The sequence below is a fragment of the Scyliorhinus torazame genome, chromosome 27 (assembly GCF_047496885.1).
Source record: "Scyliorhinus torazame isolate Kashiwa2021f chromosome 27, sScyTor2.1, whole genome shotgun sequence".
NCBI lineage: Eukaryota > Metazoa > Chordata > Chondrichthyes > Carcharhiniformes > Scyliorhinidae > Scyliorhinus > Scyliorhinus torazame.
Window position 1 is genome coordinate 680,046 of NC_092733.1, and position 144,179 is coordinate 824,224.

General features: G+C 56.6%; 1 protein-coding gene across 1 annotated transcript; it reads left to right on the forward strand.

Annotated features, from left to right (window-relative positions):
• The first annotated feature begins 7,037 nt into the window (after positions 1 to 7,037).
• odad3 (outer dynein arm docking complex subunit 3) lies at positions 7,038 to 102,445 on the forward strand. The gene is made up of 13 exons (XM_072490752.1): positions 7,038 to 7,211; positions 7,790 to 7,911; positions 64,607 to 64,681; positions 67,323 to 67,502; positions 67,866 to 67,967; positions 75,839 to 75,964; positions 79,643 to 79,765; positions 81,176 to 81,319; positions 82,280 to 82,440; positions 89,222 to 89,378; positions 90,059 to 90,214; positions 92,182 to 92,266; positions 100,467 to 102,445. Exons 1-13 carry the CDS (start codon positions 7,142 to 7,144, stop codon positions 100,619 to 100,621), a joined length of 1,656 nt encoding a protein of 551 aa, XP_072346853.1. The 5' UTR covers positions 7,038 to 7,141; the 3' UTR covers positions 100,622 to 102,445.
• Positions 102,446 to 144,179: the final 41,734 nt, after the last annotated feature.

Below are 144,179 nucleotides of genomic sequence, written 5' to 3' on the forward strand. Positions count from 1 at the left end.
GGCCCATCGTGTCCACTCCACCATTCAATCATGGCTGATTTCAACTCCATTTACCCGCTCTCTCTCCATAGCCCTTAATTCCTCGAGAAATCAAGAATTTATCAACTTCTGTCTTAAAGACACTCAACGCCCCGGCCTCCACCGCCCTCTGTGGCAATGAATTCCACAGACCCACCACTCTCTGGCTGAAGACATTTCTCCTCATCTCTGTTCTAAAGTGACTCCCTTTTATTCTAAGGCTGTGCCCCCGGGTCCTAGTCTCCCCTGCTAATGGAAACAACTTCCCTACATCCACCCTATCTAAGCTATTCATTATCTTGTAAGTTTCTATTAGATCTCCCCTCAACATCCTAAACTCCAATGAATATAATCCCAGGATCCTCAGACGTTCATCGTATGTTAGGCCTACCATTCCTGGGATCATCCGTGTGAATCTCCGCTGGACCCGCTCCAGTGCCAGTATGTCCTTCCTGAGGAGTGGGGCCCATAATTGCTCACAGTATTCTAAATGGGGCCTAACTAATGCTTTATAAAGCTTCAGAAGTACATCCCTGCTTTTATATTCCAAGCCTCTTGAGATAAATGACAACATTGTATTTGCTTTCTTAATTACGGACTCAACCTGCAAGTTTACCTTTAGAGATTCCTGGACTAGGACTCCCAAGTCCCTTTGCACTTCAGCATTATGAATTTTGTCACCGTTTAGAAAATAGTCCATGCCTCTATTCTTTTTTCCAAAGTGCAAGACCTCGCACTTGCCCACGTTGAATTTCATCAGCCATTTCTTGGACCACTCTCCTAAACTGTCTAAATCTTTCCGCAGCCTCCCCACCTCCTCCACACTACCTGCCCCTCCACCTATCTTTGTATCATCGGCAAACTTAGCCAGAATGGCCCCAGTCCCGTCATCTAGATCGTTAATATATAAAGAGAACAGCTGTGGCCCCAACACTGAACCCTGCGGGACACCACTCGTCACCGGTTGCCATTCCGAAAAAGAACCTTTTATCCCAACTCTCTGCCTTCTGCCTGACAGCCAATCGTCAATCCATGTTAGTACCTTGCCTCGAATACCATGGGCCCTTATTTTACTCAGCAGTCTCCCGTGAGGCACCTTATCAAAGGCCTTTTGGAAGTCAAGATAGATAACATCCATTGGCTCTCCTTGGTCTAACCTATTTGTTATCTCTTCAAAGAACTCTAACAGGTTTGTCAGGCACGACCTCCCCTTACTAAATCCATGCTGACTTGTCCTAATCCGACCCTGCACTTCCAAGAATTTAGAAATTTCATCCTTAACAATGAATTCTAGAATCTTGCCAACAACCGAGATTAGGCTAATTGGCCTATAATTTTCCATCTTTTTCCTTGTTCCCTTCTTGAACAGGGGGGTTACAACAGCGATTTTCCAATCCTCTGGGACTTTCCCTGACTCCAGTGACTTTTGAGCAGCACGGTAGCCTTGTGGATAGCACAATTGCTTCACAGCTCCAGGGTTCCAGGTTCGATTCCGGCTTGGGTCACTGTCTGTGCGGAGTCTGCACGTCCTCCCCGTGTGTGCGTGGGTTTCCTCCGGGTGCTCCGGTTTCCTCCCACAGTCCAAAGATGTGCAGGTTAGGTGGATTGGCCATGATAAATTACCCTTAGTGTCCAAAATTGCCCTTAGTGTTGGGTGGGGTTACTGGGTTATGGGGATAGGGTGGAGGTGTTGACTTTGGGTAGGGTGCTCTTTCCAAGAGCCGGTGCAGACTCGATGGGCCGAATGGCCTCCTTCTGCACTGTAAATTCTAAAAAAAAAAAAAAAAAAAAATAACTACGCCTCCACTATTTCTTCAGCTATCTCCTTTAGAACTCTAGGATGTAGCCCATCTGGGCCCGGAGATTTATCAATTTTTAGACCTCTTAGTTTCTCTAGCACTTTCTCCTTTGTGATGGCTACCATGTTCAACTCTGCCCCCTGACACTCCTGAATTGTTGGGATATTACTCATGTCTTCTACTGTGAAGACTGACGCAAAGTACTTATTTAGTTCCTCAGCTATTTCCTTGTCTCCCATCACAAAATTACCAGCGTCATTTTGGAGCGGCCCAATGTCTACTTTTGCCTCCCGTTTGTTTTTAATGTATTTAAAGAAACTTTTACTATCATTCCTAATGCTACTGGCTAGCCTACCTTCAAATTTGATCCTCTCTTTCCTTATTTCTCTCTTTGTTATCCTCTGTTTGTTTTTGTAATCTTCCCAATCTTCTGACTTCCCACTACTCTTTGCCACATTATAGGCTTTCTCTTTTGCTTTGATGCATTCCCTAACTTCCTTTGTCAGCCATGGCTGCCTAATACCCCCTCTGATAACCTTTCTTTTCTTTGGGATGAACCTCTGCACTGTGTCCTCAATTACTCCCAGAAACTCCTGCCATTGCTGTTCTACTGTCTTTCCCACTAGGCTCTGCTCCCAGTCGATTTTCGTCAGTTCCTCCCTCATGCCCCTGTAGTTACCTTTATTTAACTGTAACACCTTTACATCTGATTCTACCTTCTTTCTTTCAAATTGGAGATTGAATTCTACCATATTATGATCACTGCCTCCTAAGTGCTCCCTTACTTTAAGATCTTTAATCAAGTCTGGCTCATTACATAACACTAAGTCCAGAATGGCCTGTTCCCTCGTGGGCTCCATCACAAGCTGTTCCAAAAAGCCCTCCTGTAAACATTCAATGAATTCCCTTTCCTTGGGTCCACTGGCAGCATTATTTACCCAGTCCACCTGGATATTGAAGTCCCCCATGATCACTGTGACCTTGCCTTTCTGACATGCACTTTCTATTTCATGGTGCATTTTGTGCTACCCGGTCCTGACCACTGTTAGGAGGCCTGAACATAACTCCCATTATGTTTTTTTTGCCTTTGTGGTTCCTCAACTCTCTTGTAGAGACTCTGTGTCCTGTGGAGATTCTGTGTCCTGTGGAGACTCCCTGTCCTGTGGAGACTCCCTGTCCTGTAGAGACTCTGTGTCCTGTAGAGACTCCCTGTCCTGTAGACGCTCCCTGTCCTGTAGACTCTGTGTCCTGTAGAGACTCTGTGTCCTGTGGAGACTCCCTGTCCTGTAGACGCTCTGTGTCCTGTAGAGACTCCCTGTCCTGGAGAGACTCCATGTCCTGTGGAGACTCTGTGTCCTGTAGAGACTCTGTGTCCTGTAGAGTCTCCCTGTCCTGTGGAGACTCCCCGTCCTGTGGAGACTCCCTGACTTGTAGAGACTCTGTGTCCTGTGGAGACTCTGTGTCCTGTGGAGACTCTGTGTCCTGTGGAGACTCTGTGTCCTGTGGAGACTCTGTGTCCTGTGGAGACTCTGTGTCCTGTGGAGAATCCGTGTCCTGTGGAGAATCCGTGTCCTGTGGAGAATCCGTGTCCTGTGGAGAATCCGTGTCCTGTAGAGACTCTGTGTCCTGTAGAGTCTCCCTGTCCTGTGGAGACTCTGTGTCCTGTAGAGACTCTGTGTCCTGTAGAGACTCTGTGTCCTGTAGAGACTCTGTGTCCTGTAGAGACTCTCTGTCCTGTAGAGACTCTCTGTCCTGTAGAGACTCTCTGTCCTGTAGAGACTCTCTGTCCTGTAGAGACTCTCTGTCCTGTAGAGACTCTCTGTCCTGTAGAGACTCTCTGTCCTGTAGAGACTCCCTGTCCTGTAGAGACTCCCTGTCCTGTAGAGACTCCCTGTCCTGTAGAGACTCCCTGTCCTGTAGAGACTCCCTGTCCTGTAGAGACTCTGTGTCCTGTAGAGACTCTGTGTCCTGTGGAGACTCTGTGTCCTGTGGAGACTCCCTGTCCTGTGGAGACTCCCTGTCCTGTAGACTCTGTGTCCTGTGGAGACTCTGTGTCCTGTGGAGAATCCGTGTCCTGTGGAGAATCCGTGTCCTGTAGAGACTCTGTGTTCTGTGGAGACTCCCTGTCCTGTAGAGACTCTGTGTCCTGTAGAGACTCTGTGTCCTGTAGAGACTCCCTGTCCTGTGGAGACTCCCCGTCCTGTAGAGACTCCCTGTCCTGTAGAGACTCCCTGTCCTGTGGAGACTCCCTGTCCTGTAGACTCTGTGTCCTGTGGAGACTCTGTGTCCTGTGGAGAATCCGTGTCCTGTGGAGAATCCGTGTCCTGTAGAGGCTCTGTGTTCTGTGGAGACTCCCTGTCCTGTAGAGACTCTGTGTCCTGTAGAGACTCTGTGTCCTGTAGAGACTCCCTGTCCTGTGGAGACTCCCCGTCCTGTAGAGACTCTGTGTCCTGTAGAGACTCTCTGTCCTGTAGAGACTCCCTGTCCTGTAGAGACTCCCTGTCCTGTAGAGACTCCCTGTCCTGTAGAGACTCCCTGTCCAGTAGAGACTCCCTGTCCTGTAGAGACTCCCTGTCCTGTAGAGACTCTGTGTCCTGTGGAGACTCCCTGTCCTGTGGAGACTCCCTGTCCTGTGGAGACTCCCTGTCCTGTGGAGACTCCCTGTCCTGTAGACCCTGTGTCCTGTGGAGACTCCCTGTCCTGTGGAGACTCCCTGTCCTGTAGAGACTGTGTCCTGTGGAGATTCTGTGTCCTGTGGAGACTCTGTGTCCTGTGGAGACTCTGTGTCCTGTAGAGACTCTGTGTCCTGTAGAGACTCCCTGTCCTGTGGAGACTCCCTGTCCTGTAGAGACTCTGTGTCCTGTGGAGACTCTGTGTCCTGTAGAGACTCTGTGTCCTGTAGAGACTCTGTGTCCTGTAGAGACTCTGTGTCCTGTGGAGACTCCCTGTCCTGTGGAGACTCCCTGTCCTGTAGAGACTCCCTGTCCTGTAGAGACTCCCTGTCCTGTAGAGACTCCCTGTCCTGTAGAGACTCTGTGTCCTGTAGAGACTCTGTGTCCTGTAGAGACTCCCTGTCCTGTGGAGACTCCCCGTCCTGTAGAGACTCCCCGTCCTGTAGAGACTCCCTGTCCTGTGGAGACTCCCTGTCCTGTAGACTCTGTGTCCTGTGGAGACTCTGTGTCCTGTGGAGAATCCGTGTCCTGTGGAGAATCCGTGTCCTGTAGAGACTCTGTGTTCTGTGGAGACTCCCTGTCCTGTAGAGACTCTGTGTCCTGTAGAGACTCTGTGTCCTGTAGAGACTCCCTGTCCTGTGGAGACTCCCCGTCCTGTAGAGACTCTGTGTCCTGTAGAGACTCTGTGTCCTGTAGAGACTCTGTGTCGTGTGGAGACTCCCTGTCCTGTGGAGACTCTGTGTCCTGTGGAGACTCTGTGTCGTGTGGAGACTCCCTGTCCTGTGGAGACTCTGTGTCCTGTGGAGACTCTGTGTCCTGTGGAGACTCCCTGTCCTGTGGAGACTCTGTGTCCTGTAGAGACTCTGTGTCCTGTAGAGACTCTGTGTCCTGTGGAGACTCCCTGTCCTGTGGAGACTCTGTGTCCTGTGGAGACTCTGTGTCCTGTAGAGACTCCCTGTCCTGTGGAGACTCTGTGTCCTGTGGAGACTCTGTGTCCTGTGGAGACTCTGTGTCCTGTAGAGACTCCCTGTCCTCTGGAGACTCTGTGTCCTGTGGAGACTCCCTGTCCTGTGGAGACTCCCTGTCCTGTAGAGACTCCCTGTCCTGTGGAGACTCTGTGTCCTGTCGAGACTCCCTGTCCTGTGGAGACTCTGTGTCCTGTGGAGACTCTGTGTCCTGTAGAGACTCTGTGTCCTGTGGAGACTCTGTGTCCTGTCGAGACTCCCTGTCCTGTGGAGACTCTGTGTCCTGTAGAGACTCTGTGTCCTCTGGAGACTCTGTGTCCTGTAGAGACTCCCTGTCCTGTGGAGACTCTGTGTCCTGTCGAGACTCCCTGTCCTGTAGAGACTCTGTGTCCTGTGGAGACTCTGTGTCCTCTGGAGACTCTGTGTCCTGTAGAGACTCTGTGTCCTCTGGAGACTCTGTGTCCTGTAGAGACTCTCTGTCCTGTAGAGACTCTGTGTCCTGTAGAGACTCTGTGTCCTGTAGAGACTCTGTGTCGTGTGGAGACTCCCTGTCCTGTGGAGACTCTGTGTCCTGTGGAGACTCTGTGTCGTGTGGAGACTCCCTGTCCTGTGGAGACTCTGTGTCCTGTGGAGACTCTGTGTCCTGTGGAGACTCCCTGTCCTGTGGAGACTCTGTGTCCTGTAGAGACTCTGTGTCCTGTAGAGACTCTGTGTCCTGTGGAGACTCCCTGTCCTGTGGAGACTCTGTGTCCTGTGGAGACTCTGTGTCCTGTAGAGACTCCCTGTCCTGTGGAGACTCTGTGTCCTGTGGAGACTCTGTGTCCTGTGGAGACTCTGTGTCCTGTAGAGACTCCCTGTCCTCTGGAGACTCTGTGTCCTGTGGAGACTCCCTGTCCTGTGGAGACTCCCTGTCCTGTAGAGACTCCCTGTCCTGTGGAGACTCTGTGTCCTGTCGAGACTCCCTGTCCTGTGGAGACTCTGTGTCCTGTGGAGACTCTGTGTCCTGTAGAGACTCTGTGTCCTGTGGAGACTCTGTGTCCTGTCGAGACTCCCTGTCCTGTGGAGACTCTGTGTCCTGTAGAGACTCTGTGTCCTCTGGAGACTCTGTGTCCTGTAGAGACTCCCTGTCCTGTGGAGACTCTGTGTCCTGTCGAGACTCCCTGTCCTGTAGAGACTCTGTGTCCTGTGGAGACTCTGTGTCCTCTGGAGACTCTGTGTCCTGTAGAGACTCTGTGTCCTCTGGAGACTCTGTGTCCTGTAGAGACTCTCTGTCCTGTAGAGACTCTCTGTCCTGTGGAGACTCTCTGTCCTGTGGAGACTCCCTCTCCTGGTTCAATATGACACAAAATAAAACCACAACAAAATGAACAGGAAACGGAAACGGTGGTTTCTCAGCAACTGGTTTGTTGTTTGTTGCTGGGGAGATTAGAGAGAGTGAGAGGGAAGAGGGAGAGCGGACGGTCAGAGAGAGAGAGGGAGAGAGGGAGAGAGGGCGGGAAGGAGAAAGAGAGAGCGAGTGAGGGACAGAGAGAGGGACAGAGGGAGGGGGAGAGAGGGACTGACAGAGGGAGGGACAGAGGGACAGAGGGAGGGGGAGAGAGGGACTGACAGAGGGAGGGACAGAGGGAGCACTGTTGCGCTGGGCAGTCAGGCACAGGCACCCTGGCTCCGGCACATTGGGGCAGTGATGTTGGCTCCACCGCGCGTCCCGGTGCAGGAACAGATCTGGGATTTGCAGAAAAAAATCCAGCTATTGGGTAAGTTTAGTTGTTTGATGTCTGCATGAAATTGAATGGAAGCGTCCTGGACACGTCCCTTCTGCCCAAACATGCAGCAGCTCGGCACAGACAGGGATGTCCACTGGTGGGAAAGTCTCTGAACTTTCACAAGAGAGAATTTAAACCGAAATGCTGGATGTGGTGGGAAGGATGAACAGAGGAGACAAAAGGGGGAAAAGATGAGGAGAGGGTGGGTAGCAGGTTAAAGTGAGAAGGGGAAAGGAAGGAGAGGAAATTGTAACAAGAGAGAATAGTGTGTGTGAAATAAAGAGGAAAGTGAAGAGACAGAGCAAACTTTCCCTGATATTTGTTGCCACAGATGATCGAGTGCATCAGTGATTTGCAACTAAATGTGGAGATGAAAATCTGTGTAACTTTGCTGCAAAACTTCCAAGATTTTCTGCAGCAATAGAAGCGCCTCCACCGTCTCTCCAATTTATTGACTTGTTGTTATCCATGCGTTTCCCATCCCAGGTTATCCTGGATAGATGGTCAGACAGAGCTGGGATCGTGCCCACCTGCAGAATATCCTAACCGTATTGACTGGTTTATTTCAGAGGGCGATCGTAAGGCTTATTATGAAAGTTCCCAATGGAAAATCAAGAAAAACAAGGAGACCATTCAATATCTCAGACAAGACAACAGGCACCTGCACAAGGTGCTGGCTGGAGCACTGGCGGTAAGATCAGGCTGGTCACACAGGTCACCCTGGTGTATTGATCCTGCTGACAGGCTCAGAGATTCTTTCATTGGAACAGCTTTTGACTTGTATGTTTTTAATTGTTTTCATCACAGTGATGGAGAAACAACAAACTGAATTTCTCTACTGCCATTCCATAGAAAATGCCCAAAGGTCTGTCACAGAAAAAAGGAAAAAGTAAGAATATTAAAAAGAATGAATTCTTGTACTATTGCAGGAGAGATTAGAAAAAGACTTAGTTCATGGAATCCATACAATGCAAAAAAGAGGCCATTTGGCCCATCGAGTCTGCACTGACTCTCCGAAAGAGCGTCCTACCTCGGCCCACTCCCCCTAACCCCCCAACCCCACCTAACCCGCATATCTTTGGACTGTGGGAGGAAACTGGAGCACCCGGAGGAAACCCACGCAGTACCGGGAAGGATGTATAAACTCCACACAAACTTAAGTTTAAATAAAGGGGAGTAAGAGGAGAGGGATAGCATTTTGGTTCACAATCAGTAGGATGGTCCAATGAGTAGGATGTAGAAAAAACAGAGGACCCATGGTTGCCTGAGCAGATATATGGCTGGAGGAGATGGAAGCAGTAGTGAGGCAACAGAGACATTTGAAGATGAGTGTTGTAAGATTAATGGATTGCTGACTGTGTTAGCTTAGTGTGAGTATGGGAATCACAGACACAGCATCATTGAGCATTGTGACTGGCTGTGCTTTGGGCCAATTGGACTGCATGGAGGGATGATGGAAGGTTGGCAGAACAGTATTGAGGAAATCAAGCTGGAAGATCAGAAAAGCTTGAGTAAAAGTCTCAGTGGCTGAGAGGTTGAGCTGTGCAGTGTTGCATAAATAGAAACAAGCATTTCACTTTGCAGGAAACAACTCCAAAGATTTGCATGGTGTGAGTTCAGCCTGAACACGTGGCCAAGAAGTGGTTAGAGTCAGTGGCAAGGGAAACAGTTCTGGCTTTTTTGTCTTCCAGAGAGAGGAGATTCTAGTCTCAAACGTAGTCAGTAATCAATCTCAAGATCAAGAAGATGGGCAATGTTAAAATGCACCACATTAGCGTCTAACCTGATACTGAACTTGTCGATATAATTCTGTGGCAAGAATGTTTTCGGTGTTCCTTGGCATCAAGGTGAATCCTCCTGATACTGCAGCAATCTGGCCCAGAGTTCCTCCCCTCCTCCACCTCCTGTTGAAGCCCACTCACGGCCTGCCCTGTGTCAGAGACCACCTAGCTAGACTCCCTGTGCTAGAGTCCACTCACTCCCACCCTGTCCACTCGCTCCCACTCTGTCCACTCGCTCCCACTCTGTCCACTCGCTCCCACCCTGTCCACTCGCTCCCACTCTGTCCACTCGCTCCCACCCTGTCCACTCGCTCCCACCCTGTGCACTCGCTCCCACGCTGTCCACTCGCTCCCACCCTGTCCACTCGCTCCCACCACCCTGTCCACTCGCTCCCACCACCCTGTCCACTCACTCCCACCCTGTCCACTCACTCCCACTCTGTCCACTCGCTCCCACCCTGTCCACTCGCTCCCACCCTGTCCACTCGCTCCCACCCTGTCCACTCGCTCCCACCCTGTCCACTCGCTCCCACTCTGTCCACTCGCTCCCACCACCCTGTCCACTCGCTCCCACTCTGTCCACTCGCTCCCACCCTGTCCACTCGCTCCCACCCTGTCCACTCGCTCCCACCCTGTCCACTCGCTCCCAACCTGTCCACTCGCTCCCACCACCCTGTCCACTCGCTCCCACCACCCTGTCCACTCGCTCCCACCCTGTCCACTCGCTCCCACCCTGTCCACTCGCTCCCACTCTGTCCACTCGCTCCCACCCTGTCCACTCGCTCCCACCACTCTGTCCACTCGCTCCCACCCTGTCCACTCGCTCCCACCCTGTCCACTCGCTCCCAAGCTGTCCACTCGCTCCCACCATCCTGTCCAGTCGCTCCCACCCTGTCCACTCGCTCCCACCCTGTCCACTCGCTCCCACCCTGTCCACTCACTCCCACCACCCTGTCCACTCGCTCCCACTCTGTCCACTCGCTCCCACCCTGTCCACTCGCTCCCACCCTGTCCACTCGCTCCCACTCTGTCCACTCGCTCCCACCCTGTCCACTCGCTCCCACTCTGTCCACTCACTCCCACCCTGTCCACTCGCTCCCACCACCCTGTCCACTCGCTCCCACTCTGTCCACTCACTCCCACTCTGTCCACTCGCTCCCACCACTCTGTCCACTCGCTCCCACCCTGTCCACTCGCTCCCACCACCCTGTCCACTCGCTCCCACCCTGTCCACTCGCTCCCACCCTGTCCACTCGCTTCCACCCTGTCCACTCGCTTCCACTCTGTCCACTCGCTCCCACCCTGTCCACTCGCTCCCACCCTGTCCACTCGCTCCCACCACCCTGTCCACTCGCTCCCACTCTGTCCACTCGCTCCCACCACCCTGTCCACTCGCTCCCACTCTGTCCACTCGCTCCCACTCTGTCCACTCGCTCCCACCCTGCCCACTCGCTGCCACCCTGTCCACTCACTCCCACCCTGTCCACTCGCTCCCACTCTGTCCACTCGCTCCCACCCTGTCCACTCGCTCCCACCACCCTGTCCACTCGCTGCCACCCTGTCCACTCGCTCCCACCCTGTCCACTCGCTCCCACCCTGTCCACTCGCTCCCACCACCCTGTCCACTCGCTCCCACTCTGTCCACTCGCTCCCACCCTGTCCACTCGCTGCCACCCTGTCCACTCACTCCCACCCTGTCCACTCGCTCCCAACCTGTCCACTCGCTCCCACCACCCTGTCCACTCGCTCCCACCACCCTGTCCACTCGCTCCCACTCTGTCCACTGACTCCCACCCTGTCCACTCGCTCCCACCCTGTCCACTCGCTCCCACCACCCTGTCCACTCGCTCCCACCACCCTGTCCACTCACTCCCACCCTGTCCACTCGCTCACACCACCCTGTCCACTCGCTCCCACCCTGTCCACTCGCTCCCACCACCCTGTCCACTCGCTCCCACCCTGTCCACTCGCTCCCACCACCCTGTCCACTCGCTCCCACCCTGTCCACTCGCTCCCACTCTGTCCACTCACTCCCACCACCCTGTCCACTCGCTCCCACCCTGTCCACTCGCTCCCACCCTGTCCACTCGCTCCCACCCTGTCCACTCGCTCCCACCCTGTCCACTCGCTCCCACCCTGTCCACTCGCTCCCACCACCCTGTCCACTCGCTCCCACTCTGTCCACTCGCTCCCACCCTGTCCACTCGCTCCCACCCTGTCCACTCGCTCCCACCCTGTCCACTCGCTCCCACCACCCTGTCCACTCGCTCCCACCCTGTCCACTCGCTCCCACCACCCTGTCCACTCGCTCCCACTCTGTCCACTCGCTCCCACCCTGTCCACTCGCTCCCACCCTGTCCACTCGCTCCCACCCTGTCCACTCGCTCCCACCCTGTCCACTCGCTCCCACCACCCTGTCCACTCGCTCCCACCACCCTGTCCACTCGCTCCCACCCTGTCCACTTGCTCCCACCCTGTCCACTCGCTCCCACCCTGTCCACTCGCTCCCACTCTGTCCACTCGCTCCCACCCTGTCCACTCGCTCCCACCCTGTCCACTCGCTCCCACCCTGTCCACTCGCTGCCACCCTGTCCACTCGCTCCCACCCTGTCCACTCGCTCCCACCACCCTGTCCACTCGCTCCCACTCTGTCCACTCGCTCCCACCCTGTCCACTCGCTCCCACCCTGTCCACTCGCTCCCACCCTGTCCACTCGCTCCCACCACCCTGTCCACTCGCTCCCACCACCCTGTCCACTCGCTCCCACCCTGTCCACTTGCTCCCACCCTGTCCACTCGCTCCCACCCTGTCCACTCGCTCCCACTCTGTCCACTTGCTCCCACCACCCTGTCCACTCGCTCCCACTCTGTCCACTTGCTCCCACTCTGTCCACTCGCTCCCACCCTGTCCACTCGCTCCCACCCTGTCCACTCGCTCCCACCCTGTCCACTCGCTCCCACCACCCTGTCCACTCGCTCCCACCCTGTCCACTCGCTCCCACCACCCTGTCCACTCGCTCCCACCCTGTCCATTCGCTCCAACCACCCTGTCCACTCGCTCCCACCCTGTCCACTCGCTCCAACCACCCTGTCCACTCGCTCCCACTCTGTCCACTCGCTCCCACCCTGTCCACTCGCTCCAACCACCCTGTCCACTCGCTCCCACCCTGTCCACTCGCTCCCACCACCTTGTCCACTCGCTCCAACCACCCTGTCCACTCGCTCCCACCCTGTCCACTCGCTCCCACCCTGTCCACTCGCTCCCACCCTGTCCACTCGCTCCCACCCTGTCCACTCGCTCCCACCCTGTCCACTCGCTCCCACCACCTTGTCCACTCGCTCCAACCACCCTGTCCACTCGCTCCCACCCTGTCCACTCGCTCCCACCACCCTGTCCACTCGCTCCCACCCTGTCCACTCGCTCCCACCCTGTCCACTCGCTCCCACCCTGTCCACTCGCTCCCACTCTGTCCACTCACTCCCACCACCCTGTCCACTCGCTCCCACCCTGTCCACTCGCTCCCACCCTGTCCACTCACTCCCACCCTGTCCACTCGCTCCCACCCTGTCCACTCGCTCCCACCCTGTCCACTCGCTCCCACCCTGTCCACTCGCTCCCACCACTCTGTCCACTCGCTCCCACCCTGTCCACTCACTCCCACCCTGTCCACTCGCTCCCACCCTGTCCACTCGCTCCCACCCTGTCCACTCGCTCCCACTCTGTCCACTCGCTCCCACCCTGTCCACTCGCTCCCACCACCCTGTCCACTCACTCCCACCCTGTCCACTCGCTCCCACTCTGTCCACTCGCTCCCACCACCCTGTCCACTCGCTCCCACCCTGTCCACTCCCTCCCACCCTGTCCACTCGCTCCCACCCTGTCCACTCGCTCCCACTCTGTCCACTCGCTCCCACCCTGTCCACTCGCTCCCACCCTGTCCACTCGCTCCCACTCTGTCCACTCCCTCCCACCCTGTCCACTCGCTCCCACCCTGTCCACTCGCTCCCACTCTGTCCACTCGCTCCCACCCTGTCCACTCGCTCCCACCCTGTCCACTCCCTCCCACCCTGTCCACTCGCTCCCACCCTGTCCACTCGCTCCCACTCTGTCCACTCGCTCCCACCCTGTCCACTCGCTCCCACCCTGTCCACTCGCTCCCACTCTGTCCACTCGCTCCCACCACCCTGTCCACTCGCTCCCACCCTGTCCACTCGCTCCCACCACCCTGTCCACTCGCTCCCACCCTGTCCACTCGCTCCCACCCTGTCCACTCGCTCCCACCACCCTGTCCACTCGCTCCCACTCTGTCCACTCGCTCCCACTCTGTCCACTCGCTCCCACCACCCTGTCCACTCGCTCCCACCCTGTCCACTCGCTCCCACCACCCTGTCCACTCCCACCACCCTGTCCACTCGCTCCCACCACTCTGTCCACTCCCACCACCCTGTCCACTCGCTCCCACTCTGTCCACTCGCTCCCACCCTGTCCACTCGCTCCCACCCTGTCCACTCGCTCCCACCACCCTGTCCACTCGCTCCCACCCTGTCCACTCGCTCCCACCCTGTCCACTCACTCCCACCACCCTGTCCACTCGCTCCCACCCTGTCCACTCGCTCCCACCACCCTGTCCACTCGCTCCCACCACCCTGTCCACTCGCTCCCACCCTGTCCACTCGCTCCCACCACCCTGTCCACTCGCTCTCACCCTGTCCACTCGCTCCCACTCTGTCCACTTGCTCCCACCCTGTCCACTCGCTCCCACCACTCTGTCCACTCGCTCCCACCCTGTCCACTCGCTCCCACTCTGTCCACTCGCTCCCACCCTGTCCACTCGCTCCCACCCTGTCCACTCGCTCCCACCCTGTCCACTCGCTCCCACCCTGTCCACTCGCTCCCACTCTGTCCACTCGCTCCCACCACCCTGTCCACTCGCTCCCACCACCCTGTCCACTCGCTCCCACCCTGTCCACTCGCTCCCACCCTGTCCACTCGCTCCCACCCTGTCCACTCGCTCCCACCCTGTCCACTCACTCCCACCCTGTCCACTCGCTGCCACCCTGTCCACTCGCTCCCACTCTGTCCACTCGCTCCCACCACCCTGTCCACTCGCTCCCACCACCCTGTCCACTCGCTCCCACCCTGTCCACTCACTCCCACCCTGTCCACTCGCTCCCACTCTGTCCACTCGCTCCCACCACCCTGTCCACTCGCTCCCACCACCCTGTCCACTCGCTCCCACCCTGTCCACTCGCTCCCACCCTGTCCACTCGCTCCCACCACCCTGTCCACTCGCTCCCACCCTGTCCACTCGCTCCCACCCTGTCCACTCGCTCTCACCCTGTCCACTCGCTCCCACCCTGTCCACTCGCTCCCACGCTGTCCACTCGCTCCCACCCTGTCCACTCGCTCCCACCCTGTCCACTCACTCCCACCCTGTCCACTCGCTCCCACCCTGTCCACTCGCTCCCACCACCCTGTCCACTCGCTCCCACCACCCTGTCCACTCGCTCCCACCCTGTCCACTCGCTCCCACCACCCTGTCCACTCGCTCCCACCACCCTGTCCACTCGCTCCCACCCTGTCCACTCGCTCCCACCCTGTCCACTCACTCCCACCCTGTCCACTCGCTCCCACCCTGTCCACTCGCTCCCACTCTGTCCACTCGCTCCCACCCTGTCCACTCGCTCCCACCCTGTCCACTCGCTCCCACCCTGTCCACTCGCTCCCACCACCCTGTCCACTCGCTCCCACCCTGTCCACTCGCTCCCACTCTGTCCACTCGCTCCCACCCTGTCCACTCGCTCCCACCCTGTCCACTCGCTCCCACCCTGTCCACTCGCTCCCACTCTGTCCACTCGCTCCCACCCTGTCCACTCGCTCCCACCCTGTCCACTCGCTCCCACCCTGTCCACTCACTCCCACCCTGTCCACTCGCTCCCACTCTGTCCACTCGCTCCCACCACCCTGTCCACTCGCTCCCACCCTGTCCACTCGCTCCCACCCTGTCCACTCCCTCCCACTCTGTCCACTCGCTCCCACCACCCTGTCCACTCGCTCCCACCCTGTCCACTCGCTCCCACCCTGTCCACTCGCTCCCACCACCCTGTCCACTCGCTCCCACCCTGTCCACTCGCTCCCACCACCCTGTCCACTCACTCCCACCACCCTGCCCGCTCGCTCCCACCCTGTCCACTCGCTCCCACCCTGTCCACTCGTTCCCACCCTGTCCACTCGCTCCCACCCTGTCCACTCGCTCCCACCCTGTCCACTCGCTCCCACCACCCTGTCCACTCGCTCCCACCCTGTCCACTCGCTCCCACCCTGTCCACTCGCTCCCACCACCCTGTCCACTCGCTCCCACCCTGTCCACTCGCTCCCACCACCCTGTCCACTCGCTCCCACCCTGTCCACTCGCTCCCACCCTGTCCACTCCCTCCCACCCTGTCCACTCGCTCCCACCACCCTGTCCACTCGCTCCCACCCTGTCCACTCGCTCCCACCACCCTGTCCACTCGCTCCCACCCTGTCCACTCGCTCCCACCCTGTCCACTCGCTCCCACCCTGTCCACTCGCTCCCACTCTGTCCACTCGCTCCCACCACCCTGTCCACTCCCTCCCACCCTGTCCACTCGCTCCCACCACTCTGTCCACTCACTCCCACCCTGTCCACTCGCTCCCACCCTGTCCACTCGCTCCCACCCTGTCCACTCGCTCCCACCCTGTCCACTCGCTCCCACCACCCTGTCCACTCGCTCCCACTCTGTCCACTCGCTCCCACCCTGTCCACTCCCTCCCACTCTGTCCACTCGCTCCCACCACCCTGTCCACTCGCTCCCACCCTGTCCACTCACTCCCACCCTGTCCACCCCCTCCCACCCTGTCCACTCGCTCCCACCACCCTGTCCACTCGCTCCCACCCTGTCCACTCGCTCCCACCACCCTGTCCACTCGCTCCCACCCTGTCCACTCGCTCCCACCACCCTGTCCACTCGCTCCCACTCTGTCCACTCGCTCCCACCCTGTCCACTCGCTCCCACCACCCTGCCCACCCGCTCCCACCCTGTCCACTCGCTCCCACCCTGTCCACTCGCTCCCACCACCCTGTCCACTCACTCCCACCCTGTCCACTCGCTCCCACTCTGTCCACTCGCTCCCACCCTGTCCACTCGCTCCCACCCTGTCCACTCGCTCCCACCCTGTCCACTCGCTCCCACCCTGTCCACTCGCTCCCACCCTGTCCACTCGCTCCCACCCTGTCCACTCGCACCCACCCTGTCCACTCGCTCCCACCCTGTCCACTCGCTCCCACCCTGTCCACTCGCTCCCACCCTGTCCACTCGCTGCCACCCTGTCCACTCGCTCCCACCCTGTCCACTCGCTCCCACCCTGTCCACTCGCTCCCACCACCCTGTCCACTCGCTCCCACTCTGTCCACTCGCTCCCACCCTGTCCACTCGCTCCCACCACCCTGTCCACTCGCTCCCACCACCCTGTCCACTCGCTCCCACTCTGTCCACTCGCTCCCACCCTGTCCACTCGCTCCCACCACCCTGTCCACTCGCTCCCACCCTGTCCACTCGCTTCCACCACCCTGTCCACTCGCTGCCACCCTGTCCACTCGCTGCCACCCTGTCCACTCGCTTCCACCACCCTGTCCACTCGCTCCCACCCTGTCCACTCGCTCCCACCACCCTGTCCACTCGCTCCCACCACCCTGTCCACTCGCTCCCACCACCCTGTCCACTCGCTCCCACCCTGTCCACTCGCTCCCACCCTGTCCACTCGCTCCCACTCTGTCCACTCGCTCCCACCACCCTGTCCACTCGCTCCCACCCTGTCCACTCGCTCCCACCCTGTCCACTCCCTCCCACCCTGTCCACTCGCTCCCACCCTGTCCACTCGCTCCCACTCTGTCCACTCGCTCCCACCCTGTCCACTCGCTCCCACCACCCTGTCCACTCGCTCCCACCCTGTCCACTCGCTCCCACCCTGTCCACTCGCTCCCACCCTGTCCACTCGCTCCCACTCTGTCCACTCGCTCCCACCACCCTGTCCACTCGCTCCCACTCTGTCCACTCGCTCCCACCACCCTGTCCACTCGCTCCCACCCTGTCCACTCGCTCCCACCCTGTCCACTCCCTCCCACCCTGTCCACTCCCTCCCACCCTGTCCACTCGCTCCCACCCTGTCCACTCGCTCCCACTCTGTCCACTCGCTCCCACCCTGTCCACTCGCTCCCACCACCCTGTCCACTCGCTCCCACCCTGTCCACTCGCTCCCACTCTGTCCACTCGCTCCCACCCTGTCCACTCGCTCCCACCACCCTGTCCACTCGCTCCCACTCTGTCCACTCGCTCCCACCACCCTGTCCTCTCGCTCCCACCACCCTGTCCACTCGCTCCCACCCTGTCCACTCGCCCCCACCACCCTGTCCACTCGCTCCCACCCTGTCCACTCACTCCCACCCTGTCCACTCGCTCCCACCACTCTGTCCACTCGCTCCCACCCTGTCCACTCGCTCCCACCACCCTGTCCACTCGCTCCCACCCTGTCCACTCACTCCCACCCTGTCCTCCCCCTCCCACCCTGTCCACTCGCTCCCACCACCCTGTCCACTCGCTCCCACCCTGTCCACTCGCTCCCACCCTGTCCACTCGCTCCCACCACCCTGCCCACCCGCTCCCACCCTGTCCACTCGCTCCCACCCTGTCCACTCGCTCCCACCACCCTGTCCACTCGCTCCCACCCTGTCCACTCGCTCCCACCCTGTCCACTCGCTCCCACCCTGTCCACTCGCTCCCACCACCCTGTCCACTCGCTCCCACCCTGTCCACTCGCTCCCACTCTGTCCACTCGCTCCCACTCTGTCCACTCGCTCCCACCCTGTCCACTCGCTCCCACCCTGTCCACTCGCTCCCACCCTGTCCACTCGCTCCCACCCTGTCCACTCGCTCCCACCCTGTCCACTCGCTCCCACCACCCTGTCCACTCGCCCCCACCACCCTGTCCACTCACTCCCACCCTGTCCAATCACTCCCACCCTGTCCACTCGCTCCCACCACCCTGTCCACTCGCTCCCATCCTGTCCACTCGCTCCCACCCTGTCCACCCCCTCCCACCCTGTCCACTCGCTCCCACCACCCTGTCCACTCGCTCCCACCCTGTCCACTCGCTCCCACCCTGTCCAATCGCTCCCACCACCCTGCCCACCCGCTCCCACCCTGTCCACTCGCTCCCACCCTGTCCACTCGCTCCCACCACCCTGTCCACTCGCTCCCACCCTGTCCACTCGCTCCCACCCTGTCCAATCGCTCCCACCACCCTGCCCACCCGCTCCCACCCTGTCCACTCGCTCCCACCCTGTCCACTCGCTCCCACCACCCTGTCCACTCGCTCCCACCCTGTCCACTCGCTCCCACCCTGTCCACTCGCTCCCACCCTGTCCACTCGCTCCCACCCTGTCCACTCACTCCCACCCTGTCCACTCACTCCCACCCTGTCCACTCGCTCCCACCACCCTGTCCACTCGCTCCCATCCTGTCCACTCGCTCCCACTCTGCCCACTCGCTCCCACTCTGTCCACTCGCTCCCACCCTGTCCACTCCCTCCCACCACCCTGTCCACTCGCTCCCACCCTGTCCACTCACTCCCACCCTGTCCACCCCCTCCCACCCTGTCCACTCGCTCCCACCACCCTGTCCACTCGCTCCCACCCTGTCCACTCGCTCCCACCCTGTCCAATCGCTCCCACCACCCTGCCCACCCGCTCCCACCCTGTCCACTCGCTCCCACCCTGTCCACTCGCTCCCACCACCCTGTCCACTCGCTCCCACCCTGTCCACTCGCTCCCACCCTGTCCACTCGCTCCCACCCTGTCCACTCGCTCCCACCCTGTCCACTCGCTCCCACCCTGTCCACTCGCTCCCACCCTGTCCACTCGCTCCCACCACCCTGTCCACTCGCTCCCACCCTGTCCACTCGCTCCCACCCTGTCCACTCGCTCCCACCCTGTCCACTCACTCCCACCCTGTCCACTCGCTCCCACCCTGTCCACTCGCTCCCACCCTGTCCACTCGCTCCCACCCTGTCCACTCGCTCCCACCACCCTGTCCACTCGCTGCCACCCTGTCCACTCGCTCCCACCACCCTGTCCACTCGCTCCCACCACCCTGTCCACTCGCTCCCACCCTGTCCACTCGCTCCCACCCTGTCCACTCGCTCCCACCCTGTCCTCTCGCTCCCACCCTGTCCACTCGCTCCCACCCTGTCCACTCGCTCCCACCACCCTGTCCACTCGCTCCCACCACCCTGTCCACTCGCTCCCACCACCCTGTCCACTCGCTGCCACCACCCTGTCCACTCGCTCCCACCCTGTCCACTCGCTCCCACCCTGTCCACTCGCTCCCACCCTGTCCACTCGCTCCCACCCTGTCCACTCGCTCCCACCCTGTCCACTCGCTCCCACCACCCTGTCCTCTCGCTCCCACTCTGTCCACTCGCTCCCACCCTGTCCACTCGCTCCCACCACCCTGTCCACTCGCTCCCACCACCCTGTCCACTCGCTGCCACCCTGTCCACTCGCTCCCACCCTGTCCACTCGCTCCCACCACCCTGTCCACTCGCTCCCACTCTGTCCACTCGCTCCCACCCTGTCCACTCGCTCCCACCCTGTCCACTCGCTCCCACCACCCTGTCCACTCGCTCCCACCACCCTGTCCACTCGCTCCCACTCTGTCCACTCACTCCCACCACCCTGTCCACTCGCTCCCACCCTGTCCACTCGCTCCCACCCTGTCCACTCGCTCCCACCCTGTCCACTCGCTCCCACCCTGTCCACTCGCTCCCACCCTGTCCACTCGCTCCCACCCTGTCCACTCGCTCCCACTCTGTCCACTCGCTCCCACCACCCTGTCCACTCGCTCCCACCCTGTCCACTCGCTCCCACCACCCTGTCCACTCGCTCCCACTCTGTCCACTCGCTCCCACCACCCTGTCCTCTCGCTCCCACCCTGTCCACTCGCTCCCACCCTGTCCACTCGCTCCCACCCTGTCCTCTCGCTCCCACCCTGTCCACTCGCTCCCACCCTGTCCTCTCGCTCCCACCCTGTCCACTCACTCCCACCCTGTCCACTCGCTCCCACCCTGTCCACTCGCCCCCACCACCCTGTCCACTCACTCCCACCCTGTCCACTCGCTCCCACCCTGTCCACTCGCTCCCACCACCCTGTCCACTCGCTCCCATCCTGTCCACTCGCTCCCATCCTGTCCACTCGCTCCCACCCTGTCCACTCGCTCCCACCACCCTGTCCACTCGCTCCCACCCTGTCCACTTGCTCCCACCCTGTCCACTCGCTCCCACCCTGTCCACTCGCTCCCACCCTGTCCACTCGCTCCCACCCTGTCCACTCGCTCCCACCCTGTCCACTCGCTCCCACCCTGTCCACTCGCTCCCACCACCCTGTCCACTCGCTCCCACTCTGTCCACTCGCTCCCACCACCCTGTCCACTCGCTCCCACCCTGTCCACTCGCTCCCACCACCCTGTCCACTCACTCCCACCCTGTCCACTCGCTCCCACCCTGTCCACTCGCTCCCACCCTGTCCACTCGCTCCCACCCTGTCCACTCGCTCCCACTCTGTCCACTCGCTCCCACTCTGTCCACTCGCTCCCACCCTGTCCACTCGCTCCCACCCTGTCCACTCGCTCCCACCCTGTCCACTCGCTCCCACCCTGTCCTCTCGCTCCCACCCTGTCCACTCGCTCCCACCCTGTCCTCTCGCTCCCACCCTGTCCACTCACTCCCACCCTGTCCACTCGCTCCCACCCTGTCCACTCGCCCCCACCACCCTGTCCACTCACTCCCACCCTGTCCACTCGCTCCCACCCTGTCCACTCGCTCCCACCACCCTGTCCACTCGCTCCCATCCTGTCCACTCGCTCCCATCCTGTCCACTCGCTCCCACCCTGTCCACTCGCTCCCACCCTGTCCACTCGCTCCCACCCTGTCCACTCGCTGCCACCCTGTCCACTCGCTCCCACCACCCTGTCCACTCGCTCCCACCCTGTCCACTTGCTCCCACCCTGTCCACTCCCTCCCACCCTGTCCACTCACTCCCACCACCCTGTCCACTCGCTCCCACCCTGTCCACTCGCTCCCACCCTGTCCACTCGCTCCCACCACCCTGTCCACTCACTCCCACCCTGTCCACTCGCTCCCACCCTGTCCACTCGCTCCCACCCTGTCCACTCGCTCCCACCCTGTCCACTCGCTCCCACCCTGTCCACTCGCTCCCACCCTGTCCACTCGCTCCCACCCTGTCCACTCGCTCCCACCCTGTCCACTCGCTCCCACCCTGTCCACTCGCTCCCACCACCCTGTCCACTCGCTCCCACTCTGTCCACTCGCTCCCACCACCCTGTCCACTCGCTCCCACCCTGTCCACTCGCTCCCACCACCCTGTCCACTCACTCCCACCCTGTCCACTCGCTCCCACCCTGTCCACTCGCTCCCACCCTGTCCACTCGCTCCCACCCTGTCCACTCGCTCCCACTCTGTCCACTCGCTCCCACCCTGTCCACTCGCTCCCACCTTGTCCACTCGCTCCCACCCTGTCCACTCGCTCCCACCCTGTCCACTCGCTCCCACCCTGTCCACTCGCTGCCACTCTGTCCACTCGCTCCCACCCTGTCCACTCGCTCCCACCACCCTGTCCACTCGCTCCCACCACCCTGTCCACTCGCTCCCACCACCCTGTCCACTCGCTCCCACCCTGTCCACTCGCTCCCACCCTGTCCACTCGCTCCCACCCTGTCCACTCGCTCCCACCACCCTGTCCACTCGCTCCCACCCTGTCCACTCGCTCCCACCACCCTGTCCACTCGCTCCCACCACCCTGTCCACTCGCTCCCACCCTGTCCACTCGCTCCCACCCTGTCCACTCGCTCCCACCCTGTCCACTCGCTCCCACACTGTCCACTCACTCCCACCCTGTCCACTCGCTCCCACCCTGTCCACTCGCTCCCACTCTGTCCACTCGCTGCCACTCTGTCCACTCGCTCCCACCACCCTGTCCACTCGCTCCCACCACCCTGTCCACTCGCTCCCACCCTGTCCACTCACTCCCACCCTGTCCACTCGCTCCCACCCTGTCCACTCGCTCCCACTCTGTCCACTCGCTGCCACCCTGTCCACTCGCTCCCACTCTGTCCACTCGCTCCCACTCTGTCCACTCGCTCCCACCCTGTCCACTCGCTGCCACCCTGTCCACTCGCTCCCACCCTGTCCACTCACTCCCACCCTGTCCACTCGCTCCCACCCTGTCCACTCGCTCCCACCCTGTCCACTCGCTCCCACCACCCTGTCCACTCGCTGCCACCCTGTCCACTCGCTCCCACTCTGTCCACTCGCTCCCACCACCCTGTCCACTCGCTCCCACTCTGTCCACTCGCTCCCACTCTGTCCACTCGCTCCCACCCTGTCCACTCGCTGCCACCCTGTCCACTCGCTCCCACCCTGTCCACTCGCTGCCACCCTGTCCACTCGCTGCCACCCTGTCCACTCGCTCCCACCCTGTCCACTCGCTGCCACCCTGTCCACTCGCTCCCACCCTGTCCACTCACTCCCACCCTGTCCACTCGCTCCCACCCTGTCCACTCGCTGCCACCCTGTCCACTCGCTCCCACCCTGTCCACTCGCTGCCACCCTGTCCACTCGCTGCCACCCTGTCCACTCACTCCCACCCTGTCCACTCGCTCCCACCCTGTCCACTCGCTGCCACCCTGTCCACTCGCTCCCACCCTGTCCACTCGCTCCCACCCTGTCCACTCACTCCCACCCTGTCCACTCGCTCCCACCCTGTCCACTCGCTCCCACCCTGTCCACTCGCTCCCACCCTGTCCACTCGCTCCCACCCTGTCCACTCACTCCCACCCTGTCCACTCGCTCCCACCCTGTCCACTCGCTGCCACCCTGTCCACTCACTCCCACCCTGTCCACTCGCTCCCACCCTGTCCACTCGCTGCCACCCTGTCCACTCGCTCCCACTCTGTCCACTCGCTCCCACCCTGTCCACTCGCTCCCACCACCCTGTCCACTCGCTCCCACCCTGTCCACTCGCTGCCACCCTGTCCACTCGCTCCCACCCTGTCCACTCGCTCCCACCACCCTGTCCACTCGCTCCCACCACCCTGTCCACTCGCTCCCACCCTGTCCACTCGCTGCCACCCTGTCCACTCGCTCCCACCCTGTCCACTCGCTCCCACCCTGTCCACTCGCTCCCACCCTGTCCACTCGCTCTCACCCTGTCCACTCGCTCCCACCACCCTGTCCACTCGCTCCCACCCTGTCCACTCGCTCCCACCCTGTCCACTCCCACCACCCTGTCCACTCGCTCCCACCCTGTCCACTCGCTCCCACCCTGTCCACTCGCTCCCACCCTGTCCACTCGCTCCCACCACCCTGTCCACTCGCTCCCACCCTGTCCACTCGCTGCCACCCTGTCCACTCGCTCCCACTCTGTCCACTCGCTCCCACCCTGTCCACTCGCTCCCACCACCCTGTCCACTCGCTCCCACCCTGTCCACTCGCTGCCACCCTGTCCACTCGCTCCCACCCTGTCCACTCGCTCCCACCACCCTGTCCACTCGCTGCCACCCTGTCCACTCGCTCCCACCCTGTCCACTCCCTCCCACCCTGTCCACTCGCTCCCACCACCCTGTCCACTCGCTGCCACTCTGTCCACTCGCTCCCACCCTGTCCACTCGCTCCCACCACCCTGTCCACTCGCTCCCACCCTGTCCACTCGCTCCCATCCTGTCCAATCGCTCCCACCACCCTGTCCACTCGCTCCCACTCTGTCCACTCGCTCCCACCCTGTCCACTCGCTCCCACCACCCTGTCCACTCGCTTCCACTCTGTCCACTCGCTCCCATCCTGTCCACTCGCTCCCACCACCCTGTCCACTCGCTTCCACTCTGTCCACTCGCTCCCATCCTGTCCACTCGCTCCCACCACCCTGTCCTCTCCCTCCCATCCTGTCCACTCGCTCCCACCACCCTGTCCACTCGCTCCCACCCTGTCCACTCGCTCCCACCCTGTCCACTCGCTCCCACCACCCTGTCCACTCGCTCCCACCCTGTCCACTCGCTCCCATCCTGTCCACTCGCTCCCACCACCCTGTCCACTCGCTCCCACCCTGTCCACTCGCTCCCACCACCCTGTCCACTCGCTCCCACCCTGTCCACTCGCTCCCACCCTGTCCACTCGCTCCCACCCTGTCCACTCGCTCCCACCCTGTCCACTCGCTCCCACCACCCTGTCCACTCGCTCCCACCCTGTCCACTCGCTCCCACTCTGTCCACTCGCTCCCACCCTGTCCACTCGCTCCCACCCTGTCCACTCGCTCCCACCCTGTCCACTCGCTCCCACTCTGTCCACTCGCTCCCACCCTGTCCACTCGCTCCCACCCTGTCCACTCGCTCCCACCCTGTCCACTCACTCCCACCCTGTCCACTCGCTCCCACTCTGTCCACTCGCTCCCACCCTGTCCACTCGCTCCCACCCTGTCCACTCCCTCCCACTCTGTCCACTCGCTCCCACCACCCTGTCCACTCGCTCCCACCCTGTCCACTCGCTCCCACCCTGTCCACTCGCTCCCACCACCCTGTCCACTCGCTCCCACCCTGTCCACTCGCTCCCACCACCCTGTCCACTCACTCCCACCACCCTGCCCGCTCGCTCCCACCCTGTCCACTCGCTCCCACCCTGTCCACTCGTTCCCACCCTGTCCACTCGCTCCCACCCTGTCCACTCGCTCCCACCCTGTCCACTCGCTCCCACCACCCTGTCCACTCGCTCCCACCCTGTCCACTCGCTCCCACCCTGTCCACTCGCTCCCACCACCCTGTCCACTCGCTCCCACCCTGTCCACTCGCTCCCACCACCCTGTCCACTCGCTCCCACCCTGTCCACTCGCTCCCACCCTGTCCACTCCCTCCCACCCTGTCCACTCGCTCCCACCACCCTGTCCACTCGCTCCCACCCTGTCCACTCGCTCCCACCACCCTGTCCACTCGCTCCCACCCTGTCCACTCGCTCCCACCCTGTCCACTCGCTCCCACCCTGTCCACTCGCTCCCACTCTGTCCACTCGCTCCCACCACCCTGTCCACTCCCTCCCACCCTGTCCACTCGCTCCCACCACTCTGTCCACTCACTCCCACCCTGTCCACTCGCTCCCACCCTGTCCACTCGCTCCCACCCTGTCCACTCGCTCCCACCCTGTCCACTCGCTCCCACCACCCTGTCCACTCGCTCCCACTCTGTCCACTCGCTCCCACCCTGTCCACTCCCTCCCACTCTGTCCACTCGCTCCCACCACCCTGTCCACTCGCTCCCACCCTGTCCACTCACTCCCACCCTGTCCACCCCCTCCCACCCTGTCCACTCGCTCCCACCACCCTGTCCACTCGCTCCCACCCTGTCCACTCGCTCCCACCACCCTGTCCACTCGCTCCCACCCTGTCCACTCGCTCCCACCACCCTGTCCACTCGCTCCCACTCTGTCCACTCGCTCCCACCCTGTCCACTCGCTCCCACCACCCTGCCCACCCGCTCCCACCCTGTCCACTCGCTCCCACCCTGTCCACTCGCTCCCACCACCCTGTCCACTCACTCCCACCCTGTCCACTCGCTCCCACTCTGTCCACTCGCTCCCACCCTGTCCACTCGCTCCCACCCTGTCCACTCGCTCCCACCCTGTCCACTCGCTCCCACCCTGTCCACTCGCTCCCACCCTGTCCACTCGCTCCCACCCTGTCCACTCGCACCCACCCTGTCCACTCGCTCCCACCCTGTCCACTCGCTCCCACCCTGTCCACTCGCTCCCACCCTGTCCACTCGCTGCCACCCTGTCCACTCGCTCCCACCCTGTCCACTCGCTCCCACCCTGTCCACTCGCTCCCACCACCCTGTCCACTCGCTCCCACTCTGTCCACTCGCTCCCACCCTGTCCACTCGCTCCCACCACCCTGTCCACTCGCTCCCACCACCCTGTCCACTCGCTCCCACTCTGTCCACTCGCTCCCACCCTGTCCACTCGCTCCCACCACCCTGTCCACTCGCTTCCACCACCCTGTCCACTCGCTGCCACCCTGTCCACTCGCTGCCACCCTGTCCACTCGCTCCCACTCTGTCCACTCGCTCCCACCCTGTCCACTCGCTCCCACCCTGTCCACTCGCTTCCACCACCCTGTCCACTCGCTCCCACCCTGTCCACTCGCTCCCACCACCCTGTCCACTCGCTCCCACCACCCTGTCCACTCGCTCCCACCACCCTGTCCACTCGCTCCCACCCTGTCCACTCGCTCCCACCCTGTCCACTCGCTCCCACTCTGTCCACTCGCTCCCACCACCCTGTCCACTCGCTCCCACCCTGTCCACTCGCTCCCACCCTGTCCACTCCCTCCCACCCTGTCCACTCGCTCCCACCCTGTCCACTCGCTCCCACTCTGTCCACTCGCTCCCACCCTGTCCACTCGCTCCCACCACCCTGTCCACTCGCTCCCACCCTGTCCACTCGCTCCCACCCTGTCCACTCGCTCCCACCCTGTCCACTCGCTCCCACTCTGTCCACTCGCTCCCACCCTGTCCACTCGCTCCCACCACCCTGTCCACTCGCTCCCACTCTGTCCACTCGCTCCCACCACCCTGTCCTCTCGCTCCCACCACCCTGTCCACTCGCTCCCACCCTGTCCACTCGCCCCCACCACCCTGTCCACTCGCTCCCACCCTGTCCACTCACTCCCACCCTGTCCACTCGCTCCCACCACTCTGTCCACTCGCTCCCACCCTGTCCACTCGCTCCCACCACCCTGTCCACTCGCTCCCACCCTGTCCACTCACTCCCACCCTGTCCTCCCCCTCCCACCCTGTCCACTCGCTCCCACCACCCTGTCCACTCGCTCCCACCCTGTCCACTCGCTCCCACCCTGTCCACTCGCTCCCACCACCCTGCCCACCCGCTCCCACCCTGTCCACTCGCTCCCACCCTGTCCACTCGCTCCCACCACCCTGTCCACTCGCTCCCACCCTGTCCACTCGCTCCCACCCTGTCCACTCGCTCCCACCCTGTCCACTCGCTCCCACCACCCTGTCCACTCGCTCCCACCCTGTCCACTCGCTCCCACTCTGTCCACTCGCTCCCACTCTGTCCACTCGCTCCCACCCTGTCCACTCGCTCCCACCCTGTCCACTCGCTCCCACCCTGTCCACTCGCTCCCACCCTGTCCACTCGCTCCCACCCTGTCCACTCGCTCCCACCACCCTGTCCACTCGCCCCCACCACCCTGTCCACTCACTCCCACCCTGTCCAATCACTCCCACCCTGTCCACTCGCTCCCACCACCCTGTCCACTCGCTCCCATCCTGTCCACTCGCTCCCACCCTGTCCACCCCCTCCCACCCTGTCCACTCGCTCCCACCACCCTGTCCACTCGCTCCCACCCTGTCCACTCGCTCCCACCCTGTCCAATCGCTCCCACCACCCTGCCCACCCGCTCCCACCCTGTCCACTCGCTCCCACCCTGTCCACTCGCTCCCACCACCCTGTCCACTCGCTCCCACCCTGTCCACTCGCTCCCACCCTGTCCAATCGCTCCCACCACCCTGCCCACCCGCTCCCACCCTGTCCACTCGCTCCCACCCTGTCCACTCGCTCCCACCCTGTCCACTCGCTCCCACCCTGTCCACTCGCTCCCACCCTGTCCACTCGCTCCCACCCTGTCCACTCACTCCCACCCTGTCCACTCACTCCCACCCTGTCCACTCGCTCCCACCACCCTGTCCACTCGCTCCCATCCTGTCCACTCGCTCCCACTCTGCCCACTCGCTCCCACTCTGTCCACTCGCTCCCACCCTGTCCACTCACTCCCACCCTGTCCACCCCCTCCCACCCTGTCCACTCGCTCCCACCACCCTGTCCACTCGCTCCCACCCTGTCCACTCGCTCCCACCCTGTCCAATCGCTCCCACCACCCTGCCCACCCGCTCCCACCCTGTCCACTCGCTCCCACCCTGTCCACTCGCTCCCACCACCCTGTCCACTCGCTCCCACCCTGTCCACTCGCTCCCACCCTGTCCACTCGCTCCCACCCTGTCCACTCGCTCCCACCCTGTCCACTCGCTCCCACCCTGTCCACTCGCTCCCACCCTGTCCACTCGCTCCCACCACCCTGTCCACTCGCTCCCACCCTGTCCACTCGCTCCCACCCTGTCCACTCGCTCCCACCCTGTCCACTCGCTCCCACCCTGTCCACTCGCTCCCACCCTGTCCACTCGCTCCCACCCTGTCCACTCGCTCCCACCCTGTCCACTCGCTCCCACCACCCTGTCCACTCGCTGCCACCCTGTCCACTCGCTCCCACCACCCTGTCCACTCGCTCCCACCACCCTGTCCACTCGCTCCCACCCTGTCCACTCGCTCCCACCCTGTCCACTCGCTCCCACCCTGTCCTCTCGCTCCCACCCTGTCCACTCGCTCCCACCCTGTCCACTCGCTCCCACCACCCTGTCCACTCGCTCCCACCACCCTGTCCACTCGCTCCCACCACCCTGTCCACTCGCTGCCACCACCCTGTCCACTCGCTCCCACCCTGTCCACTCGCTCCCACCCTGTCCACTCGCTCCCACCCTGTCCACTCGCTCCCACCCTGTCCACTCGCTCCCACCCTGTCCACTCGCTCCCACCACCCTGTCCTCTCGCTCCCACTCTGTCCACTCGCTCCCACCCTGTCCACTCGCTCCCACCACCCTGTCCACTCGCTCCCACCACCCTGTCCACTCGCTGCCACCCTGTCCACTCGCTCCCACCCTGTCCACTCGCTCCCACCACCCTGTCCACTCGCTCCCACTCTGTCCACTCGCTCCCACCCTGTCCACTCGCTCCCACCCTGTCCACTCGCTCCCACCACCCTGTCCACTCGCTCCCACCACCCTGTCCACTCGCTCCCACTCTGTCCACTCACTCCCACCACCCTGTCCACTCGCTCCCACCCTGTCCACTCGCTCCCACCCTGTCCACTCGCTCCCACCCTGTCCACTCGCTCCCACCCTGTCCACTCGCTCCCACCCTGTCCACTCGCTCCCACCCTGTCCACTCGCTCCCACCCTGTCCACTCGCTCCCACCCTGTCCTCTCGCTCCCACCCTGTCCACTCACTCCCACCCTGTCCACTCGCTCCCACCACTCTGTCCACTCACTCCCACCCTGTCCACTCGCTCCCACCACCCTGTCCACTCGCTCCCACCCTGTCCACTCGCTCCCACCACCCTGTCCACTCGCTCCCACTCTGTCCACTCGCTCCCACCACCCTGTCCTCTCGCTCCCACCCTGTCCACTCGCTCCCACCCTGTCCACTCGCTCCCACCCTGTCCTCTCGCTCCCACCCTGTCCACTCGCTCCCACCCTGTCCTCTCGCTCCCACCCTGTCCACTCACTCCCACCCTGTCCACTCGCTCCCACCCTGTCCACTCGCCCCCACCACCCTGTCCACTCACTCCCACCCTGTCCACTCGCTCCCACCCTGTCCACTCGCTCCCACCACCCTGTCCACTCGCTCCCATCCTGTCCACTCGCTCCCATCCTGTCCACTCGCTCCCACCCTGTCCACTCGCTCCCACCCTGTCCACTCGCTCCCACCCTGTCCACTCGCTGCCACCCTGTCCACTCGCTCCCACCACCCTGTCCACTCGCTCCCACCCTGTCCACTTGCTCCCACCCTGTCCACTCGCTCCCACCCTGTCCACTCGCTCCCACCCTGTCCACTCGCTCCCACCCTGTCCACTCGCTCCCACCCTGTCCACTCGCTCCCACCCTGTCCACTCGCTCCCACCCTGTCCACTCGCTCCCACCACCCTGTCCACTCGCTCCCACTCTGTCCACTCGCTCCCACCACCCTGTCCACTCGCTCCCACCCTGTCCACTCGCTCCCACCACCCTGTCCACTCACTCCCACCCTGTCCACTCGCTCCCACCCTGTCCACTCGCTCCCACCCTGTCCACTCGCTCCCACCCTGTCCACTCGCTCCCACTCTGTCCACTCGCTCCCACTCTGTCCACTCGCTCCCACCCTGTCCACTCGCTCCCACCCTGTCCACTCGCTCCCACCCTGTCCACTCGCTCCCACCCTGTCCTCTCGCTCCCACCCTGTCCACTCGCTCCCACCCTGTCCTCTCGCTCCCACCCTGTCCACTCACTCCCACCCTGTCCACTCGCTCCCACCCTGTCCACTCGCCCCCACCACCCTGTCCACTCACTCCCACCCTGTCCACTCGCTCCCACCCTGTCCACTCGCTCCCACCACCCTGTCCACTCGCTCCCATCCTGTCCACTCGCTCCCATCCTGTCCACTCGCTCCCACCCTGTCCACTCGCTCCCACCCTGTCCACTCGCTCCCACCCTGTCCACTCGCTGCCACCCTGTCCACTCGCTCCCACCACCCTGTCCACTCGCTCCCACCCTGTCCACTTGCTCCCACCCTGTCCACTCCCTCCCACCCTGTCCACTCACTCCCACCACCCTGTCCACTCGCTCCCACCCTGTCCACTCGCTCCCACCCTGTCCACTCGCTCCCACCACCCTGTCCACTCACTCCCACCCTGTCCACTCGCTCCCACCCTGTCCACTCGCTCCCACCCTGTCCACTCGCTCCCACCCTGTCCACTCGCTCCCACCCTGTCCACTCGCTCCCACCCTGTCCACTCGCTCCCACCCTGTCCACTCGCTCCCACCCTGTCCACTCGCTCCCACCCTGTCCACTCGCTCCCACCACCCTGTCCACTCGCTCCCACTCTGTCCACTCGCTCCCACCACCCTGTCCACTCGCTCCCACCCTGTCCACTCGCTCCCACCACCCTGTCCACTCACTCCCACCCTGTCCACTCGCTCCCACCCTGTCCACTCGCTCCCACCCTGTCCACTCGCTCCCACCCTGTCCACTCGCTCCCACTCTGTCCACTCGCTCCCACCCTGTCCACTCGCTCCCACCTTGTCCACTCGCTCCCACCCTGTCCACTCGCTCCCACCCTGTCCACTCGCTCCCACCCTGTCCACTCGCTGCCACTCTGTCCACTCGCTCCCACCCTGTCCACTCGCTCCCACCACCCTGTCCACTCGCTCCCACCACCCTGTCCACTCGCTCCCACCACCCTGTCCACTCGCTCCCACCCTGTCCACTCGCTCCCACCCTGTCCACTCGCTCCCACCCTGTCCACTCGCTCCCACCCTGTCCACTCGCTCCCACCACCCTGTCCACTCGCTCCCACCCTGTCCACTCGCTCCCACCACCCTGTCCACTCGCTCCCACCACCCTGTCCACTCGCTCCCACCCTGTCCACTCGCTCCCACCCTGTCCACTCGCTCCCACCCTGTCCACTCGCTCCCACACTGTCCACTCACTCCCACCCTGTCCACTCGCTCCCACCCTGTCCACTCGCTCCCACTCTGTCCACTCGCTGCCACTCTGTCCACTCGCTCCCACCACCCTGTCCACTCGCTCCCACCCTGTCCACTCGCTCCCACACTGTCCACTCACTCCCACCCTGTCCACTCGCTCCCACCCTGTCCACTCGCTCCCACTCTGTCCACTCGCTGCCACCCTGTCCACTCGCTCCCACTCTGTCCACTCGCTCCCACTCTGTCCACTCGCTCCCACCCTGTCCACTCGCTGCCACCCTGTCCACTCGCTGCCACCCTGTCCACTCGCTCCCACTCTGTCCACTCGCTCCCACCACCCTGTCCACTCGCTCCCACCCTGTCCACTCGCTCCCACTCTGTCCACTCGCTCCCACTCTGTCCACTCGCTCCCACCACCCTGTCCACTCGCTCCCACCCTGTCCACTCGCTCCCACCCTGTCCACTCCCTCCCACCCTGTCCACTCGCTCCCACCCTGTCCACTCGCTGCCACTCTGTCCACTCGCTCCCACCCTGTCCACTCGCTCCCATCCTGTCCACTCGCTCCCACCCTGTCCAATCGCTCCCACCACCCTGTCCACTCGCTCCCACTCTGTCCACTCGCTCCCACCCTGTCCACTCGCTCCCACCACCCTGTCCACTCGCTTCCACTCTGTCCACTCGCTCCCATCCTGTCCACTCGCTCCCACCACCCTGTCCACTCGCTTCCACTCTGTCCACTCGCTCCCACCCTGTCCTCTCCCTCCCATCCTGTCCACTCGCTCCCACCACCCTGTCCACTCGCTCCCACCCTGTCCACTCGCTCCCACCCTGTCCACTCGCTCCCACCACCCTGTCCACTCGCTCCCACCCTGTCCACTCGCTCCCATCCTGTCCACTCGCTCCCACCACCCTGTCCACTCGCTCCCACCCTGTCCACTCGCTCCCACCACCCTGTCCACTCGCTCCCACCCTGTCCACTCGCTCCCATCCTGTCCACTCGCTCCCACCACCCTGTCCACTCGCTTCCACCCTGTCCACTCGCTCCCATCCTGTCCACTCGCTCCCACCACCCTGTCCACTCGCTCCCACCACCCTGTCCACTCGCTCCCACCCTGTCCACTCCCTCCCACTCTGTCCACTCGCTCCCACCACCCTGTCCACTCGCTCCCACCCTGTCCACTCGCTCCCACCACCCTGTCCACTCGCTCCCACCCTGTCCACTCGCTCCCACCCTGTCCACTCGCTCCCACCACCCTGTCCACTCGCTCCCACCACTCTGTCCACTCACTCCCACCCTGTCCACTCGCTCCCACTCTGTCCACTCGCTCCCACCCTGTCCACTCGCTCCCACCCTGTCCACTCACTCCCACCCTGTCCACTCGCTCCCACTCTGTCCACTCGCTGCCACCCTGTCCACTCGCTCCCACTCTGTCCACTCGCTCCCACCACCCTGTCCACTCGCTCCCACTCTGTCCACTCGCTCCCACCACCCTGTCCACTCGCTCCCACCCTGTCCACTCGCTCCCACCCTGTCCACTCGCTCCCACCACTCTGTCCACTCACTCCCACCCTGTCCACTCGCTCCCACCCTGTCCACTCGCTCCCACCCTGTCCACTCGCTTCCACCCTGTCCACTCGCTCCCACCCTGTCCACTCGCTCCCACCCTGTCCACTCGCTCCCACCACTCTGTCCACTCGCTCCCACCACCCTGTCCACTCGCTCCCACCCTGTCCACTCGCTCCCACTCTGTCCACTCGCTCCCACCCTGTCCACTCGCTCCCACCCTGTCCACTCGCTCCCACCCTGTCCACTCGCTCCCACCCTGTCCACTCGCTCCCACTCTGTCCACTCGCTCCCACTCTGTCCACTCGCTCCCACCCTGTCCACTCGCTCCCACCCTGTCCACTCGCTCCCACCACCCTGTCCACTCGCTCCCACCACCCTGTCCACTCGCTCCCACCACCCTGTCCACTCGCTCCCACCACCCTGTCCACTCGCTCCCACCCTGTCCACTCGCTCCCACCCTGTCCACTCGCTCCCACCCTGTCCACTCACTCCCACCCTGTCCACTCGCTCCCACTCTGTCCACTCACTCCCACCCTGTCCACTCGCTCCCACCCTGTCCACTCGCTGCCACCCTGTCCACTCGCTGCCACCCTGTCCACTCGCTCCCACCCTGTCCACTCGCTCCCACCACCCTGTCCACTCGCTCCCACCCTGTCCACTCGCTCCCACCCTGTCCACTCGCTCCCACCACCCTGTCCACTCGCTCCCACCCTGTCCACTCGCTCCCACCACCCTGTCCACTCACTCCCACCACCCTGCCCGCTCGCTCCCACCCTGTCCACTCGCTCCCACCCTGTCCACTCGTTCCCACCCTGTCCACTCGCTCCCACCCTGTCCACTCGCTCCCACCCTGTCCACTCGCTCCCACCCTGTCCACTCGCTCCCACCCTGTCCACTCGCTCCCACCCTGTCCACTCGCTCCCACCACCCTGTCCACTCGCTCCCACCCTGTCCACTCGCTCCCACCACCCTGTCCACTCGCTCCCACCCTGTCCACTCGCTCCCACCCTGTCCACTCGCTCCCACCCTGTCCACTCGCTCCCACTCTGTCCACTCGCTCCCACCACCCTGTCCACTCCCTCCCACCCTGTCCACTCGCTCCCACCACTCTGTCCACTCACTCCCACCCTGTCCACTCGCTCCCACCCTGTCCACTCGCTCCCACCCTGTCCACTCGCTCCCACCCTGTCCACTCGCTCCCACCCTGTCCACTCGCTCCCACCCTGTCCACTCGCTCCCACCACCCTGTCCACTCGCTCCCACTCTGTCCACTCGCTCCCACCCTGTCCACTCCCTCCCACTCTGTCCACTCGCTCCCACCACCCTGTCCACTCGCTCCCACCCTGTCCACTCACTCCCACCCTGTCCACCCCCTCCCACCCTGTCCACTCGCTCCCACCACCCTGTCCACTCGCTCCCACCCTGTCCACTCGCTCCCACCACCCTGTCCACTCGCTCCCACCCTGTCCACTCGCTCCCACCACCCTGTCCACTCGCTCCCACTCTGTCCACTCGCTCCCACCCTGTCCACTCGCTCCCACCACCCTGCCCACCCGCTCCCACCCTGTCCACTCGCTCCCACCCTGTCCACTCGCTCCCACCACCCTGTCCACTCACTCCCACCCTGTCCACTCGCTCCCACTCTGTCCACTCGCTCCCACCCTGTCCACTCGCTCCCACCCTGTCCACTCGCTCCCACCCTGTCCACTCGCTCCCACCCTGTCCACTCGCTCCCACCCTGTCCACTCGCTCCCACCCTGTCCACTCGCACCCACCCTGTCCACTCGCTCCCACCCTGTCCACTCGCTCCCACCCTGTCCACTCGCTCCCACCCTGTCCACTCGCACCCACCCTGTCCACTCGCTCCCACCCTGTCCACTCGCTGCCACCCTGTCCACTCGCTCCCACCCTGTCCACTCGCTCCCACCCTGTCCACTCGCTCCCACTCTGTCCACTCGCTCCCACCCTGTCCACTCGCTCCCACCACCCTGTCCACTCGCTCCCACCACCCTGTCCACTCGCTGCCACCCTGTCCACTCGCTCCCACCCTGTCCACTCGCTCCCATCCTGTCCACTCGCTCCCACCACCCTGTCCACTCGCTCCCACTCTGTCCACTCGCTCCCACCCTGTCCACTCGCTCCCACCCTGTCCACTCGCTCCCACCACCCTGTCCACTCGCTCCCACCACCCTGTCCACTCGCTCCCACCCTGTCCACTCGCTTCCACCACCCTGTCCACTCGCTGCCACCCTGTCCACTCGCTCCCACTCTGTCCACTCGCTCCCACCACCCTGTCCACTCGCTCCCACCACCCTGTCCACTCGCTCCCACCCTGTCCACTCGCTCCCACCCTGTCCACTCGCTCCCACCACCCTGTCCACTCGCTCCCACTCTGTCCACTCACTCCCACCCTGTCCACTCGCTCTCACCCTGTCCACTCGCTCCCACCCTGTCCACTCGCTCCCACCCTGTCCACTCGCTCCCACCACCCTGTCCACTCGCTCCCACCCTGTCCACTCGCTCCCACCCTGTCCACTCGCTGCCACCCTGTCCACTCGCTGCCACCCTGTCCACTCGCTCCCACCCTGTCCACTCGCTCCCACCACCCTGTCCACTCGCTCCCACTCTGTCCACTTGCTCCCACCACCCTGTCCTCTCGCTCCCACCACCCTGTCCACTCGCTCCCACCCTGTCCACTCGCTCCCACCCTGTCCACTCGCCCCCACCACCCTGTCCACTCGCTCCCACCCTGTCCACTCACTCCCACCCTGTCCACTCGCTCCCACCACTCTGTCCACTCGCTCCCACCCTGTCCACTCGCTCCCACCACCCTGTCCACTCGCTCCCACCCTGTCCACTCACTCCCACCCTGTCCACCCCCTCCCACCCTGTCCACTCGCTCCCACCACCCTGTCCACTCGCTCCCACCCTGTCCACTCGCTCCCACCCTGTCCACTCGCTCCCACCACCCTGCCCACCCGCTCCCACCCTGTCCACTCGCTCCCACCCTGTCCACTCGCTCCCACCACCCTGTCCACTCGCTCCCACCCTGTCCACTCGCTCCCACCCTGTCCACTCGCTCCCACCCTGTCCACTCGCTCCCACCACCCTGTCCACTCGCTCCCACCCTGTCCACTCGCTCCCACTCTGTCCACTCGCTCCCACTCTGTCCACTCGCTCCCACCCTGTCCACTCGCTCCCACCCTGTCCACTCGCTCCCACCCTGTCCACTCGCTCCCACCCTGTCCACTCGCTCCCACCCTGTCCACTCGCTCCCACCCTGTCCACTCGCTCCCACCACCCTGTCCACTCGCCCCCAACACCCTGTCCACTCACTCCCACCCTGTCCACTCACTCCCACCCTGTCCACTCGCTCCCACCACCCTGTCCACTCACTCCCACCCTGTCCACTCGCTCCCACCCTGTCCACTCGCTCCCACCCTGTCCACTCGCTCCCACCCTGTCCACTCGCTCCCACCCTGTCCACTCACTCCCACCCTGTCCACTCACTCCCACCCTGTCCACTCGCTCCCATCCTGTCCACTCGCTCCCACTCTGTCCACTCGCTCCCACCACCCTGTCCACTCGCTCCCACTCTGTCCACTCGCTCCCACCCTGTCCACTCGCTCCCACCACCCTGTCCACTCGCTCCCACCACCCTGTCCACTCCCTCCCACTCTGTCCACTCGCTCCCACCCTGCCCACCCGCTCCCACCCTGTCCACTCGCTCCCACCCTGTCCACTCGCTCCCACCCTGTCCACTCGCTCCCACCCTGTCCACTCGCTCCCACCACCCTGTCCACTCGCTCCCACCCTGTCCACTCGCTCCCACCCTGTCCACTCGCTCCCACCCTGTCCACTCGCTCCCACCACCCTGTCCACTCGCTCCCACCACCCTGTCCACTCGCTGCCACCCTGTCCACTCGCTGCCACCCTGTCCACTCGCTGCCACCCTGTCCACTCGCTCCCACCCTGTCCACTCGCTCCCACCACCCTGTCCACTCGCTCCCACCCTGTCCACTCGCTCCCACCCTGTCCACTCGCTCCCACCACCCTGTCCACTCGCTCCCACCCTGTCCACTCGCTCCCACCCTGTCCACTCGCTCCCACCCTGTCCACTCGCTCCCACCCTGTCCTCTCGCTCCCACCCTGTCCACTCGCTCCCACCCTGTCCACTCGCTCCCACCCTGTCCTCTCGCTCCCACCCTGTCCACTCGCTCCCACCACCCTGTCCACTCGCTCCCATCCTGTCCACTTGCTCCCACCCTGTCCACTCGCTCCCACCCTGTCCACTCCCTCCCACCCTGTCCACTCACTCCCACCACCCTGTCCAATCGCTCCCACCCTGTCCACTCGCTCCCACCCTGTCCACTCACTCCCACCCTGTCCACTCGCTCCCACCCTGTCCTCTCGCTCCCACCACCCTGTCCACTCGCTCCCACCCTGTCCACTCGCTCCCACCCTGTCCACTCGCTCCCACCCTGTCCACTCGCTCCCACCCTGTCCACTCGCTCCCACCCTGTCCACTCACTCCCACCCTGTCCACTCGCTCCCACCCTGTCCACTCGCTCCCACCCTGTCCACTCGCTCCCACCCTGTCCACTCGCTCCCACCCTGTCCACTCGCTCCCACCCTGTCCACTCGCTCCCACCACCCTGTCCACTCACTCCCACCCTGTCCACTCGCTCCCACCCTGTCCACTCGCGCCCACCCTGTCCACTCGCTCCCACCCTGTCCACTCGCTCCCACCCTGTCCACTCGCTCCCACCACCCTGTCCACTCGCTCCCACTCTGTCCACTCGCTCCCACCACCCTGTCCACTCGCTCCCACCCTGTCCACTCGCTCCCACCACCCTGTCCACTCACTCCCACCCTGTCCACTCGCTCCCACCCTGTCCACTCGCTCCCACCCTGTCCACTCGCTCCCACTCTGTCCACTCGCTCCCACCCTGTCCACTCGCTCCCACCTTGTCCACTCGCTCCCACCCTGTCCACTCGCTCCCACCCTGTCCACTCGCTCCCACCCTGTCCACTCGCTGCCACTCTGTCCACTCGCTCCCACCCTGTCCACTCGCTCCCACCACCCTGTCCACTCGCTCCCACCACCCTGTCCACTCGCTCCCACCACCCTGTCCACTCGCTCCCACCCTGTCCACTCGCTCCCACCCTGTCCACTCGCTCCCACCCTGTCCACTCGCTCCCACCCTGTCCACTCGCTCCCACCACCCTGTCCACTCGCTCCCACCCTGTCCACTCGCTCCCACCACCCTGTCCACTCGCTCCCACCACCCTGTCCACTCGCTCCCACCCTGTCCACTCGCTCCCACCCTGTCCACTCGCTCCCACCCTGTCCACTCGCTCCCACACTGTCCACTCACTCCCACCCTGTCCACTCGCTCCCACCCTGTCCACTCGCTCCCACTCTGTCCACTCGCTGCCACCCTGTCCACTCGCTCCCACCCTGTCCACTCGCTCCCACCCTGTCCACTCGCTCCCACTCTGTCCACTCGCTGCCACCCTGTCCACTCGCTCCCACTCTGTCCACTCGCTCCCACCCTGTCCACTCGCTCCCACCCTGTCCACTCGCTGCCACCCTGTCCACTCGCTCCCACCCTGTCCACTCGCTCCCACCCTGTCCACTCGCTCCCACCCTGTCCACTCGCTCCCACCCTGTCCACTCGCTGCCACTCTGTCCACTCGCTCCCACCCTGTCCACTCGCTCCCACCCTGTCCACTCGCTCCCACCACCCTGTCCAATCGCTCCCACCCTGTCCACTCGCTCCCATCCTGTCCACTCGCTCCCACCACCCTGTCCACTCGCTTCCACTCTGTCCACTCGCTCCCACCCTGTCCACTCGCTCCCACCACCCTGTCCACTCGCTCCCACCCTGTCCACTCGCTCCCACCACCCTGTCCACTCGCTCCCACCCTGTCCACTCGCTCCCACCACCCTGTCCACTCGCTCCCACCCTGTCCACTCGCTCCCACCCTGTCCACTCGCTCCCACCACCCTGTCCACTCGCTCCCACCCTGTCCACTCGCTCCCACCCTGTCCACTCGCTCCCACCACCCTGTCCACTCGCTCCCACCCTGTCCACTCGCTCCCACCCTGTCCACTCGCTCCCACCACCCTGTCCACTCGCTCCCACCCTGTCCACTCGCTCCCACCCTGTCCACTCGCTCCCACCCTGTCCACTCGCTCCCACCACCCTGTCCACTCGCTCCCACTCTGTCCACTCACTCCCACCCTGTCCACTCGCTCCCACCCTGTCCACTCGCTCCCACCCTGTCCACTCGCTCCCACTCTGTCCACTCGCTGCCACCCTGTCCACTCGCTCCCACCCTGTCCACTCGCTCCCACCCTGTCCACTCGCTCCCACCCTGTCCACTCGCTGCCACCCTGTCCACTCGCTCCCACCCTGTCCACTCGCTCCCACCCTGTCCACTCGCTCCCACCCTGTCCACTCGCTCCCACCACCCTGTCCACTCGCTCCCACCCTGTCCACTCGCTCCCACCCTGTCCACTCGCTCCCACCACTCTGTCCACTTGCTCCCACCACCCTGTCCACTCGCTCCCACCCTGTCCACTCGCTCCCAAGCTGTCCACTCGCTCCCACCACCCTGTCCACTCGCTCCCACCATCCTGTCCAGTCGCTCCCACCCTGTCCACTCGCTCCCACCACCCTGTCCACTCGCTCCCACCCTGTCCACTCGCTCCCACCACCCTGTCCACTCGCTCCCACCACCCTGTCCACTCGCTCCCACCACCCTGTCCACTCGCTCCCACTCTGTCCACTGACTCCCACCCTGTCCACTCGCTCCCACCCTGTCCACTCGCTCCCACCACCCTGTCTACTCGCTCCCACCACCCTGTCCACTCACTCCCACCCTGTCCACTCGCTCACACCACCCTGTCCACTCGCTCCCACCCTGTCCACTCGCTCCCACCACCCTGTCCACTCGCTCCCACCCTGTCCACTCGCTCCCACCACCCTGTCCACTCGCTCCCACCCTGTCCACTCGCTCCCACTCTGTCCACTCACTCCCACCACCCTGTCCACTCGCTCCCACCCTGTCCACTCGCTCCCACCCTGTCCACTCGCTCCCACCCTGTCCACTCGCTCCCACCCTGTCCACTCGCTCCCACCACCCTGTCCACTCGCTCCCACCCTGTCCACTCGCTCCCACCCTGTCCACTCGCTCCCACCCTGTCCACTCGCTCCCACCACCCTGTCCACTCGCTCCCACCCTGTCCACTCGCTCCCACCCTGTCCACTCGCTCCCACCCTGTCCACTCGCTCCCACCCTGTCCACTCGCTCCCACCACCCTGTCCACTCGCTCCCACCACCCTGTCCACTCGCTCCCACCCTGTCCACTTGCTCCCACCCTGTCCACTCGCTCCCACCCTGTCCACTCGCTCCCACCCTGTCCACTCGCTCCCACTCTGTCCACTCGCTCCCACCCTGTCCACTCGCTCCCACCCTGTCCACTCGCTCCCACCCTGTCCACTCGCTGCCACCCTGTCCACTCGCTCCCACCCTGTCCACTCGCTCCCACCACCCTGTCCACTCGCTCCCACCCTGTCCACTTGCTCCCACCCTGTCCACTCGCTCCCACCCTGTCCACTCGCTCCCACTCTGTCCACTTGCTCCCACCACCCTGTCCACTCGCTCCCACTCTGTCCACTCGCTCCCACCCTGTCCACTCGCTCCCACCCTGTCCACTCGCTCCCACCCTGTCCACTCGCTCCCACCACCCTGTCCACTCACTCCCACTCTGTCCACTCGCTCCCACTCTGTCCACTCGCTCCCACCCTGTCCACTCGCTCCCACCCTGTCCACTCGCTCCCACCCTGTCCACTCGCTCCCACCCTGTCCACTCGCTCCCACCACCCTGTCCACTCGCTCCCACCACCCTGTCCACTCGCTCCCACCCTGTCCACTTGCTCCCACCCTGTCCACTCGCTGCCACCCTGTCCACTCGCTCCCACCCTGTCCACTCGCTCCCACCACCCTGTCCACTCGCTCCCACTCTGTCCACTCGCTCCCACCCTGTCCACTCGCTCCCACCCTGTCCACTCGCTCCCACCCTGTCCACTCGCTCCCACCCTGTCCACTCGCTGCCACCCTGTCCACTCGCTCCCACCCTGTCCACTCGCTCCCACCACCCTGTCCACTCGCTCCCACCCTGTCCACTCGCTCCCACCCTGTCCACTCGCTCCCACCCTGTCCACTCGCTCCCACCCTGTCCACTCGCTCCCACCCTGTCCACTCGCTCCCACCACCCTGTCCACTCGCTCCCACCCTGTCCACTTGCTCCCACCACCCTGTCCACTCGCTCCCACTCTGTCCACTCGCTCCCACCCTGTCCACTCGCTCCCACCCTGTCCACTCGCTCCCACCCTGTCCACTCGCTCCCACCACCCTGTCCACTCGCTCCCACTCTGTCCACTTGCTCCCACTCTGTCCACTCACTCCCACCACCCTGTCCACTCGCTCCCACTCTGTCCACTCGCTCCCACCCTGTCCACTCGCTCCCACCCTGTCCACTCGCTCCCACCCTGTCCACTCGCTCCCACCACCCTGTCCACTCGCTCCCACCCTGTCCACTCGCTCCCACCACCCTGTCCACTCGCTCCCACCCTGTCCACTCGCTCCAACCACCCTGTCCACTCGCTCCCACCCTGTCCACTCGCTCCAACCACCCTGTCCACTCGCTCCCACTCTGTCCACTCGCTCCCACCCTGTCCACTCGCTCCAACCACCCTGTCCACTCGCTCCCACCCTGTCCACTCGCTCCCACCACCTTGTCCACTCGCTCCAACCACCCTGTCCACTCGCTCCCACCCTGTCCACTCGCTCCCACCCTGTCCACTCGCTCCCACCGTGTCCACTCGCTCCCACCCTGTCCACTCGCTCCCACCCTGTCCACTCGCTCCCACCACCTTGTCCACTCGCTCCAACCACCCTGTCCACTCGCTCCCACCCTGTCCACTCGCTCCCACCACCCTGTCCACTCGCTCCCACCCTGTCCACTCGCTCCCACCCTGTCCACTCGCTCCCACCCTGTCCACTCGCTCCCACTCTGTCCACTCACTCCCACCACCCTGTCCACTCGCTCCCACCCTGTCCACTCGCTCCCACCCTGTCCACTCACTCCCACCCTGTCCACTCGCTCCCACCCTGTCCACTCGCTCCCACCCTGTCCACTCGCTCCCACCCTGTCCACTCGCTCCCACCACTCTGTCCACTCGCTCCCACCCTGTCCACTCACTCCCACCCTGTCCACTCGCTCCCACCCTGTCCACTCGCTCCCACCCTGTCCACTCGCTCCCACTCTGTCCACTCGCTCCCACCCTGTCCACTCGCTCCCACCACCCTGTCCACTCACTCCCACCCTGTCCACTCGCTCCCACTCTGTCCACTCGCTCCCACCACCCTGTCCACTCGCTCCCACCCTGTCCACTCCCTCCCACCCTGTCCACTCGCTCCCACCCTGTCCACTCGCTCCCACTCTGTCCACTCGCTCCCACCCTGTCCACTCGCTCCCACCCTGTCCACTCGCTCCCACTCTGTCCACTCCCTCCCACCCTGTCCACTCGCTCCCACCCTGTCCACTCGCTCCCACTCTGTCCACTCGCTCCCACCCTGTCCACTCGCTCCCACCCTGTCCACTCCCTCCCACCCTGTCCACTCGCTCCCACCCTGTCCACTCGCTCCCACTCTGTCCACTCGCTCCCACCCTGTCCACTCGCTCCCACCCTGTCCACTCGCTCCCACTCTGTCCACTCGCTCCCACCACCCTGTCCACTCGCTCCCACCCTGTCCACTCGCTCCCACCCTGTCCACTCGCTCCCACCACCCTGTCCACTCGCTCCCACTCTGTCCACTCGCTCCCACTCTGTCCACTCGCTCCCACCACCCTGTCCACTCGCTCCCACCCTGTCCACTCGCTCCCACCACCCTGTCCACTCCCACCACCCTGTCCACTCGCTCCCACCACTCTGTCCACTCCCACCACCCTGTCCACTCGCTCCCACCCTGTCCACTCGCTCCCACCCTGTCCACTCGCTCCCACCACCCTGTCCACTCGCTCCCACCCTGTCCACTCGCTCCCACCCTGTCCACTCACTCCCACCACCCTGTCCACTCGCTCCCACCCTGTCCACTCGCTCCCACCACCCTGTCCACTCGCTCCCACCACCCTGTCCACTCGCTCCCACCCTGTCCACTCGCTCCCAACACCCTGTCCACTCGCTCTCACCCTGTCCACTCGCTCCCACTCTGTCCACTCGCTCCCACTCTGTCCACTCGCTCCCACCCTGTCCACTCGCTCCCACCACCCTGTCCACTCGCTCTCACCCTGTCCACTCGCTCCCACTCTGTCCACTCGCTCCCACTCTGTCCACTCGCTCCCACCCTGTCCACTCGCTCCCACCACCCTGTCCACTCGCTCCCACCCTGTCCACTCGCTCCCACCCTGTCCACTCACTCCCACCACCCTGTCCACTCGCTCCCACCCTGTCCACTCGCTCCCACCACCCTGTCCACTCGCTCCCACCACCCTGTCCACTCGCTCCCACCCTGTCCACTCGCTCCCACCACCCTGTCCACTCGCTCTCACCCTGTCCACTCGCTCCCACTCTGTCCACTCCCTCCCACCCTGTCCACTCGCTCCCACCCTGTCCACTCGCTCCCACCCTGTCCACTCGCTCCCACCACCCTGTCCACTCGCTCCCACCACCCTGTCCACTCGCTCCCACCACCCTGTCCACTCGCTTCCACCCTGTCCACTCGCTGCCACCCTGTCCACTCGCTGCCACCCTGTCCACTCGCTTCCACCCTGTCCACTCGCTCCCACCCTGTCCACTCGCTCCCACCACCCTGTCCACTCGCTCCCACCACCCTGTCCACTCGCTCCCACCCTGTCCACTCGCTCCCACTCTGTCCACTCGCTCCCACCCTGTCCACTCGCTCCCACCACCCTGTCCACTCGCTCCCACCACCCTGTCCACTCGCTCCCACCACCCTGTCCACTCGCTCCCACCCTGTCCACTCGCTCCCACCCTGTCCACTCGCTCCCACCACCCTGTCCACTCGCTCCCACCCTGTCCACTCGCTCCCACCCTGTCCACTCGCTCCCACCCTGTCCACTCGCTCCCACTCTGTCCACTCGCTCCCACCCTGTCCACTCGCTCCCACCCTGTCCACTCGCTCCCACTCTGTCCACTCGCTCCCACCCTGTCCACTCGCTCCCACCACCCTGTCCAGTCGCTCCCACCCTGTCCACTCGCTCCCACCACCCTGTCCACTCGCTCCCACCATCCTGTCCAGTCGCTCCCAACCTGTCCACTCGCTCCCACTCTGTCCACTCGCTCCCACCCTGTCCACTCGCTCCCACCACCCTGTCCACTCGCTCCCACCCTGTCCACTCGCTCCCACCCTGTCCACTCGCTCCCACCCTGTCCACTCGCTCCCACTCTGTCCACTCGCTCCCACCCTGTCCACTCGCTCCCACCACCCTGTCCACTCGCTCCCACTCTGTCCACTCGCTCCCACCACCCTGTCCTCTCGCTCCCACCACCCTGTCCACTCGCTCCCACCCTGTCCACTCGCTCCCACCCTGTCCACTCGCCCCCACCACCCTGTCCACTCGCTCCCACCCTGTCCACTCACTCCCACCCTGTCCACTCGCTCCCACCACTCTGTCCACTCGCTCCCACCCTGTCCACTCGCTCCCACCACCCTGTCCACTCGCTCCCACCCTGTCCACTCACTCCCACCCTGTCCTCCCCCTCCCACCCTGTCCACTCGCTCCCACCACCCTGTCCACTCGCTCCCACCCTGTCCACTCGCTCCCACCCTGTCCACTCGCTCCCACCACCCTGCCCACCCGCTCCCACCCTGTCCACTCGCTCCCACCCTGTCCACTCGCTCCCACCACCCTGTCCACTCGCTCCCACCCTGTCCACTCGCTCCCACCCTGTCCACTCGCTCCCACCCTGTCCACTCGCTCCCACCACCCTGTCCACTCGCTCCCACCCTGTCCACTCGCTCCCACTCTGTCCACTCGCTCCCACTCTGTCCACTCGCTCCCACCCTGTCCACTCGCTCCCACCCTGTCCACTCGCTCCCACCCTGTCCACTCGCTCCCACCCTGTCCACTCGCTCCCACCCTGTCCACTCGCTCCCACCCTGTCCACTCGCTCCCACCACCCTGTCCACTCGCCCCCACCACCCTGTCCACTCACTCCCACCCTGTCCACTCACTCCCACCCTGTCCACTCGCTCCCACCACCCTGTCCACTCGCTCCCATCCTGTCCACTCGCTCCCACCCTGTCCACCCCCTCCCACCCTGTCCACTCGCTCCCACCACCCTGTCCACTCGCTCCCACCCTGTCCACTCGCTCCCACCCTGTCCAATCGCTCCCACCACCCTGCCCACCCGCTCCCACCCTGTCCACTCGCTCCCACCCTGTCCACTCGCTCCCACCACCCTGTCCACTCGCTCCCACCCTGTCCACTCGCTCCCACCCTGTCCAATCGCTCCCACCACCCTGCCCACCCGCTCCCACCCTGTCCACTCGCTCCCACCCTGTCCACTCGCTCCCACCACCCTGTCCACTCGCTCCCACCCTGTCCACTCGCTCCCACCCTGTCCACTCGCTCCCACCCTGTCCACTCGCTCCCACCCTGTCCACTCACTCCCACCCTGTCCACTCACTCCCACCCTGTCCACTCGCTCCCACCACCCTGTCCACTCGCTCCCATCCTGTCCACTCGCTCCCACTCTGCCCACTCGCTCCCACTCTGTCCACTCGCTCCCACCCTGTCCACTCCCTCCCACCACCCTGTCCACTCGCTCCCACCCTGTCCACTCACTCCAACCCTGTCCACCCCCTCCCACCCTGTCCACTCGCTCCCACCACCCTGTCCACTCGCTCCCACCCTGTCCACTCGCTCCCACCCTGTCCAATCGCTCCCACCACCCTGCCCACCCGCTCCCACCCTGTCCACTCGCTCCCACCCTGTCCACTCGCTCCCACCACCCTGTCCACTCGCTCCCACCCTGTCCACTCGCTCCCACCCTGTCCACTCGCTCCCACCCTGTCCACTCGCTCCCACTCTGTCCACTCGCTCCCACTCTGTCCACTCGCTCCCACCCTGTCCACTCGCTCCCACCCTGTCCACTCGCTCCCACTCTGTCCACTCGCTCCCACCCTGTCCACTCGCTCCCACCCTGTCCACTCGCTCCCACCCTGTCCACTCGCTCCCACCCTGTCCACTCGCTCCCACCACCCTGTCCACTCGCTCCCACCACCCTGTCCACTCGCTGCCACCCTGTCCACTCGCTCCCACCCTGTCCACTCGCTCCCACCCTGTCCACTCGCTCCCACCCTGTCCACTCGCTCCCACCCTGTCCACTCGCTCCCACCCTGTCCACTCGCTCCCACCCTGTCCACTCGCTCCCACCCTGTCCACTCGCTCCCACCCTGTCCACTCGCTCCCACTCTGTCCACTCGCTCCCACCCTGTCCACTCGCTCCCACCACCCTGTCCACTCGCTCCCACCACCCTGTCCACTCGCTGCCACCCTGTCCACTCGCTCCCACCCTGTCCACTCGCTCCCACCACTCTGTCCACTCGCTCCCACCCTGTCCACTCGCTCCCACCACCCTGTCCACTCGCTCCCACCACCCTGTCCACTCGCTCCCACCCTGTCCACTCGCTCCCACCACCCTGTCCACTCGCTCCCACCACCCTGTCCACTCGCTGCCACCCTGTCCACTCGCTCCCACCCTGTCCACTCGCTCCCACCACCCTGTCCACTCGCTCCCACTCTGTCCACTCGCTCCCACTCTGTCCACTCGCTCCCACCACCCTGTCCACTCGCTCCCACCCTGTCCACTCGCCCCCACCACCCTGTCCACTCACTCCCACCCTGTCCACTCGCTCCCACCCTGTCCACTCGCTCCCACCACCCTGTCCACTCGCTCCCATCCTGTCCACTCGCTCCCATCCTGTCCACTCGCTCCCACCCTGTCCACTCGCTCCCACCCTGTCCACTCGCTCCCACCCTGTCCTCTCGCTCCCACCCTGTCCACTCGCTCCCACCCTGTCCTCTCGCTCCCACCCTGTCCACTCACTCCCACCCTGTCCACTCGCTCCCACCCTGTCCACTCGCCCCCACCACCCTGTCCACTCACTCCCACCCTGTCCACTCGCTCCCACCCTGTCCACTCGCTCCCACCACCCTGTCCACTCGCTCCCATCCTGTCCACTCGCTCCCATCCTGTCCACTCGCTCCCACCCTGTCCACTCGCTCCCACCCTGTCCACTCGCTGCCACCCTGTCCACTCGCTCCCACCACCCTGTCCACTCGCTCCCACCCTGTCCACTTGCTCCCACCCTGTCCACTCCCTCCCACCCTGTCCACTCACTCCCACCACCCTGTCCACTCACTCCCACCACCCTGTCCACTCGCTCCCACCCTGTCCACTCGCTCCCACCACCCTGTCCACTCACTCCCACCACCCTGTCCACTCGCTCCCACCCTGTCCACTCGCTCCCACCACCCTGTCCACTCGCTCCCACCCTGTCCACTCGCTCCCACCCTGTCCACTCGCTCCCACCCTGTCCACTCGCTCCCACCCTGTCCACTCGCTCCCACCACCCTGTCCACTCGCTCCCACTCTGTCCACTCGCTCCCACCACCCTGTCCACTCGCTCCCACCCTGTCCACTCGCTCCCACCACCCTGTCCACTCACTCCCACCCTGTCCACTCGCTCCCACCCTGTCCACTCGCTCCCACCCTGTCCACTCGCTCCCACCCTGTCCACTCGCTCCCACCCTGTCCACTCGCTCCCACTCTGTCCACTCGCTCCCACCCTGTCCACTCGCTCCCACCTTGTCCACTCGCTCCCACCCTGTCCACTCGCTCCCACCCTGTCCACTCGCTCCCACCCTGTCCACTCGCTGCCACTCTGTCCACTCGCTCCCACCCTGTCCACTCGCTCCCACCCTGTCCACTCGCTCCCACCACCCTGTCCACTCGCTCCCACCACCCTGTCCACTCGCTCCCACCACCCTGTCCACTCGCTCCCACCCTGTCCACTCGCTCCCACCCTGTCCACTCGCTCCCACCCTGTCCACTCGCTCCCACCCTGTCCACTCGCTCCCACCCTGTCCACTCGCTCCCACCCTGTCCACTCGCTCCCACCACCCTGTCCACTCGCTCCCACCCTGTCCACTCGCTCCCACCACCCTGTCCACTCGCTCCCACCACCCTGTCCACTCGCTCCCACCCTGTCCACTCGCTCCCACCCTGTCCACTCGCTCCCACCCTGTCCACTCGCTCCCACACTGTCCACTCACTCCCACCCTGTCCACTCGCTCCCACCCTGTCCACTCGCTCCCACCCTGTCCACTCGCTCCCACCCTGTCCACTCGCTCCCACCACCCTGTCCACTCGCTCCCACTCTGTCCACTCGCTGCCACCCTGTCCACTCGCTCCCACTCTGTCCACTCGCTCCCACCACCCTGTCCACTCGCTCCCACCCTGTCCACTCCCTCCCACCCTGTCCACTCGCTCCCACCCTGTCCACTCGCTGCCACTCTGTCCACTCGCTCCCACCCTGTCCACTCGCTCCCACCACCCTGTCCAATCGCTCCCACCCTGTCCACTCGCTCCCATCCTGTCCACTCGCTCCCACCACCCTGTCCACTCGCTTCCACTCTGTCCACTCGCTCCCACCCTGTCCTCTCCCTCCCACCCTGTCCACTCGCTCCCACCACCCTGTCCACTCGCTCCCACCCTGTCCACTCGCTCCCACCCTGTCCACTCGCTCCCACCACCCTGTCCACTCGCTCCCACCCTGTCCACTCGCTCCCATCCTGTCCACTCGCTCCCACCACCCTGTCCACTCGCTCCCACCCTGTCCACTCGCTCCCACCACCCTGTCCACTCGCTCCCACCCTGTCCACTCGCTCCCATCCTGTCCACTCGCTCCCACCACCCTGTCCACTCGCTTCCACCCTGTCCACTCGCTCCCACCCTGTCCACTCGCTCCCATCCTGTCCACTCGCTCCCACCACCCTGTCCACTCGCTCCCACCCTGTCCACTCGCTCCCACCACCCTGTCCACTCGCTCCCACCCTGTCCACTCGCTCCCACCCTGTCCACTCGCTCCCACCACCCTGTCCACTCGCTCCCACCACTCTGTCCACTCACTCCCACCCTGTCCACTCGCTCCCACTCTGTCCACTCGCTCCCACCCTGTCCACTCGCTCCCACCCTGTCCACTCACTCCCACCCTGTCCACTCGCTCCCACTCTGTCCACTCGCTGCCACCCTGTCCACTCGCTCCCACTCTGTCCACTCGCTCCCACCACCCTGTCCACTCGCTCCCACCCTGTCCACTCGCTCCCACCCTGTCCACTCGCTCCCACCACTCTGTCCACTCACTCCCACCCTGTCCACTCGCTCCCACCCTGTCCACTCGCTCCCACCCTGTCCACTCGCTTCCACCCTGTCCACTCGCTCCCACCCTGTCCACTCGCTCCCACCCTGTCCACTCGCTCCCACCACTCTGTCCACTCGCTCCCACCACCCTGTCCACTCGCTCCCACCCTGTCCACTCGCTCCCACTCTGTCCACTCGCTCCCACCCTGTCCACTCGCTCCCACCCTGTCCACTCGCTCCCACCCTGTCCACTCGCTCCCACCCTGTCCACTCGCTCCCACCCTGTCCACTCGCTCCCACCCTGTCCACTCGCTCCCACCCTGTCCACTCGCTCCCACCCTGTCCACTCGCTCCCACCCTGTCCACTCGCTCCCACTCTGTCCACTCGCTCCCACCACCCTGTCCACTCGCTCCCACCCTGTCCACTCGCTCCCACCACCCTGTCCACTCGCTCCCACTCTGTCCACTCGCTCCCACCACCCTGTCCTCTCGCTCCCACCCTGTCCACTCGCTCCCACCCTGTCCACTCGCTCCCACCCTGTCCACTCGCTCCCACCCTGTCCTCTCGCTCCCACCCTGTCCACTCGCTCCCACCCTGTCCTCTCGCTCCCACCCTGTCCACTCACTCCCACCCTGTCCACTCGCTCCCACCCTGTCCACTCGCCCCCACCACCCTGTCCACTCACTCCCACCCTGTCCACTCGCTCCCACCCTGTCCACTCGCTCCCACCACCCTGTCCACTCGCTCCCATCCTGTCCACTCGCTCCCATCCTGTCCACTCGCTCCCACCCTGTCCACTCGCTCCCACCCTGTCCACTCGCTCCCACCCTGTCCTCTCGCTCCCACCCTGTCCACTCGCTCCCACCCTGTCCTCTCGCTCCCACCCTGTCCACTCACTCCCACCCTGTCCACTCGCTCCCACCCTGTCCACTCGCCCCCACCACCCTGTCCACTCACTCCCACCCTGTCCACTCGCTCCCACCCTGTCCACTCGCTCCCACCACCCTGTCCACTCGCTCCCATCCTGTCCACTCGCTCCCATCCTGTCCACTCGCTCCCACCCTGTCCACTCGCTCCCACCCTGTCCACTCGCTGCCACCCTGTCCACTCGCTCCCACCACCCTGTCCACTCGCTCCCACCCTGTCCACTTGCTCCCACCCTGTCCACTCCCTCCCACCCTGTCCACTCACTCCCACCACCCTGTCCACTCACTCCCACCACCCTGTCCACTCGCTCCCACCCTGTCCACTCGCTCCCACCACCCTGTCCACTCACTCCCACCACCCTGTCCACTCGCTCCCACCCTGTCCACTCGCTCCCACCACCCTGTCCACTCGCTCCCACCCTGTCCACTCGCTCCCACCCTGTCCACTCGCTCCCACCCTGTCCACTCGCTCCCACCCTGTCCACTCGCTCCCACCACCCTGTCCACTCGCTCCCACTCTGTCCACTCGCTCCCACCACCCTGTCCACTCGCTCCCACCCTGTCCACTCGCTCCCACCACCCTGTCCACTCACTCCCACCCTGTCCACTCGCTCCCACCCTGTCCACTCGCTCCCACCCTGTCCACTCGCTCCCACCCTGTCCACTCGCTCCCACCCTGTCCACTCGCTCCCACTCTGTCCACTCGCTCCCACCCTGTCCACTCGCTCCCACCTTGTCCACTCGCTCCCACCCTGTCCACTCGCTCCCACCCTGTCCACTCGCTCCCACCCTGTCCACTCGCTGCCACTCTGTCCACTCGCTCCCACCCTGTCCACTCGCTCCCACCCTGTCCACTCGCTCCCACCACCCTGTCCACTCGCTCCCACCACCCTGTCCACTCGCTCCCACCACCCTGTCCACTCGCTCCCACCCTGTCCACTCGCTCCCACCCTGTCCACTCGCTCCCAGCCTGTCCACTCGCTCCCACCCTGTCCACTCGCTCCCACCACCCTGTCCACTCGCTCCCACCCTGTCCACTCGCTCCCACCACCCTGTCCACTCGCTCCCACCACCCTGTCCACTCGCTCCCACCCTGTCCACTCGCTCCCACCCTGTCCACTCGCTCCCACCCTGTCCACTCGCTCCCACACTGTCCACTCACTCCCACCCTGTCCACTCGCTCCCACCCTGTCCACTCGCTCCCACCCTGTCCACTCGCTCCCACCCTGTCCACTCGCTCCCACCACCCTGTCCACTCGCTCCCACTCTGTCCACTCGCTGCCACCCTGTCCACTCGCTCCCACTCTGTCCACTCGCTCCCACCACCCTGTCCACTCGCTCCCACCCTGTCCACTCCCTCCCACCCTGTCCACTCGCTCCCACCCTGTCCACTCGCTGCCACTCTGTCCACTCGCTCCCACCCTGTCCACTCGCTCCCACCACCCTGTCCAATCGCTCCCACCCTGTCCACTCGCTCCCATCCTGTCCACTCGCTCCCACCACCCTGTCCACTCGCTTCCACTCTGTCCACTCGCTCCCACCCTGTCCTCTCCCTCCCACCCTGTCCACTCGCTCCCACCACCCTGTCCACTCGCTCCCACCCTGTCCACTCGCTCCCACCCTGTCCACTCGCTCCCACCACCCTGTCCACTCGCTCCCACCCTGTCCACTCGCTCCCATCCTGTCCACTCGCTCCCACCACCCTGTCCACTCGCTCCCACCCTGTCCACTCGCTCCCACCACCCTGTCCACTCGCTCCCACCCTGTCCACTCGCTCCCATCCTGTCCACTCGCTCCCACCACCCTGTCCACTCGCTTCCACCCTGTCCACTCGCTCCCACCCTGTCCACTCGCTCCCATCCTGTCCACTCGCTCCCACCACCCTGTCCACTCGCTCCCACCCTGTCCACTCGCTCCCACCACCCTGTCCACTCGCTCCCACCCTGTCCACTCGCTCCCACCCTGTCCACTCGCTCCCACCACCCTGTCCACTCGCTCCCACCACTCTGTCCACTCACTCCCACCCTGTCCACTCGCTCCCACTCTGTCCACTCGCTCCCACCCTGTCCACTCGCTCCCACCCTGTCCACTCACTCCCACCCTGTCCACTCGCTCCCACTCTGTCCACTCGCTGCCACCCTGTCCACTCGCTCCCACTCTGTCCACTCGCTCCCACCACCCTGTCCACTCGCTCCCACCCTGTCCACTCGCTCCCACCCTGTCCACTCGCTCCCACCACTCTGTCCACTCACTCCCACCCTGTCCACTCGCTCCCACCCTGTCCACTCGCTCCCACCCTGTCCACTCGCTTCCACCCTGTCCACTCGCTCCCACCCTGTCCACTCGCTCCCACCCTGTCCACTCGCTCCCACCACTCTGTCCACTCGCTCCCACCACCCTGTCCACTCGCTCCCACCCTGTCCACTCGCTCCCACTCTGTCCACTCGCTCCCACCCTGTCCACTCGCTCCCACCCTGTCCACTCGCTCCCACCCTGTCCACTCGCTCCCACCCTGTCCACTCGCTCCCACCCTGTCCACTCGCTCCCACCCTGTCCACTCACTCCCACTCTGTCCACTCGCTCCCACCCTGTCCACTCGCTCCCACCCTGTCCACTCGCTCCCACCCTGTCCACTCGCTCCCACCCTGTCCACTCGCTCCCACCCTGTCCACTCGCTCCCACCCTGTCCACTCGCTCCCACCCTGTCCACTCGCTCCCACCCTGTCCACTCGCTCCCACCCTGTCCACTCACTCCCACCCTGTCCACTCGCTCCCACCCTGTCCACTCGCTCCCACCCTGTCCACTCGCTCCCACCCTGTCCACTCGCTCCCACCCTGTCCACTCGCTGCCACCCTGTCCACTCGCCCCCACCACCCTGTCCACTCACTCCCACCCTGTCCACTCGCTCCCACTCTGTCCACTCGCTCCCACCACCCTGTCCACTCGCTCCCACCCTGTCCACTCGCTCCCACCCTGTCCACTCGCTCCCACCACCCTGTCCACTCGCTCCCACCCTGTCCACTCGCTCCCACCACCCTGTCCACTCACTCCCACCACCCTGCCCGCTCGCTCCCACCCTGTCCACTCGCTCCCACCCTGTCCACTCGTTCCCACCCTGTCCACTCGCTCCCACCCTGTCCACTCGCTCCCACCCTGTCCACTCGCTCCCACCACCCTGTCCACTCGCTCCCACCCTGTCCACTCGCTCCCACCCTGTCCACTCGCTCCCACCACCCTGTCCACTCGCTCCCACCCTGTCCACTCGCTCCCACCCTGTCCACTCCCTCCCACCCTGTCCACTCGCTCCCACCACCCTGTCCACTCGCTCCCACCCTGTCCACTCGCTCCCACCACCCTGTCCACTCGCTCCCACCCTGTCCACTCGCTCCCACCCTGTCCACTCGCTCCCACCCTGTCCACTCGCTCCCACTCTGTCCACTCGCTCCCACCACCCTGTCCACTCCCTCCCACCCTGTCCACTCGCTCCCACCACTCTGTCCACTCACTCCCACCCTGTCCACTCGCTCCCACCCTGTCCACTCGCTCCCACCCTGTCCACTCGCTCCCACCCTGTCCACTCGCTCCCACCCTGTCCACTCGCTCCCACCCTGTCCACTCGCTCCCACCCTGTCCACTCGCTCCCACCACCCTGTCCACTCGCTCCCACTCTGTCCACTCGCTCCCACCCTGTCCACTCCCTCCCACTCTGTCCACTCGCTCCCACCACCCTGTCCACTCGCTCCCACCCTGTCCACTCACTCCCACCCTGTCCACCCCCTCCCACCCTGTCCACTCGCTCCCACCACCCTGTCCACTCGCTCCCACCCTGTCCACTCGCTCCCACCACCCTGTCCACTCGCTCCCACCCTGTCCACTCGCTCCCACCACCCTGTCCACTCGCTCCCACTCTGTCCACTCGCTCCCACCCTGTCCACTCGCTCCCACCACCCTGCCCACCCGCTCCCACCCTGTCCACTCGCTCCCACCCTGTCCACTCGCTCCCACCACCCTGTCCACTCACTCCCACCCTGTCCACTCGCTCCCACTCTGTCCACTCGCTCCCACCCTGTCCACTCGCTCCCACCCTGTCCACTCGCTCCCACCCTGTCCACTCGCTCCCACCCTGTCCACTCGCTCCCACCCTGTCCACTCGCACCCACCCTGTCCACTCGCTCCCACCCTGTCCACTCGCTCCCACCCTGTCCACTCGCTCCCACCCTGTCCACTCGCTCCCACCCTGTCCACTCGCTCCCACCCTGTCCACTCGCTCCCACCACCCTGTCCACTCGCTCCCACTCTGTCCACTCGCTCCCACCCTGTCCACTCGCTCCCACCACCCTGTCCACTCGCTCCCACCCTGTCCACTCGCTCCCACTCTGTCCACTCGCTCCCACCACCCTGTCCACTCGCTTCCACCACCCTGTCCACTCGCTGCCACCCTGTCCACTCGCTCCCACTCTGTCCACTCGCTCCCACCCTGTCCACTCGCTCCCACCCTGTCCACTCGCTCCCACCACCCTGTCCACTCGCTCCCACCCTGTCCACTCGCTCCCACCCTGTCCACTCGCTCCCACCCTGTCCACTCGCTCCCACCACCCTGTCCACTCGCTCCCACTCTGTCCACTCGCTCCCACCCTGTCCACTCGCTCCCACCCTGTCCACTCGCTCCCACCCTGTCCACTCGCTCCCACCACCCTGTCCACTCGCTCCCACTCTGTCCACTCACTCCCACCCTGTCCACTCGCTCTCACCCTGTCCACTCGCTCCCACCCTGTCCACTCGCTCCCACCCTGTCCACTCGCTCCCACCACCCTGTCCACTCGCTCCCACCATCCTGTCCAGTCGCTCCCACCCTGTCCACTCGCTCCCACTCTGTCCACTCGCTCCCACCCTGTCCACTCGCTCCCACCACCCTGTCCACTCGCTCCCACCCTGTCCACTCGCTCTCACCCTGTCCACTCGCTCCCACCACCCTGTCCACTCGCTCCCACCCTGTCCACTCGCTCCCACCACCCTGTCCACTCGCTCCCACTCTGTCCACTCGCTCCCACCACCCTGTCCACTCGCTCCCACCCTGTCCACTCGCTCCCACCCTGTCCACTCGCTCCCACCCTGTCCACTCGCTCCCACCCTGTCCACTCGCTCCCACCACCCTGTCCACTCGCTCCCACTCTGTCCACTTGCTCCCACTCTGTCCACTTGCTCCCACCACCCTGTCCTCTCGCTCCCACCACCCTGTCCACTCGCTCCCACCCTGTCCACTCGCTCCCACCCTGTCCACTCGCCCCCACCACCCTGTCCACTCGCTCCCACCCTGTCCACTCACTCCCACCCTGTCCACTCGCTCCCACCACTCTGTCCACTCGCTCCCACCCTGTCCACTCGCTCCCACCACCCTGTCCACTCGCTCCCACCCTGTCCACTCACTCCCACCCTGTCCACCCCCTCCCACCCTGTCCACTCGCTCCCACCACCCTGTCCACTCGCTCCCACCCTGTCCACTCGCTCCCACCCTGTCCACTCGCTCCCACCACCCTGCCCACCCGCTCCCACCCTGTCCACTCGCTCCCACCCTGTCCACTCGCTCCCACCACCCTGTCCACTCGCTCCCACCCTGTCCACTCGCTCCCACCCTGTCCACTCGCTCCCACCCTGTCCACTCGCTCCCACCACCCTGTCCACTCGCTCCCACCCTGTCCACTCGCTCCCACTCTGTCCACTCGCTCCCACTCTGTCCACTCGCTCCCACCCTGTCCACTCGCTCCCACCCTGTCCACTCGCTCCCACCCTGTCCAGTCGCTCCCACCCTGTCCACTCGCTCCCACCCTGTCCACTCGCTCCCACCCTGTCCACTCGCTCCCACCCTGTCCACTCGCTCCCACCACCCTGTCCACTCGCCCCCAACACCCTGTCCACTCACTCCCACCCTGTCCACTCACTCCCACCCTGTCCACTCGCTCCCACCCTGTCCACTCGCTCCCATCCTGTCCACTCGCTCCCACTCTGCCCACTCGCTCCCACTCTGTCCACTCGCTCCCACCCTGTCCACTCGCTCCCACCACCCTGTCCACTCGCTCCCACCACCCTGTCCACTCGCTCCCACCCTGTCCACTCGCTCCCACCACCCTGTCCAATCGCTCCCACCCTGTCCACTCGCTCCCACCCTGTCCACTCGCTCCCACCACCCTGTCCACTCACTCCCACCCTGTCCACTCGCTCCCACCCTGTCCACTCGCTGCCACCCTGTCCACTCACTCCCACCCTGTCCACTCGCTCCCACCCTGTCCACTCGCTCCCACCCTGTCCACTCGCTCCCACCCTGTCCACTCGCTCCCACCCTGTCCACTCGCTCCCACCCTGTCCACTCGCTCCCACCACCCTGTCCACTCGCTCCCACCCTGTCCACTCGCTCCCACTCTGTCCACTCGCTCCCACCACCCTGTCCACTCGCTCCCACCCTGTCCACTCGCTCCCACCACCCTGTCCACTCACTCCCACCCTGTCCACTCGCTCCCACCCTGTCCACTCGCTCCCACCCTGTCCACTCGCTCCCACCCTGTCCACTCGCTCCCACTCTGTCCACTCGCTCCCACCCTGTCCACTCGCTCCCACCTTGTCCACTCGCTCCCACCCTGTCCACTCGCTCCCACCCTGTCCACTCGCTCCCACCCTGTCCACTCGCTGCCACTCTGTCCACTCGCTCCCACCCTGTCCACTCGCTCCCACCACCCTGTCCACTCGCTCCCACCACCCTGTCCACTCGCTCCCACCACCCTGTCCACTCGCTCCCACCCTGTCCACTCGCTCCCACCCTGTCCACTCGCTCCCACCCTGTCCACTCGCTCCCACCCTGTCCACTCGCTCCCACCACCCTGTCCACTCGCTCCCACCCTGTCCACTCGCTCCCACCACCCTGTCCACTCGCTCCCACCACCCTGTCCACTCGCTCCCACCCTGTCCACTCGCTCCCACCCTGTCCACTCGCTCCCACCCTGTCCACTCGCTCCCACACTGTCCACTCACTCCCACCCTGTCCACTCGCTCCCACCCTGTCCACTCGCTCCCACTCTGTCCACTCGCTCCCACCACCCTGTCCACTCGCTCCCACCCTGTCCACTCGCTCCCACCCTGTCCACTCGCTCCCACCCTGTCCACTCGCTGCCACTCTGTCCACTCGCTCCCACCCTGTCCACTCGCTCCCACCCTGTCCACTCGCTCCCACCACCCTGTCCAATCGCTCCCACCCTGTCCACTCGCTCCCATCCTGTCCACTCGCTCCCACCACCCTGTCCACTCGCTCCCACCCTGTCCACTCGCTCCCACCCTGTCCACTCGCTTCCACTCTGTCCACTCGCTCCCACCCTGTCCTCTCCCTCCCACCCTGTCCACTCGCTCCCACCACCCTGTCCACTCGCTCCCACCCTGTCCACTCGCTCCCACCCTGTCCACTCGCTCCCACCACCCTGTCCACTCGCTCCCACCCTGTCCACTCGCTCCCATCCTGTCCACTCGCTCCCACCACCCTGTCCACTCGCTCCCACCCTGTCCACTCGCTCCCACCACCCTGTCCACTCGCTCCCACCCTGTCCACTCGCTCCCACCCTGTCCACTCGCTCCCACCCTGTCCACTCGCTCCCACCCTGTCCACTCGCTCCCACCCTGTCCACTCGCTCCCACCACCCTGTCCACTCGCTCCCACTCTGTCCACTCACTCCCACCCTGTCCACTCGCTCCCACCCTGTCCACTCGCTCCCACCCTGTCCACTCGCTCCCACTCTGTCCACTCGCTGCCACCCTGTCCACTCGCTCCCACCCTGTCCACTCGCTCCCACCCTGTCCACTCGCTCCCACCACCCTGTCCACTCGCTCCCACCCTGTCCACTCGCTCCCACCACCCTGTCCACTCGCTCCCACCCTGTCCACTCGCTCCCACCCTGTCCACTCGCTCCCACCCTGTCCACTCGCTCCCACCACCCTGTCCACTCGCTCCCACCACCCTGTCCACTCGCTCCCACCCTGTCCACTCGCTCCCACTCTGTCCACTCGCTCCCACCACCCTGTCCTCTCGCTCCCACCCTGTCCACTCGCTCCCACCCTGTCCACTCGCTCCCACCCTGTCCACTCGCTCCCACCCTGTCCACTCGCTCCCACCCTGTCCACTCGCTCCCACCCTGTCCACTCGCTCCCACCCTGTCCACTCGCTGCCACCCTGTCCACTCGCTCCCACCCTGTCCACTCGCTCCCACCCTGTCCACTCGCTCCCACCACCCTGTCCACTCCCACCACCCTGTCCACTCGCTCCCACCCTGTCCACTCGCTCCCACCACCCTGTCCACTCGCTCCCACCACCCTGTCCACTCGCTCCCACCCTGTCCACTCCCTCCCACCCTGTCCACTCGCTCCCACCCTGTCCACTCGCTCCCACTCTGTCCACTCGCTCCCACCCTGTCCACTCGCTCCCACCCTGTCCACTCGCTCCCACCCTGTCCACTCACTCCCACTCTGTCCACTCGCTCCCACCCTGTCCACTCGCTCCCACCCTGTCCAATCGCTCCCACCCTGTCCACTCCCTCCCACCCTGTCCACTCGCTCCCACCCTGTCCACTCGCTCCCACTCTGTCCACTCGCTCCCACCCTGACCACTCGCTCCCACCCTGTCCACTCGCTCCCACCACCCTGTCCACTCGCTCCCACTCTGTCCACTCGCTCCCACCCTGTCCACTCGCTCCCACCCTGTCCACTCGCTCCCACCACCCTGTCCACTCACTCCCACCACCCTGTCCACTCGCTCCCACCCTGTCCACTCGCTCCCACCCTGTCCACTCGCTCCCACCCTGTCCACTCGCTCCCACCCTGTCCACTCGCTCCCACCCTGTCCACTCGCTCCCACCCTGTCCACTCGCTCCCACCCTGTCCACTCGCTCCCACCCTGTCCACTCGCTCCCACCCTGTCCACTCGCTCCCACTCTGTCCACTCGCTCCCACCACCCTGTCCACTCGCTCCCACCCTGTCCACTCGCTCCCACCACCCTGTCCACTCGCTCCCACTCTGTCCACTCGCTCCCACCACCCTGTCCTCTCGCTCCCACCCTGTCCACTCGCTCCCACTCTGTCCACTCGCTCCCACCCTGTCCACTCGCTCCCACCCTGTCCACTCGCTCCCACCCTGTCCTCTCGCTCCCACCCTGTCCACTCGCTCCCACCCTGTCCACTCGCTCCCACCCTGTCCTCTCGCTCCCACCCTGTCCACTCACTCCCACCCTGTCCACTCACTCCCACCCTGTCCTCTCGCTCCCACCCTGTCCACTCGCTCCCACCCTGTCCACTCGCTCCCACCCTGTCCACTCGCCCCCACCACCCTGTCCACTCACTCCCACCCTGTCCACTCGCTGCCACCCTGTCCACTCGCTCCCACCACCCTGTCCACTCGCTCCCACCCTGTCCACTTGCTCCCACCCTGTCCACTCGCTCCCACCCTGTCCACTCGCTGCCACCCTGTCCACTCGCTCCCACCCTGTCCACTCGCTCCCACCCTGTCCACTCGCTGCCACCCTGTCCACTCGCTCCCACCCTGTCCACTCGCTCCCACCCTGTCCACTCGCTCCCACTCTGTCCACTCGCTCCCACCCTGTCCACTCGCTCCCACCACCCTGTCCACTCACTCCCACCCTGTCCACTCGCTCCCACCCTGTCCACTCGCTCCCACCCTGTCCACTCGCTCCCACCACCCTGTCCACTCGCTCCCACCACCCTGTCCACTCACTCCCACCCTGTCCACTCGCTCCCACCCTGTCCACTCGCTCCCACCACCCTGTCCACTCGCTCCCACCCTGTCCACTCGCTCCCACCACCCTGTCCACTCGCTCCCACTCTGTCCACTCGCTCCCACCACCCTGTCCACTCACTCCCACCCTGTCCACTCGCTCCCACCACCCTGTCCACTCGCTCCCACCCTGTCCACTCGCTCCCACCACCCTGTCCACTCGCTCCCACTCTGTCCACTCGCTCCCACCCTGTCCACTCGCTCCCACCACCCTGTCCACTCGCTCCCACCCTGTCCACTCGCTCCCACCACCCTGTCCACTCACTCCCACCCTGTCCACTCGCTCCCACCCTGTCCACTCGCTCCCACCCTGTCCACTCGCTCCCACCCTGTCCACTCGCTCCCACTCTGTCCACTCGCTCCCACCCTGTCCACTCGCTCCCACCTTGTCCACTCGCTCCCACCCTGTCCACTCGCTCCCACCCTGTCCACTCGCTGCCACTCTGTCCACTCGCTCCCACCCTGTCCACTCGCTCCCACCACCCTGTCCACTCGCTCCCACCACCCTGTCCACTCGCTCCCACCACCCTGTCCACTCGCTCCCACCCTGTCCACTCGCTCCCACCCTGTCCACTCGCTCCCACCCTGTCCACTCGCTCCCACCCTGTCCACTCGCTCCCACCACCCTGTCCACTCGCTCCCACCACCCTGTCCACTCGCTCCCACCCTGTCCACTCGCTCCCACCCTGTCCACTCGCTCCCACCCTGTCCACTCGCTCCCACCCTGTCCACTCGCTCCCACACTGTCCACTCACTCCCACCCTGTCCACTCGCTCCCACCCTGTCCACTCGCTCCCACTCTGTCCACTCGCTGCCACCCTGTCCACTCACTCCCACCCTGTCCACTCGCTCCCACCCTGTCCACTCGCTCCCACCCTGTCCACTCGCTGCCACCCTGTCCACTCGCTCCCACTCTGTCCACTCGCTCCCACCACCCTGTCCACTCACTCCCACCCTGTCCACTCGCTCCCACCCTGTCCACTCCCTCCCACCCTGTCCACTCGCTCCCACCCTGTCCACTCGCTGCCACTCTGTCCACTCGCTCCCACCCTGTCCACTCGCTCCCACCCTGTCCACTCGCTCCCACCCTGTCCACTCGCTCCCACCCTGTCCACTCGCTCCCACCACCCTGTCCACTCGCTCCCACCCTGTCCACTCGCTCCCACCCTGTCCACTCGCTCCCACCCTGTCCACTCGCTCCCACCCTGTCCAATCGCTCCCACCCTGTCCACTCGCTCCCATCCTGTCCACTCGCTCCCACCACCCTGTCCACTCGCTTCCACTCTGTCCACTCGCTCCCACCCTGTCCTCTCCCTCCCACCCTGTCCACTCGCTCCCACCACCCTGTCCACTCGCTCCCACCACCCTGTCCACTCGCTCCCACCCTGTCCACTCGCTCCCATCCTGTCCACTCGCTCCCACCACCCTGTCCACTCGCTCCCACCCTGTCCACTCGCTCCCACCACCCTGTCCACTCGCTCCCACCCTGTCCACTCGCTCCCATCCTGTCCACTCGCTCCCACCACCCTGTCCACTCGCTCCCACCCTGTCCACTCGCTCCCACCACCCTGTCCACTCGCTCCCACCACCCTGTCCACTCGCTTCCACCCTGTCCACTCGCTCCCACCCTGTCCACTCGCTCCCATCCTGTCCACTCGCTCCCACCACCCTGTCCACTCGCTCCCACCCTGTCCACTCGCTCCCACCACCCTGTCCACTCGCTCCCACCCTGTCCACTCGCTCCCACCCTGTCCACTCGCTCCCACCACCCTGTCCACTCGCTCCCACCACTCTGTCCACTCACTCCCACCCTGTCCACTCGCTCCCACCCTGTCCACTCGCTCCCACCACTCTGTCCACTCACTCCCACCCTGTTCACTCGCTCCCACCCTGTCCACTCACTCCCACCCTGTCCACTCGCTCCCACTCTGTCCACTCGCTGCCACCCTGTCCACTCGCTCCCACTCTGTCCACTCGCTCCCACCACCCTGTCCACTCGCTCCCACTCTGTCCACTCGCTCCCACCACCCTGTCCACTCGCTCCCACCCTGTCCACTCGCTCCCACCCTGTCCACTCGCTCCCACCACTCTGTCCACTCACTCCCACCCTGTCCACTCGCTCCCACCCTGTCCACTCGCTCCCACCCTGTCCACTCGCTTCCACCCTGTCCACTCGCTCCCACCCTGTCCACTCGCTCCCACCCTGTCCACTCGCTCCCACCACTCTGTCCACTCGCTCCCACCACCCTGTCCACTCGCTCCCACCCTGTCCACTCGCTCCCACTCTGTCCACTCGCTCCCACCCTGTCCACTCGCTCCCACCCTGTCCACTCGCTCCCACCCTGTCCACTCGCTCCCACCACTCTGTCCACTCGCTCCCACCACCCTGTCCACTCGCTGCCACCCTGTCCACTCGCTCCCACCCTGTCCACTCGCTCCCACCCTGTCCACTCGCTCCCACCCTGTCCACTCGCTCCCACCCTGTCCACTCGCTCCCACTCTGTCCACTCGCTCCCACCCTGTCCACTCGCTCCCACCCTGTCCACTCGCTCCCACCACTCTGTCCACTCACTCCCACCCTGTCCACTCGCTCCCACCCTGTCCACTCGCTCCCACCCTGTCCACTCGCTTCCACCCTGTCCACTCGCTCCCACCCTGTCCACTCGCTCCCACCCTGTCCACTCGCTCCCACCACTCTGTCCACTCGCTCCCACCACCCTGTCCACTCGCTCCCACCCTGTCCACTCGCTCCCACTCTGTCCACTCGCTCCCACCCTGTCCACTCGCTCCCACCACTCTGTCCACTCCCACCACCCTGTCCACTCGCTCCCACCCTGTCCACTCGCTCCCACCCTGTCCACTCGCTCCCACCACTCTGTCCACTCGCTCCCACTCTGTCCACTCGCTCCCACCACTCTGTCCACTCGCTCCCACCCTGTCCACTCGCTCCCACCACTCTGTCCACTCGCTCCCACCACTCTGTCCACTCGCTCCCATCCTGTCCACTCGTTCCCACCCTGTCCACTCGCTCCCACCCTGTCCACTCGCTCCCACCACCCTGTCCACTCGCTCCCATCCTGTCCACTCGTTCCCACCCTGTCCACTCGCTCCCACCCTGTCCACTCGCTCCCACCACCCTGTCCACTCGCTCCCACTCTGTCCACTCGCTCCCACCCTGTCCACTCGCTCCCACCCTGTCCACTCGCTCCCACCACTCTGTCCACTCACTCCCACCCTGTCCACTCGCTCCCACCCTGTCCACTCGCTCCCACCCTGTCCACTCGCTTCCACCCTGTCCACTCGCTCCCACCCTGTCCACTCGCTCCCACCCTGTCCACTCGCTCCCACCACTCTGTCCACTCGCTCCCACCACCCTGTCCACTCGCTCCCACCCTGTCCACTCGCTCCCACTCTGTCCACTCGCTCCCACCCTGTCCACTCGCTCCCACCCTGTCCACTCGCTCCCACCACTCTGTCCACTCGCTCCCACTCTGTCCACTCGCTCCCACCACTCTGTCCACTAGCTCCCACCCTGTCCACTCGCTCCCACCACTCTGTCCACTCGCTCCCACCACTCTGTCCACTCGCTCCCATCCTGTCCACTCGTTCCCACCCTGTCCACTCGCTCCCACCCTGTCCACTCGCTCCCACCCTGTCCACTCGCTCCCACCCTGTCCACTCGCTCCCACCCTGTCCACTCGCTCCCACCCTGTCCACTCGCTCCCACCCTGTCCACTCGCTCCCACCCTGTCCACTCGCTCCCACCCTGTCCACTCGCTCCCACCCTGTCCACTCGCTCCCACCCTGTCCACTCGCTCCCACCCTGTCCACTCGCTCCCACCCTGTCCACTCGCTCCCACCCTGTCCACTCGCTCCCACCCTGTCCACTCGCTCCCACCCTGTCCACTCGCTCCCACCCTGTCCACTCGCTCCCACCCTGTCCACTCGCTCCCACCCTGTCCACTCGCTCCCACCCTGTCCACTCGCTCCCACCCTGTCCACTCGCTCCCACCCTGTCCACTCGCTCCCACCCTGTCCACTCGCTCCCACCCTGTCCACTCGCTCCCACTCTGTCCACTCGCTCCCACCCTGTCCACTCGCTCCCACCCTGTCCACTCGCTCCCACCCTGTCCACTCGCTCCCACCACTCTGTCCACTCACTCCCACCCTGTCCACTCGCTCCCACCCTGTCCACTCGCTCCCACCCTGTCCACTCGCTCCCACCCTGTCCACTCGCTCCCACCACCCTGCCCTGTAGCAGAGACCACCCTCCCCCTGCCCTGCATCAGATCTTACCCCACCCCATCTAAATTTGTACCTTTCTGTCATAACGATACTGGGATGACTGAAATGGATTTGAATTTTGTGTTTCAGAGTGACGAGAAACTTGTTAAGGATTCATTTCAAGACAGTCGCGAAAAAGCAGCACTAAGGAATAAAAGTGGCACGGTGATTATCGGATTTCCTTGACATTTCTGGAGGCATCAAGTGCGGTTTCGAAACCTCTTGCAAATGGTGAAATGTGGGAAAGAGAAAATTAAACTAAAATTCTCTGAATTTAATTCCATGAGCCTGGGCATGGAGAGAGCTCCCCTCTTTGAGATTCTCTGAAGTTTGCTTTGCTCCAGAAGGTGCTGTGGGAGAGAAATGTATTTGGAAAATTGAAATTTACTGCCACATAATTGGGGACAATGTACTACCAGGGATGAGACAAGTAACCAGTCCTTTTTCACACTGCAGCTCAAGATATTTTAAATTCTTTATGTCTACACAGTCCCCGCCTTTCTCAACATCAACATACCTGGAGCACTAAAGGTATCAGTCAGTTGCTTAGAATTAGAAAGATAGATTGATTTTTGAAGAATAAAGGAATAAAGGGTTATGGTGTTTGGGTGGGAAAGTGGAGCTGAGTCCGCAAAAGATCAGCTTCACAGCATCAGGGACCCGGATTCAATTCCGGCCTTGGTCACTGTCTGTGCGGAGTCTGCACGTTCTCCCCGTGTCTGCGTGGGTTTCCTCCGGGTGCTCCGGTTTCCTCAGAGTACAAAGCTGGACAGGTTAGGTGCATTGGCCGAGACAAATTGTCTCTTAGTGTCCAAAGATGTGTAGCTTAGGTGGGGTTATGAGTGCAGGGAGAGGGTGGAGTATTGGGCTTGGGTAGAGTGCTCTTTTAGAGTCTCAGTGCAGACTCATAGAACATAGAACAATACAGCGCAGTACAGGCCCTTCGGCCCACGATGTTGCACTGAAACAAAAGCCATCTAACCTACACTATGCCATTATCATCCATATGTTTATCCAATAAACTTTTAAATGCCCTCAATGTTGGCGAGTTCACTACTGTAGCAGGTAGGGCATTCCACGGCCTCACTACTCTTTGCGTAAAGAACCTACCTCTGACCTCTGTCCTATATCTATTACCCCTCAGTTTAAAGCTATGTCCCCTCGTGCCAGCCATTTCCATCCGCGGGAGAAGGCTCTCACTGTCCACCCTATCCAACCCCCTGATCATTTTGTATGCCTCTATTAAGTCTCCTCTTAACCTTCTTCTCTCCAACGAAAACAACCTCAAGTCCATCAGCCTTTCCTCATAAGATTTTCCCTCCATACCAGGCAACATCCTGGTAAATCTCCTCTGCACCTGCTCCAAAGCCTCCACGTCCTTCCTATAATGCGGTGACCAGAACTGTACGCAATACTCCAAATGCGGCTGTACCAGAGTTTTGTACAGCTGCAACATGACCTCCTGACTCCGGAACTCAATCCCTCTACCAATAAAGGCCAACACTCCATAGGCCTTCTTCACAACCCTATCAACCTGGGTGGCAACTTTCAGGGATCTATGTACATGGACACCTAGATCCCTCTGCTCATCCACACTTCCAAGAACTTTACCATTAGCCAAATATTCCGCATTCCTGTTATTCCTTCCAAAGTGAATCACCTCACACTTCTCTACATTAAACTCCATTTGCCACCTCTCAGCCCAGCTCTGCAGCTTATCTATATCCCTCTGTAACCTGCTACATCCTTCCACACTGTCGACAACACCACCGACTTTAGTGTCGTCTGCAAATTTACTCACCCACCCTTCTGTGCCTTCCTCTAGGTCATTGATAAAAATGACAAACAGCAACGGCCCCAGAACAGATCCTTGTGGTACTCCACTTGTAACTGAACTCCATTCTGAACATTTCCCATCAACCACCACCCTCTGTCTTCTTTCATGGGCTGCCCACTCGATGGGCTGAATGGTCTCCTTCTGCACTGTAGGGACTTAATGATAAATCTAATCCCAGTATTAGTGATCATAAAATTATTAATTGTTGTAAAAATCCATCTGGTTCATTAATGCTCTTTAGTGAATGAAATCTTCCATCCTTACCTGGTCTGGCCTGCACATGACTCCAGACCCACTGCAATATTAGTGACCCTTAACTGCCCACCGCAATTGCCTCGCAAGTCATTCAATTCAAGGGCAATTAGGGATGGGTAATAAATACTGGCCTTGGTAACAACACCCACATTCCATGAATTATTATTTTTTAAATAGTGGGATTCTGCATAATGGGACGGGATTGGGCCCTTTGGAATTCTGTACAATTGGAGTGACGGTGATTTTAGTAACATCGGCCAATTTGTCATTTGGAACTTTTGGGACATTCTTTCTAGTTTTTGTATCTGAAGAGGTGTAATATTAAGTTTAACATTCTGAACTCACTAATTAGATTGACTCTGCTCCTGTTTAATTTTTACTTTGAATGTTGATGAGTGTGCCCTAAGTCACAGGGCATGGTAGAATAATCTGTAATAGTGTGAGCGAACACGTGCCTTTCCAGTAAACAAGCTGTTTCATGTAACCCTTGGGAACACAACATTACCAAACTCTCTGCCGGAGTAAAGCTAGACTCGATTCTTGTGGAGCAAAACTTGGCTTTTAGTATCAAGTGCAAGAAAAATATTCAGAGCAGTCCCAGAATATTCCAACACGTAGTTTTTAGTATAATTTAGGCTCTTTAAAAATCTAATGTAGCAATTTATAATAAAATATTAATTTAATGAAATGTTTCCTCCCTCGCACATTGCTCAGGATGTCATTATGCTGATGGACCAGAAGGTTTGTCAGAAGATTAAGTGCCTGAATGCTCTTCGACATGTGACAGAGACTAAGAAGAAAAGTCAGATGGATCTGGAGAGGCAATACCGCAAGAACATCCAGGAAGCCAAGACCATGCAGGAGATCAGGGAGAACATGTCCGAGGATGCACAGGTGAAGCTATCAGTTCACAGATTATCCTAATGATGGGAATTGGGGGAGTGGGGGGGGATTCAATGGTCAATGTTTCATGAATGTTGCAACATCTTCTGTAAACAGTGGGACTGAAAGGCAGTCTCCAGTCTGCACACAGACAGCTTCTTTGAGAGTGCGACAATGTGGGTGCAGGGGAAAGCTATTAGATTGAAACTAATAGGTAATTTCTGGCTCTTTAGTTTAATCATTGCCACTAAACGTTGTGCTGAGTTATTTGTAGTAAATTCAGGATTTTTTTTCATGTTCATCGAATGGAGCAGTGAGTTGTTAAGTACATCTTTAAATTCTCTCTGATGTCACTCAATTCTTTTTGTGTTTCAGACCTTGCGGCTACTGGAGAATCGTTTAGAGAAAACTCATTTGAAATGTCGTGAGGCACTGCACGTGATGAAGGTGTATCAGAAACTGAAGGCCCATTTGCAGGTATCTACAACATTACCCTGCTGGAACCTTACACTTCCCAGGGTCACTATAGTGACAGACAGGAGAATGCGATCACAGCATCGGGTTCCTTTCCCAGGTACATGCACAGGCCCTGCATTGTCATCAACGCAAATGGATGAATTGGAACAGCGACAGCTTGAATAATTGCTTTCCTTACTCCCTGGAAAGTACATGTTAATCAGTAATGAATATTAAGCATATTTATATTATAGTAATAAAAATGCTGGATAAACTCAGCAGGCCTGGCAGCACCTGTGGAGAAAGACGGAGTTAACTTCTTGAGTCTAAATGAAGGGATGAGGCCGAGTGTTATCAGAGATTAATGCAGGAGGTCAGAATGTGTGAAAAGTGTAGTGCACAAGAAAACCCTGCAAACGAAAGATAAATCAGTCAGACATATTTAAAAACCTTGTACCTAAATGCATGCAGTGTTCGGAATTTGGTGGGAATCACTAAAACATGGCTGCAGGAGGACCGGGACCAGGAATTAAATGTCCGAGGATACTCGGTATTCCGAAAGGATAGACAGTGTGGACCAGGAGGTGGAGTTGCTTTATTGGTTAATAAATACATCAAGGCTGTATTAATAAATGACATTGGCACTAAGGGCCAAAATGTTCAATCAATCTGAGTGCAAATAAAAAACAAGGGAAAAAACTCCTTGGTGGGAGTAATTTACAGGCCCCCGAGCAATACTTCCAACGTGGGGCATAGTATAAACCAAGAAATAATGAGGGCTTGTGAGAAGGGCACAACGGTAATCATGGGTGAGTTTAACATGCATATTGACTGGGTTAATCAGATTGGCAAGGATAGCCTTGAGGGAGATGTCATTGAGTACATGAAGGATTGTTTCTTGGAGCAATATGTTATGGAGCCAACCAGGGAGCAGGCTATTTTAGATTTAGTATTTTGTAATGAAGAAGGGTTGATAAATCGTCTTCTCGTTATGGATCCTCTTGGAAAGAATGATCACAGCATGCTCGAATTTCAAATTGAGTGAGAGAAGACAGAGTGCCAGACTAGAGTTTTAGCATTGGGCAGAGGTAATTATACAGGCCTGAGGAAAGAGTTGGCCCAAGTAGACTGGACACAGATAATTGAGGGTCGGACAGTTGAGGAACAATGGCAGATGTTCAGGGAGATAGTAAACACCTCTCAATTAAAGTGTATTCCTGAGAGGAAGAGGAATTGTAAAAGCGAGAAAAACGTTCTATGGCTAAACAAGGGGCGGGTTTAGCACAGTGGGCTAAATAGCTGGCTTGTAATGCAGGACAAGGCCAGCAGCGTGGGTTCAATTCCCGTACTAGCCTCCCCAAACAGGTGCCGGAATGTGGCGTCTAGGAGCTTTTCACAGTAACTTCATTGAAGCCTATTTGTGACAATAAGCAATTATTATATTATTATTACAAGGAAGTCAAAGAGGACATAAAGGCAATAACTAGGGCAGACCATACTGCAAAAGCTAGTAGTAAGCTGGAGATTGGGAGAAATTTAAAGTTCAGCAAAAGGCCATTAAAAATAAAATCAAAAGAGCAAAGATGAACTACGAAAGGAAATTGGCAGAAAACATAAACACTGATAACAAAAGCTTCTACAAATATATAAAGAGGAAGAGAATAGCTAACATAAACATTTGCCCTTTAGAGGACGATACTGGTGAGGTAATAATGGGGAACACAGAGAGGTGGAGGCACTGAACCAATATTTTGTCTCTGTCTTCACGGTAGAGGATAATAAAAAAATGTCCAAAAACTACAGTTAATGCAGAAGAACTTGGTGCAATAACCATCACAAGGGAGATGGTATTGAATAAACTGATGGGACTAAAGGCAGCTAAGTCTCCAGGACCGGATGGCCTGCACCCCAGGTTATTAAGGGAGGTGGCAGTAGAGATAGTGGGTGCATTGGTTATGATATTTTAAAATTCCCTGGATTCTGGAAGGGTCCCGGTGGATTGGAAACATGAGCTAATGTGACGCCCCTATTCAAAAAGAGAGAGAGGCAAAAAAGTAGGAAACTATGGACGGGTTAGCTTGACCACTGTGGTGAGGAAGTTGCTGGAATCAATCATTAAGGAGGAGACATTTGGAAAGACAAAGCTCGATCCATCATTGTCAGCATGGTTTTTGAAGGGTAAGTCATGCTTGACAAACTTGTTTGAGTTCTTTATGAGGACATAACCAGCAAGGTGGATAATGGGGACTCTGTGGATGAGGTATATCTAGACTTCCAAAAGGCGTTTGACAAGGTGCCACATGAAAGACTGATCCAGAAGGTGAGATCGCAGGGGATTGGGGTAGAATACTAGATTGGATTGAGGATTGGCTGGCTGACAGAAAGCAGAGGGTCGGGATAAGTGGGTCCTTCTCTGGTTGGTGAACTGTAACTGGCGGGGTGCCGCAGGGGCCAGTCCTCCGACCTCAACTGTTTACAATCTATATACATGATCTGCCAGCAGGGGCAGAGTGCAACATAGCAAAATCGGTGGGAAAGCAGGCAGTGAAGAGGAGGCACAGACTTTACAGACGGATAGAGATCGGCTATTGGGACAAAGTTTGACAGATGGAATTTAATGTGGAAAAGTGTGAGGTTATCCATTTTGGCTGAAAGGTTAGTCAGGTAAATTATTATCTACATGGAAAGCGGATTCAAAATGCGTCTGGGCAGAGGGACCTGGGCAGAGGGAGCTGGGCCGAGGGAGCTGGGCAGAGGGACCTGGGCAGAGGGACCTGGGCAGAGGGACCTGGGCAGAGGGACCTGGGCAGAGGGACCTGGGCAGAGGGACCTGGCCGAGGGACCTGGGCAGAGGGACCTGGGCAGAGGGACCTGGGCAGAGGGACCTGGGCAGAGGGAGCTGGGACGAGGGACCTGGGCAGAGGGAGCTGGGCCGAGGGAGCTGGGCCGAGGGAGCTGGGCCGAGGGAGCTGGGCCGAGGGACCTGGGCAGAGGGACCTGGGCAGAGGGATCAGGGCAGAGGGAGCTGGGCAGAGAACAAAGAACAAAGAAATGTACAGCACAGGAACAGGCCCTTCGGCCCTCCAAGCCCGTGCCAACCATGCTGCCCGACTAAACTACAATCTTCTACACTTCCTGGGTCCGTATCCTTCTATTCCCATCCTATTCATATATTTGTCAAGATGCCCCTTAAATGTCCCTATCGTCCCTGCTTCCACTACCTCCTCCGGTAGCGAGTTCCAGGCACCCACTACCCTCTGCGTAAAAAACTTGCCTCGTACATCTACTCTAAACCTTGCCCCTCTCACCTTAAACCTATGCCCCCTAGTAATTGACCCCTCTACCCTGGGGAAAAGCCTCTGACTATCCACTCTGTCTATGCCCCTCATAATTTTGTATACCTCTATCAGGTCTCCCCTCAACCTCCTTCGTTCCAGTGAGAACAAACCGAGTTTATTCAATCGCTCCTCATAGCTAATGCCCTCCATACCAGGCAACATTCTGGTAAATCTCTTCTGCACCCTCTCTAAAGCCTCCACATCCTTCTGGTAGTGTGGCGACCAGAATTGAACACTATACTCCAAGTGTGGCCTAACTAAGGTTCTATACAGCTGCAACATGACTTGCCAATTCTTATACTCAATGCCCCGGCCAATGAAGGCAAGCATGCCGTATGCCTTCTTGACTACCTTCTCCACCTGTGTTGCCCCTTTCAATGACCTGTGGACCTGTACTCCTAGATCTCTTTGACTTTCAATACTCTTGAGGGTTCTACCATTCACTGTATATTCCCTACCTGCATTAGACCTTCCAAAATGCATCACCTCACATTTGTCCGGATTAAACTCCATCTGCCATCTCTCCGCCCAAGTCTCCAGACAATCTAAATCCTGCTGTATCCTCCGACAGTCCTCATCGCTATCCGTATTTCCACCAACCTTTGTGTCGTCTGCAAACTTACTAATCAGACCAGTTACATTTTCCTCCAAATCATTTATATATACTACAAAGAGCAAAGGTCCCAGCACTGATCCCTGTGGAACACCACTGGTCACAGCCCTCCAATTAGAAAAGCATTCCTCCATTGCTACTCTCTGCCTTCTATGGCCTAGCCAGTTCTGTATCCACCTTGCCAGCTCACCCCTGATCCCGTGTGACTTCACCTTTTGTACTAGTCTACCATGAGGGACCTTGTCAAAGGCCTTACTGAAGTCCATATAGACAACATCTACTGCCCTACCTGCATCAATCATCTTAGTGACCTCCTCGAAAAACTCTATCAAGTTAGTGAGACACGACCTCCCCTTCACAAAACCGTGCTGCCTCTCACTAATACGTCCATTTGCTTCCAAATGGGAATAGATCCTGTCTCGAAGAATTCTCTCCAGTAATTTCCCTACCACTGAAGTAAGGCTCACCGGCCTGTAGTTCCCGGGATTATCCTTGCTACCCTTCTTAAACAGAGGAACAACATTGGCTATTCTCCAGTCCTCCGGGACATCCCCTGAAGACAGCGAGGATCCAAAGATTTCTGTCAAGGCCTCGGCAATTTCCTCTCCAGCCTCCTTCAGTATTCTGGGGTAGATCCCATCAGGCCCTGGGGACTTATCTACCTTAATATTTTTTAAGACACCCAACACCTCGTCTTTTTGGATCACAATGTGACCCAGGCTATCTACACACCCTTCTCCAGACTCAACATCTACCAATTCCTTCTCTTTGGTGAATACTGATGCAAAGTATTCATTTAGTACCTCGCCCATTTCCTCTGGCTCCACACATAGATTCCCTTGCCTATCCTTCAGTGGGCCAACCCTTTCCCTGGCTACCCTCTTGCTTTTTATGTACGTGTAAAAAGCCTTGGGATTTTCCTTAACCCTATTTGCCAATGACTTTTCGTGACCCCTTCTAGCCCTCCTGACTCCTTGCTTAAGTTCCTTCCTACTTTCCTTATATTCCACGCAGGCTTCGTCTGTTCGCAGCCTTTTAGCCCTGACAAATGCCTCCTTTTTCTTTTTGACGAGGCCTACAATATCACTCGTCATCCAAGGTTCCCGAAAATTGCCGTATTTATCTTTCTTCCTCACAGGAACATGCCGGTCCTGTATTCCTTTCAACTGCCACTTGAAAGCCTCCCACATGTCAGATGTTGATTTGCCCTCAAACATCCGCCCCCAATCTATGTTCTTCAGTTCCCGCCTAATATTGTTATAATTAGCCTTCCCCCAATTTAGCACATTCATCCTCGGACCACTCTTATCCTTGTCCACCAGTACTTTAAAACTTACTGAATTGTGGTCACTGTTACCAAAATGCTCCCCTACTGAAACATCTACCACCTGGCCGGGCTCATTCCCCAATACCAGGTCCAGTACCGCCCCTTCCCTAGTTGGACTGTTTACATATTGTTTTAAGAAGCCCTCCTGGATGCTCCTTACAAACTCCGCCCCGTCTAAGCCCCTGGCACTAAGTGAGTCCCAGTCAATATTGGGGAAGTTGAAGTCTGGGCAGAGGGACCTGGGCAGAGGGACCTGGGCAGAGGGACCTGGGCAGAGGGACCTGGGCAGAGGGAGCTGGGCAGAGGGAGCTGGGCAGAGGGAGCTGGGCAGAGGGAGCTGGGCAGAGGGACCTGGGCAGAGGGAGCTGGGCAGAGGGAGCTGGGCAGAGGGAGCAGGGCAGAGGGATCAGGGCAGAGGGATCAGGGCAGAGGGATCAGGGCCGAGGGACCTGGGCCGAGGGACCTGGGCCGAGGGACCTGGGCCGAGGGACCTGGGCCGAGGGACCTGGGCCGAGGGACCTGGGCGGAGGGAGCTGGGCGGAGGGAGCTGGGCGGAGGGAGCTGGGCGGAGGGAGCTGGGCGGAGGGAGCTGGGCAGAGGGAGCTGGGCAGAGGGAGCTGGGCAGAGGGAGCTGGGCCGAGGGAGCTGGGCCGAGGGAGCTGGGCCGAGGGAGCTGGGCCGAGGGAGCTGGGCCGAGGGACCTGGGCCGAGGGAGCTGGGCAGAGGGAGCTGGGCAGAGGGAGCTGGGCCGAGGGAGCTGGGCCGAGGGAGCTGGGCCGAGGGAGCTGGGCCGAGGGAGCTGGGCCGAGGGAGCTGGGCAGAGGGAGCTGGGCCGAGGGAGCTGGGCCGAGGGAGCTGGGCAGAGGGAGCTGGGCAGAGGGAGCTGGGCAGAGGGAGCTGGGCCGAGGGAGCTGGGCCGAGGGAGCTGGGCCGAGGGAGCTGGGCAGAGGGAGCTGGGCAGAGGGAGCTGGGCAGAGGGAGCTGGGCAGAGGGATTTGAGTGTCTTTTTTCTTGAATCGCAGAAAGGCAGTACGCAGGTACAGCCGGTAATTAAAAAGGCAAATGGGATTTCAGCGTTTATTGCAAAAGGACTGGAGTATAAAAGTAGAGAAGTGTTGTTACAGTTGTAAAGGGTGTTGGTGAGACCACATCTGGAGTATTGTGTCCAGTTTTGCTCTCCTTATTTGAGGAAGAATGTGGTGGCATTGGAGGCGGTTCAGAGGAGGGTCACCAGATTGATTCCGGGGTGAAGGGGTTGACGTACGAGGAGAGGTTAAACAGTTTGGGTTCATACTCGCTGGAGTTTAGAAGGATGAGGGGATCTGATCGAGGTGTATAAAATACTAAGAGGGATTGATAAAGTAAACAAGGACCGAATCTTCCCCCTTGTGGGGCAATCTGGAACGAGAGGTCACAGATTTCGGTTGAGAGGCGGTAGATTTAAAACTGAGATGAGGAGGAACTACTTCCCGCAGAGGGTGGTGAATTGTGGAACTCGCTGCCCCATAGTGCGGCGGAGTCAGAATCATTAAATGGTTTCAAGAAGGAGAGAGATATATTTCTGATTTTCAAAGTGGGTTAAAGGGATTTGGGGAACAGGTGGGAGGTGGATTTTCCTGGAAGAGACCCGCCATGCTCTGATTGAATGGCGGAGCAGCTCAAGGGGCTGAATTGCCGACTTCTGCTCCGAATTGCTAACTTCCTGTGCACCTAAAGGAAGTGGTAAAGGACTCTGTTATTTTCTTTTGAGAATTTTGATATTGACTTTGCATCCTGGAAGAAACTCACTCAGGATTGTTGCTCTGGCATAACCAAATAAAAATGTTGGGCCTCTTTGGAAGGCTAGTACAGATCAGAGAGAGAGAGAGAAAACCTAAGGAGAGGAAATCCCAAATCAATAACTCACCCAAAATTCAGTCATTCCTGGCCTGTCCTATTAAAGTAGAAACTTCCAGGCACAGATTGGATCATAGAATCTCTACAGTGCGGAAGGAGGCCTTTTGGCCCATCAAGTCTGCACCAAGCATTGCAGAGAGTACCTTGCCTAGGCCCACGCCCTGACCCTATCCCTGTAACCCACCTAATCTTTTGGACACTGAGGGGAAATTGATCATGTCCAATCCACCTAACCTGCGGAGCTTTGGATTGTGGGAGGAAACCGGAGCACCCAGAGGAAACCCACGCACACACTGGGAGGATGTGCAAACTCCACACAGACAGTGACCCAAGCCGGAATCGAACCCAGGTCCCTGGAGCTGTGAGGCAGCAGTGCTAACCACTGTGCCACCCTGATGCCTCACGGCGGTCACCTCCAAACCCACATTTCAAAGCTTTTTCACAAGTTGGTCTCCTTTGTACAAGTCCGTGTCTCACATTCATACAAAACAACATTCCAAATCCCGATTCCTTACTATCTCTTTGTGTTGTTCATTCAGTTTCCGATTAGCAACTATCTTCTTACAAATATGGCCTTTCCCATTTACAATTCTTATTTCCTTATGGAACTCTTGGAGCAGTCATTTAGAAATATTTATTTGATCTATTCTAGTATTGAGCATTCCATAGTTCTGAGGGGGTATCTGGATATTTTTAATTGTTTTGAATTAATCTCTAGGAAGAGAGTGTCACCTTTCAGAAAAAACTGGACTTACAGGAAGCTGAGATCCTGCAGCAACAACAGGAACTGAAGCAACTGCAGACTATGTACACCGATGCCCAACTGTCCCGTGATGCTGCCAAGGTAGCAAGTTTGAACACACAACACGTTTATTGCATGATCTAATTTGGGATCTTCTTTGTCGGTAGTACTGCGCATAGATCACAATGAGGAAGGCTGAGGCCTGGGTCGAGTGTCAACTACTAGTTGCCCGATTTGAGATCCTATGTAGGTGCTTCTTAGGAAGTATGCCCAGTTCCAGGCCACCCCGGGAGTATTAATGTTGTGACAGCAGGCATCCCACAGGGATGGTTACTTTGTGAAAACAATATATTCCCTGAGTGGGATTTTCTTGGCTCTGATCTGAACATTGAGGCAGCGAGGCACATTAAAGCCAGGTGAAGGGCTTGTTCCTAAAATAGAGGCACAATTGAGATTAAAAGCAGTAAGAAAAGATCAGGTAAATAGAGAAGCAGTAGTTAAGTATTGCTGAAAAAAAACATGCTGTTGAAGCTTTATGACTTGTACTCATCAGGACAATACCGAGTGTAAAGAGAACAACAGTTAGTACTTCAGGAGGAGAGAGTGCTGATTTGTTGGCAAGTGGACTCTGATTGGTACAAGTGTTGTCAAGGAGAATGCACCAGTTAACTGATAACTGTTAGTTAACTGCCAAATTTTATTTAAATTCAAATCAGCTTAAGTCTGGTCAAGGCCAGGGTAATCTGAAGTAGACTGGGCACAAATTAGACGACTGCCACTCACTGGTCATTCCCCAGGTCAATGCCTTGACCAGAGTTAAGCTGATTTGAATTTATCAGTTAACCGTCAGTCACCTGTTAACTGGTGCATTCTCCAAGGTAATGGCAAACTGGCATTTGAATCAGCAACATGGGGCGAGATTCTCCGACCCCCCGCCGGGTCGGAGAATCGCCGGGGGCTGGCGTGAAACCCGCCCCCGCCGATTGCCGAAGTCTCCGGCACCGGATATTCGGTGGTAGCGGGAATCGCGCCGCGCCGGTTGGCGGGCCCCCCCCGCGATTCTCCGGCCCGGATGGGCCGAAGTCCCGCCGCTAAAATGCCTCTTCCGCCGGCGTAAATTAAACCACCTACCTTACCGGCGGGACAAGGCGGCGCGGGCAGGCTCCGGGGCCCTGGGGGGGCGCGGGGCGATCTGGCCCCGGGGGGTGCCCCCACGATGGCCTGGCCCGCGATCGGGGCCCACCGATCCGCGGACGGGCCTGTGCCGTGGGGCACTCTTTCCCTTCTGATTCCGCCACGGCCTCCACCATGGCGGAGGCGGAAGAGACTCCCTCCACTGCGCATGCGCGGGAAACTGTCAGCGGCCACTGACGCTCCTGCGCATGCGCCGCCCGGAGATGTCATTTCCGCCAGCTGGCGGGGCGGAAATTCGTCCGGCGCCGACCTAGCCCCTCAAGGTTGGGGCTCGGCCCCCAAAGATGCGGAGCATTTCGCACCTTTGGGGCGGCGCGATGCCCGTCTGATTTGCGCTGTTTTGGGCGCCAGTCGGCGGACATCGCGCCGTTTCCGGAGAATTTCGCCCATGAATTGTATTCACCCACCTCTGCTCGCCTCTGTCAGGGTTAAAAATCCTACCCAAGGTTCACAATGGACTGGAAGAGACACATAACATTAAAATTCAGGTCAGAAATAGGTGGGACCAGAGGGAAGGCAAATATGAGTTAATCTAAAATGAGAAATCTGAAAATTCTGGAACAACTCAGAGGACTTGGCAGCACTCGTGGACAGAGAAACAGAATTAATGTTTTGGGTCAGTGCTCTTTCATCAGAACTGGCTAAAGTTAGATATGCAATACGATTTGGGTAAGTGAAGAAGGTGAAAGGGTGGGATGTACAGCAAATGGGTAGGTATGTGGTAGTATGGCAGCAGAGAGATTATATGACAAAAGGTTTCATAGTACAAAGCCAAGAGGAGTGGTAATGGAACAAGTGAAGAAATAAGAGGTGTTTGGAGGAGGTGTGAATGCAAAAAGTCTCAATGGAAACCAAGTGAAAATAAAGGGGGAATAAGAGGGGGAAAAACCTGAGTGAGCAGCAGCAGAAAGAGGTTACAATCCAAAATTGTTCAACTCAATGTTCAGAAATCTGTCAAGTTGAAACATAGGAGCAGTTCCTCGAGTTTGCATTGTGCCTGACTGGAACAGCACAACGGGTAAAGGACAGGAAAATCGGAGCAGCAGCAAGGTGGAGAATTTATAAAATGACCTCCAATGCGGCAAACTAACCTGTGATTGGAATATGCAACACAGACTGGTAAATACGGTTGGTGTTGCCACGTGGCATCGTGTTAGAATTGGCAATAACAGCCCAACTTGAAGAAAGAGGGATTCTGGCCACAAAGTATTCAGGAAAGACAGGGAAGAAAGACAAAGAGGATGGGGACATTGATCGAAGAAACTATTCTAGCCCCGGGGAGGGATGATGTCACAAGGGTCAAGAACCAATAATATTTGGTTAAAATTAAGAACCAATGAGGAATGATTATGTTCCTGGATGTATTCTATAGCTACCAAACTGAGAGGTTGATGGAAGAGCCAATTGATGCATGCCATCCATGGTGGTGGTGGGGGGGAGGGGGCGCCGCGGGGAGGGGGGGTGGGGACTGAAGCCCCGATGCCGGGTTGGTTGGGGGAGTGCATTTACTGTCACTTCGAGATAGGGGCATTCTTTAAAATGGTGCCCCAATCTCTGAGAAGCCAGGCCTTCCAGTGCGTTTCAGCCTTGCCCCCCTGTGCAGGTACAAATCACCACCCCCCCCCCCCCACCTAAAAAATGTGCGGGAAAATTGCAACTTTCCTGCCTGAAATGACACATAGTCATTTTTGGGGAAAATTGTAGGAAATTGTTTTGGGAATAGTGAGCATAATATCATCAGATTTAGAATGGTTATGGTAAAGGGCAACATCTAATTGAATATAAAACAAATTAACTGGAAGGGAGTTAACTTTTGTGAGTTGAAAAAGGGCTTGATCCAGGCCCATTGTAATCCAGAATTGGTCTGCAATTGAACATGAGAGCCTTCAAAGATGAGATGATTTGGGTACAGAGTAGACACATTCTGGAGAGGAATAGTATCGAAAACCGTTGCTAACTGGATGAGTAAAGGACATGGAAGTTAAAATGAAACAAATGAAGGGGGTTTAGGTTAATAATACGGAGAACCGGACTGAACATGGAAATATAGCTGCGAGGTAAAACATTGAATGAGGGGCAACCAGACAGTGTAAGAATAGAATTAGCCTTTAGTTTAAACAGGACATCCTGGGGCGCAGTGGGTGGAGGTCCTGCCTCTGAGCAAGAAGCTGTGGCTTCGAGGCTCACTCCAGGACTGGATGGCCACAGTAATTGCATTCATAACATGGTCAAATAGGTTGATTATCAACCTGCTGATCCTTCTGACCGGCCTATAGCAGGTAGTAAGAGCAGCAGAGACTCCTGGTCAACCTTATTGGTGGGAAGTGCTGTAGCCTCTGGTCCAAGCAATCTGTGCCAGGAAAAGCCAGCTATAGAAACAGCGATGCAGGTATTTGCTTTGCCTGCCTCATGTATCTCTAGACACGAGAAGTCTTCTAAGTCTGACATAAACCAGAACTTAAAAGGGGGCTCTGGAATATATGTGTTGATGACGCTGAGTTCGGAGGATATCACTTAGCGATTGTGTTGTAACACCACCTCCTATATTGTAATGGTTAATAGTATCTGTGTGATTACACCGTCTAGACCGAGCTCCAGCAGCACGAGGAGGTTATGCATAAGGAGCGGCGGGAACGGGAACGGATCCTTGCAGAGTACAAGAAACTAGCTGAAGAGAAAAGAACACAAGCAGAGCGTGCGGAGAGGAGGGTAAGAAGCATGCAGGAGGCCTTTTATTGGTGCATATATACGATAAATAAATATACATATGAGAAATGGCTATATTTATATTACCGCATATACATTGTGCATAAACATATACAACAAGGGGTAGGAGTAGGCCATTCGGCCCATCACCATTTAATAAGATCGCGGCTGGTCGGATAGTAACCTCAAATCTCCATCGTGCCTCCCCCTGATGACCTGTCACCCTCTTGATTTCCAGAATCTATCCACCTCTGCCTTTATTCAAAGACTCTGCTTCCACTGCCTATTCAGGAAGAGAGTTCTGGAGAGTTTTCTCTCTCCGAGTGAAAACATTTCACTTCATCTCAATTTTAAATGAGTGACCCCTTATTTTTAAACACGGATCCTTAGCTTTAGATTCTCGCACAAGAGGAAACATCCTCTCCGCATCCACCCTGTCGAGGCCCCTCAGTATCCTGTACGTTTCAATCAAATCGCCTCTTACATTTCTTAACTCCAGCCTGTCCAGTCTTTCCTCATAAACCATTGCCCATTCCAGCTGCTATTCTAGTAAAAACCTTCTCTGACTCGGTCCCAACACATTTACTTCCTTCCTTTAATAAGGTGGGAAATGTTGGGCAGGATTCTCCGTTTGGGAGACTATGTTCTTTTGCCGCAGTAGAACTGCTCCTGGTCTGCACTGGCGCTAGGACTGGTACTCAGAAGTGATTCACTCGCCGTTGCCATGTATTTTATCAAATGTCTTCTGTTTTCTGTATGAGTGATGGTAATATCGATATCTAATAATTGAACTCCCACCAATCTCAGTTCAGTCAGGATACTGCTTCTGTCATACTACCCAATAAATCCTGACAACCAAGGCAACGTCGATCACCTGGAGCCAGGAACTGGGGGCGGGATTCTCTGAGCCCATGCCGGGTCAGAGAAGCGCTGGGCCGGGTGCGAATCGCACAATGCCGCCCCGACGCTGGTCCACCGATTCTCCAGTAGACTCCGGTATCGGCAGCTGGAGCGGTGTGGGTCACTCCAGTGCCGTGCCGGCCTCCTGTAGGGCAGAGGATCGCTACACTTAGCGGTCCGATGACGCCGTCGTTAAACTATCCAGTTTTTACGACGGCGTCAACATTCTGCTGTCAGCGGGGAGAATCCCGCCCTGGGGGTTTGTGCATCAATGCGTTCACTATCCTGCAGCCAGATCATACAGATGGGAATGATGTTGTACCTCGATTTCAATGTTGATTTGGTTTGGAGTGAGGGTCATCTCAGAATAGAAATATCTCAATCTGACTAATTGTAGCTCTAGTGAAATAGTCGTGGCTGATCCTGACCTTGTGAAAAAGCAGCATTAGATCATTGGAGAACTTATCCAAGTCTGTGAGTGATAATAAGCTGTTTTGTGGTGACGTCTTTCAGGCAATGCGAGTAGCTGCTCACTCTGATGAGCTGCACTTTGAGCGACCAGCAACACAGGAAACTGGGACTGAGGAAAAGGCCTTCACTACATTTGAGGAATCCTTCTTATGGATGAAAACTGTGACCGGTGTTAGTGATGTACAGGTGAGGGGCACTTGGGGAGAGGTGTGTCTCAAGGATTTGTGCAGCTATGGCTCCAGTCCAGATACTGATCCGCAGCCTCTGTGCAAGGGGCCCGACTGCACTTGGGCTCTGCTTTCCCGGAATGCTCCCCGCCAGGCGGGCAGCTCCTGTAGACTGTGAGAAAAATAAAAGAACATCAACTTCAGAAAATGATTTTCTCCTTGTTCATCGTGGATGTTTATATCCTATTTTCCTGCTATCTGTTCAGTTTCTGTTGAATCTGAGTGCTAGTTTGAGTCTAATGTATTAAAGACAATAATATCGTGTTATTCTGCCATTTTCGCAAGTGGAGGGTGAAAGCAATTTTGAGATGAAATAGAATTTACAGTACAGAAGGAGACCATTCGGCCCATCGAGTCTGCACCGGTTCTTGGAAAGAGCACCCTACCCAAGGTCAACACCGCCACCCTATCCCCATAACCCAGTAACCCCACCCAACACTAAGGGCAATTTTGGACACTAAGGGCAATTTATCATGGCCAATCCACCTAACCTGCACATCTTTGGACTGTGGGAGGAAACCGGAGCACCCGGAGGAAACCCACCCAGACACGGGGAGGATGTGCAGACTCCGCCCAGACAGTGACCCAAGCCGGAATCGAACCTGGGACCCTGGAGCTGTGAAGCAACAGTGCTATCCACAAGGCTACCGTGCTGCCCCAAATAATATGGTTCTTTGCTCAATTTCTAGAAACACTTTAGAATAATTGTAGTTTTCTGGTCAAGTTAAAATATTTTTTGGAATTATGGGAAGGGTTGGCTCCCCTACCTGAGTGATCGGAACCATGGAATCACAGAATAAAACATAAAAATAATGTCTGTTGCAGGCGAATGTGATACTGGGAGCTGTTTGTGTGACTATTTGAAATGTATAGAATATTGAGGCTGTCTGGCTTCAGTCTGTGCTCTCTTCTTGGTTAGGATGTAGTGAAACGCTTTGTGATGCAGAGGGAGACCTTAAAACACTTGGAGGAGTTGGAACTGGAGAATGAGAAACAAATAGTGCGTCTGAGGGAGGCGAAAGAGAGACTGCAGGCAGAGTGTGGTAATCTGAAATATTCCGGTGAAACCAAACTTTCCAGGTATGTAGAATGTTTCCATCCACACGTTAAGTTACAGTTTAGTTCTTATCACTCTGGATCTTTTCACTGAGATAACCCCAAATGACCTTGTTTTTTGTACGATATCCTCTATGTAACTGACACATCGTACGCAGCTGGGCAGAATCCATACCCACGTGACTCGTGTCAATCCTTCCTGCTACACGTGACCTCCCAAGTGGGTTCACAACAGGAAAGAAGCTCGACCCAACTCGTTTAGTCATTTTAATTGAAGACATTCAGACTTTGTGCTGATTTTAGGTCAGCTGCTGATTTGGAGATGATGTTTTGAATCGAGTGAGTGCTGTAGATATAGGGACAGCGCTGGTGGTACAGTTATAAAGCTTTGCTTGTGTCAAGTGTGAGCTCGTATCAGTTCGGCTTGGTGGCAGTGCTTACATCTCAGATGCTGAAGTTTATGGATAACTATAGACACCCAGAAGCTTAAAATAAATAAATGCATGAAAATCTAGATAGGTGAAGCCTAAAAAAGGAGCATTATAGATTTTATAAATAGGTGCGTAAAACACGATAATGAATTAGTATAAGGCACAGTTATAGTACAGTGAGAAATTTGGAAATATCATTACAGAACAGACATGAGAGCGATCAAGGAAAGTGAATGAAGGTTCACTCAGCTGATTCGCAGGATGAAGGTTGGGCCGATACTCATTGGAGTTGAAAAGAATGAGAAATAATCTTATTGAAACATAAAATTCTGAGAGGGCTACAGGGTACATGCTGAAATGATGTTTCTTCTCACAAGGAAATCTAGAGGTAGGGGATATGGTTTCAAAATGAGGAGTCTCCAATTCAAAACGGAATTTTAAGAGGAATTATTTCTTCTCTGAGGGTGATAGGTCTCTCGCGTTATCTTTCCCAGAATGCAGTGGAGGTGGATCATTCCGTATATTTGAGGAGGAGATTTTTTAATGACCCGGAAGTCGAGGGTTCTGGGGGCAGGCAGGAAAGTGGAGCTCAGGCCACAATCACACAATCATGATCTGATTGAATGGTGCAGCAGGTTGGCGGAATGACCTACCCCTGCTCCAAACCTTCTAATCTGAAGAACATTTGAAATAAATGCAGTTCTGTGGAGGAGTGCAGGGCAGTGGGATTAGTTTAGGATTGACACAGGACTATAGGGAGAGTGCGGGACAGTATCAGAGATGCTGTTCTATAGCCATAAACATCACATCAGGAAAACCTGATTCGGAATCTTCTGCGCCCTTTTCGAAGTTTCAGTAAAGGAGCTAACTTTCCCAATTAAGGTCAAACAGGTCTTTAATGTGACATCACAGGAGCATCAAACTGAAGTTTCTTCAGTGAATTTCGGCACCATAAGGCACCCTCGGTGTTTATCTGATTTTTCATCAGACCTTGGTCCCAAGCAATGGTTGCACCATCCCACCAGGTTTATTGTTGGAGCATAGATTGTTTTGAAGGAGCCAAGCGCACCAACATCATCCAAAACCAACTCCGCTGGGCCGGAAACCAACTCCGCTGGGCCGGAAACCAACTCCGCTGGGCCGGAAACCGACTCCGCTGGGCCCGAAACCGACTCCGCTGGGCCCGAAACCGACTCCGCTGGGCCCGAAACCGACTCCGCTGGGCCCGAAACCGACTCCGCTGGGCCCGAAACCGACTCCGCTGGGCCCGAAACCAACTCCGCTGGGCCCGAAACCAACTCCGCTGGGCCCTAAACCAACTCCGCTGGGCCCAAAACCAACTCCGCTGGGCCCAAAACCAACTCCGCTGGGCCGGAAACCAACTCCGCTGGGCCCGAAACCAACTCCGCTGGGCCCGAAACCGACTCCGCTGGGCCCGAAACCGACTCCGCTGGGCCCGAAACCGACTCCGCTGGGCCGGAAACCGACTCCGCTGGGCCGGAAACCGACTCCGCTGGGCCCGAAACCGACTCCGCTGGGCCGGAAACCGACTCCGCTGGGCCGGAAACCGACTCCGCTGGGCCGGAAACCGACTCCGCTGGGCCGGAAAACCAACTCCGCTGGGCCGGAACCAACTCCGCTGGGCCCGAAACCAACTCCGCTGGGCCGGAAACCGACTCCGCTGGGCCGGAAACCGACTCCGCTGGGCCCGAAACCGACTCCGCTGGGCCCGAAACCGACTCCGCTGGGCCCGAAACCGACTCCGCTGGGCCCGAAACCGACTCCGCTGGGCCGGAAACCGACTCCGCTGGGCCCGAAACCGACTCCGCTGGGCCCGAAACCAACTCCGCTGGGCCGGAAACCAACTCCGCTGGGCCCAAAACCGACTCCGCTGGGCCCGAAACCGACTCCGCTGGGCCCGAAATCATCTCCGCTGGGCCGGAAACCGACTCCGCTGGGCCCGAAACCAACTCCGCTGGGCCCGAAACCAACTCTGCTGGGCCGGAAACCAACTCCGCTGGGCCGGAAACCAACTCCGCTGGGCCGGAAACCGACTCCGCTGGGCCGGAAACCGACTCCGCTGGGCCGGAAACCGACTCCGCTGGGCCCGAAATCGACTCCGCTGGGCCGGAAACCAACTCCGCTGGGCCGGAAACCAACTCCGCTGGGCCGGAAACCAACTCCGCTGGGCCGGAAACCAACTCCGCTGGGCCGGAAACCAACTCCGCTGGGCCCGAAACCAACTCCGCTGGGCCCGAAACCAACTCCGCTGGGCCTGAAACCAACTCCGCTGGGCCGGCCATAAAGAAGAGTAAGATAGACTATGAAAGTAAACTGGCTCAGAACATAAAAGCAGATAGTAAAAGCTTCTACAAATATATAAGACAAAAAAGAGTGGCTAAGGTAAATATTGGTCCTTTGGAAGATGAGAAGGGAGATTTAATAATAGGGGACGGGGAAATGGCTGAGGAGCTGAACAGGTTTTTAGGGTCAGTCTTCACAGTGGAAGACACAAATAACATGTCAGTGACTGATGGAAATAAAGATATGATAGGTGAGGACCTTGAGATGATTGTAATCACTAAGGAGGCAGTATTGGGCAAGCTAATGGGGCTAAAGGTAGACAAGTCTCCTGGCCCTGATGGGATGCATCCCAGAGTGTTAAAAGAGATGGCTAGGGAAATTGTAAACGCACTAGTGATAATTTATCAAAATTCACTGGACTCTGGGGTGGTCCCAGAGGATTGGAAAGTAGCAAACGTGACACCACTGTTTAAAAAAGGAGGTCGGCAGAAAGCGGGTAATTATAGGCCGGTAAGCTTAACTTCGGTTGTAGGGAAAATGCTGGAATCTATCATTAAGGAGGAAATAGCGGGGCACCTGGAGGGAAATTGTCCCATTGGGCAGTCGCAGCATGGGTTCATAAAGGGTAGGTCGTGTCTGACTAATTTGGTAGAATTTTTTGAGGACGTTACCAGTGCAGTAGATAACGGGGAGCCAATGGATGTGGTATATCTGGATTTCCAGAAAGCTTTTGACAAGGTGCCACACAAAAGGTTGCTGCATAAACTAAAGATGCATGGCATTGAGGGTAAAGTGGTAGCATGGGTAGAGGATTGGTTAACTAACAGAAAGCAGAGAGTGGGGATAAGTGGGTGTTTCTCTGGTTGGCAACCTGTAACTAGTGCGGTCCCTCAAGGATCAGTGTTGGGCCCGCAGTTGTTCACAATTTACATAGACGATTTGGAGTTGGGGACCAAGTGCAATGTGTCAAAGTTTGCAGACGACACTAAGATGAGTGGTAAAGCAAAAAGTGCAGAGGATACCGGAAGTCTGCAGAAGGATTTGGATAGGTTAGGTGAATGGGCTAGGGTCTGGCAGATGGAATTCAATGTTGCCAAGTGTGAGGCTATCCATTTTGGGAGGAATAACAGCAGAATGGATTATTATTTAAACGGTAAGATGTTAAAACATGCTGCTGTGCAGAGGGACCTGGGTGTGCTGGTGCACGAGTCGCAAAAAGTTGGTGTGCAGGTGCAACAGGTGATTAAGAAGGCTAATCGAGTTTTGTCTTTCATTGCTAGAGGGATGGAGTTCAAGACTAGGGAGGTTATGCTGCAATTGTATCAGGTGTTGGTGAGGCCACATCTGGAGTATTGTGTTCAGTTTTGGTCTCCTTACCTGAGAAAGGACATATTGGCACTGGAGGGATTGGAGAGGAGATTCACTAGGTTGATTCCAGAGTTGTGGGGATTAGATTATGACGAGAGGTTGAGTAGACTGGGATTGTACTCATTGGAGTTTAGAAGGATGCGGGGGGATCTTATTGAAACATATAAAATTATGAAGGGAATAGATAGGATAGATGCGGGCAGGTTGTTTCCACTGGCGGGTGAAAGCAGAACTAGGGGGCATAGCCTCAAAATAAGGGGAAGTAGAATTAGGACCAAGTTTAGGAGGAACTTCTTCACCCAAAGGGTTGTGAATCTCTGGAATTCCTTGCCCAATGAAGCAGTTGAGGCTCCTTCTTTAAACGTTTTTAAGAAAAAGATAGATACCTTTCTAAAGAATAAAGGGATTCGGGGATATGGTGTACGGGCCGGAGAGTGGAGCTGAGTCCACAAAGTTCAGCCATGATCTCATTAAATGGCGGAGCAGGCTCGAGGGGCCAGATGGCCTACTCCTGCTCCTAGTTCTCATGTTCTTATGTTCTAAGAGTCCACCTTGAAAATGAAATGAAATGAAAATCGCTTATTGTCACAAGTAGGTTTCAAATGAAGTTTCTGTGAAAAGCCACTGTTCAGGGAGGCTGGTACGGGAATTGAACCGTGCTGCTGACCTGCCTTGGTCTGCTTCCAAAGCCAGCGATTTAGCCCTGTGCTGAACCAGCCCCTCTTTGAACTGCAAAGTGAATAAGTGTTGACGTTAAGGAAGAGAGAGACGGATATTAAGAATAAGACATAAGACGTAGGAACAGAATTAGGCCACTCGGCCCATCGAGTCTGCTCCGCCCTTCAATCACGGCTGATATTTTCTCATCCCTATTCTCCTGCCTTATCCCCATAACCCCTGATCCCCTTATTAATCAAGAACTTTTTGCGAGATATTTATTTTGCAACCAAAGTGGTTTTCTGATCTATTTAAGCATTTTGAGTTATGTCCCAATGGTTTTCAGAGAGTAGGACTTCATAATTTACTACATTTTGCATCATGCTAATATTCTTATAAAATTGGTTTTCTCATCAAGTCAACAATTTGACATATTTGCCATTTGTTTTCAGAGAGGTTAATATAAGAATGCCGTACACGGTTTACATATAATTCGCTTACCGTGCGGCACTGCCTGCATAGACTGTTTCCTCCAAGGAACTGTTTACATCGACTGGTTACTGTAGTGCACTGTTTACATCGTCTCTTTGTACTGTACTACATTGTTTTCATAGACTCTTTACTGTAGGGCACGGTTTACATAGACTCTGTTTACTCTGGGGAACTGTTTGCATAGACTCTGTTTACTCTGGGGAACTGTTTACATAGACTCTTTGTACTGTACTACATTGTTTACATCGACTCTTTTTAATGTGGTGCACGATTTACATAAACACTGGTTGCTGTACGGCTCAGTTAAAATTGCGTCTGATTCCTGCAGACTATTGTAGAGGTCTGTTCTACAAAGTAGACTTTGTTTACTGTAGCACGCTGTGTAAAGTTTGGTTTAAAGTTTACAGTGACTACTGCCGGCTTGGTTTATGTATGATCTGTTTACTGCAGGGAGGCCATTTAATTAGACTCCGTTTTCTTTATCGAGCTGTTTAAATGGACTCAGTTCACTGTCAGGCACTGTTTAACCAAATCCAATTCTCTGTAGTTGACATTTGAACAGACTGTTTACTATATGGCACTGTTCATATGCATGTAGGTGACTGTTTAAATAGACTTTGTTCATGTTGGGCAATGCCTAAATCTGGGGCTGGTTTAGCACTGGGCTAAATCGCTGGCTTTTAAAGCAGACCAAGCAGGCCAGCAGCACGGTTCAATTCCCGTACCAGCCTCCCCGAACAGGCGCCGGAATGTGGCGACTAGGGGCTTTTCACAGTAACTTCATTGAAGCCTACTTGTGGCAATAAGCGATTTTCATTTCATTTCAAATAAATTAAATAGGATCACACTTTGATAACACTCTACGGCAGGAGGAGGTCCAGGAATTCCTGCGACCCAGTGTTCAAGGGCGAATCCCAACTTTGAAAACTCCTGGCAAGTGATGATTGAAGTTTCACATCTAGGATTGGGCCAATCAACGACACCAGGACCAAAGAACCCGTGGCCAGCGAAGTCGAGAATCTCAGGCAAACAATCTTATACCCGTAAGCGAGTGAGCACCACATACTGTCCATTATAGTTCCTGTAATGGAATTAGCAGCCTCTTGACAAACCCAGGCTTTTAAAAATATATATATATGTATGTATTTCAATTCGCTTTAATTTTATTTTCCTTTATATATATATTTATAAACGTAAAGAATAATAATATAAAACCTTAACCTATCAAAAAATGTCTCCTGAAATCTCCTGCCTCTGCCAGACCGAAAATATACAATGTGAATACAAATGTGTAAAAACTCACAAAAATAAGTTTTGCATTGCTCTGGCAAAGACCTTACCTGACAACCAAGAGAAGCTTCAGAACAGTAATCTGGAGTCCAAATCCTGGTGCCATTGATAGCTCCTCTGCTACTATGTTTGGCTATCTTAGGACCTCGGCACGTCATGTAGTTTAGAATTGGGTCAAGGACTGCCAGTCATATTGAGCTCGATATTTGTTCATTATTGCTTCAAATCAAATGTTTCTGCTTTCCTTGTGGTTTTTAACATAGTGAACAGAAACTGTTAACGGAGCTACAAACTCACCTCAACAATGAGCAGACTCAACGAAATAAGACAATGGAGCAGCTTGAATACGTCAATCATATCACCATGACCATTAAAGCAGGCGCGGAACATATCCATGAGAAATTGCAACATGTGAAGATTGTAAGTGATGACTACATCCAGGAGATTTGTGTCAGTGAATAATCAGCTCAGTTCCAGAGTTTTGGAGGGAATTTTTCCCTCGCTCAGTTCCTGAATTTTGATTGGTTTGTTGAGAGTGAAATGAAGTCCCGTTTTCTATTACTGATATCGAATTGGTGTTAGATATTTTTTCGTGACTGTATCGATGGTTTACAATGTTTTAATTGAGAAAATATTAGAATAAAATGTTTCACGTGATGTAGTTTGTAAAGTGGGAATTGTATTCTGCAGTCTAATAATTGGGCAGCACGGTAGCACAGTGGATAGCACTGTGGCTTCACAGCGCCAGGGTCCCAGGTTCGATTCCCCGCTGGGTCACTGTCTGTGCGGAGTTTGCACGTTCTCCCCGTGTCTTCGTGGGTTTCTTCCGGGCGCTCCGGTTTCCTCCCACAGTCCAAAGGCGTGCTTGTTAGGTGGATTGGCCATGATAAATTGTCCTTAGTGACCAAAAGAGGTTGGGAGGGGTTGTTGGGTTGCGGGGATGGGGCGTAAGTGGGTTGGTGCAGACTCGATGGGCCGAATGGCCTCCTTCTGCACTGTATGTTCTAAGTTCTAATAATGTATCAATGTTGAAAGGGTGCTATATTAATGCAGGGCTCGTGGTTATTTTCACATAACTAGTTTGTGTCTGAATTGTGCAGCCTAAAGGCAATGTTCCAGCTGTGGTACTGAGCCCAGCATCAGACGAGTATGTGTTGGACTTGCTATCATTAACAGAGGACAAACTCCTTAAACTGTATCAAAACCTAGAGGAAATCGACATGAAGAAGATACTGCAACTGATAGAGGATGATGAGGTGAGATGATGCAGCTTTTTATCCTCCCAATAATTGGTTTTTGGAATGAGTTTGGGAAGCCACTGCCTGGACAGATCCAATTGGCTTTAAATGGAAATGATATCCGCTTAATTCCCTTTGAAATTGGTCTGAACAGCCTCCTGTGTGATGTGTCTCTGTTCATAACTCTCTAGGCATTGCGAAGTTTGACATTTCCAGAAAATGAGAAAATTGTTCTTTTGTCCTTGAAACTCCTGGGGAATAGCTGTCAGGCACATAGGCATTTTGGGAGGACTAAAGCAAGGGAATACACAATAAACGGCAGGATGCTAGGAAGTAGGGGACCAATGGGATTTTGGGGGATGATGTCCATAGATCCCTGAAGACAACAGGACAGGTAGAAGAGGTGGTTAAGAAGGTCTATGGGATACTTGTCTTTATTAACCAAGGGATAGACTATAAGAGCAGGGAGGTAATGATGGAGCTGTATAAACGCTGATTAAAAGAGGATTAAAAGGTAAAAGTGGTTTAGCACATTGGGCTAAACAGCTGGCTTGTATTGCAGAACAAGGCCAGCAGCGCGGGTTCAATTCCTGTACCGGCCTCCCTGAACAGGCGCCGGAATGTGGCGACTAGGGGCTTTTCACAGTAACTTCATTGAAGCCTACTTGTGACAATAAGCAATTTTCATTTTATTAGGCCCTAGCTGGAGCACTGTGTGCAGTTCTGGTCACCACACTATAGGAAGGATGTAAAGGTAAGGTGAGGTAAAATCACTATTGTCCCAGATGACCATAGGCTGCTTTCCCCTTTTGAGGGGGAGAGCTGACTGATGGTGGTTTAACCTGAGGGTCACTACACCTCAGGCAAGGGGCAAGGTTGATGTTGTAACCTGCCTGCTTACCATTGGCTGGGGACTAATGACAATCCCACAATCCTGTGGGAGTATGAGCTTTGCCAATGAGGGGGGCAGAGAAATCATTAGCAGACTCCCTGTATAAATAAAGCTGGCCAGTTTGGAACCAGCCAGGAAGGAGTGAGCAGCAAGCGAAGTTGCTACTGCTGTTGTATTGTAAATAAATGTTATTTCTTTGTATCCTTAAAACTCGTGCTGGATTCTTCGTGGCCCTCACAAAAGATGAGAAGGTGGGGCCTTCATGAATAACTTCAGCCAGTACGGGAATTGAACCCATGCGGCTGGCTTTTCTCTGCATCACGAACGAGCTTTCTAGCCAAGTGAGCTAAACCAGCGCCCAAAGGGAAGGATGTGATTGCACGGGAGAGGGAGCAGAGGAGATTCACAAGCATGTTGCCTGGGCTGGAGCGTTTCAGCTGTGAAGAGGGGCTGGATAGGCTGGGGTTGTTTTCCTTGGAGCAGAGAAGGCTGAGGGAGGACCTGATTAAGGTGCACAAAATTATGAGGGACATAGATAGGATACACAGGAAGAACCTTTGCCCCTTAGCAGAGGGGTCAGTAACCAGGGGGCATAGATTTAAGGTTGGGGGCACGTGAGTTAGATGGGACTTGAGGAAAACCTTTTCACCCAGAGAGTGATGGGAATCTGGAATTCACTGCCTGACAGGGTGGTAGAGACGGGAACCCTCACAACATTTATAATCTAAGAATTTAGATGAGCAGTTGAAATGCCACAGCACACAAGCTATGGACCAAGTGCTGGAAAATGAATGTAGAATAGATAGGTGCTTGATGGCCAGCACAGACACGATGGGCCAAAGTGCCTCTCTCTGTGCAGTAAAGCTCGATGGTAGAGGGGCGATCCCATGATCAGGTGACTTGTAGCAGCCATTTAAATTGTCTTTGTTCAGCAGAGAAAGAGCAGTTTAAAAAATAAATAGCACTAAAGCTAACTGTTGGAATATATTTGGTGGGTTTCTTTCAATGATGTAAGGACCCAGCAGTACAGGTTTCAATTTCCCATTCTCCATTGAGGATTCCTTTATTAACTATTTTGTTGCTTGTGTTCCAGTTCCATGCAACTGTGGAAGGCAAACTTCCATCTTACAACATGAGAGTGAAACTTCCCACGGCCCAAAAGCTCGATATGTATGAGGGTGAGGAACAGAATTTAATTCCTGGTCATCTTAAAAGTTAGCACCACATAACACTGTTAGTTTTATAAAGCTGTGATTCCAGTTACCATCTGTTGCTTCCATAACCAACTTTGTTCTTAATGTAACAGTCAATAGTTAATTAGTTTACAAGAATGTTGCCAGGGCTGGAAAAGTGTGGCTACGAGGGGAGATTGGATAGGTTGGGGTTATTTTCCTCGGAATAAAGAAGGCTGAGGGGTGACTTAATTGAGGTGAATAAAATTATGAGGGAAAGAGATCGGGTGGCCAGGATAAAATTGTTTCCCTTGGTGGAGGATTCTAGAACCAGGGGGGCATAGATTCAAGATAAGAGGCAAAAGGTGTAGAGGGGACGTGAGGAAGAGCTTTTTTACGCAGAGGGTAGTGGGGAGCCTGGAATTCGCTGCCCGAGTTGGGGGTGGAGGCAGAGACCCTAAACTCTTTTAAAAAGTACCTGGATTTGCACCGTAAGTGCTGTAAACTACAGGCTATGGAGCGGGTGCAGGAAGGTGGGATTAGAAAGAGCAACTGGGTGTCGGGCTGGCATAGACAAGTTGGGCCGAATGGCCTCCTTCTGTGGTGTAACTTTTCTATGATTCTATAATGACAGCAGAGCAGGAAACATACAAAATCTCGGATTCTCAGATCGGATCCGGATGTTGCTGGCAATGTCAGATCCTCCCTCCTGATTCATGTCAGTTTCTGAAAAGGATCACGCCAAAGTTTGGAGCCAATTCCTCACCTGGCTCCTTTCCGACTGTACAATGTGAGTAGTGGACTGACATCTTGCTGCAACAATACCTCCCATTTCCTAATCTTGGAACTTCTGCTACGTAATTGAGTAATGTCTGAGATCTCAGACTGAGGTTTCGTGTGGAGGGCACAATTCAAATGAGGACTACTTTTAGCTCACAAATCACCTCCCACCTCAACCCCACTACTAGTGGGAAACTGAATTGATGCACGATATTCATTGAGATAGAATTGGGTTTGACATCCAATGAAGAGGACGTGGGGGTAGGAACGGAGGTGAGACTATTAAAACGCACGCCCGATTTTAAACCGATCACAGCAGCTATTATTAAGGCTGCTATTTAATCCAACCTGCCACCATCACGAAGATAAGGGCAGCATGGTAGCACAGTGGTTAGCACTGTGGCTTCACAGCGCCAGGGTCCCAGGTTCGATTCCGACTTGGGTCACTGTCTGTGCGGAGTCTGCACGTCCTCTCTGTGTGTGCGTGGGTTTCCTCCGGGTGCTCCGGTTTCCTCCCACAGTCCAAAGACGTGCAGATTAGGTGGATTGGCCATGATAAATTGCCCTTAGTGACCGTGTTATCCTCATTACCATTGGGCCTAAGCTTTGTGTTCCCATTGCCAGCTTCAGCCCATCGAGTCTGCACCGAAACATGAAAGGCACCTGACCTGCCAATCCTAATCCCATTGGCCAGCACGTGTCTCAGGGCCTGGAATGTTGTGACGAGCCAAGTGCTCATCCAGGAACTTTTAAAAGGATGTGAGGCGACCCGCCTCGACCCCCCTCCCAGGCAGCGCGTTCCAGACCCGCCTCGACCCCCCTCCCAGGCAGCGCGTTCCAGACCCGCCTCTCCCCCCCTCCCAGGCAGCGCGTTCCAGACCCGCCTCGACCCCCCTCCCAGGCAGTGTGTTCCAGACCATCACCACCCTCTGGGTAAAAAGGTTTTTCCCAAATCCCTCCTAAACCTCCCACCCTTCACCTTGAACTTGTGTCCCCCTCGTAACTGACCCTTCAACTCAGGGGAAGAGCTGCTCCCTCTCCACCCTGTCCATGCCCCTCAGAATCTTGTCCACCTCGATCAGGTCGCCCCTCAGTCTTCTCTGCTCCAGAGAAAACAACCCCAGCCTATCAAAACTCTCTTCATAACTGAAATGTTCCACCCCAGGCACCATCCTGGTGAATCCCCTCTGCACCCCCTCCAGTACAATCACATCCTTCCTATAATGTGGCGACCAGAATTGCACACAGTGCTCCAGCTGTGGCCTCACCAAGGTTCTATACAACTCCAACACGACCTTCCTGCTTCTGTAATCTATGCCACGATTAATAAAGGCAAGTGTCCCAAATGCCTTTTTCACCACCCTATTAACCTGCCCTTTGCCTTTAGAGATCTATTTACAAACACACCAAGGTCTCTTTGTTCCTCAGGACTGCCCAGTGTGATGCCATTCATTGAATATTCCCTTGTCAAATTGCTCCTTCCAAAGTGTAACACCTCACACTTTTCAGGGTTAAATTCCATCCGCCCGTTTGACCATCACGTCTACATCTTCCTGTAACCCAAGACACTCAACCTCACTGTTAACCACTCGGCCAATCTTTGTGTCATCCACAAACTTACTGATCCTATCCCCCCACATAGCCATCTTTGTCACTTATATAAATGATGAATAATAGGGACCCAGCACAGATCCCTGTGGTACCCCACTGGACACTGGCTCCCAGTCACTAACGCAGCCGTCTGTCATCACCCTCTGGCTCCTACAGCTCAGCCAGCTTTGAGTTCCCCTTATCAGGTTCCCCTGTATCCCATGTGTATTTGCCTTCTTTATAAGTCTCCCTTGTGGGACCTTGTCAAAGGCTTTGCTGAAATCCATGTAAACTGCATCAACCGCACTCCCTCATCTACACACCTGGTCACATGCTCAAAAAATACAATTAAAATTGTTTGGCATGACCTCCCTCTGACAAAGCCATGCTGACTATAAATTGTAAATAGCTGAGGCCCCAGCACAGATTCCTGCAACACTCCACTTATCACATCTTGCCAATCCAAAAAAGACCCATTTGTGCCTATTCTTGTTTTCCTGTTAGCTAACCCCCCTATTCTCTTCACGCTAATATGTTACCCCTTCACCATGAGCTCTTACCTTTGATGTGGCACCTTGTCAAATGCCTTCTGGAAATTGAGTACAACGTCTCCACAAGTTCCATTTTGCTTCCTATTTTCTCAAAGAATTTCAATAAATGAATGAAACATGATTTCCCTCAAACAAAACCATGTTGACTCCCCCCGATGGTATTGAGATTTTCTAAGTGTAAGAGTATGGCCCAGATTTTCACCATTCCGGAGTGAACCTCTCAACCCAGCATTCCCCATCTTTACAGAGACAGGACTGGGAGTTATAACCATAGAACTGTTACAAAGAGCCCATTCAGCCCAGCATGTCTGCACCAGGCAAGAAACAGAAAACAAAAGAAACTAGCCTCTCATTTTAATGCGACGTCCCGTCCCTGTCTCGTATGTAGATCCAGCTAATTATGAAACGGGCTGAGCATTTTAATCTCAACCATCAACTCGGGCATCAATTTCACACACCCACAACCCTCTGAGTGAAAAAGCTTTTCCTCATATCCCCACTAATCCGTCTGCCGAACACCTATGCCCCCCTGTGCCAGAGTTGACGTGTGTGTGATTCACGGAGGCAGATGGTCATTTAAATCACCAGCTGCCTTCAATAAAATGGAATTTACTAGGTGGATTGGCATGGAGGGGGTAATGGCAAAGTATGGTGGGGGCATGGGTTGGCATAAGGGGTATGGGGCAATGGTGGGTAGAGTGGTATTAGGTAGGCATAGGGCTGTGGGAAGTCATGGGGGATGGATAGAGGGTACCTAGGTTGGCATAAGGGTGTGGGGCCATGGGGGGTGGGTAGGCATAGGTTGGCATGGAATTGGGAATGTGTGTTGAGGGTGAAGGGTGAAGTTTTGAGGGATATTTTTTGTGTCATTATTATTTTTAACTTATTTAAATAGAGACAGGCCTTGCGCCCAACCTACCTCCAGGCCGGGATGTCTGTGAATTAATTCCAATGTCACCCGCTCCGGCTACTGATTCAACCCAGACCCAACCGGAAATCCTACCTGTAGTGGCCATTTTTAACAGTCAAGTTTGCCAAGTCGGGAAATTACACAATTCCGTGCTCCTGGTCCAGGGCCAAACATCTGCACCATGTCTCTCCCACGTGCTAGGGAGACGAGGAATAGGGAGAGAGAGGAGTTGAACACGTGGCTACAGGGATGGTGCAGGAGGGAGGGTTTCAGATTCCTGGATAATTGGGGCTCATTCTGGGGTCGGTGGGACCTCTACAAACGGGATGGTCTACACCTGGACCAGAGGGGTACCAATATCCTGGGGGGGGGGGGGGGGGGGGGGGGGGAACTTGCGAATGCTCTTCGGGAGTGTTTAAACTAGTTCAGCAGGGGCTTGGGAACCTGAATTGTAGCTCCAGTATACAGGAGGTTGAGAGTAGTGAGGTCATGAGTAAGGTTTCAAAGTTGCAGGAGTGTACCGGCAGGCAGGAAGGTGGTTTAAAGTGTGTCTTCTTCAATGCCAGGAGCATCCGGAATAAGGTGGGTGAACTTGCGGCATGGGTTGGTACCTGGGACTTCGATGTTGTGGCCATTTCGGAGACATGGATAGAGCAGGGACAGGAATGGTTGTTGCAGGTGCCGGGGTTTAGATATTTCAGTAAGCTCAGGGAAGGTGGTAAAAGAGGGGGAGGGGTGGCATTATTAGTCAAGGACAGTATTACGGTGGCAGAAAGGACATTTGATGAGGACTTGTCTACTGAGGTAATATGGGCTGAGGTTAGAAACAGGAAAGGAGAGGTCATTCTGTTAGGGTTTTTTTATAGGCCTCCGAAAAGTTCCAGAGATGTAGAGGAAAGGATTGCAAAGATGATTCTGGATAGGAGCGAAAGCAACAGGGTAGTTGTTATGGGGGACTTTAACTTTCCAAATATTGACTGGAAACGCTATAGTTCGAGTACTTTAGATGGGTCCGTTTTTGTCCAATGTGTGCAGGAGGGTTTCCTGACACTGTATGTAGATAGGCCAACGAGAGGTGAGGCCGTATTGGATTTGGTACTGGGTAATGAACCAGGACAGATGTTAGATTTGGAGGTAGGTGAGCACTTTGGTGATAGTGACCACAATTCGATTAAGTTTACTTTAGTGATGGAAAGGGATAGGTATATGCCGCAGGGCAAGAGTTATATCTGGGGGAAAGGAATTATGATGCGATGAGGCAAGACTTAGGATGCATCGGATGGAGAGGAAAACTGCAGGGGATGGGCACAATGGAAATGTGGAGCTTGTTCAAGGAACAGCTACTGCATGTCCTTGTTAATATGTACCTGTCAGGCAGTGGGGAAGTGGTCGAGCAAGGGAACCGTGGTTTACTAAAGCAGTCGAAACACTTGTCAAGAGGAAGAAGGAGGCTTATGTAAAGATGAGACATGAAGATTCAGTTAGGGCGCTCGAGAGTTACAAGTTAGCTAGGAAGGACCTAAAGAGAGAGCTATTAAAAGCCAGGAGGAGACATGAGAAGTCTTTGGCAGGTAGGATCAAGGATAACCCGAAAGCTTTCTATAGATATGTCAGGAATAAAAGAATGACTAGGGTAAGAGTAGGGCCAGTCAAGGACAGTAGTGGGAAGTTGTGCGTGGAGTCCGAGGAGATAGGAGAGGTGCTAAATGAATATTTTTTGTCAGTATTCACACAGGAAAAAGACAATGTTGTTGAGGAGAATACTGAGATTCAGGTTACTAGACTAGAAGGGTTTGAGGTTCATAAGGAGGAGGTGTTAGCAATTAGAACATAGAACATAGAACATAGAACAATACAGCGCAGTACAGGCCCTTCGGCCCATGATGTTGCACCGAAACAAAAGCCATCTAACCTACACTATGCCATTATCATCCATATGTTTATCCAATAAACTTTTAAATGCCCTCAATGTTGGCGAGTTCACTACTGTAGCAGGTAGGGCATTCCACGGCCTCACTTCTGGAAAGTGTGAAAATAGATAGGTCCCCTGGGCCGGATGGGATTTATCCTAGGATTCTCTGGGAAGCTCGGGAGGAGATTGCTGAGCCTTTGGCTTTGATCTTTAAGTCATCTTTGTCTACAGGAATAGTGCCAGAAGACTGGAGGATAGCAAATATTGTCCCCTTGTTCAAGAAGAGGAGTAGAGACAACCCCGGTAACTATAGACCAGTGAGCCTTACTTCTGTTGTGGGCAAGGTCTTGGAAAGGTTTATAAGAGATAGGATGTATAATCATCTGGAAAGGAATAATTTGATTAGAGATAGTCAACACGGTTTTGTGAAGGGTAGGTCGTGCCTCACAAACCTTATTGAGTTCTTTGAGAAGGTGACCAAACAGGTGGATGAGGGTAAAGCAGTTGATGTGGTGAATATGGATTTCAGTAAAGCGTTTGATAAGGTTCCCCACGGTAGACTACTGCAGAAAATACGGAGGCGTGGGATTCAGGGTGATTTAGCAGTTTGGATCAGAAATTGGCGAGCTGGAAGAAGACAAAGGGTGGTGGTTGATGGGAAGTGTTCAGACTGGAGTCCAGTTACTAGTGGTGTACCACAAGGATCTGTTTTGGGACCACTGCTGTTTGTCATTTTTATAAATGACTTGGAGGAGGGCGTAGAATGATGGGTGAGTAAATCTGCAGATTACACTAAAGTCGGTGGAGTTGTGGACAGTACGGAAGAATGTTATAAGTTACAGAGGGACATAGATAAGCTGTAGCGCTGGGCTGAGAGGTGGCAAATGGAGTTTAATGCAGAAAAATGTGAGGTGATTCATTTTGGATGGAATAACAGGAAGACAGAGTACTGGGCTAATGGTAAGATTCTTGGTAGTGTGGATGAGCAGAGAGATCTTGGTGTCCATGTACATAGATCCCTGAAAGTTGCCACCCAGGTTGAGAGGGTTGTTAAGAAGGCATACGATGTGTTAGCTTTTATTGGCCGAGGGATTGAATTTCGGAGCCATGAGGTCATGTTGCAGCTGTACAAAACTCTGGTGCAGCCGCATTTGGAGTATTGTGTGCAATTCTGGTCGCCGCATTATAGGAAGGATGTGGAAGCATTGGAAAGGGTGCAGAGGAGATTTACCAGAATGTTGCCTGGTATGGAGGGAAGATCTTATGAGGGAAGGCTGAGGGACTTGAGGCTGTTTTCGTTAGAGAGAAGAAGGTTAAGAGGTGACTTAATTGAGGCATACAAGATGATCAGAGGATTAGATAGAGTGAACAGTGAGAGCCTTTTTCCTCGGATGGTGATGTCTAGCACGAGGGGACATAGCTTTAATTTGAGGGGAGATAGATATAGGACAGATGTCAGAGGTAGGTTCTTTACTCAGAGAGTAGTAAGGGTGTGGAATGCCCTGCCTGCAACAGTAGTGGACTCGCCAACACTAAGGGCATTCAAATGGTCATTGGATAGACATATGGACGATAAGGGAATAGTGTAGATGGGCTTTAGAGTGGTTTCACAGGTCGGCGCAACATCGAGGGCCGAAGGGCCTGTACTGCGCTGTAATGTTCTATGTTCTATGTAACGGAGATTAGATCTAAATCCCCTCTAAATCTTATTGCAGATGCCTTGCGCACTCCAATAAAGAGCCTTTAATTTTTTTGTTTTATTGCTCTTCCGAGTATCAACCTTACTGAATGATGCACAATCACTGTTAAATTCTCTGTCCCTTCCTGTCACCTCTGTCTTTACCTACACTCCACTTTGCACTGTCTAAAATGTTATGTTTCCAGTGAAATTCTCTGGGATCACCATGACAGGCCCTCCTCCTTCGCCTGGCCGCATGTAACCGTGTACCCACCATCTCCCCCAACCCACTGGAACTATCTATACCCTTATTAGTAAAGTGTTGCTAAACTCTCCAAAAACCTTTATTAACCTTAATGGGGATACCTAGTGGGATCTCGCCCTACCATCTCCAACCCTCCTGACCCTCCTGAACATAGCCAGTTCCAACAACAGCATTGAGAAACCAGCACCCTGGCCAATGGCAGTAAATTCAGGTCCCATCCATGTCTGTTCCTGCCCCACCAGAATGTGAGAATCCAGGACAAATGGCTGCCTACGGGAATGCCTGGAGTATCAAAAAGAATGACAGGAATCTGCGATTCTGTGAATGGGATTGGGAGAAGGAGTGAGTTAAGCAGGGATTAACGGGATTCAGACTGAGTGACTGTGTGTGTGTGTGTGTGTGTGTGTGTGTCTCCCCTTCTGCCTATCTCCCTGTCTTGTGTCTGTGTGTTTGTCCCACATTCTTTCTCCACCCCACATTCTCCTTGTCCACGATGGGTAATTGAGTTTTCTGATTACAGATGATGATGACGATGATGATGATGAGGACGATGGCAGCAGTGATGATAATGGTGACATTGTCACGAGGGCAGTTCTGAAGCGCCAATCACAGCAGATTGTTGACTGGAAAACCAAGAGGCGGACTCGACCGAAGAGGAAGAAGGTGAAACACTAATCAGTTCAAGACAGGAGCCTTGGTCACCCCATCTTCATCCACCAGTCTTGTTGTGACTTCAGGCTCTCAGGTTTTATAACCGTTAGTAGTTAGCAAATAAATAAGTGTTGGGGAGCAAGCAGGAGCAAGGTAACTACTTCAATCCATTCATTTTTTGGGCAAGTAGATTACTAGCTGGTTGTGATGTAGTGAAATAAGCAGTAGATTAGGATCTTTCTGCAGAGTAATGGAATCTCAGCTGGAAGATTCCTGTACCCCACCCGGACCTGGCAGCACACTGACAATTCGGACCATAACTGAGATTCTATAAATTACAAACAGATCTGTCTATATCTAATCGAAATAAACAGCATTTTGACGATTTAGAGATCTTCAGTCAGTGACTAATGGACCTGTTTTACATTTGATTCAAAATATTGGGCCTCGAAGAACATTAAAAGTTGGTAGATAAGTACTGTTTCTGTGTGGGAGGGCTTCAGGAATTGTTGGAAACTGATATTTGTAATTATGATCAGCCCTAACTTCTCTCGGACTATGAAATAAGTTTTGCGAGATGTGGATCTAACAGACGATCCTAGCCTGTGATGGATGAACTCATCTCACCTCTGGCAGCAGGAATATTATATACTGAGCTCAGTGTCTCTGGGTGGGGGAGGAGTAAGTCAGCAAGCTGCCTTGTTGCTCATGTTTGTCCAGTCGTGTCTACTGGACCACGTCTCGATACTGGATGAAGACAACTATGGGGTAGACTGTGATGGGACCAGTGACCAAAGAAGCTGCTGATGTGATGTGTGGTGCATGGGTAAAGTGGTGCTTGGGTGGTGCCCATGAATTGATCCCACCAAGTGTCAATACATGTGGTGAGTGGTGAAGCAGATTGCATTAGATAATAAATAACCAGAGGTTCTAGTTTTACTGAAAGCTTTGTTCAAAGTTTGTCTGGGCGGCTGATCAGCTCAACCAAACGTTGGGCTTGACAGAGAGAAATAGTGGCCAATGATACTGGTCAGGAGGCTTATTGTGAGTTCAGCAAAGGATGAACCCTCCATACTGTTTAATTCATAATGTCTCACATCCTGCACATCCCACCTCCAAACTCCAGCTTTACTGAGCAGGTTGTATTGGATGAGTTGATCTCTGGCCGCAGTGGTCCTGGGAGTAGGGGAGGTGGTAAAAGTAATGCAATAAAGACTCTCAGCCCTGTCCCACACCCCAGTACAGTAGAGAAGTCTCATAGTAAAACATTTAATATTTGATAATGCTCATGCTCTCCTCAATTAAAGAGACTCTTCAGCTCTTCAACTATTTCTGCAGACTGGCAGCACGGTAGCACAGTGGTTGGCACTATGACTTCACAGTGCCAGGGTCCCAGGTTCGATTCCCCACTGGGTCACTGCCTGTGCGGAGTCTGCACGTTCTCCCCGTGTGCGCGTGGGTTTCCTCCGGGTGCTCCGGTTTCCTCCCACAGTCCAAAGGTGTGCAGGTTAGGTGGATTGGCCATGATAAATTGTCCTTAGGTTAGATGGAGTGTGCTGGGTTATGGGGATAGGGTGGTGTGGGCTTAAGTAGGGTGCTCTTTCCAAGAGCCGGTGCAGACTTGATGGGCTGAATGACCTCCTTCTGTACTGTAAATTCTAATAGTCTATGATGATTCTGGCCCTTGCGCTCGATCCCTTGGCTCAGCTATTAGATATGATGCAATTTGGAACTTTATCCTGATTTTCTTGGTGAAGGGTTTGTGTAGATTTTTTTATTATATCATATTAAACATTTCTAATTGTATTTTCCATGTTTGTTAAGATTAAATTCGACCCAGAGCCTAAAGAGTGATGATTTATTCTTTAAGTCCATTACACGAGATACATCTCACGGTGACACGCTGGTCTTTCAAATTACTTCAATCCAAGTAATTGACAACTGTCCAATCCGAAGGGAACTGTTTAACTTTGCAAATTTATATTTTATGGGAGACCATCTCCCGGGTTTCCAGCTCACTTTATTCATTCACAGGGACATTATGCGTGAGCTCACCGAGGCGTACAGCTACTGTATCATCAACTTTCTCATCAATGCCAATTTGTTTTGTTAAATGTTTTTTATTGGGTTTAATACTTGGTATACTTACAAATGCGCACACAGAGAAACAAAGAAACAAGAAACATTTCAGAACACATTAGCAGTAAGGTGGGGGGGGGGGGGGGGTTTATACAAAACAAGCAGAGCCAAACCGGCTGGCAGGGAATGATCACCGCAGTGCGCCCCTCATGTCACTCGCGTCTCTCGGTCAGTCTTCTTTCTTGTTTTTATCCATTTGCCTCAGCTTCGGCCGACTGTCGTTCCTTCATTCCTCCCTCCTATTCTTTCTCTCTTTCTCCTCGCTGTGCTTGTTGTGGTCATTGTCGGCTCCTACGCTCTCTCCCCAGTTTGTGTTCCATCCTCTTTCCTCCTTTCTGGCTTCCTTCCGTTGTTCTTCCCTCGTCCTCCCCCCTCCCCCCCTCCCTACCACCCTTCTCCCCCCTCCCCTCCTGCCCCTTTCTGTTCTGCTGTGTTTGGCTACTCCCTCTTGCTACGCCCCCCCCTCCCCCCTGGTCCTCCCTCCCTTCCTTCTCTTCGATCACGCCTTGGCTACTTTCCCCTGGCTCTTGGCTACTTGTTTACTCGTTTGTTTGTTCGTTGGCCACAAACAGGTCCCGGAACAATTGGGTGAATGGCTCCCATGTTTTGAAGAAGCCGTCGTCTGACCCTCGGATGGCAATTTGATTTTCTCCATTTGGACAGATTCCGAGAGGTCGGCCAGCCAGTCTGCAGCTTTGGGTGGTGCTGACCGCCAGCCAGTCTGCAGCTTTGGGTGGTGCTGCTGACCGCCAGCCAGTCTGCAGCTTTGGGTGGTGCTGACCGCCAGCCAGTCTGCAGCTTTGGGTGCTGCTGACCGCCAGCCAGTCTGCAGCTTTGGGTGCTGCTGACCGCCAGCCAGTCCGCAGCTTTGGGTGGTGCTGACCGCCAGCCAGTCTGCAGCTTTGGGTGCTGCTGACCACCAGCCAGTCCGCAGCTTTGGGTTGTGCTGCTGACCGCCAGCCAGTCTGCAGCTTTGGGTGCTGCTGACCGCCAGCCAGTCCGCAGCTTTGGGTTGTGCTGCTGACCGCCAGCCAGTCCGCAGCTTTGGGGGGTGCTGCTGACCGCCAGCCAGTCTGCAGCTTTGGGTGCTGCTGACCGCCAGCCAGTCCGCAGCTTTGGGTGGTGCTGCTGACCGCCAGCCAGTCTGCAGCTTTGGGTGCTGCTGACCGCCAGCCAGTCCGCAGCTTTGGGTGCTGCTGACCGCCAGCCAGTCTGCAGCTTTGGGTGGTGCTGACCGCCAGCCAGTCTGCAGCTTTGGGTGGTGCTGCTGACCGCCAGCCAGTCCGCAGCTTTGGGTGGTGCTGACCGCCAGCCAGTCTGCAGCTTTGGGTGGGGCTGACCGCCAGCCAGTCTGCAGCTTTGGGTGCTGCTGCTGACCGCCAGCCAGTCTGCAGCTTCGGGTGGGGCTGACCGCCAGCCAGTCCGCAGCTTTGGGTGGTGCTGCTGACCGCCAGCCAGTCTGCAGCTTTGGGTGGTGCTGACCGCCAGCCAGTCTGCAGCTTTGGGCGGTGCTGCTGACCGCCAGCCAGTCTGCAGCTTTGGGTGCTGCTGACCGCCAGCCAGTCTGCAGCTTTGGGTGGTGCTGCTGACCGCCAGCCAGTCTGCAGCTTTGGGTGGTGCTGCTGACCGCCAGCCAGTCTGCAGCTTTGGGTGCTGCTGCTGACCGCCAGCCAGTCTGCAGCTTCGGGTGGGGCTGCTGACCGCCAGCCAGTCTGCAGCTTTGGGTGGTGCTGACCGCCAGCCAGTCTGCAGCTTTGGGCGGTGCTGCTGACCGCCAGCCAGTCTGCAGCTTTGGGTGCTGCTGACCGCCAGCCAGTCTGCAGCTTTGGGTGGTGCTGCTGACCGCCAGCCAGTCTGCAGCTTTGGGTGGTGCTGACCGCCAGCCAGTCTGCAGCTTTGGGAGCTTGAGGGAGAACTAGGGAATAGGGACAGTGGGTCTGGTGGCCTGAAGTGCATATGTTTTAATGCAAGAAGTATTACGGGTAAGGCAGATGAATTTAGAGCTTGGATTAGTACTTGGAACTATGATGTTGTTGCCATTACAGAGACCTGATTGAGGGAAGGGCAGGATTGGCAGCTAAACGTTCCAGGATTTAGATGTTTCAGGCGGGATAGAGGGGGATGTAAAAGGGGAGGCGGAGTTGCGCTACTGGTTAGGGAGGATATCACAGCTGTACTACGGGAGGACACCTCAGAGGGCAGTGAGGCTATATGGGTAGAGATCAGGAATAGGAAGGGTGCAGTCACAATGTTGGGGGTTTACTACAGGCCTCCCAACAGCCAGCGGGATATAGAGGAGCAGATAGGTAGACAGATTTTGGAAAAGAGTAAAAACAACAGGGTTGTGGTGATGGGAGACTTCAACTTCCCCAATATTGACTGGGACTCACTTAGTGCCAGGGGCTTAGATGGGGCAGAGTTTGTAAGGAGCATCCAGGAGGGCTTCTAAAAACAATATGTAGACAGTCCAACTAGGGAAGGGGCGGTACTGGACCTGGTATTGGGGAATGAGCCCGGCCAGGTGGTAGAAGTTTCAGTAGGGGAGCATTTCGGGAACAGTGACCACAATTCAGTAAGTTTTAAAGTGCGGGTGGATAAGAGTGGTCCTTCGGATGAATGTGCTAAATTGGGGAAATGCTAATTATAACAATATTAGGCGGGAACTGAAGAACATAGATTGGGGGCGGATGTTTGAGGGCAAATCAACATCTGACATGTGAGAGACTTTCAAGTGTCAGTTGAAAGGAATTCAGGACCGGCATGTTCCTGTGAGGAAGAAGGATAAATACGGCAATTTTCGGGAACCTTGGATAACGAGAGATATTGTAGGTCTCGTCAAAAAGAAAAAGGAGGCATTTGTCAGGGCTAAAATGCTGGGAACGACGAAGCCTGCGTGGAATATAAGGAAAGTAGGAAGGAACTTAAGCAAGGAGTCAGGAGGGCTAGAAGGGGTCACGAAAAGTCATTGGCAAATAGGGTTAAGGAAAATCCCAAGGCTTTTTACACGTACATAAAAAGCAAGAGGGTAGCCAGGGAAAGGGTTGGCCCACTGAAGGATAGGCAAGGGAATCTATGTGTGGAGCCAGAGGAAATGGGCGAGGTACTAAATGAATACTTTGCATCAGTATTCACCAAAGAGAAGGAATTGGTAGATGTTGAGTCTGGAGAAGGGGGTGTAGATAGCCTGGGTCACATTGAGATCCAAAAAGACGAGGTGTTGGGTGTCTTAAAAAATATTAAGGTCAATAAGTCCCCAGGGCCTGATGGGATCTACCCCAGAATACTGAAGGAGGCTGGAGAGGAAATTGCTGAGGACATTGACAGAAATCTTTGGATCCTCACTGTCTTCAGGGGATGTCCCAGAGGACTGGAGAATAGCCAATGTTGTTCCTCTGTTTAAGAAGGGTAGCAAGGATAATCCCGGGAACTACAGGCCGGTGAGCCTTACGTCAGTGGTAGGGAAATTACTGGAGAGAATTCTTTGAGACAGGATCTACTCCCATTTGGAAGCAAATGGACGTATTAGTGAGAGGCAGCATGGTTTTGTGAAGGGGAGGTGGTGTCTCACTAACTTGATAGAGTTTTCCGAGGAGGTCACAAAGATGATTGATGCAGGCAGGGCAGTGGATGTTGTCTATATGGACTTCAGTAAGGCCTTTGACAAGGTCCCTCATGGTAGACTAGTACAAAAGGTGAAGTCACACGGGATCAGGGGTGAACTGGCAAGGTGGATACAGAACTGGCTAGGTCATAGAAGGCAGAGAGTAGCAATGGAAGGATGCTTTTCTAATTGGAGGGCTGTGACCAGTGGTGTTCCACAGGGATCAGTGCTGGGACCTTTGCTCTTTGTAGTATATATAAATGATTTGGAGGAAAATGTAACTGGTCTGATTAGTAAGTTTGCAGACGACACAAAGATTGGTGGAATTGCGGATAGCGATGAGGACTGTCAGAGGATACAGCAGGATTTAGATTGTTTGGAGACTTGGGCGGAGAGGTGGCAGAGGGAGTTTAATCCGGACAAATGTGAGGTAATGCATTTTGGAAGGTCTAATGCAGGTAGGGAATATACAGTGAATGGTAGAACCCTCAAGAGTATTGAAAGTCAGAGAGATCTAGGAGTACAGGTCCACAGGTCACTGAAAGGGGCAACACAGGTGGAGAAGGTAGTCAAGAAGGCATACGGAATGCTTGCCTTCATTGGCTGGGGCATTGAGTATAAGAATCGGCAAGTCATGTTGCAGCTGTGTAGAACCTTAGTTAGGCCACACTTGGAGTATAGTGTTCAATTCTGGTCGCCACACTACCAGAAGGATGTGGAGGCTTTAGAGAGGGTGCAGAAGAGATTTACCAGAATGTTGCCTGGTATGGAGGGCATTAGTTATGAGGAGCGGTTGAATAAACTCGGTTTGTTCTCACTGGAACGAAGGAGGTTGAGGGGCGACAAACGATAGAGGTCTACAAAATTATGAGGGGCATAGACAGAGTGGATAGTCAGAGGCTTTTCCCCAGGGTAGAGGGGTTAATTACTAGGGGGCATAGGTTTAAGGTGAGAGGTGCAAGGTTTAGAGTAGATGTACGAGGCAAGTTTTTTACGCAGAGGGCAGTGGGTGCCTGGAACTCGCTACCGGAGGAGGTAGTGGAAGCAGGGACGATAGGGACATTTAAGGGGCATCTTGACAAATACATGAGTAGGATGGAAATAGAGAGATACGGACCCAGGAAGTGTAGAATATTGTAGTTTAGTCGGGCAGCATGGTCGGCACGGGTTGGAGGGCCGAAATGCCTGTTCCTGTGCTGTACATTTCTTTGTTCACTGTGAGACAGCAGTGTTAACCCGGGTCTCTGGCACTGTGAGGCACCAGTGTTAACCCGGGTCACTGGCACTGTGAGACAGCAGTATTAACCCGCGTCCCTGGCTCTGTGAGACAGCAGTGTTAACCCGGGTCCCTGGCACTGTGAGACAGCAGTGTTAACCCGGGTCCCTGGCACTGTGGGACAGCAGTGTTAACCCGGGTCCCTGGCGCTGTGAGACAGCAGTGTTAACCCGTGTCTTTGGCACTGTGAGGCAGCAGTGTTAACCCGGGTCCCTGGCACTGTGAGACAGCAGTGTTAACCTGGGTCCCTGGCACTGTGAGACAGCAGCGTTAACCCGGGTCCCTGGCGCTGTGAGACAGCAGTGTTAACCCGGGTCTCTGGCACTGTGAGGCACCAGTGTTAACCCGGGTCACTGGCACTGTGAGACAGCAGTGTTAACCCGGTTCCCTGGCTCTGTGAGACAGCAGTGTTCACCCGGGTCCCTGGCACTGTGAGACAGCAGTGTTAACCCGGGTCCCTGGTACTGTGAGACAGTAGTGTTAACCCGGATCCCTGGCACTGTGAGACAGCTGTGTTAACCCGGGTCCCTGGCACTGTGAGACAGCTGTGTTAACACGGGTCCCTGGCACTGTGAGACAGCAGTGTTAACCCGTGTCCCTGGGACTGTGAGACAGCAGTGTTAAACCGGGTCCCTGGCACTGTGAGGCAGCACTGTTAACCCGGGTCCCTGGCACTGTGAGACAGCAGTGTTAACCCAGATCCCTGGCACTGTGAGACAGCAGTGTTAACCCGGGTCCCTGGCACTGTGAGGCAGCAGTGTTAACCCGGGTCCCTGGCACTGTGAGACTGCAGTATTAACCCGGGTCCCTGGCACTGTGAGGCAGCAGTGTTAACCCGGGTCCCTGGCACTGTGAGACAGCAGTGTTAACCCGGGTCCCTTGCACTGTGAGGCAGCAGTGTTAACCCAGGTCCCTGGCCCTGTGAGGCAGCAGTGTTAACCCGGGTCCCTGGCACTGTGAGACAGCAGTGCTACCCCGCGTCCCTGGCTCTGTGAGACAGTAGTGCTAACCCGGGTCCCTGGCACTGTTAGACAGCAGTGTTCACCCGGGTCCCTGGCACTGTGAGACAGCAGTGTTAACCCCGGTCCCTTGCTCTGTGTGACAGCAGTGTTCACCCGGGTCCCTGGCACTGTGAGACAGCAGTGTTAACCCGGGTCCCTGGCACTGTGAGACAGCAGTGTTAACCCGGGTCCCTGGTGCTGTGAGACAGCAGTGTTAACCCGGATTCCTGGCACTGTGAGACAGCTGTGTTAACCCGGGTCCCTGGCATTGTGAGACAGCTGTGTTAACACGGGTCCCTGGCACTGTGAGACTGCAGTGTTAACCCGGGTCCCTGGCACAGTGAGGCAACAGTGTTAACCCGGGTCCCTGGCACTGTGAGACAGCAGTGTTAACCCGGGTCCCTTGCACTGTGAGGCAGCAGTGTTAACCCGGGTCCCTGGCACTGTGAGACAGCAGTGCTACCCCGGGTCCCTGGCTCTGTGAGACAGTAGTGCTAACCCGGGTCCCTGGCACTGTGAGACAGCAGTGTTAACCCGGGTCCCTGGCACTGTGAGACAGCAGTGTTAACCTGGGTCTCTGGCACTGTGAGACAGCAGTGTTAACCCGGATCCCTGGCACTGTGAGACAGTAATGCTAACCCGGGTCCCTGGCACTGTGGGACAGCAGTGTTAACCCGGGTCCCTGGCGCTGTGAGACAGCAGTGTTAACCCGGGTCTTTGGCACTGTGAGGCACCAGTGTTAACCCGGGTCACTGGCACTGTGAGACAGCAGTGTTAACCCGGGTCCCTGGCTCTGTGAGACAGCAGTGTTCACCCGGGTCCCTGGCACTGTGAGACAGCAGTGTTAACCCGGGTCCCTGGTACTGTGAGACAGCAGTGTTAACCTGGATCCCTGGCACTGTGAGACAGCTGTGTTAACCCGGGTCCCTGGCACTGTGAGACAGCTGTGTTAACACGGGTCCCTGGCACTGTGAGACAGCAGTGTTAACCCGTGTCCCTGGGACTGTGAGACAGCAGTGTTAACCCGGGTCCCTGGCACAGTGAGGCAGCACTGTTAACCGGGTCCCTGGCACTGTGAGACAGCAGTGTTAACCCAGATCCCTGGCACTGTGAGACAGCAGTGTTAACCCGGGACCCTGGCACTGTGAGACAGCAGTGTTAACCCGGGTCCCTTGCACTGTGAGGCAGCAGTGTTAACTCGGGTCCCTGGCACTGTGAGACAGCAGTGCTACCCCGCGTCCCTGGCTCTGTGAGACAGTAGTGCTAACCCGGGTCCCTGGCACTGTGAGACAGCAGTGTTCACCCGGGTCCCTGGCACTGTGAGACAGCAGTGTTAACCCGGGTCCCTGGCACTGTGCGACAGCATTGTTAACCCGGGTCCCTGGCACTGTGAGACAGCAGTGCTACCCCGGGTCCCTGGCTCTGTGAGACTGTAGTGCTAACCCGGGTCCCTGGCACTGTGAGACAGCAGTGTTAACCCGGGTCCCTGGCACTGTGAGACAGCAGTGTTAACCCGGGTCCCTGGCACTGTGAGACAGCAGTGTTAACCCGGGACCCTGGCACTGTGAGACAGCGGTGTTAACCCGGGTCCCTGGCACTGTGAGACAGCGGTGTTAACCCGGGTCCCTGGCACTGTGAGACAGCAGTGCTACCCCGGGTCCCTGGCTCTGTGAGACTGTAGTGCTAACCCGGGTCCCTGGCACTGTTAGACAGCAGTGTTCACCCGGGTCCCTGGCACTGTGAGACAGCAGTGTTAACCCGGGTCCCTGGCACTGTGAGGCAGCAGTGTTAACCCGGGTCCCTGGCACTGTGAGACAGCGGTGTTAACCCGGGTCCCTGGCACTGTGAGACAGCAGTGTTAACCTGGGTCTCTGGCACTGTGAGACAGCAGTGTTAACCTGGGTCTCTGGCACTGTGAGACAGCAGTGTTAACCCGGATCCCTGGCACTGTTAGACAGCAGTGTTCACCCGGGTCCCTGGCACTGTGAGATAGCAGTGTTAACCCGGGTCCCTGGCACTGTGAGATAGCAGTGTTAACCCGGGTCCCTGGCACTGTGAGACAGCTGTGTTAACCCGGGTCCCTGGTGCTGTGAGACAGCAGTGTTAACCCGGGTCCCTGGCTCTGTGAGACAGCAGTGTTAACCCGGGTCCCTGGTGCTGTGAGACAGCAGTGTTAACCCGGGTCCCTGGCACTGTGAGACAGCAGTGTTAACCCGGGTCCCTGGCACTGTGAGACAGCAGTGTTAACCCGGGTCCCTGGCGCTGTGAGGCAGCAGTGTTAACCCGGGTCCCTGGCACTGTGAGTCAGCAGTGTTAACCCGGGTCTCTGGCACTGTGAGGCAGCAGTGTTCACCCGGGTCCCTGGCACTGAGATAGCAGTGTTCACCTGGGTCCCTGGCACTGTGAGGCAGCAGTGTTCACCCAGATCCCTGGCACCGTGAGACAGCAGTGTTAACCCGGGTCCCTGGCACTGTGAGATAGCAGTGTTAACCCGGGTCCCTGGCACTGTGAGACAGCAGTGTTAACCCGGGTCCCTGGCACTGTGAGACAGCAGTGTTAACCTGGGTCTCTGGCACTGTGAGACAGCAGTGTTAACCCGGATCCCTGGCACTGTTAGACAGCAGTGTTCACCCGGGTCCCTGGCACCGTGAGACAGCAGTGTTTCCCGGGTACCTGGCACCGTGAGATAGCAGTGTTAACCCGGGTCCCTGGCACTGTGAGACAGTAGTGTTAACCCGGGTCCCTGGCTCTGTGAGACAGCAGTGTTCACCTGGGTCCCTGGCACTGTGAGACAGCTGTGTTAACCCGGGTCCCTGGCACTGTGAGACAGCTGTGTTAACCCGGGTCCCTGGTGCTGTGAGACAGCAGTGTTAACCCGGGTCCCTGGCACTGTGAGGCAGCAGTGTTAACCCGGGTCCCTGGCACTGTGAGACAGTAGTGTTAACCCGGGTCCCTGGCACTGTGAGACAGCAGTGTTAACCCGGGTCTCTGGCACTTTGAGACAGCAGTGTTAACCCGGATCCCTGGCACTGTGAGGCAGCAGTGTTAACCCGGGTCCCTGGCACTGTGAGACTGCAGTGTTAACCCGGGTCCCTGGCACAGTGAGGCAACAGTGTTAACCCGGGTCCCTGGCACTGTGAGACAGCACTTTTAACCCGGGTCCCTTGCACTGTGAGGCAGCAGTGTTAACCCGGGTCCCTGGCACTGTGAGACAGCAGTGCTACCCCGGGTCCCTGGCTCTGTGAGACAGTAGTGCTAACCCGGGTCCCTGGCACTGTTAGACAGCAGTGTTCACCCGGGTCCCTGGCACTGTGAGACAGCAGTGTTAACCCGGGTCCCTGGCACTGTGCGACAGCAGTGTTAACCCGGGTCCCTGGCACTGTGAGACAGCAGTGTGAACCCGGGTCCCTGGCACTGTGAGACAGCAGTGTTAACCTGGGTCTCTGGCACTGTGAGACAGCAGTGTTAACCCGGATCCCTGGCACTGTTAGACAGCAGTGTTCACCCGGGTCCCTGGCATCGTGAGACAGCAGTGTTTCCCGGGTACCTGGCACCGTGAGATAGCAGTGTTAACCCGGGTCCCTGGCACTGTGAGACAGCAGTGTTAACCCGGGTCCCTGGCGCTGTGAGACAGCAGTGTTAACCCGGGTCTCTGTCACTGTGAGGCACCAGTGTTAACCCGGGTCACTGGCACTGTGAGACAGCAGTGTTAACCCGGGTCCCTGGCTCTGTGAGACAGCAGTGTTAACCCAGGTCCCTGGCACTGTGAGACAGCAGTGTTCACCCGGGTCCCTGGCACTGTGAGACAGCAGTGTTAACCCGGATCCCTGGCACTGTGAGACAGTTGTGTTAACCCGGGTCCCTGGCACTGTGAGACAGCTGTGTTAACACGGGTCCCTGGCACTGTGAGGCAGCAGTGTTAACCCGGGTCCCTGATACTGTGAGACAGCAGTGTTAACCCGGGTCCCTGGCACTGTGAGACAGCTGTGTTAACACGGGTCCCTGGCACTGTGAGACAGCAGTGTTAACCCGTGTCCCTGGGACTGTGAGACAGCAGTGTTAACCCGGGTCCCTGGCACTGTGAGGCAGCACTGTTAACCCGGGTCCCACGCACTGTGAGACAGCAGTGTTAACCCAGATCCCTGGCACTGTGAGACAGCAGTGTTAACCCGGGTCCCTGGCACTGTGAGACTGCAGTGTCAACCCGGGTCCCTGGCACTGTGAGGCAGCAGTGTTAAACCAGGTCCCTGGCACTGTGAGGCAGCAGTGTTAACCCGGGTCCCTTGCACTGTGAGGCAGCAGTGTTAACCCGGGTCCCTGGCCCTGTGAGGCAGCAGTGTTAACCCGGGTCCCTGGCACTGTGAGACAGCAGTGTTAACCCGGGTCCCTTGCACTGTGAGGCAGCAGTGTTAACCCGGGTCCCTGGTGCTGTGAGACAGCAGTGTTAACCCGGGTCCCTGGCACTGTGACGCAGCAGTGTTAACCCGGGTCCCTGGCTCTGTGAGACAGCAGTGTTAACCCGGGTCCCTGGCACTGTGAGACAGCAGTGTTAACCCGGATCCCTGGCACCGTGAGACAGCAGTGTTAACCCGGGTACCTGGCACTGTGAGATAGCAGTGTTAACCCGGGTCCCTGGCACTGTGAGACAGCAGTGTTAACCCGGGTCCCTGGCGCTGTGAGACAGCAGTGTTAACCCGGGTCTCTGGCACTGTGAGGCACCAGTGTTAACCCGGGTCACTGGCACTGTGAGACAGCAGTGTTAACCCGGGTCCCTGGCTCTGTGAGACAGCAGTGTTCACCCGGGTCCCTGGCACTGTGAGACAGCAGTGTTAACCCGGGTCCCTGGTACTGTGAGACAGCAGTGTTAACCCGGATCCCTGGCACTGTGAGACAGCTGTGTTAACCCGGGTCCCTGGCACTGTGAGACAGCTGTGTTAACACGGGTCCCTGGCACTGTGAGACAGCAGTGTTAACCCGTGTCCCTGGGACTGTGAGACAGCAGTGTTAACCCGGGTCCCTGGCACTGTGAGGCAGCACTGTTAACCCGGGTCCCTCGCACTGTGAGACAGCAGTGTTAACCCAGATCCCTGGCACTGTGAGACAGCAGTGTTAACCCGGGTCCCTGGCACTGTGAGACTGCAGTGTTAACCCGGGTCCCTGGCACTGTGAGGCAGCAGTGTTAACCCAGGTCCCTGGCACTGTGAGGCAGCAGTGTTAACCCGGGTCCCTTGCACTGTGAGGCAGCAGTGTTAACCCGGGTCCCTGGCCCTGTGAGGCAGCAGTGTTAACCCGGGTCCCTGGCACTGTGAGACAGCAGTGTTAACCCGGGTCCCTTGCACTGTGAGGCAGCAGTGTTAACCCGGGTCCCTGGTGCTGTGAGACAGCAGTGTTAACCCGGGTCCCTGGCACTGTGACGCAGCAGTGTTAACCCGGGTCCCTGGCTCTGTGAGACAGCAGTGTTAACCCGGGTCCCTGGCACTGTGAGACAGCAGTGTTAACCCAGGTCCCTGGCACTATGAGACAGCAGTGTTAACCCGGGTCCCTGGTGCTGTGAGACAGCAGTGTTAACCCGGATCCCTGGCACTGTGAGACAGCTGTGTTAACCCGGGTCCCTGGCACTGTGAGACAGCTGTGTTAACACGGGTCCCTGGCACTGTGAGACAGCAGTGTTAACCCGGGTCCCTTGCACTGTGAGGCAGCAGTGTTAACCCGGGTCCCTGGCCCTGTGAGGCAGCAGTGTTAACCCGGGTCCCTGGCACTGTGAGACAGCAGTGTTAACCCGGGTCCCTTGCACTGTGAGGCAGCAGTGTTAACCCGGGTCCCTGGTGCTGTGAGACAGCAGTGTTAACCCGAATCCCTGGCACTGTGAGACAGCTGTGTTAACCCGGGTCCCTGGCACTGTGAGACAGCTGTGTTAACACGGGTCCCTGGCACTGTGAGACAGCAGTGTCAACCCGGATCTCTGGCACTTTGAGACAGCAGTGTTAACCCGGATCCCTGGCACTGTGAGGCAGCAGTGTTAACCCGGGTCCCTGGCACTGTGAGACTGCAGTGTTAACCCGGGTCCCTGGCACAGTGAGGCAACAGTGTTAACCCGGGTCCCTGGCACTGTGAGACAGCAGTGTTAACCCGGGTCCCTTGCACTGTGAGGCAGCAGTGTTAACCCGGGTCCCTGGCACTGTGAGACAGCAGTGCTACCCCGGGTCCCTGGCTCTGTGAGACAGTAGTGCTAACCCGGGTCCCTGGCACTGTTAGACAGCAGTGTTCACCCGGGTCCCTGGCACTGTGAGACAGCAGTGTTAACCCGGGTCCCTGGCACTGTGCGACAGCAGTGTTAACCCGGGTCCCTGGCACTGTGAGACAGCAGTGTGAACCCGGGTCCCTGGCACTGTGAGACAGCAGTGTTAACCTGGGTCTCTGGCACTGTGAGACAGCAGTGTTAACCCGGATCCCTGGCACTGTTAGACAGCAGTGTTCACCCAGGTCCCTGGCACCGTGAGACAGCAGTGTTTCCCGGGTACCTGGCACCGTGAGATAGCAGTGTTAACCCGGGTCCCTGGCACTGTGAGACAGCAGTGTTAACCCGGGTCCCTGGCGCTGTGAGACAGCAGTGTTAACCCGGGTCTCTGGCACTGTGAGGCACCAGTGTTAACCCGGGTCACTGGCACTGTGAGACAGCAGTGTTAACCCGGGTCCCTGGCTCTGTGAGACAGCAGTGTTAACCCAGGTCCCTGGCACTGTGAGACAGCAGTGTTCACCCGGGTCCCTGGCACTGTGAGACAGCAGTGTTAACCCGGATCCCTGGCACTGTGAGACAGCTGTGTTAACACGGGTCCCTGGCACTGTGAGACAGCAGTGTTAACCCGTGTCCCTGGGACTGTGAGACAGCAATGTTAACCCGGGTCCCTGGCACTGTGAGGCAGCACTGTTAACCCGGGTCCCTCGCACTGTGAGACAGCAGTGTTAACCCAGATCCCTGGCACTGTGAGACAGCAGTGTTAACCCGGGTCCCTGGCACTGTGAGACTGCAGTGTCAACCCGGGTCCCTGGCACTGTGAGGCAGCAGTGTTAACCCAGGTCCCTGGCACTGTGAGGCAGCAGTGTTAACCCGGGTCCCTTGCACTGTGAGGCAGCAGTGTTAACCCGGGTCCCTGGCCCTGTGAGGCAGCAGTGTTAACCCGGGTCCCTGGCACTGTGAGACAGCAGTGTTAACCCGGGTCCCTTGCACTGTGAGGCAGCAGTGTTAACCCGGGTCCCTGGTGCTGTGAGACAGCAGTGTTAACCCGGGTCCCTGGCACTGTGACGCAGCAGTGTTAACCCGGGTCCCTGGCTCTGTGAGACAGCAGTGTTAACCCGGGTCCCTGGCACTGTGAGACAGCAGTGTTAACCCGGATCCCTGGCACCGTGAGACAGCAGTGTTAACCCGGGTACCTGGCACTGTGAGATAGCAGTGTTAACCCGGGTCCCTGGCACTGTGAGACAGCAGTGTTAACCCGGGTCCCTGGCGCTGTGAGACAGCAGTGTTAACCCGGGTCTCTGGCACTGTGAGGCACCAGTGTTAACCCGGGTCACTGGCACTGTGAGACAGCAGTGTTAACCCGGGTCCCTGGCTCTGTGAGACAGCAGTGTTCACCCGGGTCCCTGGCACTGTGAGACAGCAGTGTTAACCCGGGTCCCTGGTACTGTGAGACAGCAGTTTTAACCCGGATCCCTGGCACTGTGAGACAGCTGTGTTAACCCGGGTCCCTGGCACTGTGAGACAGCTGTGTTAACACGGGTCCCTGGCACTGTGAGACAGCAGTGTTAACCCGTGTCCCTGGGACTGTGAGACAGCAGTGTTAACCCGGGTCCCTGGCACTGTGAGGCAGCACTGTTAACCCGGGTCCCTCGCACTGTGAGACAGCAGTGTTAACCCAGATCCCTGGCACTGTGAGACAGCAGTGTTAACCCGGGTCCCTGGCACTGTGAGACTGCAGTGTTAACCCGGGTCCCTGGCACTGTGAGGCAGCAGTGTTAACCCAGGTCGCTGGCACTGTGAGGCAGCAGTGTTAACCCGGGTCCCTTGCACTGTGAGGCAGCAGTGTTAACCCGGGTCCCTGGCCCTGTGAGGCAGCAGTGTTAACCCGGGTCCCTGGCACTGTGAGACAGCAGTGTTAACCCGGGTCCCTTGCACTGTGAGGCAGCAGTGTTAACCCGGGTCCCTGGTGCTGTGAGACAGCAGTGTTAACCCGGGTCCCTGGCACTGTGACGCAGCAGTGTTAACCCGGGTCCCTGGTGCTGTGAGACAGCAGTGTTAACCCGGGTCCCTGGCACTGTGAGACAGCTGTGTTAACCCGGGTCCCTGGCACTGTGAGACAGCAGTGTTAACCCGGGTCTCTGGCACTTTGAGACAGCAGTGTTAACCCGGATCCCTGGCACTGTGAGGCAGCAGTATTAACCCGGGTCCCTGGCACAGTGAGGCAACAGTGTTAACCCGGGTCCCTGGCACTGTGAGACAGCAGTGTTAACCCGGGTCCCTTGCACTGTGAGGCAGCAGTGTTAACCCGGGTCCCTGGCACTGTGAGACAGCAGTGCTACCCCGGGTCCCTGGCTCTGTGAGACTGTAGTGCTAACCCGGGTCCCTGGCACTGTGCGACAGCAGTGTTCACCCGGGTCCCTGGCACTGTGAGGCAGCAGTGTCAACCCGAGTCCCTGGCACTGTGCGACAGCAGTGTTAACCCGGGTCCCTGGCACTGTGAGACAGCAGTGTTAACCCGGGTCCCTGGCACTTTGAGACAGCAGTGTTAACCTGGGTCTCTGGCACTGTGAGACAGCAGTGTTAACCCGGGTCCCTGGCACTGTGAGACAGCAGTGTTAACCCGGGTCCCTGGCACTGTGAGACAGCAGTGTTAACCCGGGTCCCTGGCACTGTGAGACAGCAGTGTTAACCTGGGTCTCTGGCACTGTGAGACAGCAGTGTTAACCCGGATCCCTGGCACTGTGAGACAGCAGTGTTAACCCGGATCCCTGGCACTGTGAGACAGCAGTGTTAACCTGGGTCCCTGGCACTGTGAGACAGCAGTGTTAACCCGGGTCCCTGGCACTGTGAGACAGCAGTGTTCACCCGGGTCCCTGGCACCGTGAGACAGCAGTGTTAACCCGGGTCCCTGGCACTGTGAGATAGCAGTGTTAACCCGGGTCCCTGGCACTGTGAGACAGCAGTGTTAACCCGGGTCCCTGGCTCTGTGAGACAGCAGTGTTCACCTGGGTCCCTGGCACTGTGAGACAGCTGTGTTAACCCGGGTGCCTGGTGCTGTGAGACAGCAGTGTTAACCCGGATCCCTGGCACTGTGAGACAGCTGTGTCAACACGGGTCCCTGGCACTGTGAGACAGCAGTGTTAACCCGGGTCTCTGGCACTTTGAGACAGCAATGTTAACCCGGATCCCTGGCACTGTGAGGCAGCAGTGTTAACCCGGCTCCCTGGCACTGTGAGACTGCAGTGTTAACCCGGGTCCCTGGCACAGTGAGGCAACAGTGTTAACCCGGGTCCATGGCACTGTGAGACAGCAGTGTTAACCCGGGTCCCTTGCACTGTGAGGCAGCAGTGTTAACCCGGGTCCCTGGCACTGTGAGACAGCAGTGCTACCCCGGGTCCCTGGCTCTGTGAGACAGTAGTGCTAACCCGGGTCCCTGGCACTGTTAGACAGCAGTGTTCACCCGGGTCCCTGGCACTGTGAGACAGCAGTGTTAACCCGGGTCCCTGGCACTGTGCGACAGCAGTGTTAACCCGGGTCCCTGGCACTGTGAGACAAACAAAGAACAAAGAACAAAGAAATGTACAGCACAGGAACAGGCCCTTCGGCCCTCCAAGCCCGTGCCGACCATACTGCCCGACTAAACTACAATCTTCTACACTTCCTGGGTCCGTATCCTTCTATTCCCATCCTATTCATATATTTGTCAAGATGCCCCTTAAATGTCCCTATCGTCCCTGCCTCCACTACCTCCTCCGGTAGTGAGTTCCAGGCACCCACTACCCTCTGCGTAAAAAACTTGCCTCGTACATCTACTCTAAACTTTGCCCCTCTCACCTTAAACCTATGCCCCCTAGTAATTGACCCCTCTACCCTGGGGAAAAGCCTCTGACTATCCACTCTGTCTATGCCCCTCATAATTTTGTATACCTCTATCAGGTCGCCCCTCAACCTCCTTCGTTCCAGTGAGAACAAACCGAGTTTATTCAACCTCTCCTCATAGCTAATGCCCTCCATACCAGGCAACATTCTGGTAAATCTCTTCTGCACCCTCTCTAAAGCCTCCACATCCTTCTGGTAGTGTGGCGACCAGAATTGAACACTATACTCCAAGTGTGGCCTAACTAAGGTTCTATACAGCTGCAACATGACTTGCCAATTCTTATACTCAATGCCCCGGCCAATGAAGGCAAGCATGCCGTATGCCTTCTTGACTACCTTCTCCACCTGTGTAGCCCCTTTCAGTGATCTGTGGACCTGTACTCCTAGATCTCTTTGACTTTCAATACTCTTGAGGGTTCTACCATTCACTGTATATTCCCTACCTGCATTAGCCCTTCCAAAATGCATTACCTCACATTTGTCCAGGTTAAACTCCATCTGCCATCTCTCTGCCCAAGTCTCCAGACAATCTAAATCCTGCTGTATCCTCAGACAGTCCTCATTGCTATCCGCAATTCCACCAACCTTTGTGTCGTCTGCAAACTTACTAATCAGACCAGTTACATTTTCCTCCAAATCATTTATATATACTACAAAGAGCAAAGGTCCCAGCACTGATCCCTGTGGAACACCACTGGTCACAGCCCTCCAATTAGAAAAGCATCCCTCCATTGCTACCCTCTGCCTTCTATGGCCTAGCCAGTTCTGTATCCACCTTGCCAGTTCACCCCTGATCCCGTGTGACTTCACCTTTTGTACTAGTCTACCATGAGGGACCTTGTCAAAGGCCTTACTGAAGTCCATATAGACAACATCTACTGCCCTACCTGCATCAATCATCTTAGTGACCTCCTCGAAAAACTCTATCAAGTTAGTGAGACACGACCTCCCCTTCACAAAACCGTGCTGCCTCTCACTAATACGTCCATTTGCTTCCAAATGGGAGTAGATCCTGTCTCGAAGAATTCTCTCCAGTAATTTCCCTACCACTGAAGTAAGGCTCACCGGCCTGTAGTTCCCGGGATTATCCCTGCCACCCTTCTTAAACAGAGGAACAACATTGGCTATTCTCCAGTCCTCCGGGACATCCCCTGAAGACAGCGAGGATCCAAAGATTTCTGTCAAGGCCTCAGCAATTTCCTCTCCAGCCTCCTTCAGTATTCTGGGGTAGATCCCATCCGGCCCTGGGGACTTATCTACCTTAATATTTTTTAAGACACCCAACACCTCGTCTTTTTGGATCACAATGTGACCCAGGCTATCTACACCCCCTTCTCCAGACTCAACATCTACCAATTCCTTCTCTTTGGTGAATACTGATGCAAAGTATTCATTTAGTACCTCGCCCATTTCCTCTGGCTCCACACATAGATTCCCTTGCCTATCCTTCAGTGGGCCAACCCTTTCCCTGGCTACCCTCTTGCTTTTTATGTACGTGTAAAAAGCCTTGGGATTTTCCTTAACCCTATTTGCCAATGACTTTTCATGACCCCTTCTAGCCCTCCTGACTCCTTGCTTAAGTTCCTTCCTACTTTCCTTATATGCCACACAGGCTTCGTCTGTTCCCAGCCTTTTAGCCCTGACAAATGCCTCCTTTTTCTTTTTGACGAGGCCTACAATATCACTCGTCATCCAAGGTTCCCGAAAATTGCCGTATTTATCTTTCTTCCTCACAGGAACATGCCTGTCCTGTATTCCTTTCAACTGACACTTGAAAGCCTCCCACATGTCAGATGTTGATTTGCCCTCAAACATCCGCCCCCAATCTATGTTCTTCAGTTCCCGCCTAATATTGTTATAATTAGCCTTCCCCCAATTTAGCACATTCATCCTCGGACCACTCTTATCCTTGTCCACCAGTACTTTAAAACTTACAGAATTGTGGTCACTGTTACCGAAATGCTCCCCTACTGAAACATCTACCACCTGGCCGGGCTCATTCCCCAATACCAGGTCCAGTACCGCCCCTTCCCTAGTTGGACTGTTTACATATTGTTTTAAGAAGCCCTCCTGGATGCTCCTTACAAACTCTGCCCCGTCTAAGCCCCTGGCACTAAGTGAGTCCCAGTCAATATTGGGGAAGTTGAAGTCTCCCATCACCACAACCCTGGTGTTTTTACTCTTTTCCAAAATCTGTCTACCTATCCGCTCCTCTATCTCCCGCTGGCAGCAGTGTTACCTGGCTCTCTGGCACTGTGAGACAGCAGTGTTAACCCGGATCCCTGGCACTGTTAGACAGCAGTGTTCACCCGGGTCCCTGGCACCGTGAGACAGCAGTGTTAACCCGGGTACCTGGCACTGTGAGATAGCAGTGTTAACCCGGGTCCCTGGCACTGTGAGACAGCAGTGTTAACCCGGGTCCCTGGCGCTGTGAGACAGCAGTGTTAACCCGGGTCTCTGGCACTGTGAGTCACCAGTGTTAACCCGGGTCACTGGCACTGTGAGACAGCAGTGTTAACCCGGGTCCCTGGCTCTGTGAGACAGCAGTGTTCACCCGGGTCCCTGGCACTGTGAGACAGCAGTGTTAACCCGGATCCCTGGCACTGTGAGACAGCTGTGTTAACCCGGGTTCCTGGCACTGTGAGACAGCTGTGTTAACACGGGTCCCTGGCACTGTGAGACAGCAGTGTTAACCCGTGTCCCTGGGACTGTGAGACAGCAGTGTTAACCCGGGTCCCTGGCACTGTGAGGCAGCACTGTTAACCCGGGTCCCTGGCACTGTGAGACAGCAGTGTTAACCCAGATCCCTGGCACTGTGAGACAGCAGTGTTAACCTGGGTCCCTGGCACTGTGAGACTGCAGTGTTAACCCGGGTCCCTGGCACTGTGAGGCAGCAGTGTTAACCCAGGTCCCTGGCACTGTGAGGCAGCAGTGTTAACCCGGGTCCCTGGCACTGTGAGACAGCAGTGTTAACCCGGGTCCCTTGCACTGTGAGGCAGCAGTGTTAACCCGGGTCCCTGGCCCTGTGAGGCAGCAGTGTTAACCCGGGTCCCTGTCACTGTGAGACAGCAGTGTTAACCCGGGTCCCTTGCACTGTGAGGCAGCAGTGTTAACCCCGGTCCCTGGTGCTGTGAGACAGCAGTGTTAACCCGGGTCCCTTGCACTGTGAGACAGCAGTGTGAACCCGAATCCCTGGCACTGTGAGACAGCTGTGTTAACCCGGGTCCCTGTCACTGTGAGACAGCAGTGTTAACCCGGGTCCCTTGCACTGTGAGACAGCTGTGTTAACCCGGGTCCCTGGCACTGTGAGACAGCTGTGTTAACCCGGGTCCCTTGCACTGTAAGACAGCAGTGTGAACCCGAATCCCTGGCACTGTGAGACAGCTGTGTTAACCCGGGTCCCTGGCACTGTGAGACAGCTGTGTTAACACGGGTCCCTGGCACTGTCAGACAGCAGTGTTAACCCGGATCTCTGGCACTTTGAGACAGCAGTGTTAACCCGGATCCCTGGCACTGTGAGGCAGCAGTGTTAACCCGGGTCCCTGGCACTGTGAGACAGCAGTGTTAACCCGTGTCCCTGGCACAGTGAGGCAACAGTGTTAACCCGGGTCCCTGGCACTGTGAGACAGCAGTGTTAACCCGGGTCCCTTGCACTGTGAGGCAGCAGTGTTAACCCGGGTCCCTGGCACTGTGAGACAGCAGTGCTACCCCGGGTCCCTGGCTCTGTGAGACAGTAGTGCTAACCCGGGTCCCTGGCACTGTTAGACAGCAGTGTTAACCCGGGTCCCTGGCACTGTGCGACAGCAGTGTTAACCCGGGTCCCTGGCACTGTGAGACAGCAGTGTTGACCCGGGTCCCTTGCACTGTGAGGCAGCAGTGTTAACCCGGGTCCCTGGTGCTGTGAGACAGCAGTGTTAACCCGGATCCCTGGCACTGTGAGACAGCTGTGTTAACCCGGGTCCCTGGCACTGTGAGACAGCTGTGTTAACACGGGTCCCTGGCACTGTGAAACAGCAGTGTTAACCCGGATCTCTGGCACTTTGAGACAGCAGTGTTAACCCGGATTCCTGACACTGTGAGGCAGCAGTGTTAACCCGGGTCCCTGGCACTGTGAGACTGCAGTGTTAACCCGGGTCCCTGGCACAGTGAGGCAACAGTGTTAACCCGGGTCCCTGGCACTGTGAGACAGCAGTGTTAACCCGGGTCCCTTGCACTGTGAGGCAGCAGTGTTAACCCGGGTCCCTGGCACTGTGAGACAGCAGTGTTAACCCGGGTCCCTGCCACTGTGAGACAGCAGTGTTAACCCGGGTCCCTGCCACTGTGAAACAGCAGTGCTACCCCGGGTCCCTGGCTCTGTGAGACAGTAGTGCTAACCCGGATCCCTGGCACTGTGAGACAGCAGTGTTAACCTGGGTCTCTGGCACTGTGAGACAGCAGTGTTAACCCGGATCCCTGGCACTGTTAGACAGCAGTGTTCACCCGGGTCCCTGGCACCGTGAGACAGCAGTGTTAACTGGGTCCCTGGCACTGTGAGATAGCAGTGTTAACCCGGGTCCCTGGCACTGTGAGACAGCAGTGTTAACCCGGGTCCCTGGCGCTGTGAGACAGCAGTGTTAACTCGGGTCTCTAGCACTGTGAGGCACCAGTGTTAACCCGGGTCACTGGCACTGTGAGACAGCAGTGTTAACCCGGGTCCCTGGCACTGTGAGACAGCTGTGTTAACACGGGTCCCTGGCACTGTGAGACAGCAGTGTTAACCCGTGTCCCTGGGACTGTGAGACAGCAGTGTTAACCCGGGTCCCTGGCACTGTGAGGCAGCACTGTTAACCCGGGTCCCTGGCACTGTGAGACAGCAGTGTTAACCCAGATCCCTGGCACTGTGAGACAGCAGTGTTAACCCGGGTCCCTGGCACTGTGAGACAGCAGTGTTAACCCGGGTCCCTTGCACTGTGAGGCAGCAGTGTTAACCCGGGTCCCTGGCCCTGTGAGGCAGCAGTGTTAACCCGGGTCCCTGGCACTGTGAGACAGCAGTGCTACCCCGCGTCCCTGGCTCTGTGAGACAGTAGTGCTAACCCGGGTCCCTGGCACTGTTAGACAGCAGTGTTCACCCGGGTCCCTGGCACTGTGAGACAGCAGTGTTAACTCGGGTCCCTGGCACTGTGCGACAGCATTGTTAACCCGGGTCCCTGGCACTGTGAGACAGCAGTGCTACCCTGCGTCCCTGGCTCTGTGAGACAGTAGTGCTAACCCGGGTCCCTGGCACTGTGAGACAGCAGTATTAACCCGGGTCCCTGGCACTGTGAAACAGCAGTGTTAACCTGAGTCCCTGGCACTGTGAGACTGCAGTGTTAACCCGGATCCCTGGCACTGTTAGACAGCAGTGTTAACCCGGGTCCCTGGCACTGTGAGACAGCAGTGTTAACCCGGGTCCCTGGCACTGTGAGGCAGCAGTGTTAACCCGGGTCCCTGGCACTGTGAGACAGCAGTGTTTACCCGGGTCCCTGGCACTGTGAGGCAGCAGTGTTAACCTGGGTCCCTGGCACTGTGAGACTGCAGTGTTAACCCGGGTCCCTGGCACTGTGAGACAGCAGTGTTCACCCGGGTCCCTGGCACTGTGAGACAACAGTGTTAACCCGGGTCCCTGGCACTGTGAGACAACAGTGTTAGCCCGGGTCCCTGGCACTGTGAGACAGCAGTGTTAACCCGGGTCCCTGGCACTGTGTGGCAGCAGTGTTAACCTGGGTCCCTGGCACTGTGAGACAGCAGTGTTAACCCGGGTCCCTGGCACTGTGTGGCAGCAGTGTTAACCCGGGTCCCTGGCACTGTGAGGCCGCAGTGCTAGCCACTGCTACTCTGTCGAGTATTCTTCTCCTTTCTCATTAATGCAGAGGAAAATACTGATGATGTAAATCTGAAATTAAAAACAGGAAGTACTGGAAATTTACATTTCGGGAAGCATTTCTGTGGAGAGAAATAGCGAGGTAATGTTTCAGGTTAATGAACTTTCATCAGAACCGGGAAAAGTTAGAAATGTACCAGGTTTTAATTGGATGAAATCGGGGAGGGTGATAACAGAATAATCAGTGAAGGTGTTTGATCGATGGCACAATCGGAGGTATTCGGCGACAAGGTGTATGGCAGAATGTTTTTTTCGTTTCTTTTTTTAATAAATTTAGAGTACCCAATTTTTTTTCCAATTAAGGGGCAATTTAGCGTGTCCAATCCACCGACCCTGTGCATCTTTGGGTTGTGGGGGTGAGACCCACGCAGACACGGGGAGAATGTGCAAACTCCACACGGACAGTGACCCAGAGCCGGGATCGAACCCGGGACCTCGGCGCTGTGAGGCAGCAGTGCTAACCACAAGGTCTCTGAATAATGAACAATTCTCGTCAGAAGCAAAATCCCGAGAAAAACAAATTTTCAGTGGAATCACAAAGAAAAGTGAACAAAGTAGGGGCAGAGATTGTGATTTGAAATTGTTGATCTCACTGAGTCAGTAAAGCTGCAAAATGCCAAATCAAGAGACGGGTTGTTGTTCCTCTGGGTCACCCTCTCTCGCTCCTGTAATATTACACTGTTGTTAATCAGCATTGCAATCCTTTCACTGTCTTTCCTTCCCGATCTTTCCCAATTGTCTTGTATCCAGGAATAATTAGGTAACCAATCGTGCCTGTTTTGAACAAAAACAGAAAATACTGGAAATAGCAAGTCTAGCAGTATCTGTGTAGCGATTTACTGTCGGGAATTTCCAATCCCGCCTGTTGGAGCACGGGTAAATCCCACCCAAACTCAACAGGCCATTGGCTGGTCTGTAAAATGTTCTTTCCCGGAGAGCTCAGACCCAGGACAAGGAGAGCAACAACAACTTATATTTATATAAATGCAGAACCTGTCGTATCTCAAATTTCAGCACATCAGCCTTCACTGGATAGAAGTCCAGATGTGGATCTGCTGCTTCTGAGGTCAGGTTTTGTGAGGTTGGGACGTGTCCCACCCGGCCTTTGTCTGTCTGTCGATGGAGGTTTCGGCAGAATTTCGAGTTTCATCTCTTCAGAGTCAGAGTTGTAGGTTTGCCCAATCTTCTCACTCGGCGGGGATACATTTCAAAAATGTTCTCACTCAAGGTGCCAATAATTTCAGAAAGTTAAAATTTAAACAGAAAATTAAATATGAATTTCAAACATAAACTGCGGTATGAAGCGGAATGACAAAACCCCCCAAATAATAAATAAATATAATTATTATAGTGGCCTCACTCACTCACTCACTCACGCACTCACTCACTCACTCACTCACTCACTCACTCACTCACACTGACTCACTCACTCACTCACTCACTCACACTGACTCACTCACTCACACTGACTCACTCACACTGACTCACTCACACTGACTCACTCACACTGACTCACGCACTCACTCACTCACTCACACTGACTCACTCACTCACTGACTCACTCACACTGACTCACACACTCACTCACTCACACTGACTCACTCACACTGACTCACTCACACTGACTCACACACTCACTCACTCACTCACTCACTCACACTGACTCACTCACACTGACTCACTCACACTGACTCACTCACACTGACTCACTCACACTGACTCACACACTCACTCACTCACTCACTCACTCACTCACTCACTCACACTGACTCACTCACTCACTCACTCACTCACACTGACTCACTCACACTGACTCACTCACTCACTCACTCACTCACTCACTCACTCACTCACTCACTCACTCACTCACTCACTCACTCACACTGACTCACTCACTCACTGACTCACTCACACACTCACTCACACTGACTCACTCACACTGACTCACGCACTCACTCACTCACTCACACTGACTCACTCACACTGACTCACTCACACTGACTCACTCACACTGACTCACGCACTCACTCACTCACTCACTCACTGACTCACTCACACTGACTCACTCACACTGACTCACTCACACTCACTCACTCACTCACTCACACTGACTCACTCACACTGACTCACTGACACTGACTCACACACTCACTCACTCACTCACTCACTGACTCACTCACACACTCACTGACACTGACTCACTCACACTGACTCACTCACACTGACTCACGCACTCACTCACTCACTCACTCACTCACTCACACTGACTCACTCACTCACTCACTCACTCACACTGACTCACTCACACTGACTCACTCACACTGACTCACGCACTCACTCACTCACTCACACTGACTCACGCACTCACTCACACACTCACTCACTCACTCACTCACTGACTCACTCACACACTCACTGACACTGACTCACTCACACTGACTCACTCACTCACTCACTCACTCACTCACTCACACAGACTCACTCACACTGACTCACTCACTCACTCACACAGACTCACTCACACAGACTCACTCACACTGACTCACTCACACTGACTCACTCACACTGACTCACGCACTCACTCACTCACTCACACAGACTCACTCACACTGACTCACTCACTCACTCACACTGACTCACTCACTCACTCACTCACTCACACTGACTCACTCACACTGACTCACTCACTCACTCACTCACTCACTCACTCACTCACTCACTCACACAGACTCACTCACACTGACTCACTCACTCACTCACACTGACTCACTCACACTGACTCACTCACTCACTGACTCACTCACTCACTCACTCACACAGACTCACTCACACTGACTCACTCACTCACTCACACTGACTCACTCACTCACTCACTCACTCACACTGACTCACTCACACTGACTCACTCACTCACTCACACTGACTCACTCACACTCACTCACTCAGACTCACTCACTCAGACTCACTCACACTCACTCACTCACTCACACTGACTCACTCACTCACCCGCTGTGCGAGGCGATGGCTCCAGGATGGTGGGTGTAGGTGAGGGTGAGTGAGAACCTTGACACTGGGAATGAGCCAGACCCATGGACACATTCTGCCCCTACACTCTCATCTACCCACCTCACCCACCACGCACACTCACCCTCCCTCACTCTCACAACTCCACACTCTCTCAGACTGCCTCACTCCACCTATCCCCCTCCCACATTCTCCACCCTGCTTTCACACTCCCTAACCCACCTCACACACTCCCCTCACACACACACTCCCTCCACACACTCTTCCCCCTCAGACACTCTCACCTTGCCCTCATACCTCTGCACACTCACACGATCCACCCTCCCTCACTCTCTTTTCCGGCCCTCGGCTCCTCGGTCTACCCCACCCCAAGCCCCCCCCACCCCGCACCCCCAGACCACACCTCCCCCATCCCCCCACCCCCATCAGAAGGTGGAAAACATTAAATTCACAGGTTGGTGTAGAAAGCTGGGAAATGACAAGATGAAGAAGTGAAAGTAAAGTGTCTCCAATATTTGAAGCACGAGCGTGTTCCAACAATCCACATGACATTACTGAAACCACAACTGGAAAATCACCAGCGCAATTGCTGAAGAAACATACAAGTGACTGGAACCTTTCTGTCTCATTTAAGTACAGAATAATTTGTTCAAAAACTTTCATATGAGCTTGGGCAGTTATTACTTCAGGAGTCAAGATGTATTGCATACATCCTGAATGGCAGCCAGAGATCACATTGTTGATCGATTAAATTATATAAACATCAGGAACGTGAGATATATTTGTAAACTCAAAGTGGGTCAGCTTAAAATAATTGGCGAAAGAACCAAAATGGACGTAAGTAAAAACAGATTTTTGCCAAGTGAGTGGTTTCCAATCTGGAATGCATGGCCTGAGAGGCTGGTGAAGGCAAACTCACAACTTCCTAAAAGGATTTGGGTAAACACCCAAAGGGTGTTTTTCAGGGCTATGGGGAAAGGGGAAGGGGGAGTGGAACCAGCGAAGTTACTCTTGCAGGTACCTGGCATAGGCTCAACGAGTCACATAGCCTCCTCCTCTTCGCTGGGTGTTTTTGACCAGTGCAGGCAGCAGTGTAAACCTCTGTGACTCTGCTGTAACCACTCTATAATTCACTGATTCTCAGTCTGCTGTAATTCCTCATCCTGACCCCTGCCTGTTACTCTCTTGATTGAAAGTGGGTAAAATCAGACACAGATTTGATGCTGTTTAAGCTACACTTATGTAAAGTGTGAGCCGTTCAGAAGGATCTTGGTTGGTTGGATCTTGGTTGGAACAACACATCTTGTGTTGTTACTGAACAAAACCGGCCACATCCAGATGAGGAAGCAAAACCTTTCGGGTTAGAGAAAACCCTCTGATTGGCCAGCAGCTCATGGGCAGGCATTCCACCCGGAGCTGGCCAGTGAAGTGCCTGAGTGCATTGACATTCTTCACCTCCCACAGGGAAGCAATGCTGGGGTTTCCACTGGTTCTCTAACTGGTGAGGGAGGAGACTTCCCTACTCAAAAACTAAATCAGGGCCAATGTTCAGCTTGGTTTGATTGATTCTATAATTCTTCGAATAAAGTTCCTTCCAATGTGATCAGGTTCTGCTCATTAGGATACCCTTCTCATCCTTTCCACAAGATCACGTAAGATATTCAGCACGGAGACAGCCCAATGGCCTTTCCTGTCCATGCCAGCATTTAGGCTCAATTTAAGCCACCAGGGGCAGCATGGTGGCACAGTGGTTAGCACTGCTGTCTCACGGGGCAGCATGGTGGTTAGCACTGCTGCCTCACGGCGCCGAGGTCCCAGGTTCGATCCCGGCTCTGGGTCACTGTCCGTGTGGAGTTTGCACGTTCTCCCCGTGTCTGCGTGGGTCTCACCCCCACAACCCAAAGATGTGCAGAGTAGGAGGATTGGCCGCGCTAAATTGCCCCTTAATTGGAAAAAAGGACTGGATACTCTAATTTTAAATAAGAAAAAATAGCAAGCCTCCTCACAGCTTTCACCTGACCTGTCAGTGTAATCCTCCACTGCTTTCTCACTCATATATCTGTCGAGCATCCAGAAACGCATCTATTCACTCCAGCCACTCCCTCTGGTCGGGACTTCCTCAGTCTCATCACATGTCGGGAGAAAGCGTTCCCCTGAATGCCCTGGTGAATTGCTTGGTGATTATGTTATACTGATGGCCTCGAGCCACTCACTCTCCATCCACTACAAAGACCATCACTCACTCCCTATCACTGCACTCACTCCCCATCCATCCCAAAGACCATCACTCACTCTCCATCACTGCACTCACTCCAAAGACCATCACTCACTCTCCATCCATCCCAAAGACCATCACTCACTCTCCATCACTGCACTCACTCCAAAGACCATCACTCACTCTCCATCCATCCCAAAGACCATCACTCACTCCCCATCACTGCACTCACTCCAAAGACCATCACTCACTCTCCATCCATCCCAAAGACCATCACTCACTCTCCATCACTGCACTCACTCCAAAGACCATCACTCACTCTCCATCCATCCCAAAGACCATCACTCACTCCCTATCACTGCACTCACTCCCCATCCATCCCAAAGACCATCACTCACTCTCCATCACTGCACTCACTCCAAAGACCATCACTCACTCTCCATCCATCCCAAAGACCATCACTCACTCCCCATCACTGCACTCACTCCAAAGACCATCACTCACTCTCCATCCATCCCAAAGACCATCACTCACTCTCCATCACTGCACTCACTCCAAAGACCATCACTCACTCTCCATCCATCCCAAAGACCATCACTCACTCCCTATCACTGCACTCACTCCCCATCCATCCCAAAGACCATCACTCACTCTCCATCACTGCACTCACTCCAAAGACCATCACTCACTCTCCATCCATCCCAAAGACCATCACTCACTCCCCATCACTGCACTCACTCCAAAGACCATCACTCACTCCCCATCCATCCCAAAGACCATCACTCACTCCCCATCCATCCCAAAGACCATCACTCACTCTCCATCACTGCACTCACTCCAAAGACCATCACTCACTCCCCATCCATCCCAAAGACCATCACTCACTCTCCATCACTGCACTCACTCCAAAGACCATCACTCACTCCCCATCCATCCCAAAGACCATCACTCACTCCCCATCACTGCACTCACTCCCAATGACCATGGCACTTTAGGTTGTGGGTTCGACTTTGGGTGTGGGTGGGTGGGTCAGACATCGAGGAGTCAGTTCAGACATCGGAGGAATGGGAGGGCATCGGACTTTGGGTTTGGAGTCAGGGAGTATTCTCACTTCCTCTTTTTCTCTGTAGGAGGTGTGGTGATGTGCATCAATGTAAATGCATGTAGGCTCGTTAGACACTAGAGGGAGCACCAGAAACATCACACACACACACTCAACCAATAGATCAGTTAGATAGGACATGATCAATGGACATTCACGATACACAAGGAGGTGACACGACCACAAGAGGACATTACACCAACCCATATATAAAGGACACCACACACATGATCTGCCTCTTTCCAGTGGGAGACAGTCAGTGAGTAGAGACACAGGGTTGATTCAATATCACACCCACCACGTGGATTGCAGCAACTGGTTAGTCAGTCTGGGTAGCTATAGTAGGATTAGCAGTAGTGTCGAACCCGAGTAATAGAAGTGTAAATAGTTTAATAAACGTGTTGAAGTTATCTCCACGTCTGAACCTTCCTTTGTCAAGTGCACCCCAAGGAAGCCGCTTATATTACACCTACAACATAACAAATCATGGTACCAGCAGTGAACTGTTTCAATCCAGATACCCATACCTCAGCGTACAATGACAACCAGCAACGATACCCAGGCAAGATGTTCGGGATCCGGGTTCCGCAGCAGCTCCAGTGCCACAGCGATCTCCGTGAAAACTGGCGGGCATTCCGACAAAAGTTTGAAATCTTCCTGGTAGCAGCCGAACTAGAAGAGGTGGCCGATGCTGAAAAGACAGAGCTTCTCCTCACCATCGCCGGTGCCAGAGCAGAAGAAATTCAAGTTCTCCAAGGGTCAAAACAGGAGCGACTTCCAGGCAGTCCCGGACAAATTCGGCAAATACTGTGAGGAAAACACACTCCAACCAGCAAGAACAGGTGAGCGAAGCACCAGTACTCACCTCGAGGCCGAGACCCCTTAGCAGAGAACGATTTTGATCGGCGGCCATCTTTCTAAAGGGACTGCACTTCCGCAGTTGCGCGAGAAACGCACAGAACGGGAAGGTCCGTTTGCGCATGCGCGAGACGCCACGCAATCAAGAAAACGGCACCCGGTACAGGAACCACGATCTGCACATGTGCAAATGCTTCCTATGCGCTTCGTCACGCGCGTCATGACGTCAGAGGCCCCAGACCACGCCCATTTAAAGGGGAAACGTCCCAAATCAAAGAAAAACTCTTTTAAAGCCGTAAAACAACCTTCTTTCACCTGGAATGACAGCACAATGCCTCAAATTGAACCAGGAAATGAAATTAACCTCCGAAGAACCCTGCAACAAGCAGTTACCTACGCCCAAACTGATGATTCCGACCTTGAATACTTCGAAACTGACCTTTACATTTTCTCTGGACCTCGCGATCCCAATGCCAGCTCCGACGTAAACAGTGATGATATGTTCCAACGACTCAGATGAACCTTTCACCTTGGGAGGCTACCCCAGTTCCAAATCCGAACCGCAACTAGACGTGTTGCACATTGGCGACCCCCGTACTGAATCCGGCACAGACGCGGATTCATTCTTCGGATTTGAGGATCTTCAGCCCAGCATATACGACATCCCGACTCGTGAGTGCAGGATGATGCTGCAGCCTGAAACCAAGAGACAGAGAGCGGTACAAGCCCACAGGGAGCGGCCTGCTGCCATACAGAGCGTGGTCCACGCCCCGCTCAGGGTTCCCGACTCTACGAAAGAAGACACGCAAGACTCCACACCGCAGTCCTTGCACGAACAAGAAGTGACTCCAGTGTCACCAGCCTCCACAGCGAGCTCGTGGACAGACTCCACAATTGCAGAAACACAAGACTCCAGAGCGCAGTCCTTGCACGAACAAGACCATGAGGGTCTAGCAACCTCCTCTGACCAACTAGCAGCAGACGATGCAAATCTGCCATGCTCAAGTAAACAGCAAGAAGACTATGACAGTCTACCACGCTCCAGTGCACAGCAGGATGACCATGACGGTCTATCATGCGACAGTGAAGAACAAAGCGACGATGACAGTCCACGCCCAAATGAAGGACAACAGCAAGACAATGACAGTCCACCCATATTGTTTGCGCCACCAGATGAAGACTCTGACAATTTACCCAACCCAAGTGAACAACAAGAAGCTACTGAGGCTCTACCCACGGTGTGTGAGACGAGTGACGACAGCATCCCACTTCCCATGCAAGATGTTCAAAGTGACAGACCTCAGCTAGTGTGTACAGAGGCACTCGACGATCACTGTGAGACCACTGGTGACTCCGGTGACACCACGATACTTCCACCCTCATTCGCTCGAACCTCTCCACAAGTCAATGCATTCCTGCATGTTCTGACTCCAGACGTGCAGCTTCAAGAAATCTCAGCTGACTCCAGTGAACCTGCTAAGGCTCCGGATGGGGAGCATCAACAAACCAACACTGACTCAGTTAAAACAGACCACACTCCAGATGGGGAGCAACCAAATGCCGACTCTGATTCACGTAAGCCGGACTTTACTCCAGACAGTGAGTGCCGCAACCTCAGTGATGGCACGCTCAGAGTGACAGCAGATGCCACAACAACAGGAGATGGATCACTTAACAATTACACTGGGTCAATAATAACAAGCAGAGGCTACAGTCTAAGTGGAATACACCCATATTCACCACAGCTATATCCACACATTATTTCCACACCATCAGTGCAGCCAATGACAGCTCATGCTGGACAAACCCAGTATTCAGGCCTGCAGCAGCCAGCAGTCTATGCAGCGTATTCTCAAACAGGCCAGCACTACGGATTGCCCACTAATGGAATCAAGACCGAAGGAGGACTACCGCAAACGCAATCTGCACTTCAGACTGGATGCCTTAGTTACAGCCCAGGATTTGCTGCACCCCAGCCTGGCCAGACGGCATACTCCTATCAGATGCAAGGTTCTAGTTTCACACCATCACCAGGTATTTTTTGCGAGCAGCAATTCTGTTTCCAATTCGACAAGCTTCAACGGTTCTCAGCAGGATCACCCTTCCAGCACAGCACGTGGCCAGAACCAGTATGTACAGTCTTATCCAACTTCAACATATGACACATCCATGACCTCGAATGATACTGTTGATGGTACCTCTTCAACGTCAACACCTTATCAGCTATAAGATGCCATTCGACAGCACCATCACAAACATCGAAAAAAGAAAGGGACTCCAAATCAGACAGCGAAGTGATTTAACCACTTCTTGGTTCCTGTATCACAGGGACATTGGTGGCGTTCATAACCAAGAGAGACATTTGACCATGATGATTGATGGTTTTTGGACTCACATGAATGATTTGGACTTATTGTTTAATCACTGTTCCCATAACTTGTATATACCTTACCTTATCTACCTGTTCTTTGTTCAATTTTCTTAAAGTGTACAGAAAATATGAACATATAAAAAAGGGGGGATGTGGTGATGTGCATCAATGTAAATGCATGTAGGCTAGCTAGACACTAGAGGGAGCACCAGAAACATCACACACACACACACACACACTCAACCAATAGATCAGTTAGATAGGACACGACCAATGGACATTCACGATACACAAGGAGGTGACAGGACCACAAGAGGGCATTACACCAACCCATATATAAAGGACACCACACACATGACCTACCTCTTTCCAGTAGAGACAGTCAGTGAGTAGAGACACAGGGTTGATTCAATATCACACCCACCACGTGGATTGCAGCAACTGGTTAGTCAGTCTGGGTAGCTATAGTAGGATTAGCAGTAGTGTCGAACCCGAGTAATAGAAGTGTAAATAGTTTAATAAACGTGTTGAAGTTATCTCCACGTCTGAACCTTCCTTTGTCAAGTGCCCCACAAGGAAGCCGCTTATGTTACACCGACAACATAACAAATCCGGAGTGAGTACAGTGATGGAGAGAAATGTCAGAACGATTATACGCTCAAGACCTCATTACAGTCTTAGTCAGAAAATGGACACATCAGCTGAATTCCAGAGTGATGTCCTTGACTCAAGGAACACGAATAAAGTTAAAGTCAATGGGATCAGAGGGCGAGTTCTTCATGGGCTGGAGTCAGAGGAAGGATCTCCCTTCAGGCCCCGCTCCTTTCTCACCTGCAAAGAACCCCCCCCCCCCCCCTGCCGGTATCTGGCTGCCCACACCAATTATACCAGCGCACCACCGCACAGGTGAGGAACGCCCCGCTATGGCTCGTCAAATGCCCCCCCCCCCCCATCATGCCCTCCCAATCCCCACCCCTTGGCAGCACCAGGCCATTGCCCCACCATGTCCCTGGACGCCAGGTCCTCCGGGGTGGTCACTGTGGTGGAGACCAGTAGTGATTCCCACCGGAATCCCAGTGAGGGGGGGGCGGGGGAATACCATACCAGGTGCCGGGAGAATCCAGCTTTAAATGAATGCAGCATATTTAAATGTGAATGAGCATGGGTCACTGTCCGTGTGGAGTTTGCACATTCTCCCGTGTCTGGGTGGGTCTCACCCTCACAGCCCAAAGATGTGCAGGGTGGGTGGATTGGCCGCACTAAATTGCCCCTTAATTGGAAATAAATAATTGGTTATCAGCAACTGTGCTACCCACTGTGCTACCGAGATAGGCGCTTCGCAATTCCAGTGCCAGTGGGTCAGTGCCAATCCAATGCTGATTGCCACGACGGGGAAGATGTAGCCCATGGATTCCATTTCTGACAAAAGTATTTCATTTAAGAGCTTTGGAGACAGGAGATGATGTCCCGGTATTTTCAGTGGCCAATTACATGATTGTATCATTGCAATATATGCAGATAATTGACATGGACGCAGTATGAAAGCACGGCGTGAGCACGGTAATGCACCCAGTGTCATGGTGACTCCATACAGCTGGGAATAGAATCCATGTTTCTAAAGTCAGGAGGATGTTGAAAATTTCAGGTTGTAAACAGTTATACTTTAAACTGTCTATTTACTTCAAAGATGAGAGTGAGTTATCTCAAGGATAGCTAATCAACTTTAGAAACATAGAAAATAGGAGCAGGAGGAGGCTATTCGGCCCTTTGAGCCTGCTCCGCCATTCATTCTGATCATGGCTGACTCAAACAGCCTAATCCAGCTTTCCCCCATATCCTTTAATCCCTTTATCCCTAAGTGCTTCTTGAAAACATACAGGGTGAGATTCCCCGGTCCGCCAGTCTCGTTTTCTTGGGTGGCACGCCCTCGCCGGTAGTGGGATTTTCCATTCCCGCTAACTGCCAGTGGGATTTCCCGTTGTGGCCACTCCACACCGCTGGGAGACCAGCATGACGGAGAATCCCGCTCACAACGTTTTGGCCTCAACTACTTCCTGTGGTAACGGATTCCACAGGGTCACCGCTCTCTGGGTGAAGAAATGTCTCCTCATCTCTGTCCGAAATGGTCTCCCCCGTATCCTCAGACTGTGACCCCTGGTTCTGGATACCCTCACCATCGGGAACATACTTCCCGCATCTACCGTGTCCAGTCCTGTTAGAATTTTATAGATTTCTAGGCGGTCCCCCCTCATTCTTCTAAACTCCAGAGAATACAATCCTCACCGATTCAACCTCTCCTGCCGTTGGCAGGGGTTGGAGCATCGGAACAGGATTGTGCTATTTTCTGCCTGACACTCGATTCCCTGCTGCCTGAGGGTGCTTCCTGCAGCGGGTAGGGAGAATCGACCCCTAAATCTGCAGTGTCTTTTCAATTATCAATTGGAAGTTTGATTTTTTTAATAAAAGCTAATGATCTCTACAGAGATCGTAAAAGGGATATCTGACCCAAACCAGAGGAGGTAACACTTACTCTCTGTGGTGATATGCATCACTATATATACACAAGGGGTTAATGTAAATACACTACAACTAAGTAACCACTAGAGGGAGCACCAGAGATGTATATAATAGACAAACAGGAAGTCAAGGGGCACTCTTCACAGGAACAGCAGCTAGTGAACAGGACACAGACAGACAGCTCAGATGTAACATCTAGTATAAGCGCTGGAGAGAGACCAAACTCACACAATAAAGCATCTACTTCAACTGTAAGACTACGAGCTTTATTTAGCTACAAGAAATAATACACTCTCTATTTGTCTCTGCTCTCTGTTCTTTACAATTGAGCCTTTGATGTAATAAACTGAAAACACCTCACTGCAAATGTTATAAAGTCAAATTCGCACTGAACCATTTAAGATGGTAATAGGACAGATGGGCGAGGATTGGTCAAAAAATTAGGCTTCGACAAACACCAAAAAGGTGGGAGAGGTTTGCTGAGGAAATTCAAGAGCCGCTTAAAACACGGCCACCGGGACGGAAAGATTAACATTGGGGCTGCAAAAAAGGCAGAGTTGGGGTTGGCAGATTTTGAATCGAAACCTCGGATGTGAATTTTAAAATCAAAGTGCTGCTTAACTGAGAGCTGCTGTTCGCCAGCGAGCACAGGAGGAGATACGGGAAGGTGACCTGGTGGGAGTTAGCACTTGCACGGCAGAGTTCTGGGTGACCTCGAGTTTATAATCTCTCCCACCAGCTCTCTTTCTCCTGACTCGCTCTGCCTCCATTCTTTCATTCTTTGTTTGTCTTCTGTTACTTCCTCTCACTGTCTACTTATCGCTTTGCCTCTTTTGATTCTGTCTCCTTCATTCTCTCCCTGATCTTCATAGTCTGTCTCCTTGCTGTCCCTCTCCCTCACAAACTCTTGAAACCTCTTCATTTCTCACTTCCTCATACTATTGTTTTCCTCTAGTATTAGCGTGTCCCATTCTCTCACTCTGTGCCCCTGCTCTCTTTCCCTTGTCTGTTGCTGTCCTGTCTGTAACTCTGCTGTGATGATTCACTGGAGCAATGGAGAGACATGTTAAAGTTTTGATGAAGGCTCTCTGTTTAAAATATTAACCACCTTTTCCTTTGTGAATGTTGTTGGGTCTGTTCTATTAATAATGAAACCTCTCTAACAGCCAGACCAAAATGTTGCTAAAATTAAACAAAAATTCCATTTAACCAGTCGAGTTCAGCTATGACATAATTCTGATTTTTATCAAAAAGAGGCAACTGTGACCTTTCCTTTGGGGCTTCCCAAGATCCCTTTCTATAAGACATTTTGGAGTTTTCTGATTTCCTGAAACTAAAGAGAGTGGCACAGTGGTTAGCACTGCTGCCTCACAGCCCCAGGGTCCCAGGTTCGATTCCGGCCTCGGGTCACTGTCTTAATAAAATCGGGGAGGGGGGGGGTGGGACTGGGTGTGGTGCTCTTTCAGAGGGTCGTGCAGGCTCGATGGGCCGAATGGCCTCCTGTTCTGCGATGGTTATTTTTTATATATAAATTTAGAGTACCCAATTATTTCTTTCCAATTAAGGGGCAATTTAGCGTGGCCAATCCACCTACCCTGCACATCTTTGGGTTGTGGGGGTGAAACCCACGCAAACACGGGGAAAAAGTGCAAACTCCGTACGGACAGTGACCCAGAGCCGGGATCGAACCTGGGACCTCGGCCCCGTGAGGCAGCAGCGCTAACCACTGCGCCACCGTGCTGCCCACTCTGCTATGGTTCTAACTGAGCTGATTATCTGAGCGATTACACAAACAGCAACAGATACGATAGGGAATACTGAGCGTGAGAGCGGGAGCGGGGAAGAGCACTTAGCGAGAAAGTCAGAAAATGAAGCAATTAAATCAAAGAAACAAAGCACTGATGGGGCGAGGGAAGATCAGACCGCAATCTAGCGGCTGCATCACACTGGTCCTGGTTACATCACCGGAGAGGCTGAGATCAGGAACTGCACCGATCGGTTTCCAATCTAACCAGCCGGCTCCCGTTGGCGAGATCCAGATCCCACAAGACAATAAACCAACAATCACCAGTTACGGCCAACCTCCCAGTAACAGGAAGGACCCCCTATCTAACGGCCCTCTATGATCGAACCATCTTCCCAGCGGGAAGAGCTCTGTCCCCCCGGGAAGAGCTCTGTCTGTCCCACCGAGCACCCCCTGGGAGGGGCCCTGTCTGTGGTAACATGGTGAAGCTGAAGACTATCGCTGATAGGGATTTGGCAATGTTAGTGATGTGAGCACTCCACAGCTCCCAAGTGGATTCCCGTGGGTACAACAGCTTCCTGCGGAAAATAATTCCAAAGGTTCACCGCTCTCTGAGAGAAGAAATTCTTCCTCAAATCTGTCTCAAATAAGTACCCCCTTTATCCTTTCACTGTGTCCTACACTCTGAGTGGAGGCACCCTTGGCTCCTGCCTTCAATATAGTCAATATGGACAAAAGAGCTGAATTCAAGGAGAGAGGTGAAAGTGGCTGCCCTTTGCATCAAGACTGCATTTGACCGAGTTGGCATCAAGGAGCCCTGGCAAAACTGAAGTCAGTGGGAATCAGGGGGGAAACTCTCCGCTGTTTGGAGTCATACCCGGCACAAAGAAAGATGGTGTGGTCTCAGTCCCAGGATATTGCTGCACATGTTCCTCAGGGTAGTGTCCTCGGCACGACTATGTTCAGTTGCTTCAGTAATAACTTTTCCTCTATCACAAAGAGGGGGGGGTTTCGATTGAGATGTATAAAATTGTGAGGGGCCTGGATAGAGTAAAGGGAAAAAGCCCAGCTACTTTATCAGAGTGGTCAGTGACTATAGGTTTAGGGTGGGGTATGGGAGCCGTAGATATAAAGTGTTTGGTAGAAAGATTAGAGGGAGGGGAGGAAAAGGGTTTCACCCAGAGGGTTGTTACGAGGGGTCTGGAAGTCACTGCTTGAAAAAGGGGAGGAGAGGCAGAAACCCTCAGCTCATTTAGAAAGTATCTGGATATGAACCTTGTAACCTGCAGGGCCGGAAAGTGGGATTAGGCAGAGTAGCTCAGGTTTTGGCAAGTGCAGACTGGCCTCTTCCTGTGCCATAAAACTTCTACGATTTTATGAATTCAGAAGTGTAACTGTTCACTGATGTACAATGTTCAGAACTACACTCAACTCCTCAGATACAGAAGCAGGCCAAATCCAAATACAACAAGACTTAGCTAGATAACATCCAGGCTTGGGCTGACTGATGGAACGTAATATTTGCACCTCACAAGGGCCAGGCAATGGCCATCACCAACAAGAGAGAATCTAACCATCTCCCCATGTCATTCAATGGCATTACCATCACTGAGTGCCCCACTTCCTGGGTGTCAGCATTGGCCACAAACTGGGATGTAGCTGGGAATTCTGCAGCAAGGACACAACATCTGACTCCTCAAAGCCTGTCGACCATCTACAAGCACAGGTTAGGAATGGGATGACTTGCCTGGATGAGTGCAGCTCCAACAAACTCAAGAAGCTCAACACCATCAGGGTGAAGCGGTCCACTTGATTGGCATCCCACCCACCTCACCCAGTCAGTCCACCAGCAACGCAGGGTGTCAGCCATGTGAACTATATAGATACACTCATCAATGCACCAAGGCTCCTTCAACACCCTCTTCCAAACCTGTGAGCCACATAACCTAGAAGGGCAAGGACGGCAGGCACACGGTAACCACGCCACCTGCAAGGTCCTCTCAAATCCACACATCACCCTGACTTGAAATTATGTTGCTGTTCCTTCAATTTCACTGGATCAAAATCGTGGAATGTCCTTCCTAACAGCACTGTGGGTGTACCTACACCTTATGGAATGCAGTGGGTCCGAGAACGTTTCTCACCAGCTGTGGATGGGTGAGTCACAACATGTGGAGCTCGAAAAGTGAACCATGTTCAAAGGTGTTCAATGCCTACTTGAGGTACCTGACATTGGGAAGGTCCATTGAGGCACATCCCTGCCCTTTATTCTGTTCACCTTCCCACAGTCCATCCCACACTCACTCACCTGTGGCCTAGGTCCCGCATCGATTCTGGACCTCTGTTGGATAAATCACCAGCAGCAGCCACCACTCCCAGAATGCTAAGGGGCAATGGAAAATTCTGACCTCTAATTGGCCAGCTGCTCTCAGCGAGGTCAGAGCTCGGATTTTGGCCCCAAGGGTCCCAGTTCCTGGACAAGGCCCAACACTGACCTCATGGACACTTCATTCTGAAGGGCGTGCCTCAACAGAGGTGATGCTGGACTTATGTTGAGTCTAGCCCTGAGGGGCAAGAACCCTGTCGCCAATTAAATTCTACACGGTGAGTATGAAAATCAAGAGATAAGAGGAGAGGGGTAAATAGAAAGCTGTTCAGTTAAATAACCGCGTTCACACAACATACACTGTAATCTTTGTACTTTTACCTGTTTCTTGTTTTTCAGTCCTTTAGGTTTTTTTAGTTTTTAGTTAGTAGGTCTTTCTCTCCCATTTTGTTACTATAGGAACTTTGTAAGCAGCTTGTCTTCCGATCTTCAAACACTTCCTATCTTCAAATGCTTCCTATCTTCAAACTCTACATATCTTCAAACTCTTCATATCTTCAAATGCTTCCTATCTTCAAACTCTTCCTATCTTCAAACTCTTCATATCTTCAAACTCTTCCGATCTTCAAACTCTTCCGATCTTCAAACCCTTCATATCTTCAACCTCTTCATATCTTCAAATGCTTCCTATCTTCAAACTCTTCATATCTTCAAACTCTTCGTATCTTCAAACTCTTCATATCTTCAAACTCTTCCGATCTTCAAACCCTTCATATCTTCAAACTCTTCATATCTTCAAATGCTTCCTATCTTCAAGCTCTTCCTATCTTCAAACTCTTCATATCTTCAAACTCTTCATATCTTCAAACTCTTCATATCTTCAAACTCTTCCGATCTTCAAACCCTTCATATCTTCAACCTCTTCATATCTTCAAATGCTTCCTATCTTCAAATTCTTCATATCTTCAAACTCTTCATATCTTCAAACTCTTCATATCTTCAAACTCTTCCGATCTTCAAACCCTTCATATCTTCAAACTCTTCATATCTTCAAATGCTTCCTATCTTCAAGCTCTTCCTATCTTCAAGCTCTTCCTATCTTCAAACTCTTCCTATCTTTCTCAATGCCTCTGCCTGTGTATTTCTTGTATCTTTGGACACGATTCAGCAGGCCTCATCACGCCCGACGGTGTCAGGACAAGGCCGCTGAATCTTCTAGTGAGATTTATGATGCTTGAAACACCTCGTGAAATTTCACAAAATCTTGTGAGACGTCACCATCTGGATCTCGCCCTCACTGAATATTTAAATGAGCCAGTGCGCAGAGCCTAATGGCTGTCCCTGGGAGACCTCACCATGCCACCGGTTAGTGCTGGCTTCCACAAACATGGACCGGTCATAATGATACCTGGGGGTCTCCCAGGCCATTAGAGACCCCTGCTTGGTTGAAGGAACTGAAGGCACTTTCGCTAAGTTTGCAGATGATACAAAGATCTGTAGAGGGATAGGTAGTATTGAGGGAGCATGGGTGCTGCAGAAGGATTTGAACAAGCTAGGAGAGTGGCAATGAAGTGGCAAATGGAGTACAATGTGGAAAAGTGTGAAGTTATGCACTTTGGATGGAGGAATTTAGGCATAGACTATTTTCTAAATGGGGTAATGCTTAGGAAATCAGAAGCACAAAGGGACTTGGGAGTCCTTGTTCATGATTCTCTGAAGGTTAATGTGCGGATTCAGTCGGCAGTTAGGAAGGCAAATGCAATGTTAGCGTTCATGTCAAGGGGGCTAGAATACAAGACCAGGGATGTACTTCTGAGTCTGTATAAGGTTCTGGTCAGACCCCATTCGGAGTATTGTGAGCAGTTTTGGGCCCTGTATCTAAGGAAGGATGTGCTGGCCTTGGAAAGGGTCCAGAGGAGGTTCACAAGAATGATCCCTGGAATGAAGAGCTTGTCGTACGAGGAACGGTTGAGGACTCTGGGTCTGTACTTGTTGGAGTTTAGAAGGATGAGGGGGGATCTTATTGAAACTTACAGGATACTGCGAGGCCTGGATAGAGTGGACGTGGAGAGGATGTTTCCACTTGCAGGAAAAACGAGAAGCAGAGGATACCATCTCAGACTAAAGGGACGATCCTTTAAAACAGAGATGAGGAGGAATTTCTTCAGCCAGAAGGTGGTGAATCTGTGGAACTCTTTGCCGCAGAAGGCTGTGGAGGCCAATTCACTGAGTGTCTTTAAGACAGAGAGAGATAGGTTCTTGATCAATAAGGCGATCAGGGGTTATGGGGAGAAGGCAGGAGAATGGGGATGAGAAAATATCAGCCATGATTGAATGGTGGAGTAGACTCGATGGGCCGAGTGACCTAATTCTGCTCCGTGTCTTATGGTCTTATGGGGTCAGGGTAGGGTAGCACCTGGCACTCCCTCTGGCACCTGGGCACTGCCAGGGGTTGGGTCCAGGGGGCCTTATCAGGTGGAGGGGGGGAGAGGGGGTGTTCGTGGGGATGTTGCCCGAGGATTGGGGGGGGGGGGCGGGGAGAATCACACTGTAAGGGGGCATTAGTGACCATGGCAGCCTCCATGGTGAGGTTGGTGTGAATTTGTGCAGCTTCTAGTTGACGAGGAGACTGTCTGACTCTCACTGCCAGACTGGTGTGTGTGTGTGTGTTGGGGGGGGGGGGGGGGGGGCAGGTTTGGCCACATTATGGACACATTGACCATCAAATCCCGGATTGGGAATTCTGACTGGAACTTCTGGCAGGAATCAGCACAACACCTCCATCCCCACCAGGTATTCACAATGGGGGGCTTTGGAGCCACTGTTGTGATGAGTTTTCTGTCTCTCCTCTCTGGGGTTTGAAGTTTCCGTCTCTCTCTCTCTCTGACTTCTCTCTCTTCCTATTCCGTTGAGTTTTTCCTCCCGACTCTCTCTCTGTGCCCAGTTAGAGCCTGGCTCTGTTCCACTGACAGCTCCCTTTCCTCCGCCCCCGTTTCCTCTGGGTCTGGTGTGAATCCTGAACACTTTCTGTGTGAGCAGCTCCTCCCCGGGAAAGTCCGCTTCTGAGCCTCTGTCATCACGGAAACTTCCTCTTTAAAGGCAACATAAAGAGGCCGAGACACAAACAGGCCGCAGAACTGTGGCCCCCTCCCCTGAGCGCACTGACAGCATGTCCCACAAAGAGGATCTGAGCGAGGTGACAGTGGGTCAGACTGTGGGCACCTGGCAGCAGGAGCGGGCACAGCCTCCAGGCCGCTGTGAGAGCCGCTGTTTCTGGGCATTGCTGTTCTTCCTCTTCCTCATCATCGCCTCTCTTGTCGGCATCTTCTGGCTTCTCATCTACCCCGAGCTGGCGACCAGGGGTCCTGGAGACAAAGTAAGAATTTGTCAAT

Excerpts from the sequence above, each read along its gene's own strand:
- odad3 (XM_072490752.1), top strand. The coding sequence starts at position 7,142 with ATGTTGGCTCCACCGCGCGTCCCGGTGCAGGAACAGATCTGGGATTTG. Across the intron at positions 67,503-67,865 it reads ACATGTCCGAGGATGCACAG|ACCTTGCGGCTACTGGAGAA; the intron begins GTGAAGCTATCA and ends TTTGTGTTTCAG. Across the intron at positions 81,320-82,279 it reads CCGGTGTTAGTGATGTACAG|GATGTAGTGAAACGCTTTGT; the intron begins GTGAGGGGCACT and ends CTTCTTGGTTAG.